This window comes from Scatophagus argus, chromosome 22 (assembly GCF_020382885.2).
Source record: "Scatophagus argus isolate fScaArg1 chromosome 22, fScaArg1.pri, whole genome shotgun sequence".
Lineage (NCBI taxonomy): Eukaryota > Metazoa > Chordata > Actinopteri > Scatophagidae > Scatophagus > Scatophagus argus.
Genome location: NC_058514.1, coordinates 16,800,311 through 16,930,432, shown reverse-complemented (window position 1 = coordinate 16,930,432; position 130,122 = coordinate 16,800,311). Strand labels below are relative to the sequence as shown.

Here is a 130,122-nt window from a genome sequence, read left to right as displayed (position 1 = left end):
CTCTCCCACCCCATACACCCCATTACACCTTAAGAAAAGAGGTGTATAGATAAAGATTCTTCTTCTTATTATTATTATTATTGAATTCACAGACACAAAACTGATAATTATCCTCCCTTCTAATTCTTGCCAAGAAATAAAAAAGCTCAAAGTGACACACCTCATGTTGTTTAGCCATGTTTCTGTTGTCTCTTTGCTGTCTTAGTTGAGTGTTACCTGTTGTATTGATTTCAGTGTTGCATTTCCTGTCTTTGTCTATCTGCCAAAGAGGGAAATTAAGACAGCAGAGTTGCAGCACAACACAGCAAAGGCAGCTTTAAGACACCTGGCATGAGAAGTCCTCTTTTGGCAATATGCAGTATTCAACAAAGCAGTCTGGCACAATGCAAGATTAATAACAATACAGAAAAGTGGGTGGTGGGTCACAAAGGATTTCATTACTCAGCACCGACTGTAAATCTTCTCCTTTTGTCTTAGAGAGACTAATCTGTTCATTGCACCATTTATTCTTTCTGTTGCCAGCATTCAACCTAGTCTCACTGATAACAGGACAGAGTTTTAGCCATAAGCTTGAACCAACACGTTTGGGTCACTGGTTCTTGCAACTATAATATCCACATTCTCTTTAAATACAATTAATGTACAGTTACAAAACAGACACAGTTTCAAGTCATTAGGTTAGAAAGTGAAGTGAGTGTGAATGTGAGTACTCGTCTGTCTACTGGTGACAAAACTGTCAACCCTCCATCTCTTTACACAATTATAGAAATATAATTGTAATCATGTGTGAGGAACAGAGCCTTAAAATAGATTATCTCCTTTCCAATTGCACACTTGTACCTCACAGAGATGAAATGTTGCCATGTTTGCCATTAATTTACTTTACCAATGAACAGTGTGGTCAAAATTAAATGCCTAATCCTATCCAACTGCACTTTTCCATTATTTGTGCTTGGGAGTTACATAATAATTATTTTTTAATGGAAGCTATGCCCAACATTGCAGTATTGTAATTTCATGTTGATTACATCTTTATTCTCATGCTGAAGTTGATATCCTGTGCATCAGAGCTTATACAAAGGCCTGGGATTTCTAAAAATTCTTATGCTATGACTAAATGTCATCCTCCTGTGTGTTCACTAGGCCCCTGGTTGAATCTCAGGAAGCCTTTAGCTTACCGAGACTTGGTCAGTCTCTCTTCTTCAGTCCTGGATCATCTTTCCTTTCATTCATTGTCTTAAAAAACACATATCCCACACAACCATTGCTTTCATTTCTGATATTGCTGCATTGCACATTCTTTTATTTTAGCGAAATTAATTGTTTATTAAACTCTTTTGTGGACTGTTCTTGTCACACTGCCTAAGCCAGTTTGTGACAAAATGGGAACTCATCTGAGATTCATACCTTTTTAGCACAGTGACAGCAAGCCATAATTGTCGGGAATTAAAAGTCCATTATTGTTGGTTTTGTTACTACTTTGTTAAGCTACTACAAGTGTAACTCAAAGCTATTTATTAAATTATCTATATCTGTCTGTGTCCCAAAAATATCTTCAAAAATATCTGTATTTGTACATGGATTATTCCAAATGTCAGTGTCTAGTGTGACTAGAGGGGTAAGACATTTGACACTTAGGGCCACTGCTCAGGGGCAGCACGGTGGTGCAGTGGTTAGCACTGTCGCCTCATAGCAAGAGGGTTCCAGGTTTGAATCCCAGTCTGGGTCCTTCTATGTGGAGTTTGCATGTTCTCCCTGTGCCTGCGTGGGTTTTCTCCGGGTACTCCGGCTTCCTCCCACATACACACACAGTCGTGTTTCCATCACTTTTGGACACATTACATAGACTTACATTCATTTCTTGGAGGCTTAACCACGACCTAACCATGACAATAAACATTACTTGCCTAATCCCACCCTTTACCTTGATCTAAACCCAACCTCAATCTAAGCTTAAAGCCAGTCTTCACTTTAATATTTAATGATTTACGTTGTGTGTTGTTGTTGTGCGTTTTGACCCCATAGTTAAGGCTGGTCCTCACAATGTGACTGTGTAAACAGATTTTTGTCCCCACAGCTACAGGAATGTGCATCCATGTGTGTGTGTCTTTGTGTATTAACTGGGTCACACAAACATAATATCCTATAATGTTATTTGGGGGTTTGTAAATTTCTTCTGACTGTGTGCTTTCTTTTTATAGCTCCTTCCACACACCCAGCAAAGAGTAAAGGCAAATTGGATTTCTCTTTTAGAGGAAGTCACAAACTTACTTTGATGTTCCCTCATTGAGTTACCCTGCATGAGAGCAATCTAGCAATCCAGCGAAGAAGAGAAGAAAGTATATACCTATGGTGTGTGGCAGACATCAAAAGCATCATTCCCACCATCCGGGAGAAATTATTCTGGGTGATCATCTCTTAGGTCACACTGAAATGTCTACTCAGTGGATATAAATTGGGATTTTTTGGCTATACATTTTGGAAACTGGGATGCTTTGTAAGCAGAAATAATCTTATTGGCATGGTGACTTGTCACCTCACAGCGAAAGATTTTGGCCATATGAGCCCTGTTCCTGTCTGTGAAGATTAATAATACCCCCTCTTGTACTTAGGCAGTTAAATGCTAATGGAAGTATGCTAACATCCTCGCAATGATAATGATGTTTAGTAGGTATATTTACCATCTTAGTCTTAGTACACTAATATTTGCTAATTAGCAGTAAATACAAAGCAGTGGAGTACACAGGTCATTGCCACAGAACTGGACAAATAACAATATCGACCCATTTGATGGCCATCGATGAAAGGTTAAGAACAAAGTCTTAAGATTAATCTTGTTACAAAGTCACAGAAAGGTGGACCCACAGTAAAGACACAAGGTGATCAAAAGAAACTTTAGAGACTTACTCAAAAGAAGGAACAGAAGCAAACACAAGGTGGCTGAGACTCCCGGTAAAATCTCACATGGAAAGAAAATATATTAACATATATTTTTTATCTATGTCACGTATATTTTCCAACATATGTGCACATATTCGAAATTGGCCCCCTACATATATGTATTTCAACTATATGTACATATATATCCATATATGGACACATATATTTACATATATGCTATACATATATGTATAGGGAAAAGCAAATTTGAGAAACAATGAAGGCAGCAAACACAGGCGAACTGAACAACGCACACAAGAAGAGCACAAGTGTATATTGGGGATTTAACAAGACACAGGTAAAAACAATCCAGGTGGGACAAGCAAACAACAAAAGAGAGACAGGAAGTGTTAAGAAAGAAACACTAGGTCCAAAGGCATGTACAGTAATAAGACAGGAAGGGTAAGCTGGACAAGACAAGGGGAAAAACTAGAAAATCTTCTGGAGCACGTTTAACGTTAGCACCAAACTGTGTGCTAGTCCATCAGGTAGCTGTTCAGATATTTCACAAGATAGGTGAAAACTTTGATCTGCTCTTGGCACAGGAAGAAAAAACTTAGTCATTAGTCATGCTTGGCACTCCATCCAGCAGCAATGCCATTCCTAGAGTCAGGTTGCAAGTATGATTAAAAACTGAATAAATAAAAATGGCCAGTGAGAACACCTTTCAAGACAGGCTGGAAGTTTAGTTCTTTAACTCTCATTTGCAGCTGATCTTGCCAGAATGACAATATTAGGAGACCTTATGAGAGAAATCACTCTAATATTTATGGAGAGTTGAAGCAGAGAAGAGGCTATGGAAAGTTAATATCCCAATAAATGAACAGGTTGGGACGAAATTGTCAAGAATCTGGTTGATTCAAGAGTGAAAATGAATTTGTTATTATACAGCATAAGACTGCAAACAAAACTCTATAGTTATAGTTCTCTATGATAAACACACAAAATAGAAACAATATAATATAATAATAGTCTGACAGCCTGAGAAAAAACTGCTTTGTAGAGTGGAGGCACATTTTTCTGTCTCTTCCGCCTTAAAGCAGCAGGGTGAATCGGCTTTGACTGTGTGAGGTGGGTGTTTTCTTTTAGTATCCTTTGAGCTCTAACACCTCACTAGTGTCACAGATGCTTGGTAGATGCGTACCAGTGATGTTCTCTTACCCATTCTGGTACCTGCTGAGGTCCAGTGCACTTTTTTTTTTTTAGATAAGTCTATTTTATCTATTTTCAGTTTGTGAAGCTAGACCCAATGATCATCAGAAGACTATCCCCAAATTATCCTAAAATAAGCATTCAGCTTCCATCATCCAGGAAAAGCTCCCAGATCAACTGTTGGTCCCCCTAGTGATTTGACATTTTTTCTGAGGATCCCAGGTATCCACACAGATTTCTGTTTCCTTGTGTCCATTGTACTATTTGGTAACAGCCTCTCACCCTCAATCAGAGCAAACCTGTCTGTCTGTCTTCAATTTTATTTTTATTTGTTTTTATTATTTTTATTTACTAGATTATAAATAACTATCTACTAACTAGGAAGGACAGATGATTTGGTGGTTGCCTAGTAGCAATAAATAAAAAATACATCATATTCAGTAGAATATTTATAATAATGTTTTAATTAGTATATACCAAATGACAATAAGAATAGTTTTCTTTTTTGAGGGAGTGGTGTCATTACTATTGTTTTGTCAGTATTCACATTGTGTACTGTCCACATATCTTGACAAAGTGAAGGCTTTTTTGATACTTTGGCAGTATTGTTCCCTTTCAATTATATTGAATTGAACTGAATTCAATTAAATAAAACTAAATTTAACTGAACTGAAAAAAATGCAGTGCTACAAGGAGCAACCACACACTACATAGTGAAATAATCATTAGCAAATTGTAATCATAATCAGAATTTAATAAACTGCTCCTTTGTCCAAGTGGTCTTTCTATATCTAGCTGTCCAAGTCAAGATGTGTATGCCTTATGTACGTTATGTATGCCTTACTCAGAATGGGCAGATACTCAGATCGAATCATTAAATTAAATTCAATTCAGTTTAATTATATAGCGCAATTCACAACAAACATCTCATAACACTTTCCGATTAGAACAGGTCTACGATCATAATAGACCATTTAATTGAATTTTGTAAGACAGAGAACCCAAAATTCCCCCTTGAGCAAGCACTTGGCGACAGTGGCGAGGAAAAACTGCCTTTTAGAAGGCAGAAACCTCGGATCAGACCCAGACTCTAGGTGGGCAGCCATCTGCCTTGACCAGTTGGGTTGAGAGAGAGGGGGGTGGTTAAGTGCTTGCTCATGGGAAAATGTTGAGTCTCCATATGTTAAAGCCTTTATTAAAGAGTATGGTGTAGACTTGTTCTATTTGGAAAGTATCATGAGATAACTTTTGTTGTGATTTAGCACTAAAACTGCTACTAAAACTGTACCAACCATCTCCTAGCTTTACATTTATCTGTCTGAATCTGAACCTGAATCTGAATTATCATGCAAGCAAGTGGTATTGACATCTTCAAGGAAACAGATGTGGGTTTTTTTGTTTGTTTGTTTTTGTCTTTTGCAAAATGTCTTACTTCTTTAAAATACACTTTCATTTGATCAGAAAAGCATAGATAGATAGATAGATAGATAGATAGATAGATAGATAGATAGATATTTGTTTTCAGATATCATATCAACCGGATACCAAGGGTTTATTCAGTTAGATTCATTGGTAGATGACCAGATGCTATCTCTTCTATACATTTGTAGAATTAAACCATGAGTCTGCATGCTGTCTCTCTCTCTCTCTCTCTCTCTCTCTCTCTCTCTCTCTCTCTCTCTCTCTCTCTCTCTCTCTCTCTCTCTTTCTCTCTGGTCCAACCAAAAAATACTTACCAGTTAGCTCATAAAACACTGTCTTTATGGGGCCTTTCAAATAATAAAACAATTAAGGGAAAGTAATTTTATGGGAACTGTCACTGAGATAACTGAGAGTTGTTCACATATTAGTATGGCGACCTTCAATATTTGTGCTATATCTCCTCTGTAAGAATGAGGAGGATGCCCTGCAGCATGATTACAAATTCTCTGTTGGCTGCTGGCTGCTGCATTAGTATGGATGCTGAGTAGGTGAAAGACCTCTCTTTATGCTGTGACCCTCGGCTGTTGTCAGGTATGCGAGACGCCTTCATCCAGATGGGGAGTAACTGCTAACACTTAAGGACGATAACAGACAGGAAGCTAAAAGTAGTGAGACCACAGAGTCCAAAAGTGCTTCCTCATTGTCTAGACATCTTATAGGCCTCTATGCCCGCCCCTCCATTACACACATGATTACTGTGTCTCACACACACTCTTTTTCAACCTCACTATCACTTCATCGGGGAGTTCATTTCCATTCTGAGCGCTCTGTGCTGGTTGGTCAAAGCCCTGATTGTGTGGAGAGCTGATGAAGGCAGAGACTCTGACTTCCAGTGCCTCTATTATGGAGGAGACTTCCCTTGGACTCTCTCCTCTTACATCACAGCAGCCTGCAGCAGTGAGGACATAAACATATTCATAACAACCATAGTGGTCCAGGAATTGTTTTAAATGAGCCTGCTAAGGAATGATGCAGGTAAAGAGCTGGTGGAGCCGATGGGAGGGTAATCGGAGATTGTTGAATTAAATGCAATTCAGCAAGATGGCCACCTTTGTTTTCCCTAGCTATCTGCATTTGACCAGTGGGAAAAGATGAGAAAATGTAAGCAAAAACTTAGCTATTTTATTTTCCATGCAGGTACTAAGGAGAATGAACATGAAAAATTACACAGAAATCAACGGTTATTCAAAGAGCAGTGTTTTCTTCGAGCTACAATGGGAGTTGTATGCATAAATATGGATCTATGAATATTGAATGATCACTAGAGATGATTTATAAAACTCAATTCAAATTGCTTTGCAGAGAATTGGTGAAAATATTCTTCGTACACCCTGTTGTGACAGGTTGCATTTACTCAAGCACTGTATCGAAGCGGTAATTAGCAGCCTTCTTCAAACTTATCTCAGACCTCACCAATGGGGCCATCACAGGTCTAACACTCAAAATTATAAAACACACTGATCAAACTCTCATTCAGTTCAATTCAATTTATTTATATAGTGCCAAATCATAACAACAGTTGCCTCATGACACTTTCCAATGGGACAAGGTCTGGACCAAACTCTTTAATTTGATTTTTAGAGAGACAAAACCCCCATGGGTAAGCACTTGGCTACAGTGGTAAGGAAAAACTTCCATTTAGAAGGCAGAAACCTCAGAGCAGGCCCCAGCTTAATTTGGGCGGCCATCTGCCTTGACTGGTTGGGTTGAGAGAGAGAGAGAGAGAGAGAGAGAGAGAGAGAGAGAGAGAGAGGGCAAGAGAGAATGTGTGGGTGGGTGGGTGGGGGTATACATAGACAGAGATGCATAACAACAGTGATCAACAGCAGAGTATTGGAATGACAATGGCTTTATATAACATCATAGCAACATCCTCTGCCCTTAGACCCTCACATCAACTAAGGAAAAACTTCCAGAAAAAACCAACAGGGAAAAAATGGGAGAAACCTCAGGGTGAGCAACAGCACCCAGGACAGGCAGATGTGCAATGGATGTTGTACAGACAGGAAAGCAGTTAACAACATGAGATATGGGATACATGAGGAATGGGAGACCTGATGGAGGCAGCTGGTGGGCAGGCTGGGTTGTAAACAGGGAAAGCAGGAGCAGCAGGTTGGTTGATGAGCAGTGACGGCAGGAAGGGTAGAAGCAGAGGGAAGGAGGTGATGCAGGTGGAGGTTGTTGCCAGTGGGTGGAGCTCTGGAGAAATCTGTGAAGACACAGAGAGAGTGTGAGACACCAAGGCCAGACTACACAGTATAACAGATAAGGATGGAATAGCAAATGTGTAGAAGAAGAGAAGAGAAGAGAAGAGGAAATGGCTCCTTGTATCCTGATGTGTCCCCCAGCAGTCTAAGCCAATGGCAACATAGCTATAAAATGGTTCAGAGTTACCTGAGTCAGCCCTAACTGAAAGATCTTAACGGAATGTTTTTAACCTGAACTTAAAAGTGGAGAGAGTGTCTGCCTCTCTGACCCATGGAGAGAGTTGTTTCCTCAGTAGTAGAGCACGGTAGCTGAAAGCTCTACATTCCAGTCTGTTTTTAGAGATAATGGGAACCACTAGTAAACCTGCATTCTGGGAGCAAAGTGTTGGGGCAATAAGGAACAATGGGGTCCTTAAGATAAGACAAAGCTTTGTTATTGAGAGCCTTATAAGTCAATAGAAGGATTTTGAAGTCTATCCTATATCCTACAGGAAGCCAATGGAGTGAGACTAAAACAGGTGAGATATGTGCTCTCTTATTAACTCCTGTTAATACCCTTGCTGCAGCATTCTGGACCAACTGGAGAATCTTCAGAGAATTTTTAGAACATCTTGATGAGAGAGAATTACAGTAGTCCAGCCTAGAAGTGATGAATGCATGGATGCATTCTCAGCATCACTCTGAGAAAGGATATTCCTTATTTTAACTATTCTACGGAGGTGAACGATGGCAGTCTTAGTGATATGTTTTATATGGAAATTGAAGGACAGGTCCTGGTTGAAAATGACTCCAGAGTTTCTCACCGCTGTAATAGAGTTAAAGGTGATGTCATCCAGAGTGGCAGCCCGGCTAGAAAAAGAGTCCCTGAGATGTTTAGTTCAGTACCTTCTGTTTTTTTTCTGGATTAAGTAATAAGAAGTTAGAGAGCATCCAGCACTTAATGTCTTTCAGCCAGTTTTCCAAATTGGTAAGGTGGCTTCTGTCATCTGGTTTTATAGATAAGTATAGCTGTGTATCATCAGCATAACAATGAAAATTGATGGAGTGCTTCTGGATAATATTCCCTAATGGAAGCATGTAGAGAGTGAAAAGTATTGGCCCTAATACTGAATCCTGGGGTACAACATAAGCAACTTTACTTACTTTAGCAATTACGATTAACGTTAACAAACTGATATCTGCCAGATAGATATGACTAGAATAATCGAAGGGCGGATCTTTTAATTCCAATTTCATCCAGTCTCTGAAGTAGAATGTTGTGATCAATGGTATCAAATGCAGCATTGAGATCTAAAAGAACAAGTATGGAGACAATACCTCTATCGGGTGCCAGGAGAAGGTTGTTAGAAACTTTTATCAGTCCTGCTTCAGTACTATGGTGTTCTCTAAATCCAGATTGGAAAGCTTCAAAAAGGTCGTTAGAGTGGAGATGTGGATGTAGCTGCTATAGGACAACCTTGGATCTTGGAGATGCATGGGAGGTTGGATATAGGTCTGTAATTAACTAATACATCTGGGTCAAGGGACGGTTTCTTTAATAGTGGTGTGATGACAGCCACCTTAAAGGCCTGTGGTACATAACCTGTGACTAAAGAGAGATTGATCTGGTTCAGTATAGAAATGTTAACTAAGGGAAAGACATCCTTAAGCAGTGTTACTGCCAGTCCTCGCTCTGATGTTCGCAATCTTATCAGCGAAGAAAGTTAAGGTTTTTAGTCAGTCTGGCTACATCATTAAAGAGGAATCTAGGATTGTTCTTGTTCCTTTCTGTTAATGAAGAGTAATATGCCTTTCTGGTGCTACAAAGTTCTTTTTTTTAATAAATTAATAAACTATTTTTCTTTTTCGTCTTTCTGTTCTTCGTTCTTCTACACAATGGCTGGAATGTGATTTTCTTTCCAGCTGTCTAATTTTCTGTTTCAAGATGTGTAGATTTGAATTGTACCATGGAGCTACTCTCTTCTGGTTAATGACCTTCTTTTTCAGAGGGTCTACAGAATTAAGGGTCCCAAGAAGTGATGTTGCAGTGCTCTCTACTGAGGGAGTGAAACTGGCATAGTTGCCCTCCATTGTAGTAATATAGGGTGTAATGGCAAGCTTGCTGGAGTAAGTTCTTTAAATTTAGATACAGCAGTGTCAGAAAGGCATCTGCTGAAGTGGAATTTTTTCCCAGGAAAAATATAGTTTGCTAAAGTAAATTCAAATGTTATTAAAGAGTAGTCAGACAAGACAGGATTTGGGGGGGAAATGTACAGTGGTCAGCCTTAATGCCATAGGTTAGCACCAGGTCTAGGACATGATTTAAAAAGTGAGTGGATTTATTTACCCTCTGGGAGAAGCCAATTGAGTCTACCAGTGATTTGAATGCAAAAGCTTGACAGTCATTTCAACATCCATATGAATGTTAAAGTCTCCCACTATGATAACTTTGTCTGAGTTTATTGCTAAGTATGATAGCAAGTCAGGGAATTCATTTAAGAACTCAGAGTAAGGCACTGGGGGATGGTACACCACAGCAAATAAGAGTGGTTTATCTGCTCTCCAGTCTGGGTGTGAGAAGCTAAGAGTAAGAGTTTCAAATGAGTTGTATTTAGCAGTAGGTTTAGGGTTAATATGCAGATGTGACTGATAACAGTCATTGGTGTCAAGCAGGGCTACAGCAGGAGGTCCAGACACGAGTCATGGGAACGTGAAGGACGAGAAAGTACAAAAACGCTGCAGAAGAAGTGAAGTTAATGACGTGCATTGATGGGACATGAATATGTGTGAAAGGGGAATTAGAAGGAGAGTGAAGCTCAGTGCATCATGGGAGATTCCCCAGCAGTCTAAGCCTATAGGATAGAGATAGGATAGTGGTTTTCAACAGAATATAAAAAATACATGAATGATACAGCAGTTCATTATAATTTCAGTCTTGTGAAATGTTAAAATCATATTGAGGTGGTATCAAAAGTGAAACTGAACAGAGGAAAATTTAAAATTTTTATGAGTTGAGATTTTGTTTTACTTGTCTTTTTAGTAATGTCATTCTCATGTTGTTAACTGCTTTCCTGCCTGTACAACATCCATTGCACGTCTGCCCGTCCTGGGTGAGGGATCCCTCCTCTGTTGCTCACCCTGAGGTTTCTTCCATTTTTTCCTGTTAAAGGTTTTTCTGGGAGTTTTTCCTTAGTCGATGTGAGGGTCGAAGGGCAGAGGATGTTGTAGCACCAAATTCTGGGCCCCAGCAATAATCTGGGAATCTCTGGAAGCCAACCTCGCCCCCCCCCGCCCCCCCCCCCCCCCCCGTGGCATTCAAAATGGCATTCAGGGGACAGATACATCACACGCTACTGACTGGTTCAGGCTACAGAAAATAAAGCAATGGTCTGTACTGACAACAAAGCAGCAAACAAGCACACAGTTTCAGTATGAACGAATCAGGGTTTTCTTGGATCTCTCTAAAAATCAAATTAAAGACTTTGGTCTAGACCTGTTCTTATTGTAAAGTGTCATGAGACAACTGTTGTTGTGATTTGGCGCTATATAAATAAACTGAATTGAATTGAATCATATGAAACAAAACATTTACATGTAGCCTTTTAGTCTGCACATCATGAGGGGACCCAAATACTGTGTCAGTTGTTTTCCGCTATGACACACTACATAAGTCTGTCCCAGAGCATAGTCGTGTAATTTTAGCTGTCTAACCTTAACTGAACTATGCAGGTGGCAAATCAGAAAATTATGTTTCAAAAATAATATCGCTGAAATAGATACAACAGTAATTAGACAGCACTATACATGTGTAGTCACTCCATATGTATAATGTATAGCTTAATGTTTCTGGTTGGATGGTACCAGAAGCTTAACCAGAGTAACCAGCCAATGCATGTTAATAAGCATGCACAGCAGCATACGATTAATCCCATATTACATGGCTCAACAAGAGAAGAGGAAATCCCTTAAAAGGCTATTGTTGCCCCTCTGGAGTTCAAGGAACAAACTCAACTTTTCACTCTTTGCTCTCATGCTGAAGCTGCTGCTGCTGCATGAATTGAAGATAAGAGCTCTCATTTGGAGACGGGGACACCTGGGAGGCTGGATCATCAGGCAGCATACACACTGTCTGATCACATCCTCTGTGGACCCTGTGAAGGTTGCAGACGTGACCCGACTCAGAAAGCTTGGGTCTGTGCTGAGATGTTGTTTGTGTGCTTTATGGCATCACCATGTGTGGACATTTCTGTTGGGGGAAAATATCAGTGAGTAGGTCAGGGATGGAAGATTATTTTGCTTGCCTTAATGGGTTCATGTGAATGTCAGTGAATGTTGTTGGATGAATGACAATTCATCTCCTTCTCGACTCCAATGTTTGCTTCACTCGGGAGCTGCTGTGTTGACAAATGAAGGTGATCAGAGAGTGGAAGGCGAATGATGCAAGGCATCTGATATTCCAGTGTTGATGTGACACTGAAATAATGTGAAAGCTATCAGAGTAATGGTGAGTAATGAGTTGAGACTGAGGCTTGATCCCTCTCCATTTGTCTCTATTTGTCTAGTCCCCATCAACAAGAAGATGTGAGAAGCACATAAGTGCTCAGTTCACCCTGACTGCACTCAACCGTCTCTACCATCAGAGCCAGCTGTTTTGTCAGCAGCAGAGAGGACAAAATGTTGCATGAGCTCATAAATAGGGAACATCTAGTCTATGCTATTCATTGTTAGTTAAAGTCTATTGATTTGAGTAGTCTGCATCACATTTTCTTATTTCAGCCGGAGACACTTGCATTAAGTCCGATTGGTTTTACCTTAGATCAGGTGCAAAATCCTCTGCTTTTTAAGGAAGCTCTCAAAGAAGCAACAGTAATTTAGCTGGAGAACTAATCCCCTTTGACAAATGCATGAATAATTACATGTAGGATTGGAAGAACACCAAACAGCATTAGCATGAAGGTAACAGAGAGAAGAGCCGTGCAATGGCTACATCATTATACCTGCTGAATATGAGAATGACACAGTGCCTGCAAAGCATGAATGTCACAGCTGATACCAGTCAAATAAATCCAGCGCTATGCTATAGCTAATGTTCGAAATGATAACTTTTTCAAAAATGTAGGCAGGCCTCACTCTGATGTATCATAACAACTAAGGTTCAAATGTCTGCAAACTAATTTTCAAATCTCATGGAAGTAAATGGAAATCAAATGAAAAATTAATGTACATGTGATTTGTAACAGTTAAAAGTGAGACAAGGGAAACCATATGTCTATGCAGTGAGAATGTTTCTTATTTTATTGAAATGAACTGGTTTACAAATAGATGAGAGCCTGTATCTTGAAACAAGAAAGAACAAAGTGGCTCCTTGCAGTAGAACTATGAACAAAAGAAATGCTGAAACAAGCTGACAGAAGACAAAGATGACATCTACAAAATAATACACAATGTACCAAAAATGTTAGCATGTACTAACATTTTGTATGTGTTTAAAAAAAAAATGTTAGTACAAATGAGATGAAGCAATAAAGTCCAGTGTGACTGATGGATCCATGCAGTGCCCACTAGTTTATAATACTGGAAACAATTTTACAGCTCTAGAAAGTCGTAATTGTCTTCAGATGCACCTGTCAGAAGCTCCTTGTTTAATCATTTATTCTTTATTGGTGAGACATGGAGGTGCAGGGTTGGGATTCAGGGTCGGAATTAAAAGCGGCATAACTTTTAGGATGATCACTGCCCATGACATCTTTTGGCCACTCTACAAGACCAATCAGATGTTAGCTTGGACTTTAGGCTTCTGCTGGCACAGCTATCGGGTCGCAGAAAGATGGACTGGATGAAATGGACCTCAGGCTATCCAAACAACAGAAAATCATAGACTGTGGTGCCCACATCTTTATAGACACCTGTCTCCACGGCAACGTCCCACATCAAGCTGGTCCATTTTTCCCAGATGTTGAACTTTAAATGTGAAGATGATGACCACAGATCATCAACCATCTGGTTGTTGTTGTTTACATTCACCCAAAGAAAGATTAAAAATGCACAAAAATGATTCCCTGGGTGTATATGTGTATATGCATTTTTTTTTTAATTGCTCTATTTTATTCATTTTTATCCTGTTCTACTAAATTATTATGTTGCAACATAACTCAGTCTATCATCATTTCAGTCTGCTGCAGTTGGAGACTGGAATGATCTGCATAAACACTAAAACAATTTTATTTCTTTGTTAGCTTATAACGTCTCTATTATGGACACTCTCGCTGATACAGGCAGCTGGTTCACTACCTGCTATTTCCCTAACCTTTATCCATCTTCTGCTTACTGTTGTTCTATGCATATTTGTGGTTCTCTTGATGCTGCTGTTTTGTTTTGCCTGTCTGTCTTGCTCTTTTTGTTGTGTTGTATTGCGTATGGAGCATTTGTCTGCTAGCTATCTGCCTGTGTGGTAGAATCCATGACATTTTGGCACATATCTCTTTATTTCACCCAGATGCAGAAGGTGCCCTTTAGCGTCTGGATGAGATGCACCATGCTTTAAACTTCCTCCAGTGCAAACACACCTGTGTCACTATATGAGACAGTCAGAGCAACTGCACAACAATTGGCCGTGCAATTTAGCCGGTGGGTCCCATATGACTTTAACCCAAGGAGACTTGAGTTCAGGTCCTGTGTGGAACCACATGGTTGTGAATGCTGAGAAGGAGGATTTATTCTTAATATTTTGACTTCTTTGCTCTTAACAGCACCTTCCTCTGTGCATGTGCATTTGTGCTCTGGAACTGAGCTAATGTCACCCACAAATGTATTAGTAAGTGGACACAGATGCACAGCAACTGGCAGCTCAGTCAAAGGGACAAGGTGAGGAGGCCATGGTCACGGCGAAGACACACCAACTCATAATTTAACCATTTGTATCATTTGTATCATCTCAGAGTATTGTGGAGTGAATTCATGTATGGGACACACTCGATATGAGATCCACTAACACTGGGTCTTCGATTTATATATTGTCCTCCATCTATCTAAGTCAAACTTTGCAGCTTTCTTTGTGCATACAGCCAGCTAAAATTCATGAGGGCCAATGAATCACAGGTGATGGGGGCTTATGATTTCTACGATTTGTGTTAATGTTCTTCCAGTAGATTTTTATTTGGGTTTCATTCCTGAACTTCAGTGACTCTGTGGCTGTGATGATGTATTATAATGTGTGCCCAAGCAACAATACTGCAGCCATTTTCTCACCCTTTAAAAGAGGTTACAACAATATGTCTTTTTAACATCTTGAGCACTGTTAGTATTTATTGTTCTTCTTATTGTTATTGGCCTAATCCTTTCAAAGATGTAATTTAGTTCTGTTAGAAGCTATTTGATAGCTTGGTACTACCTCCAATTAATAGTACCCAGGATATTGTATAATATCAATATACCTGTCTTCTAAGGCTCAAGCTGTGGAGGTATCACATCATTTCTATTAGTCAAACAAAACTACACTGACATGGAGATTAACTTTCTACAACAAAAGTAACTGATAACTGGCAACAAAAAAAATAAAAGTTACTGGGCATGACACAGAGCAGACTTCATGTCACAAAGCTTCCTTCACAAGATCTCTGACAAAAGGTTTGATGACGAGTGTCACATTTCCATGTTATTGGTCACTGTGCCAGTTGGATTGACACGATTGGTTGTTCACTTTCACAACCCCACACATACATACATACATACATACATACATACATACATACATACATACATGCATGCACAGACAGCGAGATTTACAAAGAGAAGGGAACGGTACAGGAAAATGAAGCTGTTGATGCTGTGTGCACTGCATGTGTACTGCCAAAGTCTACATGGACCTTAAACAGGGTGGGAGCAGGACTTGGCTGCTCGGACCACCCATCTTTGAACTTATCCTTCGGACAGACAGACGTATTACACCTGGCAATGTGCCACCAGCTTTGTCCTTAAGTTTCTCTATGTCTAACACAATTTTGTGGTGGCAGTGTATAGGTTGTTTTTAACCCATGTTTAGTCATCAAGTTGAAAAAGAACATAATAATTACATCTTTGCCACTGCAAATTAGTTGTATAGGAATGTAATCATTTTGAGAACAGGGTTGCATTGCTGCAGCACTTCACATTAACGCTCTGTAACACACTATAGCTTTTACATTGCAGTGATGCAGAATAAAGGGCATGAGTGGGCTTGCACAGTGATTGCTATGATGAAACTCTTTCCATTATCTTTAGTGAAGCCAAATGCAGTTTGCGTTACCTGACTCTCAGTCACCAGATAGCACAGATGATGGCAGCTTTTCACTGTGTATTTATAGCTGGCCAAGTCAAGGTGACATTGGAAGATTGTTATTGCAGTAGCAGTGAATCTGTTTCATTGGAGTAGATAATAAGTCACTACACCCCAGTTGGGATCTCAGTAATCCTCAGCTATGTATCAAATGTAACAACAGCCAAAGATCTGTTTGATATTGTGTCTTTTTTTTTTTCTCCTGTGTGAGTGTGACATCACTTGTTACGAGATTTAGAAAGCCTGCTCTCTCATTGTCTAACAGACACTATACAGGCTCACAGCAACAGGGATGTAAAAATCACGTAGAAATGTTGCATCATTTGTAAAGAGAAAAATCAGTCAGCTGACAGTTGCTTCATTACAGTGTTCCTCTCAGGCATGCATAGTGTTTGAACCTGTGGAGACGCAGCTGAATATCTGTTCACATGCAAAAGCATCATGTAGAATAAATAGTGTAAGATGAGAAGGGAGCAGCTAAGAATAGGATGAGGTGCTGCTTTATAAAAATATGTAACTACTCTTCCATTCTTTAAAATCAGAGATGAGCAGGAGCTCCCCTGGAGGATCTCTGTCACAATGAATCTTAGTTTGTATTCCACAGAGGGAGATATGGTGCTTACAGAGACAGAAAGTGCTATTGGAGGCTTTATGAGTTCCCTGTCCAAAGCACAATGCCATTACTCAAGCCATGTCAGTGCTGATCTCAGCTGGTGTCTGCACTGAACAAGTAGCAAATAAAGGAAATACAGTTTATCAAGCCTCCAAAAGACCTGAGTGAAGGGTCTACGACAGGAATAATAATAATTCTGATTATTATTTTTTCATACATAGGACATTACAGGAGTAAGGAGTAAAGGCCCTATGAAATGTTAGCCAATCCCACCCTCCTATTGTCAGTGCTTAATCAGTGGAGTGCTTTTTTTTTTTTTCTGTGTGGTTGGAACAGCACATTAGGAATATTTAAGTGTGAGTTTGTTCTATTAATTTGCTTCATTCTATATAACTTGTAACTTTACTCAAATATTTATTTCTGCTGTGGGCGTACATCTAAAGTCAAACTCCTGTTCGGTTACATGTAGCTGTGACTCACGGGGTCGAGCAGTCTACATGTGGAAGTGTCCTTAGTCAAGGCGCTGAGCACCAAATTGCTCCTGATGGCTCCTCTATTGGTGTGTGCGTGTTTGTGTGAATGTTCCTGAAGAACAGGTGGCACTTTGCATGGTATCCTCTGCCACTGATGTAAGAATGTGTGAATGCTGGTTTGTGTTGTAAAGTGGTTAGTCAGGCTAGAAGAGTGCTATATAGGTACAGTCCATTCACATTTACCATATTGTAGAATTTGACTCATTTGTCAGGCCTTTGGTACAGATCTGATTAAGCAGAAGAATTAGTTTCAGGGCAGCCCCTTCAGAAATGAGAGCGCCTCCAGTATAGCAAAAATATGCAAATTTAACCAGTCTCTGCATTATTTACAAGCGCTTTAAATTTGTCCAGTTTTTGCAGGCTTTTCACAGAGAATGGAGAGAACATTCAGTGCCACAGCTACCTCCTTAAGCTCCGATCAGTTAAACTTTTTAATGATCTCTGGCCATTTCTGTCACTCTGCTTTAAGACTGCTGTGATTAAACCTCTACAGAGGAAACTAGACCTTGATTCCATTACGAGCTGTCCATTTGTCCAGTTTTATAAACAGTCATTGCTTTGAGGCTTTAGTGGGTACTGACCAATGTGCTGCATTTGACCAGTTGGGAGTGAAAATAAGTAGATCCCAGGCCTCTGAATAATTATCCAGTAGTCTTTAGAGAGAAATGTGTCCCAATTGTCTGTTGTCGTTTGATTGTCTGGATATTTTCTGATTCCAAATCGAGGGATTAATTTCAGTTCAATTTATTTCTATAGCACCTTATACAATCAAAATTGTCTCTAGGTGCTTTACAGAGACCCAGAGCCTGAACCCCTGAGCAAGCAGACAGTGGCAAGGAAAAACTCCCTTTTAACAGCAAGAAACCTTGAGCAGGACCCGGCTCAAAAGGGAGAACTATCCTGCTGATAGTCGGCTGGGTGAAGGGGGGAAAGAAGAGGTAGACAGGACAGAGAGGATGAAAGAGAGAGAGAGAGAGAGAGAAACATACATGCAATAAACATCATAAATTACAAATTTATGCCCTTTGAACAACCGTTTCAACAAACCAACTCTTCCCTTACTTGAATCAGATTCTCAGACAGTGCTTCTTCCAAGTCACTGCAACAACTGCCAACCACTGCTTTCAGGTCAGAAGTGAGTAGACTTAGGGTCAGGAACAATGACTGAAGGCAGCTTTTGAGCACATCTTCAAAGGACAATCTGTCCGGAGGACCTCACTCACCAGTAAATTGCCCTAAGTCTCTCAACTACTCAAGAGAGGTCTATAAAGAGTGAATGTCGGAGGAATACCCAAAAGAAATATCCAAATCAAAGCACAAAACGTGTCATTGCCATTGTCACTTTGACTGTATTCACACAAAATCTGGACAGTTGTGTGAAAGTGTGGGTGTGCTTATTTGTGCACTGGTGCTATTTGTAACCTCAGAAAATAATTAAAAGATAAAATAGAAAATAGAAGTTTAATTTTGTTTTGATCTACTGCTTAGTTCACACTAATCATCACTTTCTCTCTTTATTCACCTTCTAGCTCAGCAAAAATATTTTACATGTTGTGTTTTAAGGTTACAGAAACTTCCACATCATGGTTGCAGTTGCTCTTGATTACTTATTGTCAGTTGAAAACAGAAAGTGGACAATAGCCTTTCACTTTTTCCAGTGTTTTGTCAACCCATCCATCCATCCCCACCCTCCCTCCTATGCACATTATTACAGCTTTTTTTAGGATAACAAAATGGGCTTCTACCAAAAAAAAATTTGTGTCAAAAATGTTTTGTGTCATTTTCTCTTCAGCTTTTTAGTTAGATTTAGAGTTTTCTATTCTCCATGCTGGTCCTTCTGTGAACCGGCAATCACGCCATTAATTCACATCATAACAGTGATTAGCTGTATTTGTGCCTAACTAATTCTGCATTACTAGTCTCTCTGAGCTCATCCTTAATTAACTTCATAATTTGTATCTGAAATGTTAATGTTAACTGAGAGTTTGTATGAAATGCTTTTGAATTCTTTTAAAAGGTCAGCAAAAATACAACACGCAGCGTGAGGCCCCCAAACAAATATGAATTGCACATTAGTTTGCCTCCCCTGAGGTCTCATTAAGACTAATTGATTTACTGCAGAATAGTCTGCACATGAGCAACAGCACACCAGTCCCAAACAGTATCTTTGCTTTTCAGACAGCATTTTTCCATCTCAAACCAGCCAGTCTTTTATTAATCCAGACACGGAGATCAGAGGATGCAGTAAAGATAACATAACAGTAGATTCAGTCAGAATTAGCCTTTGTTGTCCTGGGGGGTTGCTGGGCTCATCCCCTGGATCCCAGCTCTCCCAGCAGTGCTCAACGGAGCACGCTCAGTTGGAGAAAGATACCAGTGTCTGTTTACATCAGCAGCAAAACCCTCCTGTCTCTTTGCTTCCCGCTCTATGGGGAGTTTTCATTTTGGCTGTTTGATTTTATGTTGTATGAGAAACAGAAGAGTGTTTGTGTGTGTGCGTGTGTGTGTGTGCATGTGTGTGAGAAAGAGAGAGAGAGCATGTTGTAATTACTCCCCGAGGGAGCTCTCCTCCCCCAGAGATATTTGCCTCAGTAGAAAAACAGAGAGAACCATGGATTTCATCTAAATTACACTCAATGCCAATAATCTTAACCATATTGAATGTAAGACTATCTGTGTGTGATATGAGGGTGTTTTTGTATTTAATAACAGCGAAGTGTTGAAATAAATAATATTCCTTCAGGTTGTTGATCCACAACTGTAGGCCTGCAGCTCAAAAGTCTAAAAGTAGTGAAAAGTGGCAACATGCATCCATCTATCCATCCTCTTTCTATACCGCTTATCAGTGTCAGGATCACAGGGCCGGAGCCCTTATTTCCTGTCAGCTGTCACCTGTATAACAATATGGGCTATAGAATGCACATAAAAATAATGTCTATCAGTATTTCACGCTCCCTCCACTGTCAGTAGATGAAACTTGATAAATGGTCATTCTGAAAACCGTTAAGCCAGCTCTGAATATAGCTCTGAATATAAATATGTTATTAATAAGAAAGGGGCAGGTAATATAAGTTCTTCTCCCTGTTTCTTTTTCTATCATAGAATGTGTGTAAGTAGTTTGGATTATGAATGTCTATTAATGTCTTCCATAGCAAACTAGTGGGATTCTCTTGCATCATACCAATGCTTTCAGTGGTGATTGTCGGGTCAGTCCTGTCTGCTGCTGCTGCCACTGACAGTTTTAAGGTTGGTCGCTCTGCTGCTGTTCAGGCACTTCCTGCAGACTTCTGCCTCTGTGACACTCTTCTGTCGTGAACTGCCACTCTGAGTTAAAGCACCGTGACTGATGCGACCGTTTCCTCTCTCCTCACCACTCTCATGGCATGATATTCTGTTAGACCACTTAACAAACCCACACCTCTTTAGTAGACTTGCAGAATGGATTCAAAGTCACCGCATGCTGAGTGCTGTGGAGTGGCGGGATACACTGGAGAGCCTGAAGTGCATAGTATCATGAGCACATGTGTCCCTGTTGACCTGAGTGGACTGTAAAGAGAGTCTGCCAAGAGAGAGACTCCAAGCGGGACTTGTTCTCTGCACCGCTGAATGAATGCAATGTGATTAAGCCATAAGCGCTAAAGCATTCATTTGTAAGATATGGGAAGAATTTTACATGAAAACATTAAAAAAAATCAACTAACATGACCAACAGAATGTAAAGTTCTGTTGATGTTAGGTCAAAGACTTCTATGTATTGTGTTGCACAGATATCCGCTAAAGTTAGCCTGCCACCAGTCCATCCTGTCTCGTAATACTACTTTGTACCTTAGAGGCGATAGTCCAATAGCTCCCTATAGTTTCATCTGGGACTGACAAACGTATCTAAGTTGTGGGTTTGCTTAGTTTCACAAACTGTCTTAGAGTGTAATCCATCCATCCATTTTCTATACCGCTTATCCGTCAGGGTCGCGGGGGAGCTGGAGCCTATCCCAGCTGACTACGGGCGAGAGGCGGGGTTCACCCTGGACTGGTCGCCAGTCAATCACAGGGCCAACACACAAAGACAAACAACCACACACTCTCACACTCACACCTAGGGGCAATGTAGAGTAGCCAATTAACCTAATGTGCATGTTTTTGGTATTGTGGGAGGAAGCCGGAGTACCCGGAGAAAACCCACGCAGGCACAGGGAGAACATGCAAACTCCACATAGAAGGGCCCAGACCGGGATTTGAACCTGGAACCCTCTTGCTATGAGGCGACAGTGCTAACCACTGCACCACCGTGCCACCCCAGAGTGTAATCTAATAAGTAAAAAATATATGAATTTAAAGAATGTCAAGAAAACAAAACATATGACAGAAATAGAAAAATAAAAGTGTACACTTTCTGAATTCATGTTATTCTGTTTCACCAAAATAAGACAAGCTTAATTTCCTTGGTAAGTCAATGTAAAACACATTTCATTCAAACAACAACAAAACAAAAATGAAATAAAACTCTCAAAATCAGTGGTCAGGTTTAGCTTATATGGAATAGATGGTAGGAATAGGAAAAAAAAATCAAGATGGTGTCTGAATATTAATGTGCTGTGCATTGACAATATAAAGCCATACCGTTTAAGATGGGTTCAATTACACTTAAGCATTCATGTATGCTTGCTTTTCAGGCACTTTCATATTGGCAAGCGCCAAGTTCAATACTTTCACACTTTTTAGAAAAATCCCAGTTTCCTAGTGCTAATGCAATGCAAAACATGGATAAATACCATTCATGTCGGCACACGAATGGTATTTAAAACTCGATATGGCATGATCTCTCCATCAAGGAGTTAATCTCACGCATCTCTTCACATCTCACAGAATCAGATATTGATTGGTGGAACTTTGCAAAAGCTAAAGCTGTATGTGTTTCTGCTACTATTTCTGCTCTTGGTGGAGCTCTAATTAATACTGTAAACATTTTTTTTATTTATTTTTTTATTTTATTTTATTTTATTTATTTATTTTTTATTTATTTGTTTGGTTAGTGAGTAGTAAAAGCTTGTCTTATACCAGAATGGAGCTTTGCAATTTTGTCTTATTTTGTTGTTTGTTTGGTTTTTTTTTTTCAAATTGAATTTATTACATTATATGCATACATATTTACATTATATTATTTTTGATAATTTTATGCTGCTGCCATTACTGTTACAACAGCCAGATGTCATTTACCATGGTTCCATTCAACTGGATACTCGAGACATCCATCACACTTACCACTGTGAGGAAATTTCAACACAAAATGTTTTTTGACATCTGATTGGAAAAAGAATCACAGCTATATTCCATTACCATCTCTCTTGCCATACAAAAGCCATTCAAGCCTTCACTAGAGTCATTGTATTCTCTGCTAATAGACAGTAATAGAATTAGCTTTCATGCATTTCACAAGTTACTGTGAGACCCTGTTCTTCACAGGTTCTTCACCCAGAATGTTTCTTATATCAACGCCATCATTTGTGATTTGTCACTGTTGATGCTGTTAGGCAGTGGTAAATGAAACCCCTCTGAATAAATGAAATGTTGTAAGACAAAATAATGAAACAGTGTTTAACATATATTAGCCCTGTATGATCCTGACCATGGGCGGTTTGTAGTTTAATGAGGCTGTAGCCCTGTGTAGTCCAGCAGTAAATCAGCAGGAGCACCTCTGCCTTTAATGCTGACTCAGAGCAGGGCACTCTACTGACTACACTCCTCTGCCTCCTCCTCTCTATATCTTTTTTCCCACTAGCAGCATTGGTCAATTCATCTATGCAGCTCTTTGAAGAAATCACACCAGTTACTGGCTAAATTTCCATTGGATTTGGCATCCATATTCATAACTCTAATGATTTTTCCTAAAACAGCAGTATTATGTAGTATTACACATTTACTCAAATATTGTACTTAACGTAGCATATTCAATATTTTTAAAATAAGAATGTATCAAATAACAATGTGAAAACAATGTCAGATTGTGGGCTGAGGAGAAGAGGCTACAAAGAGTTATCAGCAGCTTGGTGTATAAATAGTTAGCAGAATCGCCTCATAGCAAAAACAGCTGGACCCCGGGCAGGGATGTAGATATGACATCTGCATGTTCTCCTCATGCGTTGCATGTGTTTCCTCCATGTGGTGTGGTTTCCCACACTATCAAAACATGTACATTAGTCTATCTGGTCCGTGCGCTTGACCAAGGAACTGAGTTTAGAGCCTGGAGTTGGTCCCAGCGCACTGCACCGTGGTTGCGCACTGCACTGTGGTTGCTCACCGCCCCTCAGGGATGGGTTGCATGCAAAGAATGAATTTCACTGTGTTGAACTGACTATGATTGTATGTGACATAAAGAATCTCTCCCTTCTTAATCTGCAGCTCTCTTCAGCTTTATATTATGTAGCTTTATATTCAGTTTCAGCTCATTTATTAGCTGCCCAACCATGGCGGTTGCATGCATACGCAACCCCATATCTCTAGGCAATGCAGTTGATGCACTCATTTGTCTGAATGTCATTCTGTGAGCATTTTACACTGTAAAGTCCTCAACAATCCGTTATTACTTCAACATCTTTGTTGACCATACTTAGTGTAAGTTATAACCAGTCCACTCAGTTTTCTCAAGCCCTATGGCACTGGTTCGATTAAGACGGTACCCTGACTGCCATTAGGTACCGGGATGAGATCCTCAGACCCATTGTGGGACCATATGCTGGCGCAGTGGGCCCTGGGTTCCCTCCGACGCTAGGCGTCATGTGGCTGAAATGTGTCAGCAGTTCCTGCATAATGAATAATGCTATGGACTGGCCCGCCTGTTCCCCAGACCTGAATGCAGTCAAGCACATCAGGGACATAACGTCTCGCTCCATCCACCAACGCTACATTGCACCACGGCCAGCGGATGCTTTAGTCCAGGTCTGGGAGGCGATCCCTCAGGAGACCATCCGCCCCCTCATCAGGAGCATGCCCAGGCATTGTAGGGAGGTCATACAGGCACGTGGAGGCCACACACACTACTGAGCCTCATTTTAACTTGCTTTAAGGACATTACATCAAAGTCGGATCAGCCTGTAGTGTGTTTTTCCACTTTAATTTTGAGTGTGACTCCAAATCCAGACCTCCATGGGATAATATTTGTGATTTACATTGATCATTTTTATGTTATTTTGTACTCAATGTATTCCACTATGTAATGAATGAAGATTTTCAACTGGAATAATTCATTCATTGAGATCTAGGAGGTGTTATTTTTGTGTTCCCTTTACTTTTTTGAGCAATGTAGTTTGGGGTTTATTGTAAATTTGGTATTTTGATTCTCATTCATTTATGTTTCAGGAATTTAACAGGTTTAGTTAATTTTTCTAATTATTAATCTTTTATTCAGACTTATTTTGCAATTGTTTATATTTTATTTTGCACATCATTTATCATTCATTTCAACATTCAGCATAAAGCCAGACCCATGCACCTTGATCACGACTATTTTGGGTGCAAAAAGCAATGACAAGCAACAGAAATGAAGTAAGCTAACTGTCATCTAAACAGCAGAACAAACATCACCAAAGCATAATTTGTTTCATTTGTGTTGCAGCGTGCTCACTGGTGGCGGAACATTAAGATAGAAGCCATCATGGGTGTTTTGGGGGTTTTTTTTCCCCAGAAAAATCGAAAGCAATTTTGTATAGAAGAAAGATCATTTTCTCATTGCATTATTTGGGTTTTCTTAAATAATTCATCTGGATTCAGGTCTTTCTTTTAGAACATCAGAACAACAAGTGCAACACTGAATTTAATTTCACCTGGTGACACACACACAACTGCAAATGAATGCTAATGTTACTCCAAAACACTTGTGTTTAAATAATTGTTTGCTAACAGTTTCACCATATCAGCTTAAAAGGTGATTATATGTCAGTGTTGTCAAGAAAATGGCGTCCATTTCATGTTACATACTTTGCATTGCATTTATCTTTAGCGACTAACTACTTTGCAAATTCAAATTACTGACAAAAAAATATAAGCAGCTCATAATAGTAATAATTATAGTGTTACTATTGATTAAGCTAGCCAGTAGTGTATAGTATTGTTAAAATGAACTCTACCTCTACCTACTAGCTGCACTAATGAAATACTGACACATTAATGCATCCATAATTTCCAAACATCCCAGTAAGTCAAAGCAGCATGACAATGAGCCGGCATGAATAATACCAAGACGTGGAAACAGAAACAACTAAATAGATTCTCATTGACTTTGCTATTTACTTCTGTGCTTTTCTGTTTCACTGCAGATTCACACCAAAGCAATAGTGCATAATTATAATGCACTATTGCAATACAGGGGTGTTGATCCCTTTTCCCTAAAGAAAACACAATTTAAGTATATGGTCAAAGTGCCTGTGTGCTGCTTCACTGTGCCTTCACGTGCATGTTAGTCAGTTTGCTGTGTGCTGGTCAAACAGGTCGGACTCTTAAGATGGTACAGTACTGACATCTGTGTGACACAATATGACAGTGTGTGAGGGCGGTTACAATAATGATTATGGACAATGTTGACTGTTTGACACAAATGTGTCATTAAAACATGTTTCGTTTTCCTTACTGTACCAAACACATACTAACATACCAAAATGTGAACTTTGTCACGCCCTCTGCCTCTTAGCCAGGTATGTGTGTGTGTGTGTGTGTGTGGGTGGGTGTGAGTGAGATCAGGTGACCAGGTTTCAGGCAGCAAGCTGCTTCAATCAATCTTTAATCAACTCCGTTTTGCACACTGCTCTTCACCTCCACCTCCGCTGCCAGATCATAGACTTAGCTACATTCTCAAAGACTCAGTTCCATTCTCCTTGTCTGACTCCTGCCTCTGTTCCACTCCTGTAACCCCTGGAATATTCCTCCCTTTCAACCTACTCCTACTCTGATCCGTAGTATCTCTCCGGCTGGCTTTCTCACAGCACTCCTGCCTGTCCCAGCTCATCCTGCAGCTCTCACTTCAGCCCAGCACCTTCCAGCCTAAAAGACTCACCTGTCCACTAGTTCGCATATAAGTATTTTGTTAATAAAATAATGATTAAAAATGTAAAAACAATTATGGATTTACTACAATGATACCAACTGCCATCTTTCTCTGGGTAAAAAGATGATTAGCTGCTCATCCAACAATAACCTCTGATGTTTCTTTCAAAGCTGGAATAGAATCATATTTCGATGTGCACAGGAGGTTCATCACTTGGACAAAGTGGGGCTGAGCAGAGTAAAGCATGGCTAGATCTCCATTTCCAGTCTTAGAGAGTCCTGAGCCTCTGCCAGCCAGCAGTGCAGCTCAGAGACCTGCTCCCTGCTGGGGACTTTGAAGGCAAGCACACCAGCTTTAAAGTAGCCTGCCACCACTGATCCCTATGCTAGAACTCTGAGGTCGTCACCACACACCCAGAAGGGGCAGAAACACTCTCACTTCTCTACAATCCTCTCGAAATGTTGATTTCTGAGACGTAGATTTAACCTCATCAGATGGAATTGGTTAAAGCAGGGGGTTGCACTGAGTAGGGATGAAAAACCTTGTGGATACAAATATCTCAAGAATTAAAAAAAAAAAGTGGGTCAATTACCATTCACCTACAACATCACATAAATTTCAAAGTCACATTTTTAGTTTTTAATTAGCTTGTATTTGTTTGCATGTAATTTTCTACCTTCATCAATAGTGTTTAGATGATAGGCCTGGTGATATTAATATTTTTTTCCATTTCACAAAAAAACAAACAAACAAAAAAAAAACAAAAACATAAAAACAATCAAACCAAGGCTGAATGTATAATGTGTCTATATCAGATATATCTTCTTCTTGTTTATATAGGGCACTACAGTTGTCCGAAACCATGAAAAATACATAACTGAGCCACACTGTTGCCCTGGGTGACAAATTCCTTCATTATTCCTTCAGAAAATACACACACACACAGTTTAATTCCACAAATGCTGCCACAAATACTTACTAGAGTAATAAATGTTGCTTAATCTGCAGCTGAAAACAGTCCCCAACCAATGCACTATGCACTGGTACTACAATGCACTATGCACAATGCACTATGAAATAAGGTCATAAGAACTGGGGAAGTCCCACATTAATGGATTGGGTGTTTATGTAAGATTTTCACATAGGAAATATAGGATATATTCCAGTTCAATTTGGTAATATACACAACAGTATATTAGCTCACAGCTGGGAATTGGACCCAATAAAGTGCAGGTTTAACAGTCTGTACGTAACTTTAACAACATCCAAATTTATTCTGATGAAAATCACAAACACTTTGAAATGCATATAATTGTAAATTTCTATTACAGATTTTAGAAATTTATGTGAGGGCATCAGAAATACCTTTATGAACTTTCTTTTAATATATAGATTTATTGTTTTTTACATTTATATACAAGATAAATATCTTTGTATGCATTTAAAAATACATTTATGGAATAATATAACAAAATAAATTTGGGAATCGGGCGGCACGGTGGTGCAGTGGTTTGCACTGTTGCCTCATAGCAAGAGGGTTCCAGGTTGGAATCCCGGTCTGGGCCCTTCTATGTGGAGTTTGCATGTTCTCCCTGTGCCTGCGTGGGTTTTCTCCGGGTACTCCGGCTTCCTCCCACAATACCAAAAACATGCACATTAGGTTAATTGGCTACTCTAAATTGCCCCTAGGTGTGAGAGTGTGGTTGTTTGTCTTTGTGTGTTGGCCCTGCGATTGACTGGCGACCAGTCCAGGGTGTACCCCGCCTCTCGCCCGTAGTCAGCTGGGATAGGCTCCAGCTCCCCCGCGACCCTGACGGATAAGCGGTATAGAAAATGGATGGATGGATGATAAACTGGACCTCAGATAAGAGATATGTATTATTGTACAGATTTTGTGATGCATTATTAATACACCTTTTTATCACTCAATACATATTTCAGATGAGTTAGAGCGACCAGTGAATAGATTTTCACACAATGGCAAACTGAGTACGTTTATGCAGCCTCTGATGAGTCTAGACACTGGTGGTAGTGTAGTTCTGGATCAGACACGGTGACGAAGAAGACATGTCTGCTCAGCTGGATGGATTCGGTGTAGAATAACATTTCTGAGCAGCTCTTTAGACTAGACTTCTATATCTGTTGAAAGTAGCAGGTGACGGGAGTGGAAAGGTGGAATTATCCCTTATTACAGTATTTGACTGTAAGTAACATAATTACAAGGCTGTGATTGCTACCGTCACATTTCGCTCATCAGGGGAACGCATATTCTTTCAAAAGGCTGCGGTGTGTCAGAGCTCAGAGTTTAAGGAAACAAGCTCTCGTATTATTCAAACAGTTTGTACAGATTTGGAGAAAAACATCTGCCCATGTTGTTCTTCTATGTAGTGCTATTACAACTAACTTAAACAACATATCAGCTAAAAAACAAAAACATACAATACATAGTCTTCAGAATTCCAATTATAACAACCTGCCATGTTTGTCCTTGTAATTTATGATGTTTATTGCATGTATGTTTCTCTCTCTCTCTCTGTCTTTCATCCTCTCTGTCCTGTCTACCTCTTCTTCCCCCCCTTCACCCAGCTGACTATCAGCAGGATAGTTCTCCCTTGTGAGTCGGGTCCTGCTCAAGGTTTCTTCCTGTTAAAAGGGAGTTTTTCCTTGCCACTGTCTGCTTGCTCGGGGGTTCAGGCTCTGGGTCTCCTTAAAGCATCTAGAGACAATTTTGATTGTATAAGGTGCTATATAAATAGATTGAATTGAACTGAAATTGAATTAATGGCATGGCACAGATGTAGCTGACATGTGCAGGTACATTTAACTAGCTTGAACAGAAAATATTTACAACACAAAAGGAATATAGTCATGCTAAACAATCTTAAAATAATTTATATTAGCATAAATACAACTATTGTTTGTCAATGACATGAGAGGGCTGCCTTTTTACTGAGAAATTGTCCTGTAAATTGAATAAAAGCAATATTCACAGTGTCAGAGATGCCAGTTGTATACAGCCTATGTATGACCCATTCTGACTTGTTTCTTCATGGTTCATGGATTCATTTCAGACCGTTTTTTCCCCACATTTACTATTTTTCTATAGTGTTCTAACAGTTTCAGAGTCCACCAACGGAGCAAGGTGGCCAACAGTGAGGCTGCAGGCCCTCAGAGGTTCACTGTCTGACAAAGTTTGTGATAATTTGATTTACTCTTTAACAGAAGTCAAGTCATAGTCTTGCAAATCACAAGTAAGTCCAAAGTCTTTTCACCTAAGTCCCAAGTCAAGGCTGACAAAACTCAAATTACATGTAATGCCATGGTTACAACAGAGCCTCAATGTCAAATGTTAAACAAAGTTGGAAACTGTAACTTTGAACATGCATGTAGTGCACACTAAAATCCCTTATGTGAGGTGAGTTAAGGCGTTTTGTTTATGTTGTGACTTGAATGCACCTTGAAGTGCAGGTGTCTGTGTGCCTATCAAATTCCAGCACAGAGAGACAGCAGAGGATAGAAGCAGCGTACCCCCAAAAACTACTGTTATTATTATTATTATTATTGCATTAACATTTGTTGATTTAGCAAATGATTGGTGTTAAAGTCAAATTGAGCTGCGAGTTCAGAGGTTGGAGAAGCGGCTTGTGATCGGAGGGTCACCGGTTCGATTCCCCCACCAGACGGGCAGGAAAAATTTTGGTGTGGTGGAGTGATTAATGTGAAAAATACCCCCCCCATTAGTTGGCTGATGTGCCCTTGAGCAAGGCACTTAACCCCCCAAGGTGCTTGATGCTGCCCACTGCTCCTGTGTGTGTTTCACTGCATGTAATTTGCTGGGTGTGAAAGTGAAAGTGACATATTTTGTCATTGGAGGGAACTCACTCCAGTGAAATTCGTGCTCTGCATTTAACCCACCCAAGTGACGTGCACACACACACAGCAAACCCGGGGCAGTGGGCGACCACGTGCAGCGCCCGGGGAGCAGTGGGGGTTAGGTACCTTGCTCAAGGGTACCTCAGCCATGGACACCGGTACGGGGAATCGAACCAGCGATCCACTGGTTACGGGTCCGATACCCTAACCGCTGATCCACGACTTGCCCCCTTGTTGCATGTGTGTGTTCAACTAAGAAGATGAATTCAGTGTGTGTATGTAAAAATATATATACTGTCAAAAAAGTGATTCTTCTTCTTCTTTAGAAAGCCAAGTCATTTTCATACTTTGAATATTTCAGCTGATTTAACGAACCCATGGCGCACAGTCTTAAATCAGTGCCCTGAAAGTCAACTAAGACCAAACTGAACTGGGACTCAAACCTCTTTTTAACCTTAATAGAAGGCTCGTGGGTTAATGCAGCCCTGTCTCAGACTGCTGAGGCACTCAGTCCACCAATGGTGGTCCTGTTCGGACTCCCGTCCGTTCTGATCCACTCCTTCTTATACCCCCGTCTCCTCTCTGAATGCAGCGCTGTGATTGGCCGCTGGCTGCTTGTCAGGAAGAAAGAGCTGCTGTGTTGAGGCCGAAACTCAGACACCAACAGGACCTGGGCGACAGTGGAGTATCTCTGTGGAACTGACATATATTCTCTTCGACACTCGGAAGATGTTTTAACTAACCGAGCTGAAGTGGAGCAACGAGCGGCTCTTGTGTTCCTGCTGTCGAGGCCGGCGCTGTCCTGTATTCCCCCCCTCCGACAGTGTGTCGTTGCCTGCTGGTCACAGTAATCCAGCACCCTGTGCTATTACTGACACTGACGTTGTTGTGTGGCGACGCATCCACAGACCTGTCTGAAATTCAAGTCTTTATCTTTGTCCGGAAGGAAATTTACCGGCTAAGCTGTTGCTGCTGGGTGGCAGCTGATGCAGCCCGAACGGCTCAACATCCCCATCAAGCTCTCACTACATGGAACAAGTGAGCGGCGGAACACCGTCTCGTTTTGCGCAAGAACTGTTATCACCGACCTATAGACAGTCGTTGTGAAGCGGCACCGTGTGCTTATTACCGAGGATTTATTTGATGGGGGTGTCTTAAAAGCTCTACTTTGAAGCCTCTGCATCAGGTGAGTGGACCTGCCGTTATTCACGTTATTCACTAACACGGCGACCTTACCTTCCCAGCCGCATTTTACTTGCTTTGAGTCGCCTTCCCCTCCCCGCGATATTTTTGGCACGACTTGCGTGCTTTTAGGTTATTATCACAACCTTAAAAAGTAACTGTGCTTTAATTTCCACGCAGGCCTCTTTGTGTGTGTTAATGAAGATGGAGTGCAGGCAGCAACGCAGCACATTTAGGCTTTTGTATCATCCAAACCTACAGAACGTTTAATTTTCCTCAAACAACACTAAATACAGAAGGGCAGAGGATTAACAGCGGACGGTTGTCCTCAAGAGTTTTCCCAGCTGCCGCATTCTGACTGTCCTCGTTTTTAGAAAGACAGCGTGGACAGTGTTGTTCTCGTTGTCTTTTTAAGTGTGTCTCATTGCTAATCCTTGCCTCTTTCTTGTTCTCGCGCGTGTTGTCGGTGAGCACGCGGATGCATCAACAGCCGTAAGATGAAAGCGAGCCGAGAGGCAACAGTTGCACACAGGGGGGGACAACAGCGGCAATGCTACCATTAGCTGGACCGTTTCAAATGTGCTCTTTACCCGCGCCTTTCAGCCAGCAGTTGAATAGTAAGACAGAGTAAATTAAAGAGTGTACCACGTTTCATTCATATAAATACAGGGCTATTGTTAACGTTAGTATAAAGAGTTTCTAAGTCGCACTAAAACTAAAAGACCAAACCAGCTTTAGTTGCACTCAGCTTACTTTTGTAAAGAATTCTCCTAGTTTTTCTTTTGAATCTTTTGAAAATCAAAATTTGTTTTCAGTTTTGTGTTCAGTTTTTTTTTTCCATACAGTTTGGTGGATTTTGTGGACACAATGGGGAGGAGATATGTTGTATCTCAGAAGATAATCATTCTCAAATATAAAGATATAAGAATTAAAGATAAAAATAAAATCACCAAATCTGAAGATGCATGGACACCATTTGATTTGTTCTGATTTGGTTTATTTAAGTAATAATGGCTCCATTGCTTCCACCTGATGGTCCAGAGCTGTGGATGGACTGGACATACAACTGAAGGACAACACAGGGAAGCAACTGTTGATGATTTCATTATTTGTTCAGTTAAGCCTCTGCTCTCAGAATTTGAAAAATAATATGCTACTATATATAGTATTGATACAATATAGCTATAGCAAGAATATGATTATTTTCATTATTGATATTATTTTGTCAGTTGTTTATCAATAATTTGTTCCGAAAAATATCACCACAGTTTGAGTGTCTATGGTGATGTCTTCAGGCGTCCAGAGACTGACTTAACTGTTGTAGGAAATGAAGACATTTGAGACATTTGACGTTTGACGAAGCTGATATCAGTGAATGTTTAAGACTTTAATGAGTCACTTCCTGACTTTGGATTAGTTGACCGATTGTCTTCATCGTGTCTGTTTTGTGATGGTCGGCGTTCCCAAATGGAACCATTTTATAACTATATGAAAAGCAACAAATGATCACACTGGTGAAACTGTAACTTGGTAACATTTACAGTTTTTGACCAATTGGTGATCGTATTCTCTTGTGTACTGGGTCAGAATTCACCATGTGTTTTCAGTAATGTCACTGTATTTAACCTGTTGCTGTCATCAGATGATTGATAGCCATCGTGACAGTACATTTTGAGGTAGTTTGGAGGTACATGTACAAGTGTAAACCAGCTTTTACTTCTCTTTATCATTGGATTATTAATTTTTTTTTTTTTTTTTTTTTTTTTTTTGCATTCTTACCTGTATTTCTAACCATGGCGAGTGAGATCACCTAAACATTTGAACTTAGACACCGAGATCTAATGAGTCAATAACCTCTAGACAATTTCGCATCAACACTATGTCTGTTTATCTTCAGTAATGAGTGTGGAGGCCTACTCTCAGGGGATGTATGGCGGAACAGCAAACAAGCCTGTTCTGTTCACTGTTTCATTGATTTCTGCGTTCACGCCCCGCGGCGTGAAACAGCCACATTTCAGGTAATGCACCCCGGTGTAATGGCTCGATATGGATACTGGATCTGGTGATGTGCAACATGTAGAAATGTGAACAGTTCTGCGTCTGTCTTCTTGGGGAGAAAAAAAAAATACACAGAAAGAAAAATCATTGATAATAATCTTCCCAGACTTCATATGTTGTCCTTCATACTGTATGCTGATCCAGTTCTACTACACCAAAGAAAAGATGATAAACTAGTGATTTACTGGAGTTAATTGGAACTGGGTGATAACATGTCCCTCACTGGATTTATTGCAACAACGGATTCTCATCAGGGCACTCGGGTCATTTCATTTCAAACAAGAGGCAGTGCACTCATGTCACGTTACTGTCTATGCATTCTGATCACCTGACTTTAATCTATTCATGTATTTGAAGAGAGATATGATTACACGTGTTGTTATTGAGCTTAATGTGACTCGTGTTACAGATTTTAGGACATATCTAAGGCTTTGTAGGCATCTTAGATAATCTGCTCCAATCCAAATCCTCTGGAATTCTCTCTCGAGTCTACTGAGTTCAGCTTTCAGCGTGTAAGTAAGCGCAGTTAGAAACAACTAAAGCTCAATGATTCAGCTCAGCTCTGTAATCAGCGTTTGTTTTCTGAGAAGGCAGAAGCTGTGTCAGGCTATTAGGGCTGAACCTACCAGTTATCATCTGCCACTTCTTTTTGATTACTAAGTTAATATAATGACTAATTTATCAATGACTACCAACAATTAACACTGGCACAACAGTGTGGGTCACGGAAAGTGAATAAAATGACAGTAACAATATTCTGTTTCATTAGTTGAAGCCGTTTAATCGCTCATACATGGCTGTTAAACAGAAAATATAAACAGATATTTACTATGGTATAAAACAGAGAAACATTTAAGAAGTAGAAGCTACTACCAGAGGACGGTTGACATTTTTGCTTCAAAATGATTTGAACGCTGGATCAACTATCAAAATTGCTGCTGGTTAATTTTCATTGACAGTTTCATCCCCACATGGTCCTTTTAAAAAAGTCTCTGAAAATCTAAATGAGAGGTTTTAACCATATATTGTTGTTACAGAGCTCCTTTTCCCCATACAGCAAGCATTTAGTTAGTTATCAGTTAGTGTTTCTCATGATACGTGCTCTCAAAGACCTTTTAATCAGTAGTTTCATATCTGTCATTAGCTATAAAAATCAAATAATGAAGGGACTTCACTTAATTCGGAATCTGGTGAAATGGTAGAAGTGTTCAAAAACTATTAGAAATTAGCCACTTTTTGAGTGACCATGCTGTTTTAATTTGGACAAACAGCACGGATGTAGTGGCTCAGTTTGAGTTTTACAGAGCTGGAACTCGCAGCCACCCTGTTTGTTTCAGAGCCAGCGGGGGGAAGCTGAAATAAAACCACGAGCAGAAACACAGTATGACAGCAGCTGGAAGGATGTGAAGCAGTGAAGTGTGGTGGATACAGGTACAATAAGAACCTGTCCACACACCCATGCCAATGAAAAGCACATTCTCTGAACTGACGCGCTCTCGGATGTGCTTTTCATTGAGAGACTGCGAGTCTTTCATCCTGGGATTATCTGTCCCACATATCACACCGCTAAAAAATAAAATGAAATGTGTCGGAAATGTAAATTATGTTTTTTTGTTTTTTTTTTTCTAGGTCATGAATCTGAGCAAGATATTTAGATGTAGCACTCAACATTTTTGACGATTTCACGAAACTGTGGTCCGTAAATAGAGACGCATCAACTGAAAGCGATGAATTAATTCAATTTCAATTCAGTTTATTTATATAGTGCCAATTCATAACAAAAGTTATCTCATGATACTTTCCAATTAGAGCAGGTCTAGACCAAACTCTTTAATTAAACTGTAATACAGAGAGCCCAACATTCCCCCTTGAGCAAGCACTCGGCGACAGTGGTGAGGAAAAACTGCCTTTTAGAAGGCAGAAACCTCGGAGCAGACCCCGGCTCAAGATGGGCGGCCATCTGCCTTGACCGGTTGGGTTGAGAGAGAGGGGGAGAGCAAGAGAGAAGGAGAGATAGACAGACAGACAGACAGACAGACAAGGAGAGAGGGGGAGAGGGGGGTGGGGATGCATAGCAGCAGCATTAATACTAGAAATATTGGAACTGTAGATAATGATAACGGAGTTGTACAATGTACATGACATTGTACAATAGAAACGTGGTCTTTGTCAAGCAAAGCTTTAAACTAAAGGAGGGTGTTAAATTCTCTTTAAAGAACCAGTGTATAGGAATTATGGGCAGAAATAAAATGTCGTATTTAGAAGTATGTTTTCATTAGTGTGCGATTACCATAAAAACAAGAACTGTTGTGTCTTAGAATGAACCCTTTGCATCAGTAGAGGAAGGGGGTCCACAGATTGCTGAATACTGGTTACACTTGAGTTGATGCAGACGTGCAGCTCGTTATCCACAAGTGCAACAAGTCTTTCACATGTAAGAGTAGAAACACAAGCAATTTCCCCCAACATAAAGACACAGACAGGCGGAGAAATTCACATTTTTCATCTGTCTAGCTCCTTGCTCATTCAACTCAGGTATGATATATATGCTGGCAGTCCAGACCCTGCAGTTAACTAAATTTTACATAATAATTGAAAGTCACCATTAGCCAGCTGATGGTTCCCCTATGGAACCTGCTCCCTGCCCGAAAAGCAGACGATAGATCTGATTGTGATTTATTAAAATGTTATATCATAATCCAGTTTGTCTCCAGTTGTCTTAACGTTGACAGACTGTTAAACACCTATACAATCAATCTGGGATTTCCATTCCAAATTCCACCGTTTTACATAAACTGTCATGTAAATCAGCGTTATATCAGTCTGCTGACCTGTCCATAAAATAAGGGATTAGTAAAATAAATGAATAAAGTTTGGGTTATTCATAAATTCCATCTCAGCTCTACAGTCTGTGATGTTCTGTCCATGGTGCCCTGATCCGAGCTCAAATGGAAAAACTGACATTTCTTTTAACATTTCAGTTATAATTGGTGATAAGATTTATTCAAAACAATACTGTTGTAGTTGGTTGATGAACACTATCAGTAAAAGTAGTACCATTAAAATGTTAACATCCCATACCCACTCAGAAGAGAAACCAAAAATAACCCCTGATATTCAAACCAAGTGGAACAGTGTTATTCCATCCTCAGTGTGCAGTGGGTGGTCAGTGTTTCAGAGGCTTCTGTGTGTAGTATGAGTTGTATCAGCTGAATCAGTGGTGTGCTGTCTCCTCTCCCCTCGCTAGTTAGCGTTGCTACTAAACGGCAAGATTGTTTCCCTCTCGAAATGTGACAAAGCCGTGAATGAGGTTTTACAGAGAAGCTCAAAACCAGCCCAAAGAACCAAACTGTTTTCAATGTGACATTTAAGAACGCTTGTGGTCCATTTTAGCAGAAGTGGGTGACTATACTGCAGATACTGTCGTAACTTTTTTTTTTGTTTCAAATCTTTTTGCAGTGGGATTTCACCGTATTAGCGGCCAAAAATAAATAAAATAAAGTTAACTTTGTAATTGGAGTATGCAGGTCCTCATCCACCCGCCGTAAAGCCTGTATATGAGCACTCAGCACCATGAGAGTTTAGCAACAGAGGAACACTAGGAGTGTGACGGCACACAAAAATCACCGTTAGTGACGTACTCCAGTTTTTTGAAGTCATTGTTCGGTATGTTTTTGCTACAGTAGGATGAAGGGAAATAAAACACTGGTTTACCGAACAAACTGGCTCCGCAAGAAGCCGTGAGCTACTAATTAAAAAGATTTTCTTTAAATTAAATAAAAATCGGTGTTCTCTCTTAATAAATGCAAAATATAACAAATTTACATTAAAGTGCGGAATTTACTAAATAACCTTTACTTGAACTGTTATGTACTTGGTTTCACCTTAGCCGCTTTCAGCAACGGTACCTCATTGTACTTTGATTCATTGCATTAGCATGGAGAAGTCATGGGCAACTTAAGCCTGAACTTGTTTATAGAGAGCTTGTATCAGTTGCAGAGGAAACTTTACCAGCCTGGGATCAATAAAGTGTATCTATCTATCTATCAATCAATCAATCTATCTATCTATCTATCTATCTATCTCACTTAATTTCGACGTGTCTTTAAACTTGTGTTCTCGACAATACAATATGGTGGCGTCCCTTCTGCTATACAAACATATGTCGTTTGTTATTGCTTTGGCCTGGTCTGAAATGATAGTCTTCAGACTTCCAATTATAACAACCTGTCATGCCTGTCCTTGTAATTTATGATGATTATTACATGTATGTTTCTCTCTCTCTTTCATCCTCTCTGTCCTGTCTACCTCTTCTTCCCCCCCTTCACCCAGCCGACTATCAGCAGGATAGTTCTCCCTTGTGAGTCGGGTCCTGCTCAAGGTTTCTTCCTGTTAAAAGGGAGTTTTTCCTTGCCACTGTCTGCTTGCTCGGGGGTTCAGGCTCTGGGTCTCTGTAAAGCATCTAGAGACAATTTTGAATGTATAAGGTGCGATATAAATAAATTGAAAATGAAATTGAAATTAGTGAGAGAGTGCTTCAATGCAATGGGGAGCCGGAGTTGCGCTCCACTTTTGTTTTTTTCCTTGTACCTGTTCACGTTTGGGTGATGCCCTTTCAGATGAGTTCGCAAGTTTGACATTCACTATAATGTTCCCAAAACAGTGGACACAGAGGATCCTCAAATTCTGGTTCAGCTGTGTCCGCCATAGCTACAAGGTTGTGCTAACTGTCTGTGACCCACACTGAAAATGTTTGATATGAAAGCCCTTAAAAAGCACCGTGTTGCTCACACTGGACAGCAGTGAACCAAATGCAGGTCGACGTAGAGCAGCGATCAGAAAAGCAAACTGCTCTGCCCTCCTTTCATCATTTCCAGCCGAGGTTTGTCGTTAGGTGGTCATAAGACTGAGCTTATGTATTCTTGTAGCCCGACATACTGTTTCCTGTGTTTCTCTGAGGCAATAATCCAGTTAAAAATGAGATGACGATTCAAGCTCCAACGTGCAGTTTGAATCCTTCACAGTCCTAATTGCTCTCATTACTTTTTACCTCACAGCTGGAGGCAGCCGTGCCAATCGTCCCTCATGCACACTAAATGCGGTGCGAGCATTGTGCCTCTTTCCTGCTGTCTGGCTCCTGGGCTCCTGTTTTTCTTCTTTAAAAATGCTAACATTAACCACATTAACTTAATAAGTTGGTCTAAATGTTCTGTTTGCAGCAGTGGAGAAAAGTGTCTACGACGAGGCTCGGTTCTCAACGACAGCGAAAGGAATATTGGGGATTTGCGATTTGAATCAGAAACACGGAGGATATGAATCATGATTCATATGTGTTTCATCCCATCATTTGCAGTTTTTCTGTGCAATCATCACTTATTTGTGACACAGCAGCGTGTCAGCACAGTGCCACCACTCAGTACCAAGTTTCACAAGACAAATGATAAAACAGTCTGTGGCATGAGTTGTCTCACAGGTGTCTGCAGATGTAACTGATTAAGACTGTTTAACAATATCATGTGCTGATCAATGAGATTCAAAGCGGTGTAGTTTGAATGCAGATGTGTGAAGTGAGGGCTGCCACACACTCAGACACACCTGGACCAGAGAATTAACATGCCAAATGTTGGATAACCACATGAGCTTATTGTCAAGTTGGACAGAAGAGAAAGCTGCACTGCATTCATACAGAGCTTCAAAATGGCTTATGCTTAACATGGCTTATGCTGAACACTGGCCAACATGCATGTCCCACAGTGCTCTGCCTCATTTCTTCTAACATGCATGTTCGACTGGTGGATGGCTGTTAAACATTGTAAGTGGTGGAGTGGTGGTGCTCTCATATGAGATTAAACACCCTCTTAATTCATATTGTCTAGTGCTGTGTGTTTAACGGAGTATTTAAAACTGACTTCAAAACTTCATCACAAGGTTGCAGGGTACAGGTCTGTGTGTGATCAATGACAAGCATTCACATGAACCATACTACATCACAAATATCTATTTCAAGTTGTTACAGATTCAAACAAAGGCATTTAGTATTGCTATATGCACTAATAACATAAACAAAAGATCTTTCTTTCCCAAGCTTTCAAAAGCCTCAGAATAGCATTACACAAAGCCAACACAACTGCAGCAGAGGAATAAGCTCCAGTATTAGTTGTAGTAGCACTAGTTGTAATAGTATGAGAACTAGCAGTTTCAGTAGACAGTGCATAATATAATAAGATAGACAGATAGATAGATGGATAGATCATCTAAAATGAATGTAATGTTTTCCATACGTATTGATCATTTGTACCTTATGTACACCTATTTAAATTAGGATTGACTGAATTTGCAAAAAAAAGTGAATATTGCATTAAATATTATTTTGACAGATACCATGATTGCAACATGAGTCATGATTCATTTTCCTGTACCACACAACCATTCTGCCTATGTATTCTGATTTGTAGGCTATAGCACTGCAATGCTTCATTTATAATGGGACGTTTATCTTTATCAAAAAAATACAGCTCCTGTGAGTTTGGTATTGCACTTCCCCATATTGTGATTTCAGTAATGTTTTAATTAATTGTTTAGCCCTAGATAATATTAAAGTGACTTTGATTCTGTTTCTGTTATGATACTGTATAAATATTCCATTTTTAGCGTGCTGTGTGACCACTATGCTGCTATTCACTTTATCTGTGTAATTGTAATCAGTAGATGTAAGATTAAGTTTTTCAGTATCTGAAAAGGTATCCCAGTGACTACATTTAATATGAAAATATGGGCCAAGACTTGCTTATATTATTTTGTAATATAAGGGCAGATATAAATATATAAGATAAAAATATAAGGCAGATAAAAAAAAAACACTGTTACATTGTTAAATATTGTTAAATATTATCAATATTGATAAATATGGAAAAAGTACGGATGAGCCATTATTGATATATATTTATATATTGATTTTACAGTCCTATTTGAAATATTTCTTTTTCACTTCAGGATCATCCACAGTTCTTCAACTACTTTGGTGTGAAGGTTGTTACTGCCAAGGGCATGTGCTGTTGTGCTATTGATTTCTGCAGAGGAGCATAGATATTGACCCAGTGGTTTGTCTAGAGAAAACCAGTACACCCAGCTGACACCCAGTTGTAGGTCTCCAGAGCCCTTCTGCACCTTGATGGGCTTGTTCAGCTATTTAACTTTTTCTTTCTGCTTCTGTACTCCTGACACAGTAGTATTGTTTTTTCCTTTAGGTTAAGCTCACAGCATTTGGTTGGTACAGTTATTGTGTCCTGTTAAACAATGTTTGGTCGCTGAATGCTTATTCCCTGAAGACATGGGGCAGCAGAGGATGCCTTAATTCATGAGAATACCCAGAAGTGCTGCCCAGTAGAAACAATGGGGGGCCCTTAATGCTGGGAGATTGGATTCTGTTTATTCTGGTGCATCCCACAGATTCTTGATCAGGTGGGGATCTGGGGGATCTGGGGACTCTGGGTTGGTGGTGGTGGTGGAGGGGGTGGGTGGGAGTGGGGGTTGCTCTGCAATGTTTAGGTGGGTGGTGTGTGACATGACTGTAAAGATATGATTAATTTTATTTATTTTGCCTGTCAGTAGTTTTAATGTTGTGGCTGATTTGTGTGTATATATGCAAAATGCAATACCTGGAGAGATAAAGGGCAATTGATGATTGGATGAAATAAAGCAAAAACAGGGCTTTGCAGCTCGGACTGGGATTTAATCTCAAAAGATTCTAAAGTCAATTATAGTCCAGACTCAGGTCTTATTTTTAAGCCTACCCAGAGCTGTAAAGCAGGAACAGAGGATTATGACCCTCAAATCCTCAGTTCTGCATCTTTGATGGCCTTCTGTCAGTTTTTTTTGCATCCAGGATGAGAAGAAAAATAAATCACTTCTGTTTCTCAAAGGCCATGTTAGGCTGTGAGCACCACAAAAAAAGAAGAAAAAACATTCACCTCTACTGTATTGGGGTGATGGCAGGAGTCTCAGAGGCAGAGATTTTAAAACACAAAATAAAACTCACACTACCTGGTTGGCAAATTCTCATGAAGAGCAGCCCTGCTATAAATCTTGCAAAGCTCACAATGTTTTATTTACTTTTGAGACTCTCAGAGGTGTTGAGTCAGCCCAGGTATTTTCAAAGCTATGATACATTATGTTGTTGGACAGTGACTGGATTGTACTGCATTATTATGCTTTTATTTGAATCTTTTTTTTACATCATAACATTAAAACAGATGAAAAGGAATAATAGTAGTTTAATTAAACAAAGGTTGTTTGGACTTGTTGTCTTTATATTTGTTTTTAATGTTTGCACCAAACCACACAGTATATCTCGAGGGAACAGGCAAAAACCAACAGAATGTATTTGCCTTGATAAAACAGTTTGCCTTTCTGGGGCAGGGGACAGGCTTTTCAAACACACAGGAACGACCCATCTGCGTGTGCTTAGGCTGCTGTGGAACGTAGCTTGAGATTATCTGACAGACTGGTACTTGTGGCGGTACTTATTTTTTCCGTTTTTCCCCATGCTTCAAGTTTTTATTTGACCAGACTATTTGTTATGCTAACACTTGAATGTGTCTAATATGTGATGCCTGTATGAGTATAATATTTCAATCCCTTAGCAAAAAGTAGTTTATTCAAGTGTACTACAAGTATACTTATTTTATACTAAAACTGAAGCAGAATATATTTACTATATTTACTATATTTTATATACTTAAGAATAGTATAGTGAAGTATACTTGACTTATACTCATAAGTATAAAGAAAAGTCTAAGACTAGGTACATTAATACTTACACTTATACTTTAATACTAAAGGTTATACTTGTACTGTAGTATACTTTTTACTTCTTTCTGTCACAAAGTACTAATAATTAGTATATCTTGATCCAAGTACAGAATAAGGTCAAGTCATCGACTCACGCTTACATTTAATTTAGCAGAATAAAAATGTTTTTCACCACACACATTTGCTTTGAGGTATTACTCCTGTTATAAACTTCACATAGTGCTGGAGTTTAAAAGATTACAGTAAATAGTATGTGTGCTCAATTGCATTATCTTTATGTACCTTAAGAACATACACAAAAGCAGAGAAACATTTGCATAAACAGTTTCAGTTTTTTTTTACCTCGTACAATGGCGGTATATAGAAGAGTGTACTTGTGTTATACTTTAAGTGTACTTCAATAGACTAAAGTGTGGACTAGAAGTATGTAAGTAGTACACTAGTTGTATATAGATGAGTGTACATGTGGTAGACTTTAAGTATACTTCAGTAAACTAAAATGTGGACTAGAGCTACTTTTGTACACTTAAAAGGACCTTATTAGGTGTACTTAAAGTATACTTTGATAAACTTAAAAATGTTCCAATTTAGTTCGAAGAATTATTTAATTAGTATACTTTCAAGTACACTACAAATACATGGTCCGTAGTATACTTGCTATACTTATAGTTATATTCAAGCATACTTAATAAAATCAACTTCAAGTATACTGCTTTTTGCTAAGGGATCCTATCAATGTAGAACCTTTTAACGCCATTTTTTGTTTCTTACATTTAACTATTAGGAACGTAGTGACCAGCTTGGTCCCCTGTGACTCCTAAAATGATTGCCGCTGCTGTTGGTAATGCTAGAGACATGATTCTCGGGATGGAGTCAGTGTGCTGGTCCGTGGCTCCCGAGTCACATTTTCCACTCATGGCACAGCACAACATGGCGGAACACCACATAAATCAGCAAGCAGCACAACATTAAATCACATCATTAGTTTTTTTTTTTTCCATCTGAACTACATTACTGATAATTACTAAGGAAAAGAAATAAAAAATGTACAGAAATTACAGAAATAGCAATGTGCTGTTTTATATTAAGGGAATAGTTGCAAAGTGAAGCAGCGCTTTAAGAGAGAGTCATTTTTAATGGCTTTAAGGGAGAGCTCCTAAAACCAGATATCGATAAGAAAGTTTAAACTGTGTTTAAATAGTGTTTGATGTTTTCCTCTTCCTTACTGTCGCTATGTGTAGTAGTCAGTGTGTTTGTGGTGGGAACAAGAGTTTCGATTACCTCATAAAAAGCTTTATTTATTTCTTTTTTTTTTTTTTTTTCAAGCAGATCAATCCTAATGACTTTGGTGATTGGTGGATGGATTGCTGTGAACTTACTGTGAACACACATTAGATTTTTTGGTGTTCGAGAGTTACTAGACTGAATGATTATTGTTAAAAGTTCATCAGACATAGGGCCCGTGGGAAGAAACTGTTCCTCCGTCTGGCTGTGTTGGTGTATAGTGTAACACTAACATTTTTCACAAGATAATTGACAGAAATATTGGGATCCTGGTTCAAAATTCATAAGCTAATCAGCTGCAGTTATTGAATCTGAGCTGAATGAAGTGGGAGATGGGACTTGTAACTATAGACAGCACTCGGCCCACTCACAGCTGTGTTGTTATGGAGTTTCTTCTCTCTCTGGCTGCAGAGGGCACTTTACCAGACAACAACATTAGTTTAATTTTTGTCTTGTCATCAAGTTACACGTGAAGTAAACATTAGTTAGAGACGGTTGTGACCTCCTGTCCGTGTGTGAGGAGCTGTTGCCTGATTGGTTCATGCTGCTGTGTTCTGTTGATAAGTGGTTTAGATAGCATGGTTCAGCTGTGCACTGCAGCCTGTCTGAAAACTTATTTGCCCTGTGCACTCTGCTGTGAAGCTATGTCTAGTGGAGACATGTGTCATAACTAAGATGACTGACAGTCCACATGAGCAGAATTAGACCAAGAATGTGTAGGAAAGAACCCAAACATTCGAATTAAATAGTTAAACGATTCTTTCGGAATGATATTCAGATATCTTATGCCATTGCTGTATGCTTGGTGTGACCCTTCACTCTGACAGTCCTCAGCTTCCGTGTGGAAGCTGTTTTTAGCGCTGTGCCCTACTTTTCTGCTCATGGTATGTGTTCATGAGCTGAACACTAAAATCACCACTGAGTGAAGCTCTGAAAGACCACACTGGGTCAGTGATACATGGTCAGCCATCATAATCATCAAGAAAAATTATTCATGTATGCCCACGTAACCAACAAGCAATCTAAAACGTTGCAGTTTGGCTTTTGACACCAGTGCAGCCAAAGAGAGATAGGGAGGGGGAAAAAAATCACCATGAAGATGAATGATTTTTCTTTTCTTCTGCTCGGCCTCCAGCTCATGGCTGGAAATGATTAATTGCTTCATCTGGGCCACTAAAGGTCTCTGTCCTTCCCAAATAAACAGTATTTCATCTTAGAGCTGTAGTATGAATGTATGGTGCTGCTTCTTCTGAAAAGAGGCTAAAATGCCAATGCGTAGGTGTAGTTCTATCTGAGTGATAACCAATCACTGCACTTGGAGAATTACCGCTCACAGCTCTGAGCGGGGTTTAACAGAAAGATTTTCAAAGATTCAGAGTGGGTTGTAGAGGGTACACTGAGTTCAAAGTGGTGACGAACCACTTTTTTTTTTTTTTTTTGCAAGAATACATTGTAGGTCTCAAATTGAATAAAATTCCCATATTGAAAGGTGTAGATGTGGTGTAGGCATGATTTCATCTTGAGTCTTATTTTTTTGAATTTTGTCCACCAACTGGAAGTCATGCCATTTAAATAATGCTAAGTGGTGCACATCATAGCTCCTTAGCCCCTTACAGAAAAGCCATCTCTGTAACATTTATGTTAAGGATGAATCTCATTTTACAATACTATGGACATATGGATATAACATCTTGTATATTTATAATTGATTGAAAAATGTGTTTTAGTTCATAGACTACTTAGCATCAAATGAATTATGTAGAAAATCGTTGCTTTATATTTCTGTCATAATTCTTAAATTAGAAACTAAACTAAATTACTTAAGAGAAAAAGGAATCTTTCATGTTAAAAAACACAATTTCATCAAATATAACATGGTGTATTGCAGAATTGTCCAACATCAACATTTTTTTCTGGTAAATGGGTTTGACTGCTTGAGTTTGTCTCCTGGCCTTACTTGTTGTGTAGCTGCTTTCGGAGAGCTCAGCATTTAACTAGATAAGTACCATCTTAATATTGCTAGTTATAAATAAGACCAAGGTTCTAACAGTCTGGAATTATCCTTTAATTCCTGCTAATTTTGTTGGATGTTGATTTTGTGGTAAACCATACAATGGTGGGTTCAGTGGGGATCCCAGATTTGGCTTCTTCCTAAATGACTCCACTAATCATCATGACTCAAGGTGTCTTTTTGTATTGGATTTAAAATGTAAAATCTTATTACTGCATTGGTAATAGCTCCCAGGTGGACCTCCGCAGCGCAGAAAGCTGATTTACATATGAAGCAGCTGGTACGCCTTTCTGCTGAGGATTTGCGTGAATTTTCACCTTTAAATGGCTTTGTGTGCTTCTAAAGCTCAAATGGCATACATACTGTAGGGCCTTCTATAGCCCGACTATAACGGAATACTAATGAGTGTACAGCCAAGGTAACCTTAAATGAAAGGCAACTCCCCCTGTTCAATCAATATCTTTTTCTCCTCTCTGTGGGTAAGGTCTACAGTCAGCTCTGTACTTCTGTCAGGACATTGTTAATTGTTTTGACTTATGGTGGAGTCATACCCAATGTGTTCTCATCACTTCCTGAACTATTCAGCCCTGACATATCTTTAAAAACAGCCTTTTACTTTAATATTGATTTATTGATATTGGCCTCAAACAGTATCTTGTTATGGACTGCCATAAAAACAGAAATCCCACACACTGTTAACAAGCACTGATTGGTCAAAAAAGAGGTACGCTACTCGGGTGTGTGGAAACTTGCCGACTATCAGCAGGATAGTTCTCCCTTGTGAGTCGGGTCCTGCTCAAGGTTTCTTCCTGTTAAAAGGGAGTTTTTCCTTGCCACTGTCTGCTTGCTCGGGGGTTCAGGCTCTGGGTCTCTGTAAAGCACCTAGAGACAATTTTGAATGTAAAAGGTGCGATATAAATAAAATTTAATTAATTAATTAACATGTCCCACTGGAGCTCTTCATTTTGCAGATTCAGTTAGTGTTGTTGAAGAAGTATAAAGCATTCAAGAGGGTAATGAATTAAAAAGCATTTATTGTCTCATGGCTACTCTACCATAATATCAGTTTCAGCCATTCAGGCTTTCGTCAGTGCATGTACAAAGTTCATTTTTAACTATGTACAGAATAAATGATTAATTGATAATGTTGCAAGCTTGGCTCAGGTTTGCAACAAAATAGGGAGCCCACACACATTAATTAAGACAAAAAGCCCAGAGACTTTTTGATGTCGTCGCCCTGCTCGGCAGCCAGTGCCTTCTTTGGCCCCATATTGCACAGATTTGCACAACTTTTTACTAGCAGCTCAAGCTAGTGTTAGCCGACGTTAGCTTAACGTAATCCTCCGCGAAAATGAAAAAAAAGATTAATGAAATTGAATATATACACTGAAAAATATGTGTAATGTAATAATAAGTGTTAACTGACTGGTCTGTTTTATGATTATTTTCATAACCAGAGAGAGACCATCCTCAAAACTGCATGCTGTGCCACAGAGAAGACACGTATTTGAAGTCTCTCTTAAAATGTTGGTTTAAGCAGAAATGACATACATGTAATTAATTATCTATGCAGATAAAGGGTGCTATGGGTGAAGGGAGGACACAGACGCTCCCAAAGGAGCTGATGTGCTTATCTCCCACATCTCAACATGTGGGTTATTGTCCTCATCAGACAAGCTTCCTGTTCAGACGATGGGCTCAAAATTAGCGCATTAACGTTATGCTGGAAATCTACAAGTATTAAAGAAAGCAAGCAGTCTCCAGCGTACATTTGATGTGCAGATGTATAAACATGTTTCGGCTTTCCCGCAAATCACAAAATTAGTGTGTTCAAAACTTAATGTGCTGTTTCTCAATACTTTTAACAATGAAACGCAATGGTGTTTGTCAGTGCTTTTAAAAACCATTATAAATAACTGCTCCAGAAAATAGTTAACAAGACCATTTCCTTATGTGCCACAGCTATGTCTCATGGTGCTGGGTACATCTGACCGACAGAACGATAGCTTCCATTGGTCAGGTGATATTAGAGTAGAAATGCATGGAGTTGAAGAAACATGAGGAAATAGCAGAGAGAAAAGGTCTTTATTCAGCTTTCACTTCAGGTTTAATGTTAGTGTTAAACAGGGCGTGGGTTTAGCTTAAAAGGTGTACCTGGGTGAGGTAGGGAACAGTTCAGCATTGTTGATGGTAAATGGAAAAAGAAGGCTGGTGTTTCTCCCTCAGTTGCACAAGCTGTTTGTTGCTTACATGGACACTTAGGTGAATCTCGGCAATGAGACAGAAAAAGATTCTGTCTACTTTGTACTTGGAAGCACTTGCTGTGGGGGTGAAGCGAGAGTTTAATTAGCTTCCATTTTTGGGTGTTTGAAGCAGAATCTTCAAAATCAATCTACAAAATCCAAATTGCAAAAGCTGGACACATAAAACCTAAAACTGTCTGTATTGACATAGTGACAAGAGACATGATGTATATATAATCTGAATAATTGGGCCATTTATCATCCTCAGCCTTTATTCTGTTCCCATGCATTATGTGTGAATAAAGGTGGCAGTTGTAACAAAGGCCTGTAGATTCTGACAAACAACTGCTAGTTTACGTATCACACTATTGGACAGGATAAAATTTGAAATACGGTCATATTTGTTACCTCCATTACAACTCTTTGAGATGTTATCGCCAACAGCCATTTCTATTTCTAACCTCTGTGAGTCTTCAAATGTCTCCCAGCTCACACAGACCAATTCAGTCAGGCAATCTCAGCGTGTTTTCCCATTGCCTTTTTCAGCCAATAAACCACTGCTCCCATAATCATTGCTCATCACTTTTAGCGTCAACACACAGCAATTTGCTATTGAGCTGTTGATATAAAATTCCGTTTTCTATTAGCTTACCGTTGAGCCATGAGGGAAGGCTCACCATTGACATCTCTTTCAATGACTATAAACTTAGCCAGGCTGTGGATATCACATGAATTTTTGTAAGATTAGAAAGTACTGGATGTTATTCATAGCTCATTTCCTTCTCACATTATAAATGGTTTTAGGGAGGATTGGGACATTTCATGGAGCGCATCGGGTTTGACCAATGAAGGAATGAATGACTCAGTCAGTATATAAGCATCTAAGTTTATGCCTCGTTCAGTTGTTAAACTGTGTTGACGCTCTAAGGGCTAAATGCAGTGGCTGAGGGAATGCTTGGTTATTTGGAGCATCGGATATAAACAAGTCACTGCTGCCACGGTGGCTTCTCACCTCTAAATCTGTGTAACAGGAGAAGAAATACTTAAATCCTACTCGCAGATCTAAGGACCAGAAGAGTCCCATGTCTCTGCCACTGCAGCAATGGTGGCTTGTTTAGAACACATACATACACAACAGTGTCCAGTGACCCAGGGTTTGTTCAGTCACTGGTCGATTTAACTAACCAATTAATGTGTGACACTTACTCATAAGAGGAAAATGTTTTCATAAGCAGGACAGAAGGATGGCTTAAAATACACTTGTTGTGGTGATAGACTTATCTACACATAACACACTGATGTGGGTGTATCTGATGGGTCTGATTGGCCTAATTAGCCTAATAAGCCTTCTGGATCTTCAATATTTAGGGGGCAGCCGTGGCCTAGAGGTTGGAGAAACGGCTTGTGATCGGAAGGTCACCGGTTCGATTTCTCCAACGGACAGGCAGGAAAAATTTTGGTGTGGTGGAGTGATTAATAGAAGAATGCTTCCCCCTTCCATTAGCTGGCTCATGTGCCCTTGAGCAAGGCACTTAAACCCCAATTTTTTTTTTTTGCTCCCCACCTGATAGTTGCAGCCCACTGCTCCTGTGTGTGTTTCACTGCATGTTGCATGTGTGTGTGTTTCAATCAGTGATGGGTTAAATGCAGAGAAGTAATTTCCCAGTTTGGGATTAATAAAGTAAATAAATAAATAAAATAATAATAATAATCTAACAAACTTTGATTGGTTTCTCTCAATAAGTTGCAGACCTTCAATTCGTGTGGTGTTTGTCTGTCTTGATGTTGCTATCCTTCTGGACTCTGTTATTAAGCTGTGACAAATGATGATATCACATCATATGATGTCACATCATAGCAACTGATACCTGAAAGCAAAGCTTCAGTCTGCTCATGCCCATTTAATCTGAGAGTCTGTAACTCCTGTTTGCTACACATTGCATCCCTGGATGTGCTTACTCAGTGGGCTGACACCTCATTTGATATCGCAATAAATGTCTTCAGTGTAGCATTTGCAATGTAAATTACAGTATCTAGTGGAGAGCTAATAACACACAGGGGTCAAAGGCTAAGGAGCCTCTAAAATGAGTCATTGTTGGCGTATCAAAGCAGGGGTTGTCATACTTGAGAGACTTGTTTAATCTCCTTTTAGCCTCATTTAACCCTGTCTCACTCTCACTTTACATTTCCCCAATTAAAAAAAAAAGAAACAAAAAATAAAAACCCTGGCGGTTCAGTAAGTGCCGGGATGAGTGCTAGAAATACTTTTCTGCTCCCTCTGTTGAATTTACTGGGTGACACTATGTTAATTGGCATCCTGGCTTGTGTATGTGCCAGCCAGAGGTATTATGCCTCATCCCTGGGCAGTCTCTGGTGGAGATTAAAAATCGACTGAGGTCAACCGGCTAATTGAACAAATGTGGTTGTAACGGAAAGAGGATTTCAACTAATATCTTGTAATGAGACTTCTGTACTCTCTGCCCTGCATTGCACTAGAAATTGACAAATGAGTTTAGGTCATCAAAGTCAGATTAGTATGTAACTGCCTGATTTATGCAAAATTTATTAAAATGAATCTCTTTAAACTTGCTTGGCAGATTAAAAAAAAAAAAGGTTGAAGTGCTTTGTGCTTGCAGCTGTCAGTTTGTGAGTATCTGATTTAAATTCTATATGAATTATTTAATGAACTCCATGGAGATTATGCCGTTCGACTGGCTTGACATGTCTAACCTCCAGTTTGTTTGTCTAACTGTGTAGAAGTACTAGTGGTTATTTTATTTTTACTTTACAATATTAGTTTCATCTTTTTATATTCCCTTTTTTTATCAGATGTCAGCTAAAACTCACTGCAAGCCTTGAAAGCTACAAATGTGAAATTGTTAACAGTACTAGACAGCTCTTTCTGGTTTATATCTTACGAGTTCTGATATCCATCCATCCATTTTCTATACCGCTTATCTGTCAGGGTCGCGGGGGGGCTGGAACCTATCCCAGCTGACTACGGGCGAGAGGCGGGGTTCACCCTGGACTGGTCGCCAGTCAATCTCAGGGCCAACACACAAAGACAGACAACCACACACTCTCACACTCACACCTAGGGACAATGTAGAGTAGCCAATTAACCTAATGTGCATGTTTTTGGTATTGTGGGAGGAAGCCGGAGTACCCGGAGAAAACCCACGCAGGCACAGGGAGAACATGCAAACTCCACATAGAAGGGCCCAGACCGGGATTCGAACCTGGAACCCTCTTGCTATGAGGCGACAGTGCTAACCACTGCACCACCGTGCCGTCCCGTGAATTCAAATATGTTAAGAATATCCATTCTTTACATACTGTAGAGCTGCATCTGCCGGTGTAGGCCAGACTACATGCTAAACTTACTTATTCAAAACTGAGAGATGGCAAACTTAAACGATGACAGATTTTCATTATTGTGCTTAATGTTAAATTATTGTGTCTGCGTCTTCGTTTGTACACATTGACACAGATGACACCAACCTGTGAAGTTCTTCAGACCTTCCATGGCAGATTTGATGCTAATCCAACAATAGGCAGTTGTAATACCTTTTTAATCTATCATTATAGTAGGATTACTTTGTTTTAATGTCAACCAATTTGGTCTGTCTGTCCAGTTTGTCCTCCAGTATTAGTGTATCTGGTAGTTGAGTCACAGTATTTTCATCCCATATCCATTACAAGTGCAATACCACAAGTGCAATATTAAGGACTACTTTCTGCATATTTAGGCTGCTATATGCCAAAACCGGCTTCTTTATTTAATTGTCTAGCTTATTTAAATGTCTAGTTTTATATTCTTTTTATATTCTGTTTTCTATTTAGCTTATATTTCTATTTTATTCAACTTTTACCTCGTACTTTTATATTTTTATAGTCTACTTACTGCTCCCGGGACCTGAGTCCTAATTTTGTACCATAAACATGTGAATGTGAGCTGGTGTGACAATAAAGTTCCTTGAATCCTTGAATCCTTACCGATTTTCCATTCCATTAGACACAGTGCAGGAGGCCATCATACTCTGCCCAAACATACTGACAGACATGTTAAAACACCTGTTAAAGCACCATTTATGAATGTTCTCGACCTTTGGCTCTGATTTGCTCCAGGTGCTTGGACCCCACTAAACCTGCGTGCATACGTATTTATTTTTCAGCAGTTTTACTTTTGTCTGTTTAAAGCTTGGAATGAATAACAATAGACAGTGCTGCAGTTTTGAAGTTCAGATCAGCGTTTTGCCTGTGGTGGCGGCAGACGGTCATGGTCAGCTGTACTCGTGTCCATACAGGATGTGAAATGTATGCGCCTTCTCTAACCTATTCTTTCCTTGCTCTTCCCTCTTTTCCAGTGCCATGAATCAGCCTGGACAACAGCTGCTACCCACATAGAGGTCACTTTACCTCTCTTTCCATTTGCTTTGGTCCAGAGGATGCTGGGAATGTGTCGTGGACGCAGGAAGTTCCTGGCGGCCTCCCTCGCCCTGCTCTTCATCCCCGCACTAACCTGGCTTTACCTGTCAGTCGGCAGCTTTCAAGGTAAGACCAGTTCTCTAATGTCAACACATCACAGACATAGTAAACTAATCAGAAGGTCAGTAATTTGATCCGAAACCTCTGCTGTCGGGCAAGAGGAATCACCCTGCATGATAGCCTCTGCTACCAGTGTATGAATGGGTGTGTGAATGGGTGAATGCTGCCTCCTGTTGTAAAGTGCTTTGAGTGGTCTCTAAGACAGGAAAAGCATGCAGTCCAGTAACCATTCAAGCCTTTAGCTCTAAAGATGATCTGAGGTGTGTTCCTGATTTGTAACTTAACTGTGTTGATCTTAACCTGCCAGGTTCAGATTATGTTATTGGTCAAAATGCAGACACACACACTGAGGTAGCATTTATGAACGCAACTTTGTTTTGCTGTATATCCGACACAGCAAGTGTTGGATCATTTTTCTAAAACCTGATGTCAGTTTTAGACTGTGTGCTAGGTAGGGTCTAAAATTATTTCTTGCCAAATACGAGTGAAAGTCCACTTTCTATGGCAAATAAAATAAATGGCATCAGCCATCATAAGTGGTTTGCATTAACTCTGCACACAGCTGTCCTTTTTCACAGTTTGTCATGCCTATATATCAAACATCCAGAAGTGTCACAGGAAGTGTAAGTGTGAAGAAACAAAAGTCACCCTTCACTCGTCTTTTCCACTAGAGGTGGTATATTAATGAATTACTGAGGCCTGTCCAAAGTTGATTACTTCCTCCGCACAATAAAGTCAGGAGTTCTTGGAGCAAATTTAATGAGTTTGACTTGTACGATTGAATTGCTGCAGTTGTGCCATTATTAATTATGATTAAATTGACAATTTTGACTCAGGGTCACAGTCCCTGGAGACCGTGTATGTGAATATGCTCCCATACTACAATAGTCACCAAGGTCTGCAGAGTAATTATGAGATTTGGCAGTAAATTCCTGGCTGTGGGGAATATTTCCTGGGAGTGTTATAGGTTGTGAAAGGACCTGGCTGCAGGGAGCATCAGTTGTAGGTGAGAGCTGAATGTGTGAGACAGGAACAATGTGCTTCCGCTGGCTTTCACACTTCCCCTTGCTGTCTCTCTCTCTCTCCATGTCTGACTTCTTTTCATTGCTCTGCCTCCATCTTGACTTTTGTTTTTCCCTCTCTCTCTCTCTCTCTCTGTTTACATGTCTGACAGAGTGAGAGAGAGATGTCCAAGGTTTATGGTTTGATAGGATTCTTCTAGATTCTTTCTAATCACTCTCAAATAGATTTATAATCACCTTTTATTTTTAGCTCATTAGCCAGAAATGTTAGTTTTGAGAGACAGTCTCATGTGAAATGTTACACAGTGTAATAACAGCCTATGTTTGTTTGTTTATTGGTTTATTTATTGCCAGTCTTATTGGACAGTCTTATGCATAGCCATTAAGTTGATTAGCTTGAAATATATGTTTAGTGTTCCATTCTCCTGAAATCTTTTCCCTCATCAAACATCTTTGGCTGACAGTGTCTTGCAGAGAGCACACTGCGCCGGACAAAATGTTAATGTGCAATAATGGATATAATGTGCTGCTGTTGATAGATGTTATTTTAACCGGAGGAAGTGTCAGCGTTGGAGAGGGAGAAGCCTTCTTGTGTAAGCTGAATGATTTGTACCTCCTCTTTGCTAATAAAAAGAAGGAAGAATGATGCAAGGTTCAATAAGTGATTCATTTTTTATCGGACTTAAACAAATGCATTTGTGAATTGGGAACCGAGTACAAAATTAAACAAGCTGCCAGAACCAATCTTTAGCGTCATGTACGGAAAACTCGGGCAAAAATATCACACTGAAAAGGGAACAGTTAGGAACTCGGCCAAAGAACAACAAAGTTTAAAAAGGAAAAAAAGCAAGCTATCAATATTCAATTGTCATATCAGCATTGGGGCAGTGGTTAGCGCTGTCGCCTCATAGCAAGAGGGTTCCAGGTTCGAAACCCAGTCTAGACCCTTCTATGTGGAGTTTGCATGTTCTCCCTGTGCCTGCGTGGGTTTTCTCCGGGTACTCCGGCTTCCTCCCACAATACCAAAAACATGCACATTACATTGCCCCTAAGTGTGAGTGTGAGAGTGTGTGGTTGTTTGTCTTTGTGTGTTGGCCCTGCGATTGACTGGCGACCAGTCCAGGGTGAACCCCGCCTCTCGCCCGTAGTCAGCTGGGATAGGCTCCAGCTCCCCCGCAACACTGACGGATAAGCGGTATAGAAAATGGATGGATGGATATCAGCACTGGTATTGAAATATTCCTGATGACACCCAGCCTTACTCTGGCCTCAGCCTTTTAGTTTCAGTGAAGGATAATCTCAATGCTGCGGCATACACAGATATTGTAGACATCTCTCAGTTTGGGGAAAGCGCTCTCTTACTCACTGTTACTCTTTTGTCTCAAAGACAAGAAAATCCCTTCACCAACTCAAAGTCTGATGGAAGGCCTGGAGGCTGTTAAAACAGCACATTAGTAAGCTCTTCATGCTTTTGGAATCATACAGTATGTTCACCTATCACATACTGGGGGGTATCAGTGCTGTTGATGATGTGACTATGAGTCAATAGGGGCAAACACAGAGAAACCGGTCTAAATGGATCCATCCATCCATTTTCTATACCGCTTATCCGTCAGGGTCGCAGGGGAGCTGGAGCCTATCCCAGCTGACTACGGGCGAGAGGCGGGGTTCACCCTGGACTGGTCGCCAGTCAATCGCAGGGCCAACACACAAAGACAGACAACCACACACTCTCACACTCACACCTAGGGGCAATTTAGAGTAGCCAATTAACCTAATGTGCATGTTTTTGGTATTGTGGGAGGAAGCCGGAGTACCCGGAGAAAACCCACGCAGGCACAGGGAGAACATGCAAACTCCACATAGAAGGGCCCAGACCGGGATTCGAACCTTGAACCCTCTTGCTATGAGGCGACAGTGCTAACCACTGTACCACCGTGCCGCCCGGTCTAAATGGATATACTTATTTAAATGTTTGTTTATAAAACACAAAAAAACACTTATGTGTTTAAAATATTTAGTAGTGAAGCTTGGTTTTTAATCCTCAGTAGGTACTGCAGAATAAAAAAGTAAGAAAACTGAACATGAAAACATGAAGCTACAAGCTGCGGAAAACTGAAAAACTTAAAACTATAGTGTTACACTTTCTATGAGGACTGCGTCTACAGTGCGTTACAGGAGCATTCATAGTGTCTTATAATGCATTCCTAATGTTTATGACTGCACTGGTGAAAGCACAGAACGTTTTCTGATGCACTGTATCATCAGTCATAAAATATAGACATGATTTATAATGAATAGAAGTTCAAGTGTCTCGTGGATGCCCTTGACTAGTTGTAAGCTAGAGTTTGACTGATGGTGCTTATAATGCATTATGACTTCCTCTGCTCACCTGTGCACACTTCAGCAATCAACCGTAGTAAGGACTCATTGTATGCTATAATAGTTTTGGATTTATTGGCATGACATACTGTAATTTTGGAGAATTCCAAGCTTAGGCCACATGATGACAGTTGAAGCAGCTGACATTGACTTGTCAGTCAGCCATTGTTCTACTCAAATGATAAGAAATCAGACTATGACTGAATCCAGGGCGACATGAAACTTCCTGTTTACATAGAGTGAACATTAGGTAGACATACCTCATTAGAAGAGCACAAGATATTTTGACTGTGTGAAAGCTCTTCACTGTGATGTGTGCCATTTGCTTTCCACGGCGGAGGGCAGCAGTGGCCTAGAGGTTGGAGAAGCGACTTGTGATCGGAGGGTCACCGGTTCGATTCCCCCACCGGACGGGCAGGAAAAATTTGGGTGTGGCGGAGTGATTAATGTGAAAAATGCTCCCCCCCTCTTCATTAGCCGGCTGATGTGCCCTTGAGCAAGGCATGTAACCCCCCCCAATATGCTCCCCCGGGCGCTTGATGCTGCCCACTGCTCCTGTGTGTGTTTCATGTAATCTGCCGGGTGTTGCATGTGTGTGTTCAACTAAGGATGGGTCAAATGCAGAAGACGAATTCAGTGTGTGTATGTAAAAATATATATACTGCCAATAAAGCTGATTCTTCTTCATCTGGCTTTTAAATACTCCACCAGTGCAGAAGTGTTTGCTAATGCACGGTAAACCTCGACTGTGTTTTTCCATCAGGCTGTTAGATCCCGAAACACACAAGGCCTTTCTCACTTTACACTGTGATGCATGCCAAAATGTAGTTTTTCATCCTTTCCCTCAGATTTCATAAATATGTAAGCTATGATATGAAAGCCATTTCTTTTTCAGCTCTGGGCTAATGCCAATGTGAAGCCTCACCTCACTTTGTCAAATGAGAAAAATGTTATCCATGCTTTCATCTCATCATTTTTGGATTATTATTGGGCTTGTTCTTGTTGCAGTCAGATGATTTTCTTTTTGCTGTAAGTTCTCCCTGAACACTGCCAAGTTCTGGCTTCCCTCAAAATACAATGGACAAATGTTCTGACACCAAATTTTGGCAGCCCACTCAAGTTTTAACACTGTGTGGTCTTTAGACATTTCCAAGTCTGTTAATGACCACTCCAGGGTAGACATTGTACAGGGAATGCTTTCGTCAATGAATAAGCCAGTGAATTAATAAATGAGTATTAGCCTGAATTACTGAAAAAAGCCACACTTCGCTTGAGAAAACCAGATTAGTGAATCTTATATCTCATTCAAACTGGCACTAATGGGGTCTGAAAAATGCAGGATTTATATTATTAAATTTATCTTTGATTTTTCCCAAAACCCAGTGTGCAAATATTGTCTTTTCCCCTTTAATTACATTGCCTGTTCATGACTTCCTTCACTCTGACCTTCCTGCTAAATTCATTTAAGTTTCATTCAATCCTGCTTTCATACATGGACAGCAGTCTTTAATATAACAAAAAAACGTGCCCACTCCTGGGATTCTTATTATGGAGAGCATTCCTCTAGTAGCTCAGAAGTGGAAATTAATGTTTTTATGTTCTCAGCATGACTTTACACTGAACACACACTGCTGGACTACAGAAAACTACATCCTGGAATAATCAAACAAATTATGTCTGAGATATTTGTATTGTTCCATGAGTGACTTACTTGGCTCATTTAAGCAGAAGTCTTGTCTGAAAGGCCCTGTGGGGAAAACATGCATTAACAAAGAAGCTTAGATGGCCCAGAGTAACCTTCATAATCCATGCAGACAAGCCAAGAGTCCACATCCAGGCTCTAATTTGGCATATGGCTCTGAATGTTTTGTGGTTTTGGCTTTCACAACTACTGTTTAGGGGAAAATGTTACAGTGTGAAAGCATGACAACAACATAACAAATTTTGGGGTATCTTCTACTTTGGACAAGGCAGATTAGATGCTTCAGTAGTGTATTGTTGCCCTCCGCTATTTTTTTATTTAGTCAAATGCTGTGCTGTTGCTCCATCAGTTTGTTCATTTTTGTCCAGTTATCTAGGTTGAGAAAAGTGTGTGCTTTTCCCAGATATTTGAACAGATTCTTAAAAAGGTACAGTTGGGTAGCCTATCGTTCACACATCCATCCATCCATTTTCTATACCGCTGATCGGTCAGGGTCGCGGGGGAGCTGGAGCCCATCCCAGCTGACTACGGGCGAGAGGCGGGGTACACCCTGGACTGGTCGCCAGTCAATCGCAGGGCCAACACACAAAGACAGACAACCACACACTCTCACACTCACACCTAGGGGCAATGTAGAGTAGCCAGTTAACACACAAATTCTGCAATTGTTCAGATACTGGTTCAATGGGCAGTCGTGGATCAGCGGTTAGGGTGTCGGACCCGTAACCGGTGGATCGCTGGTTCGATTCCCCGTACCGGTGTCCATGGCTGAGGTACCCTTGAGCAAGGTACCTAACCCCCACTGCTCCCTGGGCGCTGCACGCGGTCGCCCACTGCCCCGGGTTTGCTGTGTGTGTGTGCACGTCACTTGGGTGGGTTAAATGCAGAGTACAAATTTCGTTGGAGTGAGTTCCCTCCAATGACAAAATATGTCACTTTCTTTAAAAGAATACTCAAGTTTTGGACATTACTAAATAATTTCACATACTGTTTTAGTATACCAGATGTTGTTATGGAATATGTGATACAGTCAGTGACTGAGTGTTGAATTATGCTCAAGTCGCCATGCAGCATCATCCGGGACAGTGAAAAAAGCCCATTTATCTCCACTAAATTATCCAACTAGCTTGTCAGTGCCTCACTTAAAGTTTTTAGATCATGAAGGAGTATTCATGCTCGAACGCAGTGTTGGCTGCAGGCGTGCTAATGTTAGCTCCGTATAAAAAAAACAAAAAAAAAACAACTTAATCTCAACTCAATCATTTATACAGGCACACTACCTAAGGGGCAGTTAGCCTAACACTAATTTCAGATCAGGCCGATAACTATAACTAAAGTCTTTACACCTGTTACAGTGGTACAAGAGAAAGACAGTGCAGCATCATGAAATACAGAGAAAGAATCGAGTTTGTGTGCTACATGGTCCTTGTGGCTGTCATATTAGAAATCACATTGTCAGTCACTTTTGAACCACTAATGGCAGAAACACATAACAGAGTGGCTGAATAAAGGAAGAGAAGGAAACCCAAAAAAGCAATTCTGAAATAAATGAATAAATGGATGTTTGGCATTTTTTCTGGGAGTGAGAAAAGACGTAATTTGACCTGCCGGGGGTTTTCGTTGACATGGCAGCCTGCTAGGCCTGTACAATTTTAGGGGAAACACTGAGAAAGGCACAATGCAAAAAAAAACACTTGTTGTCTTGAATATAGCCTTTTCCAAACACACAATATTCAGAAAGATATAGCAAATACTATATACCTGTACTCCTGGTCAGCCCCTCTCCAACAACCTGTGCATTTCTATACTCTTTTATTCAGTCATAATGCCACATGAAGAATATTTGTTAGTCGCTAGTCAATGACAACAACATGGTTTTCACACGACTAGGTTTTCCTGTTTCTGTTTCAGTCACTCTCTAAATCCATCATACCTTCTACTTGTTCCAGTTTTCCTATAATTTAATCACCATCTTTGGAGGTGTAGTACATTCCACAATTTGAGTCATACTTAATATGACAGTTTCAGTTCTCTGAGCCTGTTGATGCGAAGCTAAATCAAGTTACAGAGAAGACATACAGCTCTCTACCCCACCGTGAGGGTTCCAATAGAAACATTTGCTGTAGATTGTAGTAGGAGCGAGGCAAGGTAAACAGGGTGACAATTATCACAGAAAGTCAGGTGCTGCCTTCTGTTTACTGTCTATGTCACACACGCTATGCTAAAAAAGAAGTGCTGCGCTTGAGCTATAAAGGATAGGGTTTTGTTGGCACAGGTCTCTCTGTGTGTATGTCTAATACCTCGTAGCATCATTTTTTATCAATGGGAATATCATAATGACAGCAACAGATTTAATTTATATAATGCTCTATTCTGATGCACCATATCCACAGTCATAAAACATTCTAGTTGTGATGTAATGACATAATGAATTATAAGTTCAGTTGTCCTGTGGGATCCTGTTGAAATTATAAACCAGAGATTGACTGCTTGGGCCTTTGAGATATTATACAATGCATCGATCTTCATAGTGTTCACAAAAAGCCTTTTTTTTTTTTTTTAAATCAGTTGTTTTAATTATTCATTCAAATTTGGATTTGCATAATATTAACAGTGGACAACTCCAAGTAAATTACATGTGCGATTTCAGTTGCTCACTGAGAGCTTGTTGGAGTGCTTATTGGTGTAACCCCCAATTCCTTGGTTGCAGTAAGACCAAAAATAAATATTTTCTGGTGTCCATGAGCCAGCAGCAGAAATAAATCATTTAAGAGTAAAGCAGTAACAGCCATCCATCCATTTTCAGTACTGCTTATCCATCATGGTCACATATGTGCATGTTTTTTGGATTGTGGGAGGAAGCTGGAGTACCCAGAGAAAACCCACGCAGGCAACATGCAAACTCCCTGCCCTATGCAGTAACATATATAGATATAGTCAAGGAGAACATATCTGGCTACTGAGAGGAGACCGCGTTCCATAAACATATGGATGGATTTTCCGGGGGCATGGGGTACATTTGTACATCAGCCAGGAGACCCATCAACTCCCACCTTGTGGGAATAAAGCAAGTTCTCTGAGCAATTTCCCCAAAGAGGAAAAGATCTACTAAAGGAAGGTTCTTATAAGAGAATTCAAGTAGGTAAATGATCTTGAGTATTAGGTGTTGTTTAAAATGGCTGATCCTATGGGACCCCAAGGGACCCCACTCGTCCTGAGGGCAACCCTAACTTGTAAATAAATTAAGTATCTGGGAGGCTGTTACAGCTTTTCAGGTCCTGAGAAGAGTGGTGTTTAGGATCATTGTAGTACCCCCTACAGTGTATATTTTTTCCCCAAATTCCATGATTTTGCAATGGAAAGAAGCACTATGAGAATTTGCCTGTCAACACCATTTCTTATGGGGTAACATAAAGAACTTTAATCATAAGATGCACACCTTCCTACTTTTTCCAGCATAGCTCAAGGTGTGACCTCTCCTGCCTATCTAAAGCCTTCATAGCATCCAAAAGCTGCTGTTTTATTTTGTTTGCGAGCATCAATATGCTGTAAACTTCTGACACTAAGTGGCTGGACGACCTTTAATGAACCGGTTTGGTCACAATTAACCAGAAATGTCATACAGTTATGAATTCAACAAGCTAGGAAATTAGACTTTTTCGACAAAAGCATTCTTTTATCTCTTTGTTATTGAATTCAAAAACATGTGGAAAGTCCCAGAAGAGCAAAAACTGCCCCAGCTGCAAAGGGAAGACCAACTCCCCACCAGTGTCCATGCACTTCGAATGTGATGTAATGGTCAGGTGTCCCATCGACTTGACTGTGTAGTGTAGATATTTTTTTTTTTTACACCAAGCAGGCTTAATGCAATAGTAGATTGGATCTTTATTCTTCTTTGGATATAAAGAGATAAGAAACATAATGATTTCCTTAGAAAATATTCCTGCTCTGTTGAATAGTGTATCATAGAAAGCAAGAGAGAGTCCAAAAGGTCCTCGAAAGACAAATAGGGATCTGGAAGAATGACATTCAGCATGTCAGGTACCACACCACATTAAGTTCTTCTTAAGTAATAGGTTCAGGTAATTGTTTGGAGTCAGTCTCTGTTAAATGCAGTGATTCCATGTCACTTAGAAAAGTCTCATATTTAGTTTTATCAAAAATTACTTTTGACCCATATAGATCAGAATATGATTGAAATGCATCATTAATCCTTTTAGGGTTGGTAGTTATCTCCCCCTGCCAGATTTTAATAGATGGGATATCAGAAAATTGCTTATTAGCATGGACAGGAAGTGACTAGGATTTGAGTTATGGAAAAAATAGTGTCTAGTCCTGTACATCACAAATTTGGATTTTTGATGCTGTCTAAGAATTATAATTTTTCAATAGCAGCATTGTGTAAATCAGAAATTCTTCTGTCTGTACTAAAGTTAATTACAGCATGTTTTGTTGTTTGTGAAGTGAAAAGGCTTCTCAATTATTTATCTAAATTGGTCCTTGAATCATTGAAACAATCTTTTTTTTCTGCTTGTCTGCTCTTTTCCACAACAATTGTTTGTTAAGTAATGTTATGTCATGCTGCTGATGGTATTCTGTCAGGATCTGTTTGGATTGACCACATTTTAGATCAGGTCTTATTATCCGCTGGGCTATTCAGGACAGGTCTGGCTGTGCTCGTATCCCTTTTGGATCGGATCTATTTCATAAATTCATTTGTATTTCACATTCAGATAGGTTTTCCATTGACTCTGAGTGGGGTCAGGTCCAAGGTGTACCGTCCTTGCGGGGGCCTCATCAAAGTACATAACCATTATGGATTGCAGACAGGTAACTGAAGGACTGAACATTTTTAACGATCCATTATCTATACGGCTTGTAGAGGCTGGACAGCCCAGTCAATCACTGGGCTAACACATAGAGACAAACATTGATTCATGCTCACATTCAACCTGCATGTTTTTGAAGTGTGCGGCCCAACTGGAGAACCTGCAGACTCCACAGAAAGACATTTTTGACCATTACAGAAAATCTTTCAATCTTTCAAGATCTTTCAGTTTAATTTTTTAACACGCCAGTAAAAATGGAAGCAGCATTATTTATCTGACCACAGGCTTTGAGAATGGCATGTTAAAGCAACAAAAATCCCACAAAGACTGGAGTTTTGGAGTTTTAATACAGCTGTTAAATGAGGTCAGATATTTGACTTGATCACAAGAACATTTTGTCCCAGACCTGTTGGCTGGTTTAGGACCATTGTCCTGCGGCATTAATTGAACACCCTAAATACCAAACCTGTATTTGGTATTTTTGTATTTGTATTTGGCTCTTTAGAAACCTGCAGGTGTTTTAATGGAAACTACATCTGTGTATATATCAACATCTATCTATGTTTTATACAGTCTATACCAGGGGTCAGCAACCTTTAGCATGAAAAGGGCCATTTGGCCTGTTTCCCACCAAATTAAAACCCACTCGGAGCCACAAAACCTATTTGTCCACTAAACTGAAGGTAACACCACATAGGCCTATATAGTTTCTTTAAACTTATGCTATATGTGACCTATAGTGCATTACCTTTATGAAATCAATAAACTTTAAACAAGAAACGACAAATTTTTATTTTCCATTTTTAATAACGCAAAACACCTAATTCTTTTGTACTTTGAGAGAAAAAGACACTGGCACTTATGCATTTATTTTCAAATAAAATATACAATCAGGTCTATTTGAGCCTTTCCCTCATTAGAATTTTTTCAAACTTAAAAGAAGGCTGCCTGCACTGACATTGTAAAAATCACACAGCTGTAACATATTACCTTTTATTAATAAGGGAAAACAAAAATGTCAGTTTATGTTTATTACCTCAATAATTTGTTCCTGCGGGCCAGCAGAGTTCACATACCTGCATAACAGCACTATTTGCTCAATATCGCTGACATCTTTTGTTTCATCACAGGCGATTGAGTACGCTGGAGCCGAATTAATGTCCACAGTTTGTTGACTGGTGATGTTTGCAGCCATTTTAATGGTCCTGTCCTTGACGGTCTTTGCAGAGAAAGGCATATCTCTAATTTTCTGAATAATTTCACTCTTGTTTTTGAAGTCTGAGAATAGATATTCTGATATTGTAATGAACGATTCTTTTATGTAGTCTCCATCAGTGAACGGCTTTCCGTGCCAGGCTATCTCTTGAGCTGCTACAAAACTAGCAGAAGTACTTGAATTTGTAGAGTTCATCCACTTTTTGAAGATAGTTTTACAATTATCAGCTCTCGGCAGTAGTTCTGAAATTGCACTTCTTCATTCATCTCCAGCTGGGTATTTTTCAGCAAAAGCAGCATGCTTATTCTGGAAATGTCTCTCAATGTTTGATTTTTTGTTGTTTGCTAGTTTCTCACCACATATTAAGCATAAGGGTAAACTCATTTTGTCAGCAGTAAAAGCAAAAAAATGTGTCCATGAGGCATTAAGCGATCTATTTTCGTCTGAAAGTTTTCTCTTAGATTTGTCCATTGCTACCTTACCGCGGGCCAAAATAAGTCACTTATTTGGTGGCAACAGATGATGCAAAAAGGACGTGACGAATATTTTGATTGACAAAATATTAAAACAAGTTTTATGTTAATGTCACAAGAGCACTTCAATCTCCAATGAAATAACTATTACAACGAAAAAATAAATGAATAAATAGAATGAAATCAATTTAAATTAAGTGTCCATTATTTATTCACCCCATTTTTTCCCCAAAATGTGCTCGCCCTTTCTTAGCCACGGGAGCCACAGAAGAGGGATGAAAGAGCCGTGGGTTGCCGACCCCTGGTCTGTACTCAGTAGGTGACCAGCCAAATTAGCTGAAAGCTCCAACTCATAATTTATTAAGCTTCTTCGCATGAATATGCAGATTTAATGCCCAAAGCAAACTTTTTCATCAATAATTGGGATGTTTGTGCTTCTGAAAACTTTGTTAAGTCACTGTGGAAGAGCTGCCAGTAAATTGTAATGCAAATTTACACCTCAATGCTGTCCCAGATCACAGCAGGAGAGATTTCAGAGCTCTGCGAGAATCATCTTTGAAAAACTGGATCGTGCTTATATTCACGCCATTTGACAGTTAGATGAGACAAGTAGTGTGTATTATTTTTTCTTATTTTGCAGGTTTCCCCCAAAGTATATCCACTCATTACTGTGACCCATAGAGGTTTAAGGTAATCACTTTAATACTACTGCACTAAATAGTCAATATAATGTCTTTTGTGTAATCAAACTTGAGCATTGCCCGAATGTCTTGTGCTTCTAACAGCAGAAGAAGAAATGAGAGAACAGAGGAAATTGCAAATGAAAATCCATAGGGCATGTGAGTTATAACATCCCTTGGTGCATGCTTTTAAAAAGAACCTTTAAATGGAGTATTCTTACAGTTACTATACCCAAAGTCTATGTATTTCCAGATGATTCCTTTTCAAAAATTAAACAAAATTCTTATTGCCCACTTTATATTCTTCCTTGCTTTTCCAAAATGTTAGAACCCTAATGCATTTAAGTAGCTCCACATATGTACTTTGTTTAAAACATTTGTAGTCTGGAATCAGGCCTTGACATAGCACAGTTTCACTGTTCTGGTTTTGAATAACATCATTACAAACTTAGATTAAAATTTAAAGAAAAAAAGAAAACTTTTTGCAGCTTTCTTTTTTTCTATTTGTCAAAGATCCTTAAACACAATATGTCTGAGGCGGAAAGCATCTGAAATTAATTTGTTTAAGAATCCGGGCTCTTGTACTATTTTGCAGTTGTTGACATGAATGCTATCTTGGTAGAACTCAGGTCACATTGTGATGACACTCCAATCACAGATTAATCAGGCACTTACCTCCCAGGAAAAACAACTTCTTTGTGAAGATGGAACATCCTGAGTGACACACATCGAGAGTCGCTGAAACCTGATATGGAAAGAAAAGTGAGAAAACTCAAGCTAGCTTTGATATGGATATTGGACAGCTTTTGCATTTTCAAAGTTTTATACCTGATTTTGCTCCAGGAATTATTATTTTTTTTTATTCCAACTCTGATTTCTTCTAGAATTTAGAGTAAGGAGGCTAAACTGCACAAAGCAAACGCCTGCCCTTCGAATTTTAGTATGATGTGTCTTATTATTGTGGGCCTTCCATCTGTTGAAAGGAAAATTCTGAGTGCAATCTCAACTATCTGGCATGTTGTCTGAGGAAATAAACTGATCAGAGAAAAAAAACCCTGGGGCGTCTTGCATGGTCATCCTGAGGCCAATGAGTTGAAATCCTTATTCTATTTGAATGATTTACTATTCATTTTCCAGAACAGGTTAGTTTGTGATATTGAGGAGATTAGTGTTTCTCATGTATAGAGAATAACTCTGTGGTATAAACTAAAACCAATAAATTATTTTCTCATGAAGAAGAGCTACAGTGTAGAACCCGAAGTGAAGTATGATTTAATCAAAAGGCAAAGTTCTCTATGTGCACAGGGAAGGTTCCATTAGGTTACCATTAGCTTTAGAGACGCATTTATGGATCTGATTGCTAGTCTTAATTTAAAATTAACTGACTATTACGACTTTCCTTAAAAGTCAGAGGCTTTGGACGTCAGTACTGAACCTTCGTTGCAATGAAGACCTGCCATTATGCCAGCTTTGCTTATTTTACACTGAACCAAACAACAGCAGTAAAATGCTCTACCAATATGTAATTTTAGAAAGCATGCTGTTGTTCCGTAATGTGTAACACAACAGCTTGTTTGACAGCATGTGCCCTGTCCTGCCGTGTTACCCATCCACCTTTCGTGCTGTGTCACCCGTTTTTAACACAAACGGCGTGCTGCAGGATCACGGTCACATCATTTCCAACAGTCACTGTTGGTATAAAAACAGATTCTTCCACTATCTGTATAAGTTCTGTGTCGCGACCCACTCTGAAGTGTTGGAAACCTGCCAGCTCCAGTGCAGAATCTGGTATTGATCCACACAGCCACGTCTCAATGAAGCATAAAATTGAAGATGAAGAAGTCTCTGTTATTCCCAACCAGTAGCTGAGGTTCATTCAGTTTGCTGCACGTGCTAGTTAGAAATACTGTGTTCCTGGCAGTGATGTGTGAAGTCCATGGCAATGGGGATGCATGAGTACACTGGCACGTTCTCCTCTGGCATTACAGTGAATGAGCAAAGGTTAGGGCATCTTTGAACCAAAATGTTCAATAGTTCCATAGATGACAGGAGCAAAGTAGGAAATGAATCTGCTTGAGTTGTTCCCCTGATGTTAAGGAGCTCTCCTCTGTTGGAAGACATCTGACTATCTCAGCAGAACAGTGAATTTACAAAACAAAACAAGGCAAAATTCAACAGAATGGTGGTTGGCTGCTGTTCTTATGCGGAGGCGTTTCAAGCAGTCTGCCAGGTGAACAGATGACATCACATGATGGATGTGTTGCCACCTCTGAGCAGATATCCACATGAGCGCAAGAGGGAAAGATTTACAGCTGGTGACAATTAAATCTGACATGCATGATTGCACTTGGAGCATGGCTTCCAAACCATCATGAATCACCCAGCAAGTGGTACAAGTGTTAGTCTGTGTTAGCATAAGGGGTCAGTTGATAAGAATTTGGGAACCTCAACTTTTAAGTACAGTAACGGTAAGTAAGTAAGCACAAATGAGGAAAAAAAGCTTGGCAAAACCACTGAGGAGGGGTGAAGTTGACCCCCAGCCAGGCTTAAGCATAGAGAATCCAGGGGAAATTCATTTTTTAAATGGTCGTTAACATGATTTTCATGGAATCTAAAAGGCACACAGGTACACAGGTACACGTGAAAATTATGTTGTAACTCATCCACACAGAAGGCAGGGGTTGTGAGGCTGTTTTTATTTAATGACATACCGTATTTTCTGGACTATAGAACGCACCCGAGTATAAGCCGAACCCACCAAATTAAAAAAAAAATAATAATATTTGTACATATATAGGCCGCACTTGACTATAAGCCGCTGGTGTCCACATTGTAACATGACATACGTTTTCAAGTCCGGGCCATCTGCTTTTATTACCTCTGAAAGCTTTTGTCGTCTTTTTGCATTGCGTCAGTTCTTCACGCTGCCGTGTCCAACGTCTCACCATTGATTCATTTACGCCAAGCTTACGTGCAGCAGCTCTATTTTCTTCTTGGACAGCCAGTTCGATTGTTTTTAACTTATACTTATGTGCATGACATGCAAAATGACTGTTAAAAGTTACGCCTAAAACTAGCGTCTTCCTCTTCGCATCACCAGGCGGTTAGCCCGTAAAAATCTATAGATTATCCGCATCATTGTTAAGGCCGCAGATTTGAAGGCGTGGGAAAAAAGTAGCAGCTTATAGTCCGGAAAATACGGTAGTAATCACCTTTGACAGTCATTGAGAAGTACTGGGAACTTCCTATGGCATCACCCACAGTCTAATGTTATCAGAACAGAGCAGCTAATTCCAGCAGTGACAAACTCGAGTGCTGACCATCACACACTGTAGCATTAAACAACTTGAACCAACTGTGTGGTGAAGAAAAAAAAAAAACAAAACTCAGTGCCTGAGCCTGTTTCTGCACCCACTCATCGTCTTGGACAGCGCTGGCATTCCCTGGAGCTAACGGTGCAGCAGAGAAGCTGATCTCCGCTGCAGGAGACATGATATTAATAACAACACAGCGGAGCACTCCTCCTCCCTCCCCTCATTTGTTATTCTCAAACAGGCAGGAGACTGTAAGATGCTTTCAGATTAAGTTATAAATTAATTAATGCAGTAATTTTTTTTTTTTAATAAATTGCTGTGAACCATTTATCTTATCTGGTTAGTCTGTTACATCGGACTAACGACACTAGTGAATGGTTTGTCACGCGGTATACTGGAGCAGACCACTGAAAATAGTGCCGTTCTACTCTGTCAATCGAGCAGCCATTGAAACAGTATCTAAGTATCATGATAGTGTCGGATCATTAAATAGTAAAGCAACACAGAAAGCTTATTGCACCAGGGCTAAATTAAAGGTTTTTCACATTATAGTTAAAGTTGAGTGGTACTTTGTAATTCTTTTCCATTCCCCTTTTAATGCAGTGTTGTGTTGTTTTTGGCCTTGCTCCTTCTCTGAATCTTTTGATGGTACTACAGATTGTATTCCTTTTAGGCATCCTACAACTTTCCTAGTCTTTTTTTTTTTTTTTGCCATGTCCCAACTTGTTTGAAATAAATTGCTGACATCAAATTACAACAAAATGATCAGTCAGTTTGAATCATTAAATGTTTTTTTTTTGTACTCTATTCTAATGAGTATGGATCAAAATGAGTCAGTGTTACATAATATTTTGGTGGGTTTTTCTTGGATGCAAATTAATATGGATGCATTTTACTCAGATAACGTGTTGTTATTTTTCTTCTGCTACTGGGAAAATTTGATTTTACTTTGGCTTTTGTTTATATGTAGATTATGGCAAATATCTTAAAGCCAAATGAACTGGCTTGGTTGCTTAAAAGACCAGGTGCATCCACTCCCCTGGAAATGCCATATGCAATCTCTGACCAGCACAAACAAATGGTCATTCATTCCAGTTCAGCAGGATTAGGCCCAGCAAATCCACTCTACAAATTAATTACAGCTTGGACGAAATGTATTCCAGAAGGTGTTTTGATTCTGTGGGAGAGGGCTTTGCATGGTTGAAAAGACCCATGTATATACTGACTGCCTTCATATCGTATTGCCACAGGGGTCAGTAAATCCGAAGTAAAAAAAAAAAAAAAGTGTCACTTCATTAACACACTAGAAAACAACCCAAGCCAGGATGGGTTGAAAACTTTTGCAATGTTGCTTCAATTCATTCCAGGTCATTTCTATATTTCTTACAACATAAAAAGGCTGAGAACTTTTACATAAGCTGGAGTTTAGCATCATTTTTTCTGTAGGCCTATTCAGTACAGGGATGTTAATTTAACAGCCTCTGTCAAAAGGGGACCAGTTGGATTAAAGCATTTATTCACTGAGATGACAGATGGAATCATACCATAGCCAACTATTTCCCAACAATACTGCAATGTGTAGAGCTGTCCAAGTTGTTATTTCCAGTTAGATGCTAATTGGAGAGCTTGCTGTATTCTTTAAAGCTTTTCAACCAAGGCCTCCCCCTTCCTCTTTGGGAGTTAAGGTGTATTGGATAGAGAGAGCAAGAGCTTCATATTCTCTCAAAAGATTCATCTCTGTGCCTCTCCACAGGACTCAGGGCTCCCTGTTTATATTTGAAAAAAAAAGCAGAGGCAATTCCACTGACTTGGATTAGATACACAGAGTGGGGGCCGTCCTGCTGTTAGTACTGCCAATATTGATTGAAAGATATGTGTACTCTGAGGCCACACTTTGATTTAACTCCTAAACACAAACCTCCCCTAACTCATTGAGAATCTCATAGTATTTCTCTTTTGAAGGGAAATCCACCATAAGACAACTGATTTCTGGTGGCTGAAGAAACCAGTCCTTGTGGACTTGGCTTGGTAGCTTTAGAGTAGCGGGTTCAAGGGCAGCGCTGATGCAGGTTGTCGTTAGCTGGAGAGGTGCCAGTTCACCTCCTGGGTGATGTCGAGGGTCCCAAGTACTTAAGGTGCCTGAACATGTGGCAGCCACTTTGCTCTTTGAAAAATTGATTGTCCCCTTAATATGGAACAATAATTGTCCGATTCTAATTTATATATATATATATACATATATATATATGCAAGCTACTTCATTTAATCAGCTAAAAAAAAATCTTCTTGCAAGAGAGACATGAGTACAACTGAGATAAAGGAAGATAAACATAACCAGACATAGCAAAAGGACGTACAAATGAATGACAAACATAATAATATACAAATAAAAGTGGATAGCCAGACATAACAAAACATAATGCACAGCATTAGAGACAATCACAAATACTTTCAGTAGTATCTCCTTAGTCAAATAAAGACATGATTTTTGCATGTACATTTTTGTGTCCTCAAAACACAAACATGTTTTATTCCAATCTTAGAAACCCATTTTTATCCTTACTTTCTGTGCCAGCTGTTCCACATGCTATTTAGAAGTCACTCTGCTCTCTAGCCAAATTTCCAGGTATTTATATAATTATTTTTTTAGAAAATTTCAGTATTAGTAGATGAATGGCAGTGAGATGCAAACTGCAAATATGGTTTCTTGAGAATAAAGCATTTTTTTCTTCCCCGCATTCAGTAAAGGTTTGAGATTATGCAGAGAAGTCTGAGGATGACTTGATAACTTGAGTTGAAGAGGAGCCAAATGCATACGGAACCATCATCTGCATAAAAACAGATATTTATGCATCTGTGCTTCAATGATACCATTGCTTAAGTAAATCATAAATAATAAAGCATCCTGCATAGATGGAGGTTGCTTGTGTTCTTTCAGACAAGAGTGCATGACAGTAGTTATTTAACTAAAATGTAGTATAGAAAATCCAAAAGGGTAGCTCTACTACTGTCTGATCAGGTGTGCTTTAAGGTTGAACATGTGTTTTTGCTTGTTCACTGAGCAGCTACACAGTTAAATAAGTACAACGAGTATATAAAATAAAATGTTGTAGAATTGTAGGATTTTGCTGACGTTTTTTTGAGGTCTCCTCTGAATTTTCTGCTCGGGTTAGAGCTGTGTTTAGGCAGCGTAGGCTTGTTATTTCAATATTTCATATGTCTTTGCTATGTGATCTATTAAATCATACAGCAGTATCAGATTCACAAGATTCTTAACTGGATATTTGCATTAAAAAATATACACTCATATCACATAGATATTGTAATATAAAATGACCGTTACTGCGACAGAAGACTTCCGTACCCAGTCCATATCGCTTACACATTGTCATGCTTCTCACCAGATAGTCCCAGAGTGCAGAGGGGCATGTTTTTGAGTCGACTCTTTGTCCATCCATCCATCCATCCATCTACATGTTGTTTATATGGGTTTTGTTTATGTACAACTGTGGGTAATTCTAGCTTAACAATGTTTAATTCAATTCAACTCCATTTATTTATATACTGCCAAATCACAGCAAAGTCAGTATCAAGTTTTGTTGTCTCCCCGTGCTTACCCCCGCAGTGAAGCCACTCCCCTTGTCTCCATTGGAAGCCCAGTCATCAACTCCGGTGGGTGGAGCTGGCGAGCGGCAGGCCCTTGAGCTGCGGGTCCGGGCAGTGGAGGAAGAGAATCGGGCACTGCGGAGGGAGCTCAGCCGGCCACCTAGGAGCCCATCTGCACGTCTTCCCAACAGTGGTCACCATGGCAACCAAAGCCGAACCCATTCAGAGGAGGGTACCGGTGACAATGAGGGCCAGAAAGCTGCTGCAGTGGGAAACAGTTCAGACTGCGTGCAGCAGCCAGCGGTGGACAAGTGTGAGGTGAAATATGTTTAATGTACTTTTGTGACAGCAGTATTTTGTGGTAAAGATTTTTTGTTAGGTTAGAATTACAAAATTTTCCATCAGTAAGCTTAATCCTCAGCAGTGATGGTGTTATTTTGCTGTTGGCATATGGGATGCTGTCAGAAGGCTGGATAATGTGAGAGCTTTATTGTGCAAATGTATGGAGAGAGTTGTGTGTGATTTAATGTCAAACATGCTGTCCGAAAAACTGGATCCTCTCCGGTTTGCATATAGGGCAAAATGAGGTATAGAGGATGCGAGTCTGACTCTTTTACACGCCGCTGCAACATGGACTCTGCACGACCACCCACTCGGATTTTATTAATGGATTTTTCCTCTGCTTTTAATGCTGTAAATCCTGACACTCTGCTGCACTGCCTCCTGAACTTACAGATCCGCCCAATTTTGATTTAATGGATAAGAGACTTTTTAATGGAGAGACCACAGCAGGTGTTTTTAAATGGTGTTAAGTCCAGTAAACTGGTTTTAAACACAGGGCTCCCACAAGGTTGTGATTTATCCCTGATTCTGCTCTATGTCTACACCAATAACATCACTTGTAGCAGGGGGGGGAATGAGTCTTTTAAAATATGCTGATAACATGGCCCTGTTGGCCCACATGGACAGTATGGAGGCTCTCATCCGGTACCAACTAGCGGTGGATGACCCGGTCACAACTTTCAGTGAGAAATCACTTGGACTGAATATTTCAAAGACAAAGGAGTTGTGCTGTGTGGGTAGAGACAGAGCAGCAACTACATCTCAGCTTTTTAAACCCTTAGCTATTAAGGGAGAGCAGGTCGAAGAGGTGGAGTGTTTTAAGTATCTGGGGACACAGATGGACACCCTGTCCTTACAAATGCACTCAGACTCAATCTACAATAAAGCACTCCAGCGCCTCCATCTTCTCAGGAAGCCAAAGAATTTTAATGTCAGGAAAAATGTCTTAATCATGGTCTACCATAGTCACTTATAGAATCCATTCTCACTTTTACTATAAAATCCTGGTACAACTTTTTCACCAGTAAACAGAAAACAGAACTCTCACGGATCACAGATCAAGCTGGAAAAATAATTGGTTCACCACAAACTCCACTGTCCCATCTGTATGAGCGCTGTATGAACCCTCTCATCCCCTCCATCATTCTTTTAGTCTTCTCCCATCAGGCAGGAGATACAAAGTCCCACTGGCCAAAAAAAGTAACCTACAAAAAAATCATTAATTCCAGCTGCAATTACAGCCCTCAACAGAAAAGGAATTTCTATAACCCGATAATGATTTTACTAATGGTCCTTTTAAGTAGCAATGTGTGCGATTTTAGTTCAGGTTTATGTGATCTTTTAATGTCTTGTATGTGTGTGTGGTGATGATGTTGAGCCCTGTCGAAGACAAATTCCTGTTACCTTTAGGTGTCAGACAAATAAAGATTCGATTCTATTCTGGTGCCTCACAGCACATCAACTTTTAGCTCAGTGGGAGTTTGTCTGGATGATTTGAGGAGCCTGTACTTGCAACAAATACATACAATACATAGTCTTCAGAATTCCAATTATAACAAGCTGTCATGTTTGTCCTTTGTAATCTATGATGTTTATTGCATGTATGTTTCTCTCTCTCTCTCTCTTTCATCCTCTCTGTCCTGTCTACCTCTTCTTCCCCCCCTTCACCCAGCCGACTATCAGCAGGATAGTTCTCCCTTGTGAGTCGGGTCCTGCTCAAGGTTTCTTCCTGTTAAAAGGGAGTTTTTCCTTGCCACTGTCTGCTTGCTCGGGGGTTCAGGCTCTGGGTCTCTGTAAAGCCTCTAGAGACAATTTTGAGTGTATAAGGTGCGATATAAATAAATTGAATTGAATTGAATTGCAAGAAGTCAGGTTCAGGACACTGGCTCAGTACTATGAGACTGCCTCATGGATTTACGTACGACTAGAATCTAAGATATAAAATAGTGTGGCAGCTAAAATATGGTAAAAATTGTGTGTGTCTCCAACAAATGCACTGTTTCCTCCTTTTTAAACAACATTTGTCAAAAAATAGTGTCCAGCTGTTTTAGGTAATTACTGAGCTTTCTTAAATGAAGCTCAGTGTTTGTGTGGTGTTGGGATTTGCATTGCTCAGTAGGCCCAGGGCCTGGAACAGAGAACCACAGACAGGGTAGGGAAGTCAGAGCATGATGAGAGAAACCGCATACTGACGCATCATTGGTTTTAGCCTTCTCAAACTCAAACCTAACATCAGTATAATGCACTCTCGTTGGAGTAAAACGCATTTCCAACCTTTGATTATCAGACTGACTTCAGACAAGAGCAGCACACTTGATCGTGAGTGATTGACTTGTTTGTCTCAACTATTCCAAACTTTTTTCGACATTGCAATTTGCTGCTTTGATTAATTACCACAAAATGAATTACACAACATGATCAATCAATCCATCACCTGCTGAGCAGAATCAGACTCTGGTGCATCCCATCTTGTCAGCAATGTAATTTCCCTTTAAACGGTCTTCCCATTCATTAAATATATGGCCTCTGTAAGATTGTGATACATTTTCTTTAAACTGGGAGGTTTGACCAGTAAAACACATACATGGAAAACTATGAATAGAGACATGACATGTGGCGCTTGATTTGCAAGTGGGTGGCATGGTAACATGATATTTTCTCAGATGAAAAACAAACAGCTCTAGTCAGCGTAGAACCATGCTTTAATAGGCCACCCTATCTTCACCGAAATAGAGTTTCCAGTGAATCAAGGTCATTTTCCTTTAACATCACTTGATTTCCTTGATAAATAGAAGGGTATAACCTCATATGCCGTATTTACATTCATCAGATCTTTTAGATAGAACCATGTTGCCACTGAGTGAAAGAAGAGAGATGGAGGCATGGTATGCCTATGTCAATCATTTACTCCAAAAATAATAAGATGCACACTATTTAGAAAAGACAACATGCTATATGTTTTTTATTCTATGTAACTCAGATTGCACCAAGAATAAGAGGAGGTTCAGACACACACTTTGCGCTTTCTCACTGGCAGGTATGTGATTTGTGTGTAGTGCTCTGAGAAAGGATATGCCCTCAGATGGTTACGTATCACCGCCTCCTACTTTCCTCCCACATCAGCCATCACTCTCACGCAGTTCTTGGCTACAGCCAGGGCACTGCAGGGAAAGCAGAACTCCTACAGGGTCAGAGGAGGACAAATGAAGAGATGAAGAGGGGCCAGTCTGACTGTAGCAGCCTTCCAGCAGTGGCTGAACATGACCCCCCCCCTTCTCATTTGGAGGGTTAGCCGAGCTGCCATGACCACTGCAGGGAGATTACTGTAGAAGCTCTGAAAGCAAAAACGAAAATGCTCATGGCGGTTTGACTTGTCAAACTGGCATCAGGGAGCTAAAATTGGAGCCATAAAGCAGCACTTTGAGAGAGAAATCCTGCATAATGTTCTCATAGGGATAAAAAAAAAAACTAGCTAAAGGAAAGGGGGGGTCTCTGTTACCGTCGTTTCAACTAACATCCGACAGTTATGCCTGGTGAAATCCTCCAATGAGCAGGGAGAGACGGAAAAGACGTTCTAGAAATGATTCACACTGAATTCTGGTAGAAGTGGAAATGTTGGATCGACTGATCCGAAATTCAGCAAAATCATAATAACAGCAGTAAAGTGTATAGGCTATAGGAATGTTGCTGTTCCTGTATATATTTATAATCACCTTGTGGGTACAGGTTTCTTGATTTTTGTCTGAGCAGGACCCACGGTGTCAAATCCCCAATCCTGATCAGTTACTTAGAAATATAAGAAAAGATGCATATTAAAGTATTAGTAAAGTTGTTGTACTAGCTGCCCTTTAAAGGTCAGCCTCTGAAATTGGTATACAGGCTGATTTATCTCCAGATTCACCCCCTTCCAATACTGGTACGGACCATACTGATGCTCAGCCCAGATTATTTGGTTATGTGAGGGGTTTATAGACCCAGTCTCAAACCTCCTGAGCTGCTTGCGGACTTCTCGGGGCTGCTTCAATAACGGACTGCTTGAACGGAAGACATTTTAACATGACATAGCAGGAAACTCAGGTGCATTACTGATTACTGCAGTTCACCGAGAGAAGGTCCTGCGATTGGGTATGTTGGTTCACTGTCAAATCCTCCAGTTTTTTTCCTGCTGTGACAAGTCAAAACGTCTGCTGTGCAGCCAGTCCATTGCAAAACATGTGAAAAGAAGAAGAACCAGCTTTATTGACAGTATATATATTTTTACATACACACACTGAATTCGTCTTCTGCATTTGACCCATCCTTAGTTCAACACACACATGCAACACCCGACAAATTACATGCAGTGAAACACACACAGGAGCAGTGGGCAGCATCAAGCGCCCGGGGAGCATATTGGGGGGTTAAGTGCCTTGCTCAAGGGCACATCACCCGGCTAATGGGGGGGTGGGGACATTTTTCACATTAATCACTCCACCACACCCAAATTTTTCCTGCCCATCCGGTGGGGGAATTGAACCAGTGACCCTCCGATCACAAGCCGCTTCTCCAACCTCTAGGCCACGGCTGCCCCCACCAGTCTGTATGATTACATCAGTACTTTCCAACCAGGGCCAAAGCCATGATAATAGTCAAGACTTGACTCAAATGAAGTCAGTTGTATTAATACAGTGCAAAGTCACAAAGGTTATCTCATGCCATTTTCCACATAAAATAGGTCAAGACCATACTCTAGATAGCCCCCATTATAATAAGCCAACCCTTAAATGTAAAGAAGGTGTCTTATCCCCAGAAATAACAAAAACCTGGAAGTAGCAAAAGCATGGACAGATTTTTATGCATCCCTGTGAGACAGGATGCACCTGATTTTTGTAATGTTATGCAAGTTAAAGAAGACAGTCAATACATACCTCAAGGTTAGGTAGGGGTTAGGGTTAGGTTAAGGTAAGAGTTAGGATTAGGCAAGTATTGTTTATTGTTATGGTTAGGTGGTGGTTAAGCCCCCAGGAAATGAATGTAAGTCTATGTAATAACCCCAAAAGTGATGGAAATACGACTGTGTGTGTGTGTGTGTGTGTGTGTGAGAGAGAGAGAGAGAGAGAGAGAGAAACTGCAGCACAAAAACTTCTGTGACTAATTTTTGTTTTACATCTGCTTACCCATGAGATCATATGAGAAAGATCAGGTGAGGTAGTGTGTTGCTTCCTGTCACACAATAATCTTAAAAATATGCTGTTGTGTATGTGCAATTGTTTTAAAAATTTTAGTGTGTGCATGTTTGAAGTTAGAGAGAAGAACATCTACAGAGTTTTTCTTTGTGTGGGTGATGAAACCTGATTTCAACATTTGTTAGGCTTCAAAAGCCCTGTAGTCTCAGTATGCCTTGACAATGAAACAATATCTTAAAGGAGGATGTATTTTTTTTCAGCATTGGTGTTAATGTACAGTCAGCCAGGCAGAACATGAGAGTGGACTATTCATGTTTTGGTATCATAAAAGCTTGGTTTTACAGGAGTCCATGGATGGAGAAACACAATAACAAATAATCCTTTACTCTGTTGGATTTGCCTTTGCACTGTTCTTTTTGCTTCAAAGTAAAACAGTTCTTTGTGTTTTATGTCTACCTATTTTTTGCTATTTCCACTCAGCAAATTCAAATCTGTCAATACTTTTCTCTCCTGTTATGTGCAAAATGAATTTCTCTCTTCTGTCATATGCTATTTTTTCCTTAATCCTTCACTCTAATCTTTCCCTCTCCACAGACCATCCACGTGGCCATTGTATGTGCAGGTTACAACGCCAGTCGAGACGTGGTGACGCTGGTTAAATCCGTCCTTTTTCACAGGTAAAGCAAAGATCTTTTGTACTTCTTGCCCCTCTTGCACCAACCTGGTCTCTTAGGAATTACATTCATATGTAAGTCGTTTTCAACAACATCATGTTGGAGAGGTATTTCCAGCTGAACTACGTGGTGACAAGTAGTAAAAACCTTGATACCGACCGTGTCAGTAGAATGTCCACATTGTAGGCCATTATGTTGTGTTTTGCCAAATGAGTATTCCTTCAAATGTTTAAGCACACCATTGACAATGTTACATCTTTGGTTTGGGAAGTGGTGCTGTGGGGGCTTCCATTTTAAACCTATCCAATATCAATTACCCTCACCTCAACCTCACTGTGCCTGACCCTAACCTCACCCTAATCCCTGTACCTGATTCCAGCCACTGTTCTCCATCCCGTGGGACCAGCTGTAGCTCACAAGTAATGTAAAAAGACTTGTGGACAAAGCAAAGCGGAGTTGAACCTTATCACATGCACTGGTGGGGACAAAATTGAGTCCCACCCCGGACCACGAACAACATCCCTCTTCTGTGTTCCAACGTTATCTTAACCTAACCTCAAACAGAGCTTCACTTTGACCTTAAGGTTCATCAGAGTCATCCAGACAGCCTTATGTTGTATGCCCATACAACAGCACAGACTAAATATTTACAGATGTTTTGGGGTTCATCCAAAAGACAGAAATATTTCAACTTAATATTGGCAACATGCTTGTATCAGCTAATTAAATGATGCCTCTATATTGGATAATCTGAACCATTTCCTTATGTAATGAAAGAGTGTCATCCCGAGCATTACTTTCAGCACCTCAGCATAAAGTAACACCTACAGTCAAAGAGACAGAGCTACTCTGAGCAAACAAGAAAACGTGTTAAATGTGCTATAATCTGTATTCCTGTTGGACCTTGAGGATTAGAAGACAAGCCAGGACTCCCACAAGTAACAGTTAAATAGCGTGAAATATCACTTGGTGTTCAGTCTGTGCGATTAGTCCTGTGTAAACATGAGTAATGAATTGTTTATTTTGTCTTGGAGGTGGAAGATACATTAGTAGTCAGTCAGTGTGCACTCAGCGTCACAGCACTAGTTCTTAATTAGCTCCAGAGTTGTAGGTGAATTTATCATAACAGCAATGCTAATTCCATTTTTCACTGCTAGAAACTTAGATTTAACTCCTGTCAGCATACACACTTTTACATGGTGTCATTTCTTTTCTTTTTTTTTTTTTATCACCAGAGAGACTTCTTTCTATTGTTTTAAAGTGACATTTTCAAGTGTGCACCTATACTCTTAAGTGCTGCTCAAATGAAAAACGTATTTTTTTTTCTATTCTGTCGTCATATATTTAATGCCTCTGCTGAACTAGCCCGATAGTATCACAATTAGGCATTAAAGGCGTGTCCTCGAAAGGTTCAGTTGGTCGCAAACAAGGATGAGGTGTTCACTTTCACTTTGTCAAACATAACTGTATAAAGGATATTACTATACAGGCATTAGCAAACACTGTTCATGTGTTGTTATTTACAAAACACAGTGTCTCCATTTTTTGGAATCAGGGTTGTAAAACATAGGAAAACTGCTTCTGCTTTGAAGTCAGGTCAAAGACAGCGGACATTGATCCAACCTTGAGCTTCCACTGTTATCGGCCAGCGGTAAGAAAGCAGTCCGTGAGTAAAATGAAAACAGTTTTCCAGTTGTCGTGGGGGCATTTCCATCGAAAAATAAAGACAATCCACTTTGTCTTGACATCCTCCATTGTAGGAGAAGATCAAGACTTATGTGTTGGTTGTTGAAGCCAACAACGGATGTATTAGCAAGCCTTTTTTTTATTTATCAATAACACTGATAAAACCAAAGTAGGTTTATTAGGTATTATAGGTCACCTATCTAGAGACGGTGCTAAGCCACATAAGACAACCCACAGGAATGTAAACCGGACTGACGCTTTGGAACACATTTTCTGAAAGGTGGAGCAAGCAAAAGAGAAGATGTTCATCTTTCACGTACTGTTTTATAACAAAATCAGAGAGTCCAACCACTATTGTGAGGGATCTCGGTTAAGAATCAAACCTAATGTGGGCTTGCTTATAAGCAAATATTTGACTCTTTGGGACCAACTGAAGTCATTTGTATTGAAAATCACGTCTTTTTCTCACAACTCATTTAGATTAGCACACACAAATGTACAGATACTGATGGAATCAGCTTAGCCTCTTTGGTGGTATCATCTCATCTTCCATCTGAAAGGACATTATCCCAGATGGATCGTGCAGCAGGGGAGAGTTTACAGATTTCTTTCTAATTCATCAGATGACATCAGATTTGGGCAGACATGACTTTTTTTTTTTTGGTGGAGGACAGGTCATCAGTAGCATGGCTAATTTGCTGACTCCTGCAGCCCCTGTTTAATCAGAGGGGATGTTTAAATGTTGACTCACTCTTGTGTTGAGTGACAAATATGTGAGCAGACAGATGCCTAGGGTCAATCCTGTTGGACTGTCACATGATAGTGTAGGGCATTCTGTTGAAAAAGTGAAAGGATGGGCTGGGACATGGAATACTGGTTGTCCAACATCGCCTGACCCTGCCATAAACTGACCTGCAGCTTATATCAACTAGTTTCTCAAGCTTTATTCCTTCCCTATAATGTCCATTTGTGATGAAATATTGAATATGCTATAAATTCCCCGTGAACTAGATTGAATTGATATATGCCATGGCTACTGTGGTGTACTGTCAGTTAATTTTCAGCACCAGTATGTTGTTTAACCCACACTGTAAATCATATATTTAGCAGCAGTTCATGTCTTGCCTCGGTGATGGAAAGCCATGTTCTCACTGATGCTGAAATATGGCCTCTTTGTGCTGTATCCAGTCTGACGGCAGGGCTTCTCATCGTTGTGATCTGTCCAGCTGTAGATGTTTTGTAGGGATTATTTGAGACTGTGCTCACCGGAGAAATGATGGCAACTTGTTGTCACTTGTCACTTGTTGAAAAGCTTTAAATGACATGTATTCCTGACAAGTGACCTCTTGTGGCTGTACTAATGATGAGCAGCAAAAGTGGAGGTAATAGACATTGTTAGATGGCACAAATCCTCTTCAAGCGTGGATGGTTGGGCATACAAAGCATCTGACTTTGACACTTGGGAACATGGTGTTTGGAAAATCAATGTAATGACGACAAAGAGATTGGAATTGAAAGACGACCTCAAAGAGACACAAACAACCACAGAGGAACATGGATGTGATCATAACTTCTCACATCTGAACAGAGCCATTTGTTAACTGTATATAGCATGCGTAGATATATATCTCACGTTGAACATGACGGTGTGTCTGCATTTAGGTCAGGATTTGGACTAAGGCTAAGCTTTATGTATTGTAACTGTTGTTAGGGTGACAGCCTAAGTTCGATTTGTGCATCCATACACGTGCTGCACATGGTGGAATGAACTTCCTCAGGAAGGTGAAGGTGAAAGGTTTTCATTTTCTCTGAGCAAGCGAAAACACAGTGAATCTGTATCTGTGTCTGCTCTGAAAGTCTTTACCCGAACAAGACATTAAATTGCGTTATGAAAATTAGATGTTTAGATTCACTGCGGGCTCTGATAATCAGGATGTACTTGAGATATTTGCTTCCTTATTGTTGTAATCCCAAGCATCCAGTGTAAGGCTTGTTGCTGTTTGTCCAGAGGATGTGAAGACCATTTCTATTCGCAGTTCTGCTGCTTCCAGCTTGTATGGAACCAGAGTTCCGATACATTTTGACAGCTTCCAGCCCCCCAGTACTTATTGAGCAAGTGCAGCTGACACATTCATTCCCGGAGTCATTCAGCACAAGACACCCTGGGGTGCTCACATCCTCAGCTCAGTGTCACTGTCTCTTGACCTGATTTGAATGCATATTTTGCACATACACCCTTCCTCTATGTGTGTAAGCTGATGTAAGATACAGAGTATACAAAACGCTTTGCTCGTTCTGCCTGATGAATCATCTCCTTCACTTTGCTGTGTCTGGTTTACCACCCTCAGGTTTGACTGCACTACACTACCAAACTACAGTATACAGTACTTCAAACGCACTGAAAAATATGCACTGAAGGTACAATTGCACGCTTTTTTTGGAGTTTGCAATAGTATTACATGATCTTCATCAGCAGATGCTGTGATTGTAAAATTCATGTGACAATATTGTGAGCGTAATGACGCAACTGTACCTTCACTGAGAATATGTTGTTTAGTAAAACAATGGCCAAAATGTATTTTATTTATTTTATTTATATAGCACCTTATGCAATCAAAATTCTAGATCTAGATCTAGATGCTTTACAGAGAACTGAACCCCCGAGCAAGCAGACAGTGGCAAGGAAAAACTCCCTTTTAACAGGAAGAAACCTTGAGCAGGACCCGACTCACAAGGGAGAACTATCCTGCTGATAGTCGGCTGGGTGAAGGGGGAGGAGAAGAGGTAGAGAGGACAGAGAGGATGAAAGAGAGAGAGAAAGAAACATACATGCAATAAACATCATAAATTACAAAGGACAAACATGACAGGTTGTTTTAATTGGAATTCTGAAGACTTTGTATTGTATGTATTTGTTTTTTAGCTGATGTGTTGTTCAGGTTAGTCATAATAGCACTACATAGAAGAACAACATGGGCAGATGTTGATAGTAGACACTGGGTTTGTCAGAGGGGAAGATGCATGAAAGTAAATTGGAATATGTCTGCATGGCCATCATACTTGGTGTCTTAAGCAGGCATACTAATTTTAGAACTTAAGGTCTAAAGTCTGGGCTTCGTTTAAGAGTTATTATTACTATGGCGAATAAGTTACAGAACAGATGCTAACTGGTTACATTCATAACTATTTATATCAGATTACATCACGCACAGTTTTTAACAGAAGGCCACTTACAAACTGGGAACAAGAGTGTGCACACTATAAATTAAACATCATAAACATAACATAAACATAAAGAGAATTGTGTGTTTTAAGACAACAGTGGAGCTCTATGGCACTGAGGAGGAACATCAGACTTTTGATGCATATATGATGTTACTAGACACATGCATTGTCGGTTTGAATCTGAAAATGTGATTTGTTAATAATAAGAACATATAGAATATCAGCGTATACTTGCACTGAATGTGTCTCTTCCAGTGTTTCCTGTCTGCTGCTATACTGGAAAAGACAACAACAGCAAAAACACCCGCAGTCGTCTTTTGATTAAACGTTGACAAATGATTGAAGTTCCAGATTGTAACACTGTAAATGAATGTATAAATCATGTTTTACAATGTTAAATATTTATAATTCACTAATAGCTTAATAGGCAGATATTTGCTCGTGTACACTAACAAAATTCAAATTTCTGGTTTGTAACTTAAGTATTGTTAACTGTGACAGTACACAGTTAACATCACTATGGTGTAAATATGTCAGATTTAGCTGAAAGACAAATTTCTATCTATGGTCCTTGGACAGGTTGATGTTGTTTTACTGTCTATTAACTCCAGTAGTAGTAGTCCCAGTGTGAGGGTTTGTACATTTGAAGCAGGACAGTACTGTGAAAGAAAATAGACCTTATTCAAGTTTGTGTGCGTGTGTGTGTCCACAGGCGGAACCCACTACATTTCCATTTTATCACAGACTCCATTGCTCAGCAGATCCTGTCCTCTCTGTTCCATACGTGGATGGTTCCTGCCGTCAGGGTTGACTTTTATGACGCAGATGAGCTGAAGGTGAAGAACACAACTCTTCCCTTTAGAGGGCTTTCACTTACCGTCCTGCAGTGCTTCGTGGTCTGACAGCCGCCTTCTTTAATTCTGTAGAAAAGTTATGAGCTCTGTAAACTGTGTTTAAGGATGTTGTTAATTAGCTCATTTTTTAAAATTCATTCAGCAAATACAGTGAATGATCTCGACCCTGCTTTGGTGTGGTGTTTCAGTCTGAGGTGTCGTGGATCCCCAACAAACATTACTCTGGAATTTACGGCCTGATGAAGCTCGTCCTCACTAAGACGCTACCGTCCGACCTGCAGAGAGTCATCGTCTTGGACACCGACATCACGTTTGCCACTGACATCGCTGAGCTCTGGGCCGTTTTCCACAAGTTCAAAGGTAACAAAGTTCCTATTTTTAAACTCATGTACATAGTAGTAGTACTGAATTTAAGAAAATCCTTTATTGATCCCCAGAGGAACGAATTTACAATCACCGTGACCTCACGAAACACTCAGTTCGTTTGTTAATTGTGACAAAATCTCACGCAAATCTCTATTAGTTTAAAATGATGATGTGATGACATTTAAGGTCAAAGGTTAACTTCACCGTGACATCATTCATTCATCATTCATGTCTTCTGTCCGTTATTCAGCACCATAACTCAGGAACAGAAGGGCAGACTGTGACCATATTTCACACTTGGTCAAATACTGAATTAGTCATCCACCTTTTAGAATTTGTAGAATCCGCTTAATTGGCCAAGCATGTGAACTAATGCAAGGAATTTGACTCTTTTGCTTGTCTCTCTTTGATGATATGCGTATAGCTTCAGATGATCTTTGGCGCGCCGTGTGACAAAGCTCTCTATTAGTATAATAATTACTAACACAGCATGTTTCTCACTGGAAATTACTTCCTCATTTCAATATAGATTTAATTTTAGAAACCAACCAATGACTCTATTCATTGGAGATATGAACAGCAAAATAATCACTGTTCTTGTTATGTTTCAGTCCTGTAGTTTTAAATGATTCGCCCTTCACTAACAGAGCCAGTTTTACCGAATCGGTAAAGGTAGTAAAGGTCAGAGTTCTTTCTGCCAGTCTTTTCACTCCACACACGTTCATTCATGTGCAGAAAATCATGACCGCAGCTCACCATGTAGAACTGTTCTTGTTCAGTCAATATGTGGTTAGGATCAACTGGATAATCCAAATGTGAATTGTGATGGGGGGTAGACTGAAAGATTTAATGCTGAACAAATTTATATTAAAAAAAATGATAACAAACTCAATAACTTAACTTACAGTAATTAAAGGAGTAGGTAATATACTTAAAAAATTAAAAGACAGAAATTAAGGTAATAGCTCTTAAGTGTAGTGGTACAGATGTTCTAGCTCTTCAAAATTAAGAACGCTGTTGTTGAACTGTGACCTCGCTGGGCTTTATTATGTATATTTTAATGAGCTGAGTTTCTGTTTAAATGAAACCAGCACCTTCTTTTAAAGTTACTGTGCTGACAAAACAAGTAAAATACCAGAGTCAGCATTTCCCATGAGTGGATATATGAATGTTCAGTCTTTATGATCCATCCCCAGATGAGACATGAAGTGCCAAATGAGTTACGAAGTGTCATAGAGAGTGCAGTCGTCAAAGAGATGTAAAGATCTATCAAAAGGCTTCCAACTCAGGTGTGTGATGTGTCATTTCATATTTTTATAGTCTTGAAGGGAAGAATGAACGTCATTACAGCATAGTGATTCAGGTGGTCCGAAAGACGTTCATTAAGGGAAAGGGATAAAATATTTGCGTACTTATTGATAAAGAAGATCAAACCATGGTCAATGTCACTCATATGCACACCTGACTAATACATACACATCTATACCACTGTTACACAACTGCTATGCAACTATTTGTGGCAATTTTCATGTGAATAACTTTGTGCAGTCATGTGAAGGCCTTCCAGGAAAGGCTGCAGGCTTTTCACTCCACCTTCCAGTGTGGCTGCTTGCTGCTTAAAGCCTTTTCCTTCCAAATGGGTCTTACAGCAGATACAAACTAGCACAGGCTTAGCCTTACAAGTATTGTACACAGATTCTTTTGTTAAAAAAAAAAAAAAAAAAAAGGTTTTCAGATGCTCTCAGACAATCAGACCAGCACTCCTTTTGAGCATGGTCAGAGCTTAATAACGTAAGAGAGGACAGTGTGGACAGAGTGTGTTCTGTGAGTATGTCCTTAGGAGGGAGGGAAGGGAAGAGAGGAAAAAAATGGAAGAAGGCACGTAGGCTGGGGGAGGGAAGGAGGCGGCAGTGAGTCACTTCAGAGATTTATGGCTAGTGCTGTCCTATAGTGCAGCGCAGCTAGCGGGGGTTTGGATCAATCTTAATTAGCAGTTGACTCCAATGCAGCACCTCTGCCACCCGCTCCCTTTACTGTCCAGTCTGGCTGAACTGTTTAGCCCCATTATGTTTAAAGCATTACAACTAAGACACACTCAATAAATGTTACCCTCAGGCTTCAACTTTGTTGAAATTACCAATACGCAAGCTTCTAAAGATGGTTAAGAGAGCTGATGCAGCAGCATGATTTATCCAGAAAGCTGTTACGTTGTCTGGTCATTAACTTTATCAAACTCATGTAAGTCACCAGCAAATGAGTGGGTGACAAGATGTTAATTTATTCAAAGGAGGCATGTGTTGCTGGAAGTTTACATTTAGTACCTTCATACTATCATTATTATTAATATTTACTTTATTAATCCCAAGCTGGGAATTTGCTTCTCTGCATTTAACCCATCACTGATTGAAACATGTACACGCAACATGCAGTGAAACACACAGGAGCAGTGGGCTGCAACTATCAAGCACCTGGGGAGCAAATTTGGGGTCAAGTGCCTTGCCCAAGGCTAGCAGGGCACATGAGCCAGCTAATTGGGGGGGGGGGGTATTTTTTCCCATTAATCACTCCACCACACCCAAATTTTTCCTGCCCGTCCAAGTGGGGGAATCGAACCAGCGACCTTCCGATCACAAGCTGCTTGTCCAACCTCTAGGCCACTGCTGCCCCAACCTACCTACCTATATTAATAGAGTAGTAAACAGAGAGAAAGCAGATTCAAACAGGAGTAGATTAGAAATTACGTAAGCTTCTTACTAAAATATGTTAAAACATTCTTACTTAAATAATACAAATTAGAAATAATTTGAAAGTAGAGCTAGGTGTTTTTTGGGTGGGGCCAGTTTCACTAAGGTATTTTAGATTTGTCTGGAGTGTTAGACCAGTCTTAATGTTCCATATGAATAGTCTAATTCATAAATAACAGTCTAATAATTAAATTAGACCGTTTTACAAAAATAAAGACGCTCTTAGTTCAGTCCTAAAAAGTCAGCCACCCAATCCCAAGGCCAGGCAGCGGGTGCATTGGTTTAAAACAAAAGAAACAAAAAACATATTGTCTTCGCTGTATCAGCAGAGGGTGTTTCCATCATGTACCCTCACGTAATCACAAAGTACAAAAGTACCCTAAAGTAAACATTTCTGTGTGCTTTTGTTCTTGTACTCTGTTTTTTTTTTTTCATTTTACCGCCATCAGTAATTGAGGATTGGGGGTTCTCCTCCAGTCTGCTCAGGTAATACTGTTGTTGTTGTGGCCTCCTGCTGGGAGCTTCTCTCACTCCTCCTCACTCACTCATGTACTAACACTGCCTTTCATCTTCATTTATCTCCACCGCCCAACTCTCAAACGTTCTCTTTTGTTCATATTCAGACTCCATTTGCTCCCAAGAAAATACTTTTCTGGTCTTCGGAATATTTGTGGTGGGAAGAACTTCTAGCAAAATAACAGCGACATTTATCTGGCAGTGGTCGGCTTCAGCGACTTTGTGTGAATTCGCTTGGCAAGGGTTTAAATGTAACAGACATTCAATTCTATGAGGACAAAAAGTTCTGGTTAAAGAAAGAAAAATTAACTCCTCTTTAAAGCTTTTGCTGGAGCCTTGAACCGCGTCTCAGTGTTCGTCGGTGGGAAGTTGTCATGGAAATGCTCAGCTGTTACCAAACGATCTAAGTATGCATTTTGTATTATATGATAACAGATGGTTGTATAGGGCTTGAAACAGTATCCCATGCCTCACTGGTGTCAGATGCAAATGCCCTTGAGCTTTCTCCTGTTGTCTAAAGACTCCTGGTCCATGACCTTTAAATTCTTCACAGTGGAGGCTGTAAGTGTTTTTAGCACTGATGTTCACAGCCAGCTGATGTTTCCCGTCTTCATTCACTCTCATGTCCAGGTTCTCATCATCTGCTCTTTCAAAGAACAATAATTGTTACAACTCGACAGAGCTGAAAACAGAGCTGTGGTCTGTTCAGTCAGAAGGCGAATCAAATCTTTGCACCACGCCATGCATGTAATTCTGACCAGTGAACTGTTTGATAAATCTGTGATGATTTGCCCCAAACAGCAACAAAGGCTCACACACACACACACACACAAACATAGATACTGCATGTACGTGCGTGTGTGCATGCGCTCTTGCTTGTGTGTGTGACATCTTCCACTTGTGTGTGGACTAAACTTTGTGCACATACAGCAACAACAAACCCTGCTTTACAGCTAAGCTGTCAGACCCAAGAGGAATCCTGCAGGAGTGGGGACAGAATCCTCTGTAACTAGGCCAGAAACACACCGACAAAGGAGATCTAAGTAGCAAAGGGAGTGTAGAAGAGCCTGCAGGACGTCACCAGCTACATGAAACCATCAACCACGCTATGGAGAACCATCAACCTGAGTGCACGTTTATATAAGGCAACATTCACACCCCTCACAGGACACCGCGTCAGGTTTTTCACTGGTGCTTCCAACTTTCTCACTTAGTCACACCGGCTCATGATTTGGTCGAACCCTTTTTAGAAACCCAGTCATATTACAGGATTCCCCCCGGTGTGACAGTTGATTCAGGTGTTCCCAAAACATATAGCCTATATTTTCATTAATAATCAGTCAAGTCAAGGCAGATGGCCGCCCATCTTGAGCCGGGGTCTGCTCCGAGGTTTCTGCCTTCTAAAAGGCAGATTTTCCTCGTTACTATTGACTGTCCAGTCAGTGGGAGCGGCACAGTATCTTTTAGCTGAACTATGGTGGCTTTAAACCACACAGTGGTAGAAGTCAAATCGGTGTCAGTATTTCAATTTGAATACATACACAATATAATAGCATCTTCTCCAAACAGCTAGAAATACCACACATGAAGCTGCTGTGGTTTACATGGATGGTCAGTACCGCTACACATTGTAAATTACTTTTGACAACCCCCCACCTATCCCACATCCCCACACACACAGTGTCCAAAATTAGTGCTCATTAGCACAAATCTGCATTGGCAAATAAAATAAATCAGGTCATCTGCCATGTGCAGGTTGCTGAAATAGGCCTGCTTCACTACAAACTCTCCTCATTGCAACACATCACTGACCGCATTTGAGATTATTTATGAATTTAAACAACATTTGTGTCAAAGAAGGACACTGAGAGCAGGACAGTGGTTATTACAGGGAAATTAGTAAAGACTTGTCTCTAATATAAGCCTTTTATAAGACCTAAATTTGTCTTCTGTTGAGTTAAATGAATGGATCTGTTTGAGTACCCACACTGTGTGAGGTTGCGAATCAGTCCATTTCATTGTATTTCTACTCAGATATTCATTTATTTTCTCACCTATAGCTCATTTTTTAGTTCATTTTTCCTGTTCTGTTTGTTTTTTCCAAGGTTCTGTTTTTCTTTGTTTCATGTCAGTCATTCTTTGGTTCATTTTATTTTGATATACTCCCCTCCTTTTTTGTTTCAGTAAGATCACTTCATGCTTTTTTGTCCCCCCTCCTGCTTGATTGTCTGCCACAGCCTGATTAGTTTCACCCGTCCCTTCATTATCCTCCCCTCTCTTGTGTATTTTCTGTGTGTTTCCCTCACTCTGTGACAGCAGGTCTTTGTACCTTGTGTTTCAAGCGTCAAGTCTTTTTCTTTATGTGTAGATCTCCCTGTGTTTCTTGGACCTTTACCTTGTTTTACCTGGACCTTGCCTGTTATTGGATTTTGATTCTTTGCTGGCACCCTGTTGAATTTGTATACCTGTTATCTGACTTCTTCCTCACCATCCTGTACATCTGTGTACCTTTTTCGTGTTAGAAAACATTGGAACTGCACCAGCCCTGCTTCCAACATTTTGCATTTGGGTCCAATCCCTTGCATTTTTGTTTCCGTTTGAACTGGAGCAGAATGATTTCAGAATGGATATATGCGGTCCAGGTTTACAGCCTCAAATCTTCAAATGTTTTGAGGACACTGTTTTGAATATTTATTATGTTTTTGGATGTGTATTTTTAGTGTATATCAACCTGACATACGTGTATTCCTTCGCATTAGTCATGGGACGTTAAATGTGGTCCTACAGAACTCAAGGCATGTTTTTCCAATGTGATGTAATCCTTGGCAGAATGCTTCCATATTTCATAGCTGGTTTGGGCACATTGTCGATTAATTGCTTTGTCTATTTTGTGGAATGGCTTTTCCTGCTTGCCACCAGACCTTTTTTTTCGGCCTCTATTCTGTGCTCTCCGTATGACCCTGGCAGCACTCAGAAAGGTGAAATGTTGAATGTTTGCCACTTTTCCTCTGTCACTTTTGATTGTATGTTCTTGCTGATGGGACTCAGAGATGGTGACATGCGCCATTCATCCACCCATTGTCAGAACTCACTGGTGCCTGCCTGGAATTTATTAGAGTTAACCCTCCAATCACGATCAGTAGGTATTCTGGGGTTATGTGTGGAGCCCCAGGGAAATTAAAGCTCCGCTCAAGACCTCATATTTCATTTTAGCCTCATTCTTATATACTATGCCCTACAGGGAGTACAATCCACGACCCTTGTCACTTGACAAATTTGAGGCCTGTGAGGGTGTGTACCAAGTGGAAAAGGGCAGGGAGGTTGAGGTCAGGTGTTTAATGTAGAGGTAGTGAGGAGACTGAACAGTGTTGTATTGTAATTGAACTCATTCATTCTTAAACATCTCTCAGGGGCTGTTATAGAGCCCTGGTCCATTTTTCTTCACTAGATGTTTCTTTACAAAACTAAGCCATACACTACACTGCAGTTATCTAATATAAGTTCACTTGAGCACTTTGCAGTAATCTCTCTTACAAAAGATAGATGGAATTTTACCTCCAAAATACCTCGAGAAATGAGGCGAAGGGGACAGGTGCATGCCAGTGTTCTAATAAATGCTGTAATGGTTAGTTATTGCAGATTTGTCTGCTGATTTGGAGCTGCAGCAGCAGATGTGACACACAGCCCATGGAGGCATTTATGGTACTTTAAAACCCTGCGACACAATTTTTACTACTTGTTTAAGTCATAACTCTGTTCAGCCAATCTGAACACACAGACATTTTTATATTCAGTGTGACTTGCACTTTCTGTGGATAATGTTATTGTCTGTGTATCCATTGATACACTGCAAACAGAAGCTGCTAAAAGCTGATTTAGTTCACTTTTAATGGTGCCAGTTTACCATAACGTAAACAAATATCTGTGGTGCCAAGAGGGGAAATCTGTGGCCTGTCTTTAAAGGAGACTTGACTTGGGGGCAGCCGTGGCCTAGAGGTTGGAGAAGCGGCTTGTGATCGGAGGGTCACCGGTTCGATTCCCCCACCGGGCGGGCAGGAAAAATTTGGGTGTGGTGGAGCGATTAATGCGAAAAATGCCCCCCACCTCAATTAGCCAGCTGATGTTCCCTTGAGCAAGGCACTTAACCCCCCAATATGCTCCCGCTTGATGCTGCCCACTGCTCCTGTGTGTGTGTTTCACTGCATGTAATTTGCCGGGTGTTGCGTGTGTGTTCAACTAAGGATGGGTCAAATGCAGAAGACGAATTCAGTGTGTGTATGTAAGAATATATATACTGTCAATAAAGCTGATTCTTCTTCTTCTTCTTCTTTTTGACTTAACACTACAGCACCTGAGTTTTTTTTACCACCCAAAGTGCCGAGTGCGTTTGTAATCTTTGCAGTGTGAGTGAGGCATCAACGGATAGATTTATATGGCTGGGACAGAGTCAGTAATGCTGTGGTGGATGGTCCTCATGAGCTTGTCACACCAAAAACAACGGATAGAGACTAGAACAGGACAACAGACAGGTGACTTGTATTGAAGTCCATGCAGTGGTATACATTAAGGTCTGTCAGCTGTTTGTGTGTGTGTGTGTGTGTATTAAACGGGAAGAATGAGTTTTTAAAAGGTTATATCACAGACAGCTGTCGTCTGATTGGTTGTGCTTTGCTGATAAGCAGTCAAAGTTGAAATTGACTGTACCTTTGTAGTTAGACTGAGATGTAAAATGTGTTTATTGGAAAAGAATGGCTCAGAGCGGTGCAAAGCCGTTCTGCATTTAATCATGTATACAGAGTAACAGTGGGCGGAAAGTGAAATCCTTATCTGAAATGAAGAGCTACATCAGCGTGTTGTGGATAATTCGATTTAACTTGAGTTTGAAATGAAGTCGTTGTTCTGGTGGTGACAGTGGTGCTTCTTGTCAGTAGGCTCACTGAAATGAAAGGCTGCCGGCCTCTTCTGTTCTTCTGGTGTGATCACAGTTAATATCACCCCTTAAGAGCTGCTGACACTTTGTCAAAAGAAACCCATTTTACACCTTATCTTTCATCTTATCGCACATATTCGACTTTCATTGTTTTATCTTTATTAGCTCCTGTTTACCCCTAATAATCTGTTGATGTGAGAGACATCAGAAATTGAAGCAGAGAGCTAGAGTCAGAGGCAAGCAAAGGAAACAGAGCATTATTTGTGAACAGGGACTTGGCTTCATGTCATTTTGATTGACATAAGCAATAATTGCCCATCACTGGTGTGATGAAGTCTTTCCACAAAGCTGGTGAGCTTGAACGAGCCTGCTACACTGACACTCAGAGAGTGACCCATGGTGCAGCCTTAGGTCTCGTTCAGGCAGAGTCAGCCATTGTGGCGATTTGCGCAGGGTTTGGTGTCGCTGTGGACGGACACAAGTGGGGGAGTATCATCATTTGGGCCTGTGTCAGCTTAGGTGTAACAACCTTTCCAGAGAGTCTTTCTCCACCTGCAGCAATTATGCAGAGTATTTTTTCCCCTACTTGTGCAGTTTCCTGGCAGCATGATGTTATTTGAGGTATCGAACAACACAATAAACAAAGTAATGAACAACATAACAGCTGATCTGATTGCCAGGTTATTTTTTTTTTGCCCAGGGCCCTGCAATGTTTCAAAAACACATATGGTTGGCTTGAATCTGTTGAAATGAATGAATTAAACCTGAAATGCAGTTTCACAAGTGAACTTCATTTGTTGGTTATATTCTTGCGCCTTGGAATTGGATAAGGTACAAATTTTACAGTTTGTCTCTTCTTGTGTCAGTCTTAAAACATTTGAAGTTTGTGTTGGAACTTCAGTTCTTCTTTCTGTTAGTTCACTGATATGGCTGACTGATGTGAGTTCTTCAGACTGTCTTGATGATAAAATACCATTACTGCTCAGCAATACAAGTGTAAAGTTAAAAGGTACTTTTACCCAGCAGTGGGTGCTGCATGGCCTTCCTGCATGGGCTGGTGGACCATCAAAAACGTCCATAAAGCTTTTTACCAGCTGTCCAACCCTGTCTATCTCTTTACCAGCCCCCTCTTTGTGCCCTTTGGGGGGCACATCTTCAGAATAAAGTTCTTAGCTTATGAACTTTTTTGGAAAGGCTCTGATACAAGAGAAATTCTCAGTGTGATTGTCCAGTACTTTCATATTGTTCATTGTGTGCTTTAATGAACAATGCAGCATTAAGACATTTAGTTTTATTCTGGTTTCTAAGTTTTTGTTTGTTTGTTTTTTCAAAGACTGATGCAAAAAATTAAAGTACTGTGACTGTGGCACAGGTAATGTTGCGAGGGCTTATTGAGACCGTGAGAATTTTAAGCACTATCATTAGTGCTACAGGGCTTTTCTTTACTCCGCTCAGACACACAAGGTAGATTAACCATGATCTGACCACTGAGCTGTTGAGTGAAAATGGAAGTCAGAGCCACTAAAGACTGTTGACACTAAAATAACTAAGGCACCATTAAGTAACTGCTGTGTTGAACTGCAACAGGGAAAATATCTCAGTGGTTTTTTTCTACATGCACTTCTTATACGTACAGTGTACAGAAATAACATATTTACTTATTCAGTCCGTCTTGGCCAACATTTGCTAAATGTTAAAACACATGAGTAGCAGAGATTGTAGAGAAGAACAAGTGGACTGGGATTTTGTGTGACTGTACAGGTGAGTGATGGTGGAAGCCTTTCCGTGAATTATGAAATTGCATCCCTCTCAGTGAAACTTAATCCTTTAATTTGGCGTTCATTAAAAAGTAGACATGCACTCTTGAGATTTTATCCACTGGAAAAGTTCCAGAGCATGAATGTATATATGATTATAAAATCTGATGTAGCTGGGATAGGCTCCAGCTCCCCCGCCACCCTGACGGATAAGCGGTATAGAAAATGGATGGAAATCTGATGTATCAGGAAGGTTTTTTCAGAAAGGAAGATGATTAGAAACTCAGTTTAAACCTGTACTGCTCCTGTAGTTGAATATCCACAAAAATGGATTGCCATGGCAACACCATGCACTATTTTATGACATCCTGCCCTCAATCCCCTGCTATCAGCAGTCAACAGAACTGAAGGCAGTGTAAACTGCCAACATGACTTAAGAACACATAAGTGTATTGCACTGTTGTGCATAAGTGCATGAGACATCAGCAGTTCAGACATCATGTGGCAGAAATGCTTTTTAGATGATCACTTGGCCTTCAAGGACACCAGGACAGAGACAGGGACTTGCCTCATCACGCTCGCTCTCGTTAACTCGACTTTCATTTTACCTACTGGCCAGAGAAAAGGACCCTTTGTTCATTCATTTCACTTCGAAGGCCTGTATGAAAAGGTGTAAACAATCATATGAATGATGGGTGAATTCTGCTTAGCTGCTTCAGTTTCAGGGGGCTCATGTTTGTCATGCTGCCTCATTGTCACACTGCCATGGACCTTTGACTAGAACAGAGCCATTGATGTGTTTAGGAACACCTATTCCCACGTGTAAATGTATACAGGAGAAAAGAACCTAGATGAAAATAAATTGTGATTGACTTGGATTTGGAACTCTATTTAGAACATTTTCATATATGTGGAATATTCTGCAGGTATAGATACAGAAAGTGTATACTGACATCAAACACTGGTATGATGTCAGTATGACTATCCACAAATCATTTCCTCCTTTTGCATGTTTTTTTTCCTGCTATAGCAAGCAGATCTGCAATATAAATTACATGTCAAGTGCTCACTCTTTTCTCTTTTTCTGTGCATTAGCCAAGAAAAGATAGAGTGAGTGAGATTTGCATCAACCATAAGAATTTCACACTTACTGAGTTGGCAGCTGTCTTACACAATAGGGTAGATAATATAACACAATACGTACATTAAAGTCAAATTATTATTTGACTAGATTGACTAAAATTAAACTTTGACTCACTTTCTTCGTTTTGAATTCCAACTTATTGGGAGTCATGAATTTTGTGAAACAATAACAGTATCTCATCAGTATCAATTCAATTCAATTCAATTCAATTTATTTCTATAGCACCTTATGCAATCAAAATTGTCGCTAGATGCTTTACAGAGACCCAGAGCCTGAACCTCTGAGCAAGCAGACAGTGGCAAGGAAAAACTCCCTTTTAACAGGAAGAAACCTTGAGCAGGACCCGACTCACAAGGGAGAACTATCCTGCTGATAGTCGGCTGGGTGAAGGGGGGGAAGAAGAGGTAGACAGGACAGAGAGGAGGAAAGAGAGAGAGAGAGAGAGAGAGAGAGAAACATACATGCAATAAACATCATACATTACAAAGGACAAACATGACAGGTTGTTATAATTGGAATTCTGAAGACTATGTATTGTATGTATTTGTTTTTTAGCTGATGTGTTGTTTAAGTTAGTTATAATAGCACTACATAGAAGAACAACATGGGCAGATGTAGACAGTAGACATTGGGTTTGTCAGAGGGCCGGATGCAGTTCAATGCAGTATCACAGTATTTCTCTTAGGGTCTGGCCCATACCATGTCAGAAATGTAGTTCACCAGCCTCCATATGAACAAATTGTTACATGATGACTTTGCACAGTTTCTGAGTTGTCATTTGTTGAATGTATCATCTGAAAAGGTTGTTGATCAGTGTTCCATGTGAGGTGCATTAGGATAAAATGCTGGAGTGAGGATGGTATGTTTGGCCTGCTGACCTTGGCATTCATCTTTACTTGTATCTGCTCCACTGACTCAGCAGTAAAAACTCCCACTGATCTCTTGGTACCTCTGCACAGCTAATTTAAGAACTGCACACTCCTCCCCCAGAAGCCTGCATGCTAGGAAATAGGCTGTGGATGGCCTGAGGTTTACTGTGTAAGGACTTTGCTCTGTAAGACGTGCATACATACTATTATATCCAACTCTTTAATGTAATCTAACCATTCTGAAGTTGCTAAATAGCTGGTAAAGGCTTTAATCCTTCAGGGGCTTGTTGACCAGATAGCCAGGTGGTATAAGATCAACAGCAACAAGCCAGTATAATGTGAATTTATCTGTTTTTGAGATTAAAATAGCTGATATGATGGCTATGACTGAAAGCTTTGTTTGAATTTAGAGATTGGTGTCAAAAATTTGTTTTGATGTTTTATGCTCTTTGAAATCTGATTATAAACCAGAGACAGTCCTTCTTTTCCTTCTTTTATTTGAAACAAAGTAAAGCCTTATTGATTTTGTTTCCTTTTTCTTGCCTGTCATGGCTCTCTGACTTGGAAAGTCAGTATTTGACTGAGAAAAACGATGGTTGAGGTCATGGTCAGTTGCTCATCAGTTTTTCTCATTGTGGATGTTTGGATTTACTGAAAAGAAAGCTAGACCATTTTCTAGTCTGGAACATAAACAATAACATTGATATTGATTGGAAAGGAAAAGTTTTTAATGTTTTCTTTTGGTTTAAAGCTAGGGCGGCACAGTGGTGCAGCGGTTAGCTCTGTCGACTCATAGCTAGAGGGTTCCAGGTTTGAATTCTGTTCTGGATGGGAAAATGAATGAATGAATGGTTTAAAGCTCAGCCAAATGATTTAAAGTATAAGAAAAAAAGGGTTGAAAAAAGTTGTGTAAAACAGTTTGCTAATCTTTTTTGAGATATACATTGAGATATACTCATCAGTACAATAAGATAAGATAATGACCCTTTATTAGTCCCATAACTGGGAAATTACAATTACAATGATGATATATTTAATATTTTAGCATCAACTTGCTTCATTGACTTCACTGAATTTTGTGAATATATGCTTATTCTGTAGATATATGCTTATTTCAAACAAGCTGGAACAGGGGCAACAAACGACTGGGGAAGTTGTGGAATGGTCAATAAAACACTTGTTTGAAACATTCCACTTGTAAACAGCTTTATTGGTAAAAGGTGACAGTATCGTGATTAAGTATGAAAGGAGCACCAAGGTTTACCACTTTATGAAACACTATTGTTTTAAGAACATTACTGCGTGGGCTCAGAAACACTTGGTAAAACCATTGTTGGTAGACACAGTTCCCGTTTTTATTTATGTTTTAGCTCTGTTAAACCTAGTGCCTGGAGGTGAGAGTTAAAGCTGGCATGCTGGACTTTTACATATGAAGGAAATTTATATGTAAAAGAATTCAAGCCCTTGCCTAATTGAGCCTATCACTGTCGAGTAACCCTCTATTTGTTTCAGAGTATATTAAGAGAATGTATAGTTTTTAGATTTAGTGCTGTAGTGACTTGACCACACTGGTGCACCAGTAGCATTTCATGTCATTCAACAGCGATTGCTTTGGAAGATCTGAAAAGGACAGCGGTTGAAGTTAGGAATAGGCTACGGTGGAGGCGATGGCGTTGTAAACATGTCAAGTGTTTTTGTAATAACTCTCACTGCCAGCAGGGGGCAGACAGAATTTAGACCTCACATTCACTTCCCTGTCATTAGCGTTTGTTTTCAGGGACGTGATTAAATGTTGTTTAATCAAAGGTTTGTTGTAATTGAAATTGTTTAACCTTAATAGAGTAGAACATACAAGAAAAGACAGTGGCAGTGGAATTTTCTTCCCAACACCGCTGACAATGAGATTGAACTCACATGCACTTTTTTTTTTGATGAACCCAAACTAAAGTGGAATCATCTGTGAAGTCCGTCCCAGCGTTTCGGTTTTTGAGCATTAATTGTCCCACTCAGGCGTCAACCTTGATGGCTCATCTGTGCTCTTTGTTTCGCAGCCATTCTAAAGGGGGCTCCCTGCACTCTGCTGCCTGCTCCAATAAGCGCTCATTAATCTTCCTTCCAGCCTTCATTAAAGCTGCCACTGCTCCAGCCATGCCCGCTCTCCACACTCCTATCTCCTCGCTAACACCTAGCTCTCGACCTTTATCTCTGCCCAGCTTCCAAAACTTTTTTTTTTTTTTTTTCCGTGTGCATCCCTCCTCCTCTTGTCTCGTTTCTGTCCTCTTTATACCTTTTGTCTAGTGGCTCAAAAACTTTAAATTCATATGAGCGTGAGTATTGAATTCAGTTTGCACCTTCTCTCATGGCAGCAGTGTGCCGTTTGTGAGGTGGCGGTTCTCTCCCAGTTTGTCGTTGACTCAGACATAAGACCCCCCGCTTTATGAACGGATTATGTTTCTGCTGGCTCTGTGTTGAACTAGCTGACCCTGAAGTGTCTGCTACTGATCTTCTGTTTCTGTCTGCACACAATCCAAACCATAAGGAAGCGAAGGACGCCGACTCAGTAAAAAGTTTTTAGTACTCTCGAACAAAACTACATGTGGAGATATTTTTTTCTATATTACCCTTTCTGTGGAAATTCTGTTGTGCAGTGTGTTAAGGTTTATTGGACAGAATGTACGCTGATATCAATATATCTGTGATAAGCTAATATCAGCTAATATGTTAATCCTGGAGAGTGGCACGGTGGTGCAGTGGTTAGCACTGTCGCCTCATAGCAAGAGGGTTCCAGGTTCGAATCCCGGTCTGGGCCCTTCTATGTGGAGTTTGCATGTTCTCCCTGTGCCTGCGTGGGTTTTCTCCGGGTACTCCGGCTTCCTCCCACAATACCAAAAACATGCACATTAGGTTAATTGGCTACTCTACATTGCCCCTAGGTGTGAGTGTGAGAGTGTGTGGTTGTCTGTCTTTGTGTGTTGGCCCTGCGATTGACTGGCGACCAGTCCAGGGTGAACCCCGCCTCTCGCCTGTAGTCAGCTGGGATAGGCTCCAGCTCCCCCGCGACCCTGACGGATAAGCGGTATAGAAAATGGATGGATGGATGTTAATCCTGCTCTGGAAAACAGAGTGGTGAGGATGACATGACTTGTACTTGTCAGTGTATTGAATTTATGCCGAGGAAATGTACTTTATGATGAATTTATCATGTAATTCGGAGTATTCCAACCCCACCTTTTTTTTTTTTGTGTACACCATGATGAAACGCAGTTGGATAGACCATCTCACAAGTGCACACCCTTCTCACCCTTCTGGGTGTTGAATTTGTTCGATAGGATGTGATAATGTTGCCCTGAACATCACATCTGAAGATATACAACATTTATAGGAAGTTCTGGAAACCACCATATTCCTTTATACAAAACTCCACAGGACACAATAGACAACTACAAAACTATGAATACTCTGCAGTTAAATAGTTAAATAAAAAATGCTTCAGAGAAAATAAGTGAATGTAGAAAATGTGAAAAAATAGTCATGGTTTTGTGTTTGCTGTGTTCAGGTCAGCAGGTCCTGGGTCTCGTGGAGAACCAGAGTGACTGGTACCTGGGGAACCTGTGGAAAAACCACCGACCCTGGCCGGCTCTGGGTCGAGGTTTCAACACTGGTGAGTACAGGGAACGTCATGTTGGCATGATGGGGTTACGTGTCAAACTGCAGCTCATTTGCATACGGCTTTTTCATTATAAGCTGATTGTGAGTCTATATGTATATTGGAAATAGAATAATGTGTTATGTTAATTGCTTAAACAACCACTAAAAAATGATGGGATGCTCTTGTAAATTAAAAAAAAAAAGTAAATAAAAACAAAATTCATAGATTTGCAAATTTTACAGATTTGTAGAATGAAGAATGCAAGGCCAGTGTGGTAATGTTGCATGAACAGAGACTTTTTATTTCTTATTTTTCTTTTGTGACAAAGAACCCAATATGTGGCCTTCATGCTTATTAAAAACAAAAGTAACTTCTTCTTCTCACTTCTGTGAGTGCTACAGTCTTCTGGTAGTTCTCTCAAACATCAGGAGAGACTCACTACACACAACACACAACACATCTACTGGACTACATCACACAGAAAGTAGTAACATACTGAGTGCAGTAAAGTGTCCCCTGCGACGGTTATTTTATTAGATACAATGTCATCCAAAGATCATGGTGCATTATGCATGGTAAAGGTAGGATTTTATTATTACAGTAGGCATTTGATTATTGATTTGTTTCATTTTAGGTTAATCTGCTAATTTTCTCAGCTAATTGATTGATTGGTTTGTAAAAAAAAAAAAAAAAAAAAGCACAAAGTGGTGTCAATCACAATGTTTGATGTTTCCAACCAATAGTCCCAATGTTCACCATTTTTACAAACACATTCAAGCAATTAAAATACTTTAAAAGAAAAGAAAAATAGTGAATCCTCACATTTGAGAAGCTGTATTTTTAGGACTAGCTAAATGTTTTGGCAGATAGAGCACAGAGTTAGTTTTGGACCCTGTGCAAACGTTTTCTTCCTCTTTTTTTTTTCTGTCACTTCTCCAGAGGCAAGACGATAAATGTTGCAGTTCTCCTTCTGCTACTGTTGACAAATGGGAAAGAGTATAAAATACTGCTAATAAAATACAGATCAAACACGGCTGCATAACGCATGAATGCCAGTAAAGTACAGCTACATTGTGTGTTACCTCATCAGTGATGATTAATCTGTGGAAGGACTGAAAGTGAAGCACGAGCTGCGTTATGGTGGTTTTTTGTTGTTTTCTTGTTTTCCTTGCAGTGCATTTTGCACGGACACTGATGAAATATGCAGGCGTTCACCAGTCTTGTTAAAAGTTGTATTTTCAAAAAGGTGTTGCTATAATTTCACAGAGCCTCGGTGTAGCTGATAGTGGAATTGATTCCATTTCACCATGTTATTATTTTCCCCTGCATATATATTTTTTTTTCCTCTTTCGGATCCAGCATGTCTTTCCCTCCAGGAGACTTCTAGCCCTCTCTCTGCTGTTTTGAGCAGGGAGGATAATCATTCTGTTGACTGTAACCCAAAAACAAACACGGCCCACTGCAGCAGCTCTGTGAATTTCACAGCAGCGGTGTAAACTCACCTGGACACGTCTGTGTTGTAAAGGTTCGGTGTTGTGCTCTTAAACCTCCTGTCAGCGGGCCTGAACAGCATATCTCAGAAACAGCACGGCTTGTGTTGCATTTTACACAACAGTAACCTGACAGAAAGCCTCCAGCTTCAGCTGCGGCCGCTCGGCTTCATGACGGTGGCCGTGGCAACGGATGGAGCACAGCGGGGTGTGAAAGATGATTTGTTTGTTCCAATTTGAAAAAAAAAAAAAAAAGAATATTCACAATGTCTTTCTGAAAACCGGCTGCTTGATTTTATTTGTAGCGCCCAGGAAGATTTTTTCTGTTGGCCAGGGAACTGAGAAGTTTTTGTTTGTCGCACATGAACCTTGAAGAATGATGTGTGCTTTCAGGAGGATTTTTAACATGCTTTCACCATCCCGCACAGGCCTGTCTTTAAGCTCTACAGTCTACAGCTTTATCACAGAAAACACAAGGCTGTGATTCACCACCTCATGATGGGACTTCATCACCTTTACCGGGCGGCTAGACACCTATCTCACTCTCTAAAGCTACCATATCTGTGTGTTTGTGTTTGTGCATGTACGTGTGTGTGTGTGCTTGAACGTACTTCTGTGTGTGTGTGTGTTGGTGTGTCTTTCCAGGGGTGATTTTGCTTCTCCTGGATCGTCTACGGAAGCTGAGATGGGAGCAGATGTGGAGGTTGACTGCAGAGAGGGAACTAATGAGCATGCTGTCCACTTCCCTGGCAGACCAGGTAACACATGCACACGTACATCGGCACATACACATCCACCCAAATCAGACATGTAGCCTCACAAACACACTTGTGCTCGTGCAGGACTTGACCTTTTAGGCTAAGCTAGCACATAAACTGTGAAATTTTACCGTTAAGCTAAGCTACAGTGAAGGGTTCAAACAAACAACTTTGCACAATGTGTGATGTGACCATGTCTAAAAGTAATGGCTACATCAGACCATCTCACTGATCTGATCTGGACTGCGCATGAAAATAGTATAAGTCGTGTGAAAAATGAAAAACAAGACATGCTCAAATCTGTGTAATATCTACCTTCCACACAGCTGAGCAGAAAAAAAATAAAACTGATAAGAAAAACACAGATGTAAGTTAAAAGCATAAGCCATTTGTTAGCATCTGTACTTCAAATATTAAAAAAAAAGTAGAATCCAGTCTTAAAAATGTGTGATAGACAACCCCAAATTAAAGTATTAGGTGCAAGAAGCACATTCCTGAAGAGCAACAATGAACACTCGGACACACGTGGATGTGTTGTGGGTTGTGCCACTGTTATGTTGTTTATTTTTTGTTCTTTTGCATGGTGCCCACAACAGCTTTAATTTCAAAAAAAAGAAGCACAGATACCTCAGAACACTCCATTCCCATGTCAAAGCTGCACAAAGATTTGATTTCAGTCATAGTCCAGTTTTCATCCTTCTTGGGTGCATACCAAAGGTCATAACTATGTGTAATCTTAAACCATGCTATGTTCTATGCTATCTACCAGAGTGAGGGCAGACTGTGAGACCTTGGTGAAGGGTCTATCCATTATCTCAGAGCTATTCAGAGCTCATCTAGATTAGAGGTACGTTTATGAGATTTTAATTAAACCTTCATTAAGCAAAGTCCCGTAAGGTATGCCGTTTGGAAAATGAATGGAGCTTTGGAAATCGTTTGAGAGTTCCGTCTGCCTTCTGCTGTCTGAGCTCCAGTCAACTGTCAGCCCTCTTTAACACAGCACTCATTATGTGGCTATGGAGTTTTTATGTGTCCCATTAAAATAAATAAATAAAAAACTAGAGTCTGTCAACCCACAGTGACACAAAAGTCTCCCAGACCAAAATATATGTCCTCACAACAATTAAGTGTTTACATATGTGATCAGACATACATCTGGGGAAACCCAACACATCTGCAGACAGTAATTCTTTCCACCTCTTTTACTGTGGTGACTCCTCACACGAGGGTCCTGACGTGAATAATGCCATCATCAGAGTGGTGACGGTGACATTATTTATATATTTAAAGCTATGGGTTTTAGATTGTAACAAAATATACAAAGTTGCCAACTGGAACTTTTGGGAAAGTAGCCCAGAAGTTTTGTATTTCTGATGTGTATGTTTATGTTCTTTGGAGTCACAAAGATCTCACAGATAACTGATTGATGTGTCAAAAACATAGACTTAATGAAATAAATAAAGTAAAATCACACTGGTAGTTTACTGTCGCACTACAAACCGCTTTAACATATAATAGCACAATACCACATTGTAACTATAATGTTGCTGAAGTATGAAAGATGCCTTTGACATGCTGTGTGGTAAAAATGTTAAATTGTGCTGTGCATTGTTTTAATGTGCCTGTTAAATTGGTCTTTAGTTTAAAATTCATGCAGTATGAAAGGTAAAATTGAATAGTGTGGTCATTCAGTAAACAGGTGGCAGATCTTTAGATGGGGAAACATAAGGCAAAGCAGAAGTCTTAGTGTGTGTGTGTGTGTGTGTGTGTGTGTGTGTGTGCGTGTGTGTGTGTGCATGCACATAGGACATCTTCAACGCTGTGATCAAACAGAACCCATTCCTGGTACACCAGCTGCCCTGCTTCTGGAACGTCCAGCTGTCCGACCACACCCGCTCTGAAAAGTGCTACAAAGATGTGTCAGATCTCAAGGTGAGACCCTGCTGTCCCTCTGTGCTCACGCTCATTTCATAGTCAGTTCAGACATATGAGACGTGACCAGCATTAATCCAGACTCTCGAGCCCACTGAGCACTCAAAGTGAGAGACATTTGGTTCAATTTCAGGCAGATTCCAAGCAGTACAGATCTTTAACCATGAAAAGCATTCCATCTTTTCCAAGTTTCAGGAGGGGTGCAAAGGTGGACAGTGATTCAACACGTAAACATATGACACATGTAGAACTTAAAAGCTATTGTGATTAAGCATTACGTTCATCAGATTGCACAATCCGAAGTAGCAGTGAGGAGGCTTTTGTCTCTTTACACTTCAAAGCTAAAAGCAATAATGTTCACTAATGCCTACGTTTGTTTTTTAATGGCTTTGTCAATGTCTCATTTCATATCACGTTCCAAGCATAAATTGGAGCACCATTCATTGAGTTGATATGAAAACATTAAGTGGTCATGGATGGATGGATCCAGGATGTTGTTGTCAAATGAGCAGACGTGTCTTGCAGAGAGAGCAAACCAACAGTCAAATCCTTTAAAAATTATAGTATGTTGATAAGTATATTGATCCTAGAGGAAAATGAACTAACAATACAATGATAGATTTAGAAACGCAGAGCAGTAGTTCTTTTATTTAGTTTTAGTTTCAACTCTTTCAGGCTGAACTTGTTGAGTGGTTTGTAGAACACCCACATGATGCTATTTTTTGTCTTTTATTTGGTTTCCCTGCATTAAAATAAGTCAATCAGACTATAAACCTTGAATCCAGGGTTTTGACTACTATAGAAAGTAGAAGATGTAATCAAATAATGAAATACTTTGTCCAAATTATGATTCCTATTTTGTATTAAAGTGCTTTGGATTCAGGCTACTACATGAAGGTTTTCCTTGTACAAAAACTGACATGAACCATTTTTGTTATTAAAGGGGACCTTAAGACAGAATTTACACCAAATCAAAATGGCAGGAAAAGGATAGGGAAAGGTTTACCCAGGCAGGAAAAGGATAGGGAAAGGTTTACCGAGGAAAAGGTTTCTGTGTCCAAAGTGTAGTTACTCATAAGGATGTTGCTCAAGGTATCAGAAAGTAGTTCTGAGAAGCCGTGGGCATATTTTAAAAGAGAATATTTCAAAAGTAGTGAGAGTTTTAACAAGTGTGAATGTACTTTCTATGTATATTTGTAAGTACCTGAAATGCAAAAATGTGTCCAGTTACAGTTTAATTTCATCTAGGCAGATACATGTAGTGATCATGAGCAATCAGAATCAGAATTCCTTTATTAATCCCTGGAGGGAAATTCTTGAAAGAAAGTGAAAGGAGTCGCGAAAAAATAATAAAATAGTAGAAAACTAGTAGAAAGATCGGGAGCGTCTGTAACAGCACACGTATCGACGCATGCGCACTGGCAGGAGCAAGTGTAATGACTAAAATAATGTGTGAAAGGGTTAATAAATACAAGTTCTGGACAGATTGTTTCCAGTGTTTGAATGCTTTAAATACCTTCCATGTAAGCATCAGTGGGTTACAAAGACTTTGGGCCAGAGTGGTGTTCATAATTTGATGAAACGCACCAAATGGTCCTAGCATTACAATAGCATTATGTACCCTGATAAAACTCTCTTTTGCCCAGGTGATCCACTGGAATTCTCCCAAGAAGCTGCGAGTAAAGAACAAACATGTGGAGTTTTTTCGGAATCTCTATCTAACCTTTCTGGAGTACGATGGCAACCTGCTACGGCGAGAACTCTTTGGCTGTCCCAGCGAGGCTGACCACAACAGCGAGAACGTAGGTGAAATTTTCTCTGTGTTTCTGATTGTGGTTTCTGTGTCGTGCTCAAGATATGAAGGGTGCTGGTGAATTTCTGTCGGTCAGTAAACCTTTTACTCCCGTACATTTCTATGGGTATTTGGAAAAGGCTCTGCAGCAGCAATAACAAAGCAAGACTTTTTTTTTCTTGATATGTAAATTTGTGGAATTTAAACATGTTTTAATCTTGTTTTTCCAATACCAAGAATAAGTTAATGAACAAACAATTGAAGGCAACTCAAGAAGTGTTAAAAGGGACATATTATACCCCTTTTTGACAAGGTATTACAGTTTGCTGTGGTCTCTCTGAAATGTCTGGTCAATGGCATTATACCAATGTCATGTCGGGTGAAGCACAACAACCCGCCTTTTTACCCCCTCTAAAGAAACCCTTTTCAGAAGGAGCGGAAACATGGCTAACACAGATAACAACCTGCTGCAGCCTACTAATAGGTTGACAGTGTTGCCGGGCTACTTGTTTGATCCAGAGTCAGACCCTGTGCAAGAAGGGGCTTTCGATGCAGGACACAGCAGAACACTTTTTCGCATTTGTGTAAGTGCATGTAAATTTACGGAGACATCATTAAGCTGTTCCTTTAACATCAATAACCTTCAGCATGTACAGAGCAGACTATGTGCCTTTACGTATAAAGGGAATAGATAAGTTGTTTTTTATGGATAATGGTATCAGTTATTGTAATCCATATATGAGTTTGGAAGGAAATACGTTAAATTATGATAACATATCAAAACACTGAGAGTGCACAAAACTGTTCATACATACATACATTGTTCAAAAGAAAGTATTGTATGTACTACTTGGTACGACAGTCAAGACAATCTGCCATGTCTTCGGTTTCACAGAAACCACATTGAAAACACACAAAAATATGACCTCTTCTGTAAAAGGGTATCACAAGCCATTACAGATACTTGGCATACAGCAGTTTTGTAAGCTGGTGCTGGGGATTTCTGAGCTGGACAATCCAGGTAGTACTGCCCACTTGTGTGGTGCTACGGATACGGACAGAGTTCCCTCACGGCGAAGGAAGATACATGGAGTTTAGACCTTCCCTCGATTGAACCTAAACACGTAGCTGTCTATAACATCCTCCTTGTCTGGTTTGAGAAACTGGCTAGACAGATCCTCAGGCACTGGGATCCGTTTGAAAGATGAGGTCTTATCATAACCCGGAAAACATAATAACAATATGTTGTATTCTCTGTGAAACAGTCCCAAAACCCATTAGCTCTGTTGCACATTTGTGTTATTACTTATTTGTTTATTATGTATATAGTTTTCACTTTTAATTTTAACTTATTCGGAAGGCTGCAGTAAATTTATTTTATTTATGTTTTGCAGAATAATGTCTATTTACACAATATATTAGAGTGTGAAATCTTCAGTAAAACATGTTAAACTTACAGAGGGTTGGTTCTGGTTTTACCGGCTTTGCAGTTCATCGATTTTGGGAAATTCACTCGAAATAGTGGTTCACCCACAGATGTTGTTGTTTGGGGATGGCCAGCATTTAAGCTGAAATGCAGGGCTGTCAGGTAGAGTCTGGAAAGGGGAAAAAACAAATAATAATATGATAGGCGTCCAACACTTACATATTTGTATTTTACATGTATATATTCACATATACAGTTCTATACAAAAGTTTTAGACAGGTTTGAAAAAATGCTATAAACTAAGAATGCTGCCAAAAATCTAAATAATGATTCTTTATTTTATCAATCAAAATGCAAAGTGAGCAAACACGAAAAATCTAAATCAAGTCGCTGTTTGGTTTTACTACCCTTTGCCTGCAAACCAGCATCAATTCTTCTAGGAACACTTGCACAAAGTCATGGATTTTGTGGGATTATAGTCAGGCATATGATCAATCAATTATACCAAACAGGTGCTAATGATCATCAATTTCACATGTCGGTTGAAACACAGTCATTAACTGAAACAGAAACAACTGTGTAGGAGCCTTAAAACTGGGTGAGGAACAGCCAAACTCTGCCACCAAGGTGATGTTGTGGAACACAGTTTGTCACAGGTACATACACCATGGCAACTCTGAGCACAACAACAAGCCACATGGTAGTTATACTGCATCAGCAAGGTCTCTCCCACACAAAGATTTCAAAGCAAACTGGGGTTTCAAGATGTGCTGCTCAAGCTCTTTTGAAGAAGCACAAAGGAATGGGCAGCGCCGAGGATCATAGACGCGGTGGTCGGCCAAGGAACCTCAGAGCATCAGATGAAAAACACACCAAGCTTGTTTCCCTTCGAAATCAGAAGATGTCCAGCAGTGCAATCAGCTCTTAACTGAAAGAAACCAGTGGGACCAAGGTATACCCATCTATGGACTTCAAACAAATATCCATCCATCCATTTTCTATGCCGCTTATCTGTCAGAGTCGCGGGGGAGCTGGAGCCTATCCCAGCTGACTACGGGCGAGAGGCGGGGTTCACCCTGGACTGGTCGCCAGTCAATCGCAGGGCCAACACACAAAGACAAACAACCACACACTCACACCTAGGGACAATGTAGAGTAACCAATTAACCTAATGTGCATGTTTTTGGTATTGTGGGAGGAAGCCGGAGTACCCGGAGAAAACCCACGCAGGCACAGGGAGAATAGAAGGGCCACATAAAAGGGCCCAGACCGGGATTCGAATCTGGAACCCTCTTGCTAGGAGGCGACAGTGCTAACCACTGCACCAACGTGCCACCTTACAGACAAATATCTCATAGCCAATTTTAATCAGTTTGCTAGTAACAATACAGTAACTGGATAAGAGAAACAGTGTTGACTACATTAATTACACGGGAGTCAATGGTTGTCGATCGTTCCAGTCTAGAAACTTACATGTTCATTTTAACAGGCAGCACAGCCAGTGAAATGGACAGGATGCTAAATACAATAGCGACAAACACAACGTGGAAGCTGTATCTAATAACAGATAACTTTACATATGATATTCACCTGCAACTGTTTTTTGATACTCACATGTCCTTCATCTGTACTTTCACCACGGACCGTTGGTACTGATCGCTCCTTTGCGAGCTCGTCCTGCATTGAGCTGACCAGAGAGAAGCAGCTGGATGCATTAGCACACACAAACAGGTTTTGAGGTACTGTTTTTCATAATAGGTCCAGTTTAAGGTGTAAGGCTATTTTATGCAGCGTGATTCCCGCCACAAATGTCAGTGAACACCTGTGACATTATCAGCTCCCCAGTCGTTTTCTACAAGTATTCATCATATTCATTATCAGAATGATCAATACTTAATAATTATTTCTTATTGAAAGCACCGTGGTAAAGAAGATTATTGCCTTAAGGAAATGAAAATGTACATTGCATGAAATTCCACATCAGGGAAATCAGTATATACGTACAGTTGCTTTACAAGAGTCTGGCAGCTAGCAGTTAAACCAGACAGTAAATCATGTGGAATGCTCACACCCTCATGACACCGTCTGCCCTCCAAAACTGTTTAACTTGACCTTATAAATGAAGCATGAATCTGTATCAAAATTATTTGGTGTGTGAGTGGATTATTTGTCCAGTCACTTAAAAAAGGTGTCCCTGTTTTCTGAAGATTAATAATTACCTCTAGATGATAATTAAGTAAACAAACTATATTTTCCAGTGATTATGATCTATGTTTAGCCCCTAAAATCCTGATCAGGGCACCCTTAGACCACTTTAGGGAGAATTTTAGGATATGGGCATACAGTCCTCTGTGTCACAGAAAGCAAAATCGTGAGAGTCCAAAAGTGCAGCATTATCCCCGTTAATGTAATCATTGTGTGGAGACTGTTAGGATAAACACGAAATCTCTCCAGAGAGATTGAGTAGGTGGCAGAATGCAGGCAATAGGAGGCTTCCAGTGTGTCTATTCAGAGCAAACATTCTGACTTTAGATTTGGTTGGACCACATGCTTTTGGTGTCCATCATACTTATAGACTGTGTGTTGGTATTTTATTATTTAGCCGGATGGTGCTTCACACCTGCACAAGGTCACCATGGTCAGGAGTTTGTTTGTTTTTTTTTACAGGACCAGCTACTATGGGGCCCCCCCAATTATTTAAGTGTCAACTTTGTAGTCAGTTAATCACATTATAATTTTCCGTCATGGTGTGCGAGAGCCTTTTTTTTGCCAGCACTCAGTTCTAATGTGTCCTTAACTCAGGAAATAGTTTGCTCACTCAATTTTTCAGAGTTTGAGCAGCGATTTAAATCCCATTAAAGTGATGATAAGACTAATGAGGTCACTGAGGGATTGGCTCCAACAGCACACTGCAGAGTGGCCTCCTTCAGGGCCACAGTGCCACTGCAGCCCAGTCACTCACTGCAGCGCCACTAATCACACTGTTCAAAGCAGAGTATCACCAAGTCCTTGATTCATGTCTTTTTATAATTTCCAAAATAACTATGTGTTTTAGATTCAGCAAGTCCAGTATATGGAGCACATGTTCACTTGAACTGAACTCAAGTTACACCAACCTGGATACAGAATGCTGACACCAGTTCGTACTTCTATCTATCTGTCTATCTATCCAAATATATAGACATTAATATGTCATCCATTAAACACAGGCTGTGAAGTTTGATACCTGGCCCTTCCTCACCACATGCCAGGTGTTCTTGAGCAAGTCCCTGAAGCCGAATTGCTCTTGATTATTACGCCAATGCCTTGCAGGGTGACTGGTTATTGTCTGTCTGTCAGTCTGTATGTGAATGGGTGAATGAGAGGCGAAGTATAAAGCTCTTTGAGTCAATGCAGTTTAATATATGTGGTGTGAGCTCCTAAGACTCTGATGCCTGACCAAAGTTTGGAGCATCTTCAGTGGTTAACTTCGTGGTCCATAAAATGTCTTATTGATAGTGTCCCTGTCCCCTCTGCCTGCAGCTCCAGAAGACTTTGTCAGAGCTGGACGAAGACGATCCTTGCTATGAGTTTCGTCGAGAGAGATTCACTGTCCATCGAACGCATCTCTACTTCCTCCACTATGAGTATGAACCAAGCTCTGACAACACTGATGTCACTCTTGTGGCCCAGCTCTCTATGGACAGGTATTGTGCTTCATCCACAGTAACAAAGCTCAGTTATAGTCTGTTATAAAACACTCCCCTGCATGGAAATGAAATAAACCTTGTTCACAACTGTTCCACATTTGGGTTTAGGTATGAAAGTGGGAAGGTCCTCAGATGCACTCCATGTTATTTTAAGTACCTAAGAGAAAAATGAGGGAAAAAAAAAAAACATGATTTCTCAAAAACAAAATTGAAATAATTATATCCCTGATCCTGTCCCGAAGATAAACATACAAGATATTTCAATTATCCAGGAGATCCCTGTGTTTCTATTCGGAAGAGCACTTCAAGAAGAAGAGAAGAAGAAGAAGAAGTTTCGGGTGGAGAAAAGAGTACTTCAGAACTGAGTGGCTTTTCTGAATTCTGTCATTTGTGACATAAATGCTTCAAATTTATTTTTAAAGGTGGTGAAGTAGGTGAACCACTCACTATCAAGCATTAAGAAGAAACCATGAAAGTGCATGCCTTTATCCCCAGTTGTAAGACTCATCACATTGCTATTATTGGGGAGCATGTGGAGTGCAGAGAGGAAATGCACTTGAAACGTAACCAGTTTTCTCTGGTGCTGCTGCTGCTAGTCATGCTGAATATTTTTTCTTCTTCTACTCATAGTGTTCCTGCTCTTGTTTCCATGTTCATGCACACACAAGAATCCTTGTAAATGAGAAGGTTCCATTTACGAGCCACGAAGCTGAATTGTTTTCATTGTTCGGAGAGAGACGGTGTGGACAGATGTGCAGCATCTGATGAGCTCTACAATGTTCTGCTTTCAGTGGATTTTAAAACACACCTCTGTCAGATTTGATTAAGATAAATAGCACTGCGTACGTTCTTGACATATAAACAAAATCCAGGGATCTTACCACCAAATGACATCAACCTGCCGTTTAGATGCTAAGCTTACTGTCTGTTTCATCATTAACAGAAAAAACAACATCCATTCCTCCTCTGTTTGAAAGGTCTATATTCAGTAGTTACATATACGTGTTAGATCCGTTTCACTTCTCTTTGTTTAACTGACTCGAGGTAATCCCAGACATTCAAACCGGAAATAATTAAAAGTTGATTAATATCCTCCCTGCTTAGGACAAGCAGGAAGGATATTAATTAAGCTTTGAAACTACTCAATTTATTGATTTCTTTCTTTCTTTCCATCAGATTTCTGGTCACATCAGAATGTGGCACACTCTTGTTTGCTAACCAAACACTAGGTTAGCACACTTAACTCCACAAAGAACAGGGTTAAAACTGGATGGTGACACACGAGCTGTGGTGGAAGACGTATTCAGATTCCTCCCAATGCTGTAGCAATCCAATAGTGTAAAATCCTTCATAACAAGTAAAAGTCCTGCACTGAAAATCTCACTCAAGTAAAAATACAGGAGTAAGTACTTTGTACTTTTGAAAAATGTCCTCTGTGACTGAAATATAATTCTGATATTATTACATTGTCAATACTAACTTTTCAGTGTTAGAGCAGCATTTTAGTGTTGCAGCTGCTCGGTAATTCAGCCTACTTCATATGCAGTTAGTTAAATCTAGTGTTCCCACAAAAGTTTCTCTAACGTAAATATCACTAGTGATCTCTTACTGCCTCTCAAGCTACTCCATTTATATATGATTATCACCTATAGAACCTTTTCTAAAACTAAGAATAAGGACTTACTGTCTCAGCTTTCTCCAGCAGCAAAAACGGTGGCTGAATTTTGAGGTCATCAGCAGAATTAACTGAACTTAGTTTGTCAAAGTCACTCTAGTTCTTTGCAGGGTGGTGAGTAAGGTCAGAGAAATTACATGCCTGAAAATGTCCTTCTCAAGGATGCCGAAGGAGAAAACAAGAGTGGGAGCCGGGCTGAATGTTTAGTAAGCTTGGAATTTCATCAGTAATTGAAGTCAGTAAAACCAGAACTCACTGATTTTTTTTCCCTCAGATCTGTTTTTATTGTGGTAATTTAGTTGCAAATCTTGGCTTCACTGTTTATAATGCTACCGGTGTTTAAGTTAGTGTACACCACAGGGCTAAACCATGGTGAAATGAAATGGCTGTGTCACTGAGGGGTACTAATAGTGGAACATAAGAAGAAAAAAAAAAGATTACAGGCTTTAGCGTTCTTGAAATAAAGTAGTTCACATGTTCCATTGAGGACGATCTCTTTCCATTTTAGAAACCCCACAGGCATTCTTAATACCTTTAATGTTTCATGAAATGACAAAAGGTAAACCTTCCATACAGGATGTTCATGTACACTTCAGAATCTAATACATTGTCAGGGACTTTGTGGACCACATTACTCATCCCTTTTGTCTGAAATGAATAAATAAATAACAGTAACCAAAACAGGATCATCACATTTTAAGACCTTTTCACACATGCAGTGTATCCCTGAAATATTCAGGAACATTTTCCTCATGGGGTCATGTGTCAATGGTAGCAGGGATCAGTATTCAGTTACACTATGAATGAGCAAATTTTGCTTGTTTAATTTATCCAGTGTGCATTCTCTGAATTAAGTAGATTGTGAAAAAATATTAGTATTTAATATTAATATAGGTTTATTGAATATTAAATACATTAGAATTCTACCCTTTCTTCCCCCCCTTCACCCAGCCGACTATCAGCAGGATGGTTCTCCCTTGTGAGCCGGGTCCTGCTCAAGGTTTCTTCCTGTTAAAAGGGAGTTTTTCCTTGCCACTGTCTGCTTGCTCAGGGGTTCAGACTCTGAGTCTCCTTAAAGCATCTAGAGACAATTTTGATTGTAAAAGGTGCTATATCAATAAAATTGAAGTGAATTGAATTGAATTGAATCACAATTTATTCTCTTATGTTCACATTACGTTACTTTTTTAAATATAAGTGACTAAGTGAAATATGTGCATTCAATCATGTGGATAAAACCCAACACTTGGAAGAATCATGAAAGTACATTAACATCATCAAATATGTTGAACTGAGTTAAATTTAGAGCAAGAGCAAGATATGTAGAGCCTCTGCAGTACTGATGTTCAACCATCATGGAGCCAGGACAGCAAAGCATAGCACAGTTTGGTGGCTGCTGTTGAGTGATCCCTGTGTCCCGCCCAATACAGGCTCCAGATGTTGGAGGCCATCTGTAAGCACTGGGAGGGCCCCATCAGTCTGGCCCTGTACCTTTCCGACGCTGAGGCCCAGCAGTTCCTACGCTATGCTCAGGGCTCTGAGGTGCTGATGAGCCGCGGTAACGTTGGTTACCACATCGTCTACAAGGAGGGACAGTTCTACCCAGTCAACCTGCTGCGAAATGTGGCCATGCGGCAGGTCAACACGCCATACATGTTTCTGTCAGACATTGACTTCCTGCCCATGTACGGCCTCTATGAGTACCTCAGGTATGAGTTGGAAGAGAACTTGGCAGTGTGACTGACACCTTCATATCTTTAGACTTTAGGAGAACAATTTTTATTTTTATGAATTATTGGACATGTATGCTGCAATGTTATACGGTATACAATCTCATCTATTTGCAGGAAGTCGGTGGTGCAGCTGGACATGGCCAACACTAAGAAAGCTCTGGTGGTTCCAGCTTTCGAGACACTGCGATATCGTCTGTCTTACCCAAAGTCCAAGGCTGAGCTGCTGTCTCAGCTGGACATGGGCACATTGTTCACCTTCAGGTAATCACCTTCTGCGTTTCCATAGCCAGCGACGTCTTTAGGCAAATCATTACAGCAGCTCTTTTCATTTCCCTGTCTGTCAGTCAGTGATTCATCTGTTTTTTCATTCATTAACTCAGATCTTTACATAATCCTCAGGAACACGCTGAGAGAGACTGAGCAGGCGACAGATTAAACAGAAAAATGAAATTAACAATTAAAATGATGGAAAGCTACATTGGTATATACAGTTCAGTTGCTGGAATGCTACTGAAAACTTGCATGCACTCCAACATCTTGCGGAAAACCTTACCAGAAGAGTGGAAGCTGTTATAGCTGCAAAGCTGTCGATGTATTTAGAATGTGAGGTCATTAAAGTCCCTGTTGATGTAATGCTCATGTGTCCCAATGCTTTTGTCTGTATAGTGTGTGTATAAAAATAAATAAAAAAATAGCTCTAGTTATAGTACTGTATTGCCATCATCACAATACAAATAATCACAAAGTGCAGAAACATGTCAGTTAGATTTTTGCTTTTCTCTGTGGTTGGAAAAGAGGGATATTTATTTTACTCCTGTGTGTGTGCAGCTTTAGCAGACGGTCACACTCACTTTGCTTCGCCCGCCTGGAATCTGCACTCATTAAATACCTCTTTTATCTTGGAGGGTGGTGGAGAAAGAAGTGTTTATGATGGCATGGACCATAAAAATAGACCACGCAACTTTTCTCATCAAAATTGTCTATAGTATGAAGTAAACAAACAGTCTATAAATAGAAGTCTTCAGACCTTATGTGAAACAGACAGAGGATGTTTTAGAAACTACCGCTCTCGTTTCCTCCCAAAACGACTGGATGTCAGAGCATAGCTAATAACACCTTTACCTTTCCTCCTCCCAGGTACCATGTGTGGACGAAAGGTCACGCACCAACTAACTTTGCCAAATGGCGGACAGCCACCACACCCTACAGGGTGCAGTGGGAAGCTGACTTTGAGCCCTACGTCATGGTGAGGAGAGACAGTCCCGAGTACGACCGCCGCTTTGTGGGCTTCGGCTGGAACAAGGTGGCTCACATCATGGAGCTGGATGCACAGGTAACTTAGTCACTTCCATTTAATCATCTCTTACCTTTTATGTACTGTCTAAACTGTCTGCTTCGTGCCTCATTATAATTCTTCACCGCACTTAACTTCATGGTAACTGCAATTTATGGAATAAGTATCTAAAGATTACTTTAAGAGTCTATAATTGTATATCAGTTGTTTTCTGTAGCGGTTTTAAGTTAAGACATAATTTGTGTTGTACACATTTATTGCTGTTTTACAGCTGTGCGGTAAACACCCCTGTAGGAAAGTCAACATGCATTTGATTATGATTTGGCATTATTATTAAGGCTTTTTAGGTTTTCTTAGGTCAGGTTTGGATGACCTTGTCAATGAAATACTAACTTATAATGAAAGAGTCTCACCTTTTTACTGCTACTTCCTGATTTCTTCTGGTTTCACAATAAAGGTAACTGTTGTAACTTGTAGTAATCTTAACCTTAAATGCACAGTATGTTTCTGTCGCTAGGGGTCTCGCAATGAAAACAAAAAAGTATTATGGGATCAATACCAATGTTGATGAAAATCTATGTTGAAATGTTCATGAATGAGTAAATATTTTAAAGTTTTAGTTTTCACACTATGTTTACTTCCTTCATGAAGAGTCCTTCATCACTGGGACTCTCTCTCGGAAGTTATAGCAACAGGCGACCAAACGAAGCAGACCGTTATGTCAAATAAACTTACAGATTCCTTTGGGTTTGAACATTGTTGGAAACATTTGGGATAAAGTAAGTGTGCAGCCCAACAAAATATACACTACACTAATGTACACTACACTACACCGCACTACCTGTCCTGTAGCTTCTGTAGGGAGATATGTGTGAGTGGGGAACTCGCCACGTTCAACTGTCTCGGCTTTTTTAGTCTAATAAATACAAAAATGAAGAACTCTGTTGAATGCCACAATGACGTAAACACAAGCAAAATAGCTGCCATGAACATGTATCAGTCAGAATAGACTAGCTAGCATTAACGTTACTTTAGCCACTGAAGCCACTGGTCAGGGGCTTACTGCTCACAGCTGTGGGTGAGTGCTTTGTCCTGGTGTTACTGGGTTATCAGCCAGGTTAACGGTCTGTCACTGCTGGAACCTGTGTGCTTTGAGTGAAGCGACATTATTATCAGCCCTAATAACATCCAGCTCCCTCAAGTCTCATTCACGTGTAAGAAAACACCTAAAAATATCAGAATGAATGTAAAGAATGAACATGGCTATTGTTAGTACTCATGTTTAAAAAAGGAGGAGGCAAACTAGAGTTAGCCATGAGTGAAGCAAAGCTAGCCAACACTCACTTGTGTATTGAATGGTGTGTGTGGGGTGGGGGGGGTGCATTTACTCCACTTGCTCCACTGATCAGGAGCCCATGCTCACAGCAGCCTAGCTAGCACGCTGGTTTCTGCCATTCTTGTTCTGGTGACTTTCTAACAGCCTCAGCAGGGTTCGGGGGTTAGGGTTAGGGTTAGGGTTATATCCACCTAGCCTTAGGGAAGACTCCAGTCCTGCACAGTGAAGACACCAGTGATTGAACCTCTAAACTTGTCCCCTTTCATCAGAATTACATATTTAAAAGTTTATTTTCCATGGAAAAAGTTCCCTTCATGACATACCATAAAGCTGCCTTCATTTACTCTTTCTGGATTTAAATAGCTCCACCTGCCCCTTTGCTACGTGCCTGCGTCTTGAGTGTACCAGCAAATCAAACACTTAGTCCTCTTCTTGTTTTCTTTTTTTTTTTTTTTTGCAAGCTACTGGGCATTGCAAGTAGTCATAGTAAAACACCAGAACATTAAACTCACAGTCTTACCAACATTTTGGCTCTTATTCAGGATTTTAGATCCACAAGTTTGTAAAAGAAAAGAGAACATGTCTGTCACTCATCAAAAATTGTGAGAATTTTGCTTGATATTCCTCTGTTTACCATAGCCACACCCTGCAAGTTGGCAGAATTTTTCCTGTGGCATGTGTCTAAATCCATGTTTCTATCATGTGCACACTGCAGCTCCAAAAATTGTTCAACCATGGTGTTGACTGTTTATTTCACTCACAGGGGGGGCGGTCTTTCCAAATAATCTAATCACCTATTTGAGTAGGTTAACGCAATTTGTCAGATGTTGTGTTCACAGGCCAAAGATTTGTAAAAACAAAATCAGATGGTTATAGTACCCCAAACTGAATGTTCTCCCTGTACTTCTGTCGCCACAGGAGTATGAGTTTGTGGTCCTGCCCAACGCCTACATGATCCACATGCCTCATGCGCCCAGCTTTGATATCACCAAGTTTCGCTCCAACAAGCAGTACCGGGTCTGCCTCAAGACCCTAAAGGAGGAGTTCCAGCAGAACATGTCACGACGCTACGGCTTTGCCGCCCTAAAGTATATGACGGCTGAGAACAACAGCTAGCCACCACTGCAGACCCTCGCAACCCGGCCCTGAACTACTAACAAACTCTGTGGGCTGGGGAGGAGGGGGCACAGGAAACTGACAGCCCATATGAGGCCACCAGGATACTTTGAGAGTCGAGCCCCTCAGACTTTGTTAGAACGTTTGACCCTCAGTGTGGGACAGCAAGGGTCTTCATGTCCATTCTTTGCCCTCTGCCATGGAGGGAGGAGATCATCTAGGAGGAGATCTCTTCTGCCAAGATGTAAAAGTAGTGAAAGACAACTGTTCTGGATCCTGGTCCTGGTCTTGGTTCTGGTCCTGGACCTGGCTGTGTGGGCCCTGAGCTCTGCCTGAAATGTGACACACAACAGGCAATGGCAAGCAGACATTCAATGCCTTGCATTATGTGTAAGACCCGTGACAGAGGTGTGGGTTGGGTATAGCATTGTGTGTGTGTGTGTGTGTGTGTGTCTGTGTTTACAGGCACGTAGGTGAAAAGGGTGACAGAAGGAGAGCACTTAACAAAAAGCTTAAGAAGAGCTAAAGATATTGTGGACTTACGTTGTGTTTGCACACCTTCCAACAAAGTGCCAACAACGAGCAGCTGCAGTCAGACTGACGGAGCTCCCCGGCTCACATGCAAATCATAACCAGGCAGCCAGATAAGAAGAGAAACAGTAAACATGTCCGCACAGATTTTGAAAATCTCATTGTGACGAGCGACACACACTCAGATAGCAAGATGTAAGCTGGCAACCAGCCGACCATCTGCTGATGCTTAATTAGTTTGATATCTGAAAGAGATCAGACCAAATCCTCCTCGTATGACAAGTGAAGTTAAGAGCAAGGATGGCTGGAGGTCGTCCATGTTCAGGGTGTCTCCACATCAGCCTGAGTGTGCTGCTACAGAATGTTTCCAGTGTTTTGCTCACTGACCTCACTCCTTTTCATCCCGATAATCAGTGTTATTCATCGGTGTGTTTACAGTCCTGATGGGTACAGTTTGATTTTGTCTTCTCCACCCTCCATGAGGAGGCTCTGAAGAGGACAGGAATGCTGAAACTGTGAAACGGAGGGAGCCTCACACACACTCGTTCTTTTTCCCCCCCCTCACTCTTTCTTCCTCATTCTGGCCTCTAGTTTGACAGCAATTCCGTAGCATCCAGTCGTGCTGCAGTGGTGTGTGTGCTTCTGTTTTTTTGTGCTCCCACACAATAGTGTGGTGATCCTAATGTGTGTTATTAATGTTCTGCCTTCTCTGCTCAGTTGTCACGAATGCTGTAACGCCTGTGATGGGCATGGTGAACACACACACTCACTATACAGTCACAATAATATTATGCTAACACCACATGACAAAAAAAAATGTCGTAAAGGCACTGCTGAGTATCCACATCAGGATCTTTGTCACTATATGATAAGATAAATGAAAACTCAGATTGGATAAAAAGTCAAAAATGGAACACAGATAATATAAAAATTCAAAAAGTTACTGTTGGGAATATTTTTAGATATGGCTTTGATGTTAAAAATGACATTAAAGAATATCAAGTATGTTAATCTCACTGTGAGTCCTGACGCACGTATCGTAGAAATATATCATAAAGTAAAAATGCAGACGTGACTGCGACCCAGCTACATGCATATCAGGCTCATCTCCGTTCCATTCCAGATGTTCGGGGTGATACTCATGAAGCTGTTGGGTAATTAAGGGTGATCCAATTAAGATTGCCTGCTTTCAGCAAATGGGACAATTATTGATTGTTAGGAGCAGCATTAGCCAATGACAATCAGCGATCAAAATATTGTTTCTTTACTTTATAGTCATCTATAGTTAGTGGCATAATAATAAACACCATTAAAATACGGAAATAAATAATTAGATTTTTTTTTTTTACTCAACTCATAGAAATAGTCCCTCTTTTGCATGTTTAGCAGCTTTGTGGGCTGTCAGTAGCATTAGCATTAGCTGCTGCTCCTTTAGCTAAACACACCACAGCTGGCTCTCTTCCTATAGGTTTCAACACAGCAGCACACTGCGGCCTGTTTGCGCCGCATTGAGAAACTGTGTGTGTTTATCTCATCAGCTCATGCGATTGGCTCATAAGAAGCAACCATCTAACTGTTCAGAATGGAAATCAGCCAATAACAATTAGCGGCGGATTAATCAGAGGACCCTTATTGGTAATTGACAGTTAGTAGATTATTTCCATGGTGACATCTTAATTGTCCAACGACTATCATTAAACTCGCACAAACTCATTTGTGAAGTACATTTATGGAGTCCAAGCAGGACAGAAGTCTTTATGGACTCTGTCATTCATGCTGCTACAACCCTAACAGATCACTGAAGTGCTGAAACTGATCAGGGACCATAGAACCACTGCAGCAGCTCACTCTGCTCTCTGTATGATCATTTGTGTTGAAACCACTGGGTTGATAACAGATTTTTGTTACCTTTATGGTCAGTGTATTTTTCCATTCTTCTCTGCATTTAACCCATCGCTGATTGAAACACGCAGGAGCAGTGGGCTGCCATGTCAGGCGCCCGGGGGAGCAAATTGCTGGAAAGAAGGATGTTAATGTTGAGTGTAACTTCAGTGTGGCTGTGAGTGGACACTCCAGGGAAGCGGCCTGGGATAACAGGTCCATAACATATCAGGTCCATGATAGCTGAGAGCTCAGTCTGGTTGTTCAGCCAGGACATAGTGTTGTCAAACTGGAAGCCTGTCTCTCTCTTCCTGTGTCTCTGTCTCTCTCTAATTATCTTTCCTTTTTCTCCCTCTCAGTCGTGACAGCAGTCTCTCACTCCACACAGGGCGCAGGTGTCTGATTGGACACATATGTTCAGTATGCAGGTGTGTGTGTGTGTGTGTGTAATTTGACTCTGTCGTGAATACGTTTGTGGCTTTGCAGGGCTGTGAGGAGCTGCAGTGTGAAAGTAGGACAGTGCTGACTGATGCTGCTACCTGAATAAAAGCAAAGAGTCAAACACTGGCTCCGCTTTGTTTCATCATTTCTGTCTTCGTGATTATCAATTCAGCCCTGTGAACCCGAAGAGGAAGCGCTCACTGTTCCACACACACACACACACACACACAGTTGAATAGCACACTTGTGTGCATTTCTACGTGAATGAGTGAATACTTCAGAGAGACTGTTTTAGTGTCTCTGGAGAAGCTTTGTCAAGTCAACATTAGCCTTGATGATGTCATAGTGAGCTGGTATTCACTATTCACTGCATACTTTCTGCAAACATTTTTTTCTTTGTAATAAAAATCAAATTACACAGTTCTAGGAAATTATTAATAAGGTAAAGGATCAAATCCATATATCATATGAGCCCATGGCGAGGACCTCTGATAGTTCAGTTTTAATGGGTGCAATTGAATTATGTCCTCTGGTAATGTATATGTTAATGAAGTCCAGGGGTTGGGGGTTATTCAATAACACTCATTGATCAGATTTTCTGAGATTCTCCTCATTGTGGTAGTAGAAGTACTAGAATTTAACCGTTGTGCCACTTTTTGATTCGTTTTTATTTTCCACTTTACTGAGTATGACCTTTAGCCTGTAGTCCTGCTGGGATGTGCCGCTTTAGAACTGACTGACTGACCTCCGCCAGGTGCCAACCGACATTTTCCGCCACATTATTGGCTTCCAGCTCTCTGCTTTGGCTCTTAAATTTGCTTGCTTTTGCTCATGTTCGTTTCACTTGTCGTGCACTGACCAGTCGGGTTGATTTCTCTCATTAACGGGCTAAAAAACCTTCTGACAAGGGCCAGTGAGTGCAAACGGTGTTGGACACATTGTAAGAACTATAAGTTTGCTCATTTTAATACTCGCACCAGAAAAATATGTGAACTTGAACCTGAACTTTGAGCATTATATCAGCACAATCATCAGGACTGAGGACTGGGACAAGAATACACACTGCTGAACTGTCCAAGGTGCTGATCCTACTATTCTTTCTGCTTCTTCTCTTTCTCCCTCACAAAGGTAGCGGAAAATCTAAGTTAAATAAACAGGCAAACTAGCCAACTGACTTATTGACCTGCCCAGGGGTTATTGACCTGCTATATATTTTTTTATTTAACTCACCTGTATGGGTTATGGATCGAGCACACATCACACAACCTGTTAATTCTAGATTATTATTACGCGATTCTAACAGGTGCTGGTCAAAACTAATATTGCACAACATCTGCACAGAAGCACTGTGTTTCTGCAGTCTTGGTATCATCCCCCAGATCATAACATACTTTGAATTATTAGAATTAATTTGCTACTCTTATTTAATCTGAACAATCATGTGAAGTACTTTTGTCTAGAAGCTCTTGAAAGGTTATTTCATTATAGCAGCGGTACAGATATTCCTGATGTCATCCCATCATCATCATTATTATTATTATATTTAGCATTATTGTTGTACATTGTTGCTTTATCCAAAATTCACAACATGTAAAGACTCATGTTTGTAATCTAGTCACTCCATACTAGTCTCCTCAGATTACAACCTACGTGTAAAATGGTGTTATATCGTTGTACCATGGCTGGAATTGCCTTAAATATGGTCAGAACCACTTTTTTTAAAATTAATTTTACTTTTTTAGTAGTAACTTCTGTGTAAAGGTTCTGCGAAAGAGAGGAGATTGATCAGCAACTGCTCTCTCTATCCATGTTGCCTATTTATTTGTTTTAACCTACCATTAGTAAAATATCAATGCACATTAAAAATTCAGTGCATGCATATTGTGACCATCTCTGGACATCCTCTTGCCTCTGTCGGGCCACCCCTGCCTGCTGGTGGGATATTTGGCTGGAGAGACTTGTGGGTCGACTCTACTAAATTAAATGAGAGCAGGGAAAGTGAAACACCCAGTTTATCAGCTCCCTGGAGTCTGACTGTCCCCAGTAGAGCCATTCCTTAACCTCCCTTTAATGAAGGTCCCACAACACCATTTCTCTTATTAGATAGGCTATTAAAAATTTTATCTGATCCTCTCATTAATTCAATTTAAAATTTAATGCATGAATTTCAGCTGCCTTTTAGGGAATGAATTCAGAGTTTTGCTTCTCCTTGCAGTGATGTACTGTGGCCTGTGATATCACAAAGGGGAATTTTCAGGCTGCACCTACAGCTGTGTTTGTTCTGCTGTACAACAATACACAGGGACAAACTGCAGCCAGCGGTAATTTTTCACCGTCTGAGAGTACTGAAGTATCTGTCAAGATACTGTTGAGATTTTAATTGAAGATTTAAACATATCGAACTCTCATCTATGTAACCAGTGATAATGTGTCTTTGCTCTTTGGCATAATCACCTGAGGTGTTCATTTCAGTTTAGAAGAGGCGGAGAAATAACTCAAGTTTATTTTCAGTGCATCTTTTGCTACTAGGCTTATCATACTTAAATGCACTTTCTCTTTTCTGAAAAAAAAAATTACATTAAGAGAGCGGGAGTCGGGACAGGGGAAAGCAGGGTTAGTCTGCCTCTGACCAATTCAATTCAATTCAATTCAATTCAATTTATTCACAACAAAAGTTATCTCATGACACTTTCCAATTAGAGCAGGTCTAGACCAAACTCTTTAATTAAATTGTAATACAGAGAGCCCAACATTCCCCCTTGAGCAAGCACTTGGCGACAGTGGCGAGGAAAAACTGCCTTTTAGAAGGCAGAAACCTCAGAGCAGACCCCGGCTCAAGATGGGCGGCCATCTGCCTTGACCGGTTGGGTTGAGAGAGAGAGAGAGAGAGAGAGAGAGGGAGAGGGAGAGGGGGTGGGGTGTGAGAGAAGGAGCACACAAGCAGAGATGCATAGCAGCAGTAATAATACTAGAAGTATTGGAACTGTAGATAATGATAATGAAGTATACAGGAGGTACTAAGGTGATTATGATAGCAATATTAGTAACAGTAATAATGGTAGTAGCTGTACAGAGTAGTAACAGTGGCGCTGACTGTTACTGACCAAAGTTCAGAAATACACCAAATGCTCTAAAGTTCCTCTGCAGCAAAGTATCCGCTGTGGATAAGATTCACAGCGAAATACTAAAGGTGTTGGACATTTTTTGGCTGTCTTGGCTGAGACACCTGTTCAGTGTCACATGGAAGTTAGTTCTGTTACACTCCTGAACCTGAAGAACTGTATCAGGCTGCCTCTACTCAAATATTTGTGTATCTCCCTGATCCGGTTGGTTATTTCAGCCAGGTGCCCTGCGTACATATGAAAGGATCAGCTGTATTATTTCTGCTGTCAACCAGCAGAAACCATCAGTCTGTCAAGTGAGGAAAAATGACAAAATAAGATGAATGCAGTTTTAAATGTTTGACGGGCTGCACTTAAATAGTGTTGTTCTAGTCCAACTGACCACTCAAGGTGCTTCACATCATGGGCTTTTATTGCTTGATTCACCCAGACACTCACGCGTCGGTGGCACAGAAGACCATGCAATGGACCAATGCCTGTTAGAAGCAATAACCATTCACACAAACAGTCACACACTGATGCCAACAGGAGCAGGAATACTTCAGCATGGGGGCTGCACGGGCCAGGGATTGAGCCACCAACCTTACAATTTGTTGACAACACACTCTACGTCCTGAGCCACAGCTGCACAATTAACACACTTCATATTAATATTATCCCCTTCTAGGCTCCTGTAACACTCTACAAATCAAACAGTATTACTTAAATCACAAGGAAAAGTGAAAGGCTGAGGAACATGTGACATGTTTGAATGTGGCTGCCCCTCTGGTGCCTTCAGGGCCCTCAGCAGATGCTCAGCTCGCTTCAGCCAGCTGTGGTCTGAAGGATGACTCTGCATCGAGGACACACACGGATACCATGGCTTTAAGATGGCAACTGAACAACAGCGGGATGTTTCTCACCCAAACACTCTGGTGGGGGGAATCTCATCACCATCTCATTTATCCACAGGAATTAAACCTAAATTCTCAAAGAAATTCATTCAAGGCACAGTTCTGAATTTTCACTGATCATTTTACCAGCTCCATGCTATGCTAAGTTTTATTGTCTATAGACAGTCATTATATATACTTACATAAAAGTGTTTCTCATATATACACCAGATAGTGAAGAGTAATAGCCATGACTGATCTGACTGTTTCCCGCAATTAATATTGTTTTAGTGTTGAATGAGAAAATGGCAGTCTGTGTTTATGTTTTCTGGAGGTTGTGTGTTCTCATGGTGAATCATGGTTCCATACTGACACCTAGTGGTCATCTTTTAAGCCCCTGTACACACAAAAATGACTGGACCCAGATTGGAGTCAATATACACAAAAGTATTCAGACACACCTCTATTGATTTCAGGTGTGGTATGGGCCTGTTTTTCAGGGCTATAGCCCCCTTACTTCCAGGTAAGTTCATCTCAATGCTTCAGTATACCAAGACATTTTGGACAATGCTGTGCTTCCAACTTTGTGGCAACAGTTTTTGGAAGGACCTTTACCCTTTGGTGAGTTTGGTGTGGAAGAACTTGACTGGCCCACACAGAGCCCTGATCTCAAGCCCGTCGAACACTTTTGGGATGAATTGGAACGGGGACTGCAAACCATGCATTGTTGTAGACGCAACAGCTCCAAAACTCTTAAGAAAACAGCAAACGCTTCCGTGTTCTCAAAAGTCTTTCTAGAATCAACAAAAGCACATCTTGTCTAAAAAGAAAATAAAAAAACATGCATCATAAGTTTCACTTATTTAATTAATTAACTAACTAGAGGAGCTGGTCCCTTCTGTGCACTTTAGGGTCCTTTTGACTCGTTTGAGGCTATGCAAATGTATGTGCTTTCTCTGAATGTTTGTGGCTATTTACCAATGGCTCTTACCTGTTTAAGTAAAGGTCTATGATGACAACAATGATGATGATGATGATGCATTAAATTACATATGTTTGACTTCCAGATTTATTTAAATCACCTGTCAATTTGTTTTCAGTGATATCATCATGTTCATAGATCTCAGTTATCACCTTGCTGAGAACAGTTATTATCACAAAAGACTCCATAACAAAGGCCCAGGTTTGAGTGTGAAAGTTTTTTGTTTGTTTGTTTGTTTTTCGTGAGCTTTCATCTGCATCTTATGGCCTTTATAAACAAACAGAAGTTGGTCCAAATATTTCCATGGCAACAGCATTGAATTTCAGTCACATAACAATTGGTTGTAACCCTTTCCTCCATTCAAACAGCAAGGGTCTTGAACAAGAGAGTCCAAAAGACAGGGAGACAGAGACAGAAATTCCATTTCCACCCATGAGTGACCATCAGGTATCGCATAATTAAAAAATTAATTTCCATGCTAGTTGTGCTCACATGGTAAGATCTTGACCATCTCCATGACTTCTCACTGATGAAGAGGTGCGGTTCAAGGTGGACCTTGCAATTCAATTCAATTCAATTCAATTTTATTTAAAGTGCCAATTCATAACACAGTTATCTCAAGACACTTTACAGGTGTCTAAATAACAAAAAAGAATCAGAGAGAAACAGGTCCCAGGACAAAGCCCCACACTGAGTAAGCATTTGGTGACAGTGGCGAGGAAAAACTTCCTTTTAACAGGCAGAAACCTCGAGCAGAACCAGACTCAGTGTAGCTGGCCTTCTGCTGCGACCGCCAGGGAGTTTGTCTGACAGAATTTTTCTAACTAAACATGGTCAAGGATCCCTTCAGAGGGTCTATTTTCCCAGGTTGTCATGGAGATTCTGTGACAAATTTGCATGGCCTGTTGTTTATTCGTTTTGTTAAATTATTTCCAAAGCCAAATACGCTTTAACGCTCGGTTAGAACCATTTTTTTTTTTTCAAAGCGTTGGTGTGTGCACAAGCTGTTGCCTCTTTATGTGGCACTGACCCGTTGATCTGGTCTGGAATTTTCATGTGTTTTTTGGATCCTGCATGCAGGAATTCAGTGTCACTTCATGTGTCCACTTTCTGAGAACACTCAAAAAAAAAATGATGCACTTACTTCCTGTTGGCAGTAGGTGGTTGTTGTTTGCTGACTGACATGCCTTTAGGCAAGTCCTCATATTGGATCATGTATATTTGAACATGTTCAGTTACAATAACTTCCTGTCTCAACTTTTCTTCAAAATAAATTCAAAACGCCTGACTATCCGTTGGGTTTAAGTTATGACACCGGGAGACTTTCTAGATCTAGATATTACAACTTGATATTACAAACTTGCTACTCTCTAGGGGATTGAATTGAACCATTTTGCAACTCCCACATGCAAGACCCATACATTATAGAAATTTCACTTTCATGCACCTTTAGGCCCTCAGAAATTAATTCATTTTGTAAAATAATATTAATTCCCTCTGTTACAATATGACCTTGGCTCTGGTTGGTGCTTGGGCCCAAATGAATCTGAACTTTTCTCGAAGCATGTGAGCATATCTTGTAATTAGCTGTGTTTTAGTAATTAACACAAGATACAGATCCCGTATGAGGGTTTGGTAATTACAAGTTGTTGTCAAGATTGGAAGATAAAGAAGCAATAATTCTGAAGGTCATGCGTGTCAATGAAATCATTTTGGGGTGGACAAAGGGGTCATTTTAATGGAAGTGAAATGGAGGATGAACCACCTTCCACCAGCACCCTCCCAGCCTCACACTTGACGGATGTTTATGGATGGCTGTGGCAGAGTTAGGTAGAGTGACGACAGCGTGACAGTGGGTGTTGTCTCCCAGAGGGCCGAGCAGAGTCTCCTCACGTAGAACCATAATGGAGATTGTCTGGAGCAGATCGATTGAGGTAATCAATCACCGTCTGCGGGCCTTCCCTCTCGGACAGCGCAGCTAACAGCAACATGCACACAGTTTATTACCGAAGCCAAACTATTTCTCCTACATCACATCCCCTGAGAGTACAGGATGTCCATTTCCTTCTGATGCGCTGATTCCACTGTGTGTGATTTTAATCCCATATGGGTTTTCCCAATTTCTGAAGTTAGAACAAAGAAAATCAGCAGATGGCCTCCACAGAGCTTTATCAGAACGTGCTGTACCCGCATTAAATATCTGAGAAACTGCTTTAGCACTTTATGAGCAGCGTTCAGAGACTGCTTTTCTTTGTTCCTGTTGTCATTTTAAGACTTTGTTCGTACTATCAGGGAAATTTATTCTTGTCACACACAGAACAAAAACATTAATCGCTTTACATTATACATTATTATTCAGTAATTCATGCTACCTCCTACTCCTCTCATGTCCCAGTGACTGGCATTTTACCATTTCAGCCTCACCAAACTACGACCTACTGCCAAAGTCCAACCTATGATCCCACAAAGAAATGTTCAGCGATCCTTCAGACCTATGCACACATATTTTACAGACAAACCTATGCTCTCCCATACGTTCCCTTAGCTGGAGACCAATCTAATTGTCTCAAAGAACTGTTCAAAGATGTTCAAGTGTGAAAAGGGCCCTCTCTCATTATCAAAAGAATAGTCAACAGTTTGATTGTATAATTCATCTACATGGTTATACTTACATTAGATTGATAAATGGAGAGAAAGCATCAGCATGAGACCACATAACAGAACAGTCTTAATTATATTCCTACATCAGTGGCAAGTGGCCAGTCCTTATCTGCTAAGAGGATGTAATGACTCAAACCTGTTTTCACTTCTCCTGAAGGAGCAGTGGATCTATCCCAACATCCCAGCAAGAATAAAAAAATATATATATCACACAGGGAACAGGAACCTTTTCACACTGCCTTATCACACCTCTTGTGATATATTTAAGGTTTATTATGATTATTATCTTTTTACAAAAAAGAAATAAATACTGTTGACTTCATCCTGACAGTTCAACAACCTTTATTTCTACATAGCACGAGAAAGAAATTAATATAATGTTTTACAAAAATAGACCCGCAAACGCGTTAGTTGTGTGCAGCAAATCCTTTATCTAGCACCCAATTAAAGTCCTTCACAGATTCAACAGATTCATGATTGGAGATGTGACAACACCCATTTTATCACCTCCACCAAGCACGCCACGTTGTCAGCTCAGTTTGTCTCTTTGTCAGCACGATTATGGGAAAAGCTACTGGCCTGATTTTGATCAAACTTGGCAGAAGAGTGTAGATGCACCATAAAATTTTGAAGGGGATCCAAATCATGGGTCAGATACACAAATTTCCACTGCCGGGTGGCCGCATCCTCCTCAGCTAGAGTGGTCGAGCAAGCAAGACGGAGAATGAAGAGAAGGTGGGCCATCTGGGAATTCACACAGACCTGCACCTCTTTATACATCTATGATAAAGACAAGGCAGAGGAGCAATCTATCCTCATTGTTAAGTTTTTAGCCTATAGAGCCCAGCCTCACACAGGAGGAGGCTGCAGGTCCACTACCCAAAGACTGATGGCCAGCAACATCCCAACAACAAAATCTAACTAGAAAGCAAAGAATTTTTTTTTTTTTTGCGTCTGTCTGTCTTTCTGTATGTCCTCTGAATCTCTCAAAAATCATTCATCTGATCCACTTCATATTTGATGTGGAGTGTTAAATTTGGTGCAATTTGCACACACAACACGTTCAGCATTAATAAACTCCAAAGACCCAATTCAACGGCGGTCTGTCCAGCAGTGGGGGTGGGAGCTCTAGGCTTGACTCAACTAAGTGAATTTACTGTGAAGGAGCACCACCCCCACCCCACAAAACAAACAGACAAACAAATAAAAAAACATTAACCCTATAAGTTTGTCCCTATCATGGTAAAGGTCTTTCTGCACTTCTCAGAGACTCAGAGCACCACCTAGTGGATTGTGGCAGCAGTGGTCCCGGTTAGATTATTCTTATTCTTGTTATTATCATTGTTATTATATTATTATTATTATATTAAAGTTTCATATCATATACATGTTTTAAATAACCAATCACAACACATCACCACGTAGAAACAAATGTGTTTCGCCGTTGTAAGCTAGCCAACATTCCCTCAGGTGCACACAAAATGGATCAGCTGTTGAAACTAAAAAAGCGATTCAGGACACAACACAAGCAAAGACCTTCCCACAAGAACGACAGCAGACAATGGAATGCACTCCACTGATGATTGATTCGAAATAGTGTTCGCACAGACAAGGCTGTATCACTGAAAGGTGTTGGCAATCAGATCCAAGACCAGATGCTAAGAGGACACGTTGTTTCTTACATCACATAAGTCTGACAACAAAGGAGATGTCACCTGAACCACATGAAGTCATAAAGATGGATGTGAAAACGTTGACTATATTAAGAAAAGTACAATCAGGTCCAGGTTTTTTGCCACTGTGTGGAAGACGGATGCAAAAGTAAGTGGCTTTCAAGATGATGTGTACTTCATAGCCTTTTTGAACCGAGAAAAGAAGTGCACACATTTCTTGAAGAACAGGAATCCACTGTCGCAGAGCATTACACTGACTTTTATCAGATATATTTCACCAGTGTAATCAGTTCATTGTATTGATGCAAA

General features: G+C 40.2%; 1 protein-coding gene across 1 annotated transcript; it reads left to right on the top strand.

Annotated features, from left to right (window-relative positions):
- Window positions 1-30,719: 30,719 nt before the first annotated feature.
- large1 (LARGE xylosyl- and glucuronyltransferase 1) lies at window positions 30,720-120,629 on the top strand. Its single transcript, XM_046378531.1, has 15 exons — window positions 30,720-31,313; window positions 52,084-52,270; window positions 71,508-71,806; window positions 77,590-77,672; window positions 83,293-83,416; window positions 83,623-83,794; window positions 99,317-99,421; window positions 101,545-101,657; window positions 103,464-103,589; window positions 105,236-105,391; window positions 110,330-110,493; window positions 113,602-113,880; window positions 114,019-114,165; window positions 115,042-115,237; window positions 117,453-120,629. Exons 2-15 carry the CDS (start codon window positions 52,165-52,167, stop codon window positions 117,648-117,650), a joined length of 2,268 nt encoding a protein of 755 aa, XP_046234487.1. The 5' UTR covers window positions 30,720-31,313; window positions 52,084-52,164; the 3' UTR covers window positions 117,651-120,629.
- Window positions 120,630-130,122: the final 9,493 nt, after the last annotated feature.

Coding starts and splice junctions, on each gene's coding strand:
- large1 (XM_046378531.1), top strand. CDS start 52,165: ATGCTGGGAATGTGTCGTGGACGCAGGAAGTTCCTGGCGGCCTCCCTC. Junction 110,494..113,601: donor GCCCAGCTCTCTATGGACAG/GTATTGTGCTTC, acceptor CGCCCAATACAG/GCTCCAGATGTTGGAGGCCA. Junction 113,881..114,018: donor GGCCTCTATGAGTACCTCAG/GTATGAGTTGGA, acceptor ATCTATTTGCAG/GAAGTCGGTGGTGCAGCTGG.